General features: G+C 42.0%; 2 protein-coding genes across 10 annotated transcripts in view; both read right to left on the reverse strand.

Annotated features, from left to right (window-relative positions):
* Nucleotides 1–1,331: 1,331 nt before the first annotated feature.
* On the reverse strand, nt 1,332–100,380 carry nrp2b (neuropilin 2b). 4 transcript variants are annotated; one of them, XM_036568549.1, is made up of 17 exons: nt 99,718–100,380; nt 90,380–90,554; nt 75,420–75,601; nt 63,824–64,051; nt 61,004–61,159; nt 60,753–60,922; nt 57,077–57,232; nt 38,782–38,926; nt 36,300–36,649; nt 35,316–35,460; nt 23,403–23,480; nt 20,540–20,683; nt 16,431–16,696; nt 15,613–15,709; nt 13,724–13,756; nt 3,437–3,499; nt 2,963–3,267 (listed from the first exon to the last, which is right to left on the reverse strand). In XM_036568549.1, exons 1-17 carry the CDS (start codon nt 99,788–99,790, stop codon nt 2,963–2,965), a joined length of 2,766 nt encoding a protein of 921 aa, XP_036424442.1. In that variant the 5' UTR covers nt 99,791–100,380. The 4 variants fall into 4 exon arrangements, with proteins under 4 accessions (XP_036424426.1, XP_036424442.1, XP_036424451.1 ...); XM_036568533.1 differs by having other exon boundaries at nt 1,332–3,267; nt 60,753–61,159; XM_036568558.1 differs by lacking the exons at nt 2,963–3,267; nt 3,437–3,499 and adding an exon at nt 7,987–10,933.
* Nucleotides 100,381–132,540: 32,160 nt separating this feature from the next.
* pard3bb (par-3 family cell polarity regulator beta b) overlaps nt 132,541–144,179 on the reverse strand; it is a 305,148-nt gene continuing 293,509 nt past the window's right edge. For all 6 annotated transcript variants that reach the window (XM_036568581.1, XM_036568590.1, XM_036568609.1 and 3 more), the window contains 2 exons: nt 142,787–142,863; nt 132,541–134,182 (listed from right to left, as the gene is read on the reverse strand). In XM_036568581.1, the coding sequence (XP_036424474.1) occupies nt 133,846–134,182; nt 142,787–142,863 (414 nt within the window). In that variant the 3' untranslated portion in view covers nt 132,541–133,845. The remainder of the gene's footprint in view (nt 134,183–142,786; nt 142,864–144,179) is intronic.

Here is a 144,179-nt window from a genome sequence, read left to right on the forward strand (position 1 = left end):
CATAAAAATAGTTATGCAATGTGAACTGGATGTATAACAAAATGACAGTAATAACTCTAGGCTTCTAATAATTAAAATACAAACAGATTATTTTATAACAGACTATTGGTCATTCACTTAGACAAAATGTGGAGCGAACAATAAATAAGGATGCACATTGTCGCACTATTGCACTTCTATTACCGTTATGGAATACTATGGCCCTTGTCACACATCCTTCCTGCTTTCTTGGTGCATGGCTTTGATGCTGTGAATTGTCTGTCATTATCCTGCCGTGATTCTAATGAAGAGCAATGGCAGGAATCTGCACCATCGCGCATTCCTGTGAGTCACCTGACTACTGCTTTATTACATTATTGGATTGCAAGCTGTCAGAATCCAGAACAAAGCAATTATGTAGACGGGACGCCAACAAACAAGCCAAATAAACATTCCCGCATCTGCTAGGATCTGGGATTCATCACAAGGGAAGCTCTGAGTGAAAAAGCTTACTTCCAGAGAAAGTCTTTTACCGGAAAAAAGAGCAGTCACTGCAATATGTTTTGTATAAATTTACCTCACAATATGTCTATTTAGAAGATGTTTCCTCTCCCATTGTTCATTATTCAGGTGTATCTGCCAGAACAACAGATCTGACCTTCATTAGGATGAAAGTGAGAAAAACTGAAGGGGCACCACTGCTAACACTCTAAGCTCTCTGCAGCATCTCCTTGTTCTCTCTGCGGATGTCCTTTACTTGTCTATTATCAGGTTGGGTTTGAACTGCTTTGCATGGCTGCTCTTCCTTGCAGTCTCTTAAAACTGACAGTATGTGTCTCTGAGGGCCGGCACTCATGTCCCTGCTCACTCCACCTTGAGCTCGGCTCCGGAGGCTGCGGTTTGATACCGATTTTAGAGAACATGATGAAAGCTTACTAGATAAAAGGTAAAGCCCTTATACCAATGTTTTTGGTTTTTCCCTCCAAGATCAGAGAGTGCTGAGGCATATTTTACATTCTGCTGTTTCGCCGTGGCAGGGAGGAAGAGGATGAGAGGGAGGAGAAGGTGAAAAAGGTTAGGTTTGCTGGCAGTGTGCAGGTTCTGAGAGGGGCTGTGCGTGTGTGTTTGTGCGAGTGTCAGTAGGAAAAGCTATGAGGGTCAGGCCGCAGGGCAGTTCAAAGCTTTAATCAGACGACGACTAGCTCCTAAATGAAAGGGTCTGGGGTGCTGAGTAATATGGGAATGAGGGAAAGAGACAGGGGAGTAAATGTTCTAGGAACAATGCCAACAGACACACAGTACCCAAGAAAAATGACAGTGCAAACTTCAGTTATTCATACTTTATTAAATAATAATAATAATAATAATAATAATAATAATAACAATAAAAAGAACATTTGTCTGTACAAAGTCTACAAACAGCAAATTCTGAATGATCTGACCAGTGCCGGGATGTCCATGTCTTTTGGTGTTGGCCCCCTGTCCCAGACAGAAGAGGTAATACTTTCACAGCTCTGCAGCAAAGCTAAAACAGGTCAGAGCTCCAAGGCACTTGGAAAAGAGTCAACAGAGTCCAGTGACAACAGAGCTGGACACACCATCTCTCTCTCACTCTCTCTTTCTCTCGCTCTTTTTCATTCTCTCCCCCCGACAGCTGAGAAGCGCTTATCTGTTGCTGTTTTCAGGGCCTCCTAATCAGTACGTCCCCTTCCCGCAGCTCCCAGCAATGCCACGGTAGGGTGCTGCGGGGGCAGTCTAAGCTCCTTTTTTATCGCATTCACTCTCTCTTCACTTTGAGACAAACACGCTGTGAAATTTCCACTTGCTCTCCAGGTTCATAGCAAACCTGGTCTTTGCTGACCTTTACTTTTTTTCAACAGCCTATAATATAACATGTAGTAAACAGAAAGCGTGAAATGAAAGAAAGCATAAGGCCCGATTCCACCAAGGCCCCAGAGGTTTTAAACCCAAGAACTGGTGTTTCTCAATGGCTCTCCTCCAAAGACAGTTCGCTTAAGGCTCAATTATGGGTCCATATAAGAGGTCTGGGGATTCCCCAGCTTCATCATTGAAGAGTCCTTTCACTTAAGGTATGCGGTAAAGGAGCAAAGTGAAGATCGCTGTCTGCGGGTGGAAGAGCCTCCTCTTTCTCCTCTGTCTCCAACGCTTTTGACCTCAGTGGCTCCAATTTCTTCGCAATCCATAGGTTGCAATTAAAAAACTAACGGCTCACACAGTGCTACACCATGTGTATAGATTGAACAGTCAAAAGCAAAAGAAACACCAGAGACAATCCTAATACTTAAATCTAACGTGCTCGGACAAAGGATTTCTGCCCGAACATAATACAACTTTTTCATTTCTTCATCTACCCGCTTCTGATAACAACTGCTAACGGTTCACAACAAAAAACAGTGTTCTAAACAGACTGAACGTAAGCGTAAGACTGGCATAAGAAGGATTGACACTGCTCAAAAAGATGGCTGAGGGTGGATACAATAACTCAAGCAGATGTGCAGAAAGACACAGGTCTAAAACTAAACAATATGTCCACGATCTTCTAGGCCACGTCTTTCACGAAATGGAGGCCAAGATTTCACAACCGGCGATCTGTCTACAAGGTCCTAGTGCCAATCACTTCTAAACTCCCATTAACCACTTTTAGATCTTTTTATCTTTACAAATCTATATTCATATACACGTCTTTATTTATTTACTTAATTTATCTTTTCTTCTCTTTTTTTGGGATAGGCATTCGATTGATATGTGTTGATAACTTTTCCCACCCACTGAGCAGTCCACTGGGAGCACCTCAAGCTAAGCAGAAATATCCGCTTGGAGACAGTGGCATGTGGGCCATGGCAGAAAAGTGAGGTTCGTTCACAGTCTTTGATTGAAGAGGGCTCCCATTCGAGAACTGAACAGAGAGAAAGAGCCAGTGGACAGGGGAAAGTCCCAGGTGGCCTTTGAGGCCCCAACCACCTCAGGCCTCGGAGCAGCACCGCTGATGGTTGATTTTCACCTTGTGCTTGATGCCGTCGTACAGCTCAAAGTTGTAATTCTCCAGCGTGGTGGAGCTGCGCGAGGACAGGCCGTTGTAGGAGCAGGTGCAGTAGAGCAGCAGGCCGGCGCACACCGCCCCCAACAGGACACCCAGAGAACTCATGACGATGATGGTGACCAGGATGGGGTCCAGCGTTAGCAGCCAGGCATTGTCTTTCTCAGAGATCCGTGTCACCGGAGGCCCCCGCGAGGGCCCAGGCGTGGTCCATGCTGAGAATGGAAAGCCTGAGGGAAGAACAGAAGGAGAACACTTTAAAGCATCTGTAATAACAACCTAACAAACCAAAGTCACACCAAGATAATATGGGCAACATACAACTTACATACTTATCTATGATATGGGCAAAAAATGAACCAATAAACTATAATAATTTGGTTTAAAACAGGGCTTTACCTTGGTCTATGTGGTCTCTGTCATGGAACAGGGGATTGTTTCCAAATTCAATAGGTCTTCTCTCTAAATGGAAAAACACAAGCAGGGAAACATTTAGGGGAGTTCAAATAAAGAGACCACAAAAATAAATAAAAAGAACAACCTCATGTGTTTTTGCCAAATGAGTCAGTGCTGCCTGCTATGACACAAGCACTAATGGCATGAAAACATGAGGCAATGCAGAATAAGCGGCTTCAGTAACGGACTGTTTATTTGCTGTTCACTGAAGCCCTGACACATCTGCAGTGAATTGTAAAATGCAGAAGTAGGGAAGTAAGCACCATCAACATCAAAAAATAACGGTGTATACAAGGTCAACTACAATCAACTAAATGCACCAAACGCAGGTCGCGGTAAATCACTACAAAGCCCAGTTTGTAGAAAAATATCACTTTATTATTACATTCCGCACAACATTTTCCAAGACCATGAAATTCAACAGGCTAAAATATTCCTCAAATCTTTTGAAACAGGCTGAAGTGCAGTATGAGAAATGGCACATAAACAGACAATCACAGTCAAGGCCCAATGTACACGAAAAGAGGACGCAGGAGTACACAGTCACAAACTTTTCAGAGCCTTCACCAAAACCATGGATTCGCAGCAGAAAACAAAATATGATACACATTACCAGCTCATGTTCAGTAAACATGACTGAACCAAAGTAAACTCCTAACACTACATGAAAGTTGGGTTTAAATTCCTGTAAAGGGATTTCTAAACCTGTTGTCACCAAAAAAATCACATATCCAAGTCCATATCAGAAAAAAAAAAAATATATTCATAAAGCAAATTATATTCCTCTAAAGCAACACTTCAGATCTTTGCCTCCATGTCCTCCAAGCTATGAGTTTTTATTTTATTTTTTTTTGTGTGCTGGCACTACCAGAGACAGACTCTTGGCGCTGCGAGGCCACTATGTGGGCTGAAGGGCCCTCCTAAGTGCTTTTGCTCATTAATATTATTTAAGGGACAGCAAAAGGAAAGAAAGAATGCTTACGGCAGGCTTAATAAAACGTAATCAGACCCATTATGTAATTAGAAATATTAAGAGCTTCAAAGAAATCTCACAGGAGGCAGCTGCAGCTGATTTAAAAGCACATCATGACCGCCAGATTGCGTTTTTTTGCAAACATTTCGGTTTCAAGGAAAAAAAATTGCTTCAGAAGATCATAAATAAAACACAACGAAAAGCTGATATTCCTGCTGGAAAATCAAATACTTTAAATGAATTAAGATTGGGTGGTCTGGGTTAAATACCCTATGTTGGTTTATAAATTAATCATACAGGCCTGTGAGCTGGCGGAGGCTGAAATGAGAAGGAACAAGAGAAGGAAATGGAAGATAGAGGATGGTTTCTATCTGGACAAAACGAATTTGACAGTGAAAAAATGGAAACACTATAGTCCCTCAAGTTCTAAGTATTAACCAATTAAGTGTGAGGTCCAAACTCCAAAACCTTCAAAGTACTAGTTAAACATTTTAAGTAACATGATGGCAGGTACTGCTTAAACATGCTTAAACATAAACTTACCCAGCTAAAACCTAGAAATACCTCTGAATACCTGTTTGGTATTTCAATGTAATTCAGTTTGAATGCCTTGGAACTTACCATCATTTTACTAAATTAATTACCTAGTACTTTGAAGTTCGTACCTCACAGTTACCTAGAACTCAATGGACTAAAAAAGAATCAACATTATTACATAAGAAATACAGTAATGTGTATAACTTAGTGAGTTTGATGGCATTTTTTCAAAGTAAGGGATAAACAAGGTATAAGAAAATGAGGAAGTGGAGAGCAGAGAGAGAGAAAGAGAGAGAGAGAGAGAGATGAAGGCTCTCGGCCAGCTTTAGTGCTCCTCTCACGGAAAAATGTCATTGTAATTTCAACTTTAAACCCACCCAAACGTCTTAAACAATAGCCCTAATGACAGCCTGTAGCACGCATGATAGGCGGCCTGGCTTCATTACTGTGGCTTTAATTCAGTTAACAAGGATGTACTGTATGCAGGGATTAGAGAAGAGAAAGAGATGGGAGAAAACGAAAGAGAGAGAGAGAGAGTGAGAAAGCAGAGCGAGAGAATACTCCTCTCTATCTTGGCTTCGTCACGGGTCTGCCAGGTCAGGTGCTTTCTCTGGCTGCCTGTGAGGGGCTTTCATGTGCTTTTGTGTTCTTAAACAAACCCCTTCAGACTCCGGGCCGAACCGGAGCGGGCCTATCTTTAGAGTGGCCTCTCGCTTTGATCTCTCCTTCCATCTCTCCACACATTCTTTTGTGAAGAGCAGATTAATGGGGCGAAAATGGCCAGCGTCTCCATGATGGAGGATTATTTTCACCTATTGCCAGATGGAGGACATAACAAGATAGTGGGATTTGCTTTCTCCTTTAATCCTCGAACGTTTCGGATGCTGCCAAAACCTGAAGCGGCTGCCTGACAGGCTTCTTCTTCTTTTTAATGACGGATGGCGCCTCAAACTCTTTATGGCTAAAGAGGAACAATATGTTTATGGAGAGGTTTTGGGTGGAATGTCCATGAATCTCCCTCTAGGCTGTGTATCTTGGCTGCTTTATCTGTTTGTTCTATATATTTTGAAAGCCTTGTGATTCGCCCTAGACATGAGATCAGTACATTCTTGGATAACGATCCTTGGGCCATCACTGACGTTCCAATGTTACACTGAAATTTGTTGGAGTATTAAAGGGGAATTCTACAGATTTGTCAAAATTTCTACGTAATTAAATCACTAAGATACTAATAAAGTCATTCAGAATGGTTTGATGTGAAATGTGCACCTCTAGAGGAATTTAAGAAGTCAGAATTGTTCACAGTGGTGGTGACAAGAACCAGACATGTCTCAAAGCTCCCTCACAGAAAGTTATTACATGAAATGGTTTTGAGTGTATGTATTATTTAAAATTCATTCATGATGGAAAGGTACATGCGGGCAAAACATTATTAATATATTACCATTATCAACATTACACTGAAAACCAGTGAACACATAGGTTCACTGGTTGTTGTGCATAATAAATAAATAAAATGAGTATATTTGTGTTGTAGATATTGTGACCCCTGGCTCTTATCACCACCACTGAGTTGTTAAGTTTCTCTCTAAGTTTCATCCACCATTGTATATCAAAAGTATCTGAGTGACTTTGTTTACATCTCAGCAATTGAATTATGCTGAATCATGTTTGAATGATTGCAAAAATACAGTGTAAAGCTACGAGATGCTTCAGAATGAACGTTTTACAGTACGCACATCGTCAAACATCAAGACTGGTATGCGATATAAATGCATTTCCTGTACAAAAAAGTATTTCTGTATATTAAAGATACAGACTTGCAAGGAACTATAAAGAGAAAAGTTTCAGTTTTAACACAGAAAGATGTGGAGTAGAGACAGAAAGTAGGGACTGCAGTGCTCTGCAGTTTTGACACATATGGAGCTAGTGAAATTTCTTACACTCCCCAACCACTGTCAAACGTAAAGCACAGCAGCAAAGCTGCACGTTCCCTGCTCGAGTTCCACTCTCTGCTCCTGAAGAAAACCAAGAGTAGAAAAAAAACACAGCCAATAGCAGGTAAACCAGCAAAAGAAACTAAAAGAAATGTTATCACTGGCTTTCAGAATAAGCCTAACAATCAGTGCATCAGTCATATGCATGTGCATGTCATTTCATTCAGCCTTTCAGTTTAGCGACCATGACAAATCAAGTTGGATATAAAAATATTACAGAAAATAAGTAGCATATAAAGAGAAAAGTACATTTAGTAAAGTTTACTGAAAAAGTGAGGCTCTATAGTGACTGGCATCGAACAGCCCTGTGCCACTCGTAAGTTTAAGGCTAATGACGTGACTGAAAGATAGTGGGCTTCTCAGAGGTGTAGACTGGCTAAGGCAGGGTCACATGACTTTTGCATATAGAAGAAAGAAAAAAATCAACCCTCTTTAGAGAGTACATGTACCAAATGAATTTATATAGAATTTCTAAAATTTCCAATTTACACACAGACATTTCTAGATCATTCTTCATAGACCCGTTTACACCTGAGCGTTTCATGCATCTTGAATATCAGGATTCTATCCGGATAGAGATGATCCACATAAAAATGGGATGCTTTTAAAACAGATTTAAATTCAATCACTAAATTTATGAGGTGCTTTTCATAGCCAGATGTTCAAATGTGAATGCATTCGTCTCTCCAACCCATACATGGCATCCATAACCTCGCCCAGTACTGTGACTGCGCCTCCCTCTGCAGTTCAGCATATAGGGGTACAAACAGCCACTGTACTGACACCACTAAACAAGCAGCATCGCTGATCCCTGCCTCTCTACAAAGTGTTTTTACGCTTACGGTCCATGAACACATGAAGCTAGTTATTCTAAACAATGATACAAATTTGTGATCTTTTGAATGAAACAGGTAAGAAAAGCACAATTGATTGGTTCTGTATTTAAGTATATATATATATATATATATATATATATATATATATATATATATATATATACACACAGTGAAGCCCGAAATTATTTGTACCCCTGGCAAATTTCGGCTTAAAGTTATTTTTATTCAACCAGCAATTTTTTGACCGGAAATGACACAGGCATCTCCCAGAAAATAATAAGACGAAGTACAAGAGACATCATTGTGAAAAAAAAAAAAATTCTCAGCTTTATTTACATTTGAACAAAAAGTGGCATGTCCAAAATTATTCATATCCTTTGCAAACTGTCACAGTCTATGGGAAAATCCAAATTTCTATACCATTTCAAATAGTCCAAGCTGTTTTAAAGCATCCTAATTACCCTGATTCATTGGGAACAGCTGTTTTAATCAACTCAACAGGTGACAGACTAAGACAAAGGAGCTCACTAAGGACCTGCGGCTGCGCACTGTGGCTGCTCACAAGTCAGGAAAGGGCTATAAGGCCATATCTAAATGTTTTCAAGTTCCAGGGGCAACAGTGCAAAGTATTATTCAAAAATACAAGACATTCCGCACTGTGGAAAATCTCAGAGGATGTGGTCGGAAGCCAAAAGTGACACCTGTGCTGGCCAGGAGGATAGTGAGAGAGGTGAAAAAGAATCCAAGGATCACCACCAAGGCCATCCTGGTGAATCTGGCCTCTGCTGGTGGCAACGTCTCAAGGCAGACAGTCCAACGGACACTGCACACTGCTGGGTTCCACGGACACAGACCAAGGAAGACGCCACTTCTCCAGAAAAGGCACACAAAAGCCCACTTGGCCTTTGCAAATACTCGTCTGGACAAAGAAGAAGATTTCTGGTCTTCTGTTTTATGGTCAGATGAAACAAAAATTGAATTGTTTGGCCACAATGATGTATCCTTCATTTGGCGTAAAAAAGGAGAAGACTTCAACCCTAAAAACACCATCCCCACTGTCAAACATGGTGGTGGGAACCTAATGATTTGGTGGTGTTTTTCAGCCAGTGGACCAGGGAACCTAATCACAGTGAATGGCACCATGAAAAAATGGTGAAAAAATGTAAAATGGTTGGCGGACAAAAACATTAACGTTTTGCAGTGGCCCAGCCAGAGTCCTGACTTGAATCCAATTGAGAATCTGTGGAGGGAGCTAAAGATCAGGGTGATGGCAAGGAGACCCTCCAATCTGAAAGAGTTGGAGCTCATCGCTAAAGATGAATGGGCAAAAATACCAGTGGAGACAAAAAGCTGGTCAGCAATTATAGGAAGCGTTTGATTGCTGTAATAGCCAATAAAGGCTTTTCTATTGATTATTGAGAAGGGTATGAATAATTTTGGACATGCCACTTTTTGTTCAAATGTAAATAAAAGCTGAGGAATATTTTTTTTCCACAATGTGTCACTTCCGGTCAAAAAAAATTGACATTTTATGTTTAATTCAATTCAGCAAATAAACAGTAATTGTGTATTAAAATGAGCAGATGTGTTCTCTGCAGAGGATGTGTTAAATTATTTTCTCAAAATCAACAAATGTAATTTGACAGAGGTGACCAAACTTTTGCATATGACTGTATATGAGCTGATCTGAGCATCTGCCATACGCAGAACTGTAAATGTAACCACAGCAAACGGATGTCAATCTGACTAAACAAAGACTTGTTTGAATACCAGGTGTGAATGCTTGAGGTTAAAATCTGATCAGGTTACAATCCAGATTCAAGTCACATGAAATGACCATGTGTAAACAGGGTCTTAGATAAAGACTTGAGGCAGGAAACAGGCTCAATGGAAAAAGGGAACACTGTCAGTGCTTTAAGTTTGGGGTGCCAACCCCATCCTTACACAAACACACACACTTACTACAACCACCCACCCAGCCACGCACACACACACATGCCCCAACAAGGCACGCAAAGACACAGATTCCTTCCAAGAAACCAAAGGATTTGTTACACCGATGCTTGCCATAGCCCGAATGCATCCCTTTCACTGTCTTTCATTTTGCCACTTATGCTACCTCTTGCTTTGCATTTCAAGAAGCACCTCTCTACAAACTAAGCTCATCAGAAATGTGCGTGTGCATTGTGCAGTCCACATGCAAATGCTGCCACGTGACACAGCAGTATCTTTCATTCCTCTTGTATGCTGTCTCTTTTTTCTCCCCGTTCTCTGTGTCTCTTCCTCCTGCTTTGGCAGCAATGGTGGCCTTTCTCCACTGGGCAAAAGGATTGGTCACAAGCAGGGGATTAGAACCCTGCAGAGTCAGGTTCCCATCGAGAGACACACGCACACACACAGAGACACGGAGGTGGCTTCCTGTCACTCAGGATTGAGGCTGGATGCTTGTCTCTTCTTTCCGGTAAGCAAACGGCAAAGCTGAAACTGCGAACACAGTGCAAAAGGGGTTCAAGAGGGCAGCATATCCACGGCTCTGCTGCTTGAGCGCGTCCTTTTTTTTCCTTCCCTCCATTCGATTAGCAACTAAACACTTTCAAAAAGTCTCCATACGCCAGCGGCAGAAGCCTCCCAATCCTCCAAAGGGATCCTCCAAAAAAGAAAGAAAAAAAATCCCTCCTGAAGAGCCCTGCACGAGCATCGGCAGGGTTTCTGTGCCTGTCGGTAGTTACAAAGCAGCAGAGAGAGAAAGAGAGAGAGAGAGAGCCTTAGTGACCCCTCCACAGTCTCCATCTCTCTCTCTCTCCTCAGCATTGCGAGCATGGCTCGTGCTTTTCTAGTCTAATGGTCAGCATGGGCTCCACCCCGGGCCCTGCCGAGCCGCTGCCTGGGTAGTGCGTGCTCTGGTAGGCCACTGAGTGCTGGCTCTTCTTGGCGGCCAGGTGGTAGCGATGGCAGCACAGGGCCATGACCAGCGCCACGGAGGCCAGCAGCAAGAGCGCCCCCCCTCCGGCTATTACGTAATACCAGTAGGTGGGCATGGGCTGCAGAGACACCGTAGTGTCCACAGTGGGGTCACTCCTGCCAGGTAGGGCTCCCCCTGGTGGAGAGACACAGAAGAGTTGGCTTGGGGTAGAGAAGCATGCAGACTGCAGAGCTTATAAAGCCAAGCTTTGATTTTCGCATGATCTTTTTTTTTTTAATTTTCTTGGCTCTGATTGGCTGCTGCACAGAAAACGAAACAGACAGTTGCTGCACACAGACAGGCAGATGCGCATGCATGTTGCCTTGCCCTAGCCCTGTACATGTATGGTCAGTTTAGGCTGATTAATTTTTGTATGTTAGAAAATATCTGGTTAAATTTTTGGAGGGAACTATTGTTCTTGCAGATGTTAATTTAATACACTTTAAGTAAATGACATTTGAGCATAGTTATTAGCTATAAAATGTCTGAAAGGGGTGATTGGCTGATTCCTCAGAGGGAATGGAAATGTATAACTGCGTATCATCAGCATAGCTTTGAAAACTGATATGACATTTCCTGATGACATTACCTAAAGTTGACAAGTGCAAAGAGAAAAGCAAGGCCCTAAATTTAAACCTTGTGGGACTCCACAAGAATTTTTTGATGAATGATTTCCCAGTGAAATCAAAAACTGTCAAATATGAAAAAACGTTCTAAAACTATGCCTGAGAGACCTGCACAGGATTAGAATCTTGTGATCAACTGTATTAAAAGATGCACTAAGATCCAATAAGACCAAAATGGAAGAAATCTGGGAATCAGCACAGCACAAATATAGCTATTTGATGTTTTGATTCTGATCCTAGATCACAGGAATACTGTACTGTTTCTAGCTAGAAACTGCTAGTATGTTGCAGGCAGAACTGGCAAAAATAGACACAATGTGTATTTTTGTGCTTCATGTGTGCATTACCATGGCACCGTGTGACGCATGCAGCTAGGGTGAAAGGCTACACTGATAAACATAGGTGTTCACTGCAGGCAGTGTTTCTAAGTCATAAAATGAGTATCTAAGACAAAGGGAAAGTTTTCCAGACCCAGATCAAGACTTAAGTTAAAAAGGATTTTTTATGATGAAAAACCACTGGTATTTCAATGTAGTCAAATGTTAGACTTCCATGTCAGAGAAAACAACCCAAAGTCTTATATCAGCTCATATTTCACCAAAAAGAGATCTGGGTGTGTGTGTATGTCTGTGTTTGGGAAAGCGTGCACATGCATACACTAAAGTTCTCTGAAAATGTATTTTACTTGGATGTATGTACATTTATGAGTGTGTGTGTGAGTGTGTGTGTGCAGGCTGGTGTTTTTCAGGGCTGAAACTTCTGTTTTCTTGCATGCATGGATCTGTGCCAGCTTCATCTGCCTCAAGCCAAACTCCTCCATGAACCCCATCCAGCATTGCAAGGAAACAACTCACCCATCTCACACACACAAACACACACACACACACTCACTCAGAATGTAACAAACTTCTGCCACTGACGGCCCTCCACCACCTTACTCTAATCTAATCTCCTGTCTCTGAACTCGGAAATAAAACAAGCGTGTAATTTGGGTTGTCTGTGCGTCCGGCTCATCTCTCCTGAAGCTATCCGAGGATATGGGCAGCCAGCGAAACTAAAATGAATCCCACTAAGACGAAGCGTCAGTTGCACATTTCTTCGAGTGGAGATGACTCCATATATGGTCAGAGAGAGAGGGTGAGGAGGAGAAAGAGCGAGAAAGATGCAGAGAGATGGAGAGCCAAGAAAAGTGAAAGAGAGGCAGTGGAAAAATACACAGAGCGAGTGATGACACTAGAGGAATAAGTCATTGTGGAGCCTGACATTAAGGGGGATTATGGCAGCCACCATCCACACCCCTCTCACACTTCACACCATAACGTCTATACACTTACTGCAGATTACTGCAAGCTCACTAACAGAACAGTTCAGGGGCACAAAGCACTACGAGCGAAAAGTTTGATGGATGGCACTGCCATCAAAAATTTGAGGACACCATGCTTTGTTTTAAATACAAATGAGCATGTTTCTGTCTGCAATTGCTTAACATACTCATGTCCAGCCAGGTTTATTTTGAGGAAAATAATAATATTTCACCACAATATTTGTGACAGTGCTAATTTGGGACTAATGCCAAACCCCACACATTTTATCCCATTCTTGTAATGTCATCTGCACTTAAACCTTTGGGAATTTTAAACCAACTATGGGCTAACAGAGTTTGAGGAGTGCTTTTAACAATAATTTGGAAAAGAAAACTGTCAAATCATTATTAAGACAAAACCAGCTCTTCATACAATGGAAGACACTTTGATGAGTTCTACAAAATGTATAAGTAAATTCCATTTAAATTTCAAAAGATGGCAAGGTGTCCCCAAATGGTTAACAGGCAGTAAGAAAGTTGATACTGTATCTGTACGTAGGCCACAACCCTCACATCACCACACCAACCACTGACAGCAAGCATCAACATCAGCCACCAACACCACACACCACCAAACATCACCAAATATTTTAAATGGAGCTTCTGGTGCATGCTGGGATACTGCCCATGCTTAGAATGGCAAGGTGATGATGACAAAAGTGATGATGCTGGAGACAATATTAAAAGTCGCTCAGCACACATCTCTCACACTTCTGGCCAGATTTAATGGACTTGAATTGGCCTGAGGTAAGTGTGTACTTGTGTGGCTCATAAGCAGTGGCTCCATCACACTTAAAAGTGCAAAGCGGGACCAGCGCAGGGTCTCCTCAGAGCCAGTAAGCTGCCGCAAGCTGTGCTGGGCAACAAGCAGGAAGCATGGACATCTGCACAGGAATATGACAGACATTTGCACAAGAATATGGCAAGACGACTCACCAGTCATCTCTGGAGGGAAAGCCGGGAAAGGCTCTGAAATCAGAGAAAAGAACAGAGAGTGTTCAATGAAAGATTCAATTCGATTGTCATTAAACATACGAGTTCAGTTATTTTCAGGTGTATTAGACAATATACACAAAATATTTGTAATGTTTGGAATTCATATCATAGTGGCAAATCACATGAAGTATCACAAAAGTGGCAAACTCTCGCAGTACAAAAAAGTGTGCAAATGTTGGCCTTACAGTACAGATAGGCTGCCCTTACACTGTAAAAAGTGTGCCAAATTTAGCCTTATAACTTAGAAAGTGTGCAAAAGTTAACCTTGCAGTAGAAAAAATGTATAAAAGGTAAGCTTACAGTGCAAAAGGGTGCACAATGCACCCTTACAGTCTTATATAAAAAAAGTTGCAAAAAGCAGGCAAAACTTAGCCTTGAACTATGAAAGTGTCAAAAATATAGCCTTACAGTACAAAAAGTGTGTGAAATGTAGACTTAGAGTACAAAAAGTTTGCAAAACTTAGCCTTGTAGTACAAAAGGATGCAAGAGGTAACCTTATGGTACAAAACGTGCAATAGTTAGCCTTACAGCCTTAACAACACAGAATGTACAGTAAATTCATAGTGCGCAATGTCATTCTTGATGCTTTTAAGTGAGTCCATTCACAGTATGTAACATACAGTGCAGTGTAGTATATAGATAAGTATGTAAACAGGTCAAAGAGTCTCAAGTCACTTGCGATTGTGCCACTAGTATAGTGTTATGATAGGAGTTCTATTCTGGCACACGCAGACTGACTTTGATTAAAAATACACATTGATCATTGGCAGTCCTTGATTCTGTTTTGTAAAAGTGAATACTTAAAAACAGATGCTAGTTGACTAGAGCATAAAGCATCCTTCCCTTCTGGAAGCCCTTCAGCTCCTCACAAACACATTACAGTGGTGGAGAAGGCTAAGCTGGTGATGGGGTTTGTGTGAGAGAAAGATAGGGAGAGGAAGAGAGAGAAAGAGAGAGAGAGAGGAGACTGTAATTGGGCTCTGTGTAATTTGGCAGAGAGTGGAGTGTTCTGATCCACGGCAGTGATTGAGGGGCGCTCTGCACATGCTCAGAAAACAGAAAGCCTGTTTAGAATGGTTGGAATGCAGACACAATTAAAAGGAACGGTGCAGAGAGACCAGCCTGGCAAGGGTGCAAGGGCTGGGGTGTGCATGCTGAACAACATTAATTGATAAGAGCGCTCCCAAAGCTGGGATTAGGAAAGGAAGGGTGTATGTAAGTATGTGTGTGTGTGTGTGTGTGTGTAGCTCTAATACCATGCTTCAATGCAACATAGCAAATAAACAAAGCGTCTTGTCAGGCTGACCTTTCTGTACATCCTACGTGTGACTGAAAGGTCTGCAGAGGGAAGCCCATGCTTTTCTCTTTAATAGGCATTCCTGCTACACACATGTACTGCTCATCATCAACGTGAATGAGCAGCTACAACGCTGCAAACATTCAGACTCCTCTGGGACATCTGAGTGTGTTGTATGCGTGTATAAAAATTTGAGTTTTGTGACCGACACGTCAGCTGTCTAGTAATTCCCTGCCTCAGCTCTGGAAGGCTCTGTTTACAAATAAGAGAAGAGAAGGGAAAAATCTGATGAAACATAGATTAGGATCAGAGCCCACAGGGCAAGTGTGGCCTACTTTCCAGCGTTCGGCGTGAACAAGGAATTTTAAAAGCGCCTTCCATCTACCCAATCTGTTTTTTTTTTTTCCCCCCAGTAAACGTTGGGCCTTGAAAGAAGAGAGTGTGACAATAGCATGGTGTGCCTGGGAGGGGCAAGGAGTGAACAGAGCGGCACAGCTAGAGCAAGAGAGAGAGAGAGTGATCTGGACTTACGAGTGCACTGTTCCAGCTCTGTCGTGGTGCTCATGTGGATGTTGTCGATCCAGATGTGGCCTCGGCTGCCATGCTCGAAGAAGCCCTCGATGACAACCTGATAAAGCACCAAGACAGGGAGAGAGAGAGAGAGGGAAGGGGGAAGCATGAGGAGCATGAGAGGTACAGAAAGAGAGAAAGAGAAAAAAGAGAGATGAAAGATAGGGGTGAGGGCTGGAGCAAAGACTACTAAGCAAAGATAGTTTCAGCTATTAATTAACGTCAACAACTAGTAATAATTAATATCACATTGGGCTCTGGTGCTAAAATAATAGCAATAAAAGATTAATAATAAAAGGTCAATGTAAGCAATGATACAAGGTATCCAAGAGTGTCATTGGGAGCCCATTTGCCAGGGGCCCCATTGTAACTGCCCCAACTCTACTGGCACATTTTTTCAATTATTATTAATATTATTATTAGTAGCAGTGGTAGTAGTAGTAGTAGTTGGGGTCATTTTATTTATATAGCACCTCTCAACAAGTTTACAAAGTGCTTTAAAAGGAAATTAGGTTCAAACAAAACATAATTGGAAAAAGACAACAGAATTTGACAAAGATAAAGCACAAATTGATGTACAGCAAACAGAATACAAAAAAAAAATAATAAAAAGACAGCAAAATAGAACTCTTTCCTATAGTAGTACAGTTTTCTTCTGGAATGCAGTGTAACATAATGTGTCTGAAAATTAAACTACTCCCATTTGAATGTCTGAATTATTAAGCACTGCTTTTCATACTTTTCTCTGAGTTAGCAGCTGAAAGAGGTCACCTCCTCACCTGGTACTCTTTGGGTGACCGAGGTAGAATGGTGCGTCCTTCTTTCCAGCTGTGGCCCTGCTCTCCTTTCAGTATCCACAGCAGGGCCTCGTCCTGGTTGTGATCTCGGATCAAAACCCTCAGTGTGCCCTGAGCCTCGCCCGTCAGCTGGTAGAGGAAAAGCAGACAGAGTGGGCCTCTCTCAGGCCCCACCGGTGGGCTCAGCAGCCTGGCTCGCTCATGTTCTGTCTTAGGACTCGCCTCCAAGTACAGAAAACTGCCATAATCTGCACATACAGAGTGAGAGCAGTGAGCATAGAGAAGGGAAGAGGACATGAGGACATGATGGGCTCTGCTGACATCATAGCAAGTCTACTCTTCTGGGAAGGCTTTATATGATGTGTTTGCCGCGAATGTTGCTGAAGATTTGATTGCATTCAGCCACAAGAGCATAAGTGAGATCAGGTACTGATGCTGGATGATCAGTTCTGGATCACAAACGCCACCCCAGCTCATCCCAAAGATTGCACTCCGTCGCTCTAGAGAATGGGCTTCCACTGCACAAAGCCCAGTGCTGTGGAATCAGGGAAGCTTATACAGTTGCATGTAAAAGTTTGGGCGCCCTGGTCAAATGACACTCCATTTGCAGAGAACATCTGAATGAACAATTGCTGTTTATTTGCTGCTGCATTTAACATATTGGAATAAAAATAAAATGTAGCCTGCGCAAAATCATGGCACATTTTATATTATACATTTTTTATTATATGTGAAACATGGCAAATAAATATAAATTGTTCACTAAAATTTGCAGAAAAGTCCCAACTAAACATGTTTATGTGATTTCTGAAACTATATCATATACTGCTATGAAACAGTATAAAAAATGGACAAAAGATACTTGATTACACTATTGCTTTTGGCTATGAAATGTATCTGTGCATTATTATGAATATGAGCTTCCTTGTTATTTGTATTACTCATTAACTACATGAGCCTCACAGTTCCTACGCAAACCTAAAGAAGCAAACTTCTGACGCCAAACAAGGCCGATCAACTACGTTTGAGGAAAGCGGAAAATTGTGTAAATGTGATTTTTCACTAAATCATTCCTTTATGTTTCTTTCTTCACACTGTCACTGAAAGAGCTACAGCAGTGGGCCCTTCACCAGCTGAGGGCTGTGGGGCACTGCTAAAACCCATGGGAGTGTCACTGTATCTTTCATTTGCACATCCGCCGCTATCATCAGACGATCTGTGCTAAACAGATCACAAGCTTCTAAGTGCTGCCGTCTATTTTTAGCCCTCTTTTCTTTGCGTCTCAGCATGGCACCATGACTTGAAGAACACTTCAGTTTATGTCCTATTTATGTTCTGGTGAACAATAAATAAATGATCAGGCTGTTTCTCTTCCTCAGTCAGCAGAGGAAACATGGAATGTGCTCTCCAAACAAAAGCATGAGCATTATTTTCAGATGAGGAGTGCTTAGCCTCGGCAAAATCAACTAGGCTACTTCTAAAGTGCAGATGACACTTCAGAGAGAGGAGAGGTTGAAAGAGAGGGAAACTAGGTTTGAGAAGAGGAAGGGAGGGAAGGGAAACATATAGTTCCTGAATTATCTGACTGGACAGCAGGACAGAAATAATCAACACTTCTCCCCTCTAAACATCCTCTTATCTCTGCTAGGTGCCACAATGCACACGCCAACCTTGCCTCCGACCTGTATCCTTGAATAATAAAACTAGCTGTACCCCTCAACCTCATGAAGCATACTGAATTCTTGCTTTAATATAACAGTAACAGGTCTGAGTAATCTACTGAATGTATAATTAAGCAGAAGAAGCCTTCCAATCTTTATGGAAGATTTATATGTAGGGAATAACAATGAATAATTGATGAATAAACATTTTAAAGAAGGCTCATTGTGGCTGGGAGGGTTTTCAGCCCAGCAGTCTGTTTGTATGGAAACAGCAGCGCAGGACAGGCTGGTCTATGACTTGAGCATTGAGGGAAACTTCCATGCCGGAGTTAATACAGCTGACACAGCTTTAACCCTCTTACTTCCACCATGGTGGGATTGTTAAGATCGCAGTGTCCCGTAATGTTAGTCCTAGTGTTCTAGAAGACCGCTCTACTTACGTTCATGTGCTTTATGGACGTGGCTGTTACTGAACCACTGAGTGAATGTGTTAAACAGGTCAGGTCAAAGTCGAGAGAGAGAGAGAGAGAGAGAGAGAGAGAGAGAGAGAGAGAGAGAGAGAGAGAGAAAGGGAAAGTCTGAGTTGAGGGAGTGACCTTGTTGATTTTGGAATGTTTTAAACAGACGTGAATTCTTTCCTCTCCGCTCCTGGTTCCCTCTTTAAAAGCCCACAGATGGAAAACAGAGCGAGAGCTAACTGTTCTGAAAAAAACAGTCAGCACAGAGGAGATCCTCAAGATCCGATGTATGCGTGTGTAGGGAAGTTTTTTTTTTTTTAAGAACTTGTCCCTTTGTTTCCTGAGGGATTTGGAAGAGTAAGAGTAGAAGTAACAAGGATGAAAGGATGGCCAGTGCAGACACAGAGGGAGAGCTACAGTGGCTATTTTCAGACCTCAGCTATCACATTAATTATACTTTAATAATTAGACAGGCTGCTGAAGGATGAAGTGTATGTGAGAGAAAACATGTGTATGTGTAATTTCACTGTGCTATCAGAAAAAAGGTCACTATGGTGGCATCCTCAAGAGACTAGGGTAGAACCCTCAAGGGTACATCTCGGTAATTGTACTTATGGAGCAAAATTGCCAATCGTCAAATTCTACAACAGTATATTTTTACATTCACTTCATATAGCGTCATATGTTTTGACCATTAACTCACTGCTCTTTAATGTATTTTTTCTACTTTAAAACATTATGAAAAGAAAGCTTTTATGCAGCATATTTTAAACTTATTTAAGGTATGCAATACACCTGAACAATATATAAAATAATCAGCACAATAATTTCCTGTTAAAAATTGAGTACTGTCTCAGCTCCAGCACCTACTCAAATATATTCATTCAGCACATTAGATGCTATTTTTATTGTACTTTCTAAGTGATTTTCGAAAACCTTAAACAAAAAGGTTAAATTTAGTAATATAATACTAAATAACAAAGCAGTATTGTGCACTCTGGGAATCTCTCCACAGAATCAGTGGGGATTTACTCTATTGTAGTTTAATGGCTTATTAATGCATTGTTTTAACAGCAAAAGGGAATAAAACACGATACGTACACATAATTTAATATTATTTATCACACTGTTTAAACTGAAATCATCTATAGTTCTCTATCAGTTCTCTTTCCCAAAGTGGTAAACATCATCTTTGAAGCTTCGTCATCAGCTTACTTGGCAATCATTGCTGATATCTGGATGCATCACTCAGTTGGCCAGGCCTTGTACACAAGTGAGCCCTAAGACCACTGTTGTACCTTTGAGGGGACATTTACATTGTTTGCACCTTGGTAAACAAAAATGAATCTGTACAGTCAGTATGACAGATAATACCAATTACAAAGCTGTATAGGTTTTTCAGCGATCCTCTATGCCATTCATCATTGGTCATTTTCTGATCACATGACCACTACTGACCGGATCAAATTTGAGCAGCGGATCATTCTCATCACAGCAGTGACACTGACTGACTGTACTGGCATGGTAGAGTTTGTGATGCTGGTGCAAGTGTCTCAGACACAGCAGCACTGCAGGAGGGGTTCACACATCAGTGTCACTACAAGGATGAGATTTGTCTGCCACCCAAAAACATCCAGCCAGGAGTAGTTCTGAGGTCAGAAACTGACCATTTAAGAAGACAATATGTTGCCTCTTTTTGTCTGCTTCCTTTACCTTACATTAGATACACTGATTTGACAAAGCATAGATTTCTGTATACACAGCATTTCACCAATTAAGCCTTAATGTAATGAAATGACTCATACTGTGCATGTATTGTAGCCACTGTAGCCTGTTCCCAATGCAGCAGGTCTCTTCCCCATCAACTTGCAGGGTTCAATGCTAAGTAGTGCTTATACCACAATGCTAAGTTTGTGCTACTGTTTCATTAGATGCACATGCATGTGGCTGTTATGTAAAAGGGTTCCCATACCATCGGCTCCCAGTTGCAGGTCCATACTGGGACTGGATGGACTGTGTAGTGCCCAGTTCAGGTCAGCTGTAGGATCATGAGTCCAGCCGCACATATTCTGCTCAAAATCACACAAACCGCCCAGAGCTGACAGAGTAGTGGGCACTGGGGAGAGAGAAAGAGAGAGAAAGAGAGAGAGAGAGAGAGAGAGACAAGATAAGTTACACTCATTACTTTCAGAAAACCCATATCCTGCAGTCTAAATTATACAATTATATACACACACACAGACACACACACACATACATAAGGAGTCCATGTTTCATGGCTTTGATCAATGCCCTCTGCCTCTGGCCTGTGAAATCCATATTCCTGTTCCAGAAACTGGACTCAACAGGCTCTCAAAGGAATGACTATCTCTCTCCCTCTCTCTTTCTCTTTCTCTTTCTTTCTCTCACTCACAAATATATGTGTGCAATACCTGATCTTAGCCATTTTTGGGCATGCTTGCTAAAACATTTCTAATTATAAAGGAATTCATGTGCATATTTACAGCGAAGTTCTCCAATTAAGCCAAAATGCATAAATAGCTGTCTTACATCATTTCTATTCCCAGCTTCTATTCCTCACTCGCTGTCAGCACTTCCTACCCGCTGCTCCTCAGCATGCTCATTCCAAACAACATCAAACACTTTGCAGTTTCATTGAATAGCTAATCTGGCTAGCACTTCAGTTATTTCTGTGCGCTCTGAGAATGCTGAGGTCTACCACCTTTCCTTCGTCTCTCAGCTCCTATCAGCTCTCTGTTTGTGTGGTCTGAGTGGGTGTGAGTAAGTCTGGCAGGGTCTGGGCATGAGCCTCCTCACTACAGTCTGCAAGCCATAATTACCAGGCACACACACTGAGAGGTATACTATATACAGTCTGACTGATTATAGTGAATACAAAGTCAGGAGCATTTGTCAGTCACCCTCTAGCCCAGAGCTGTCCAAAGTGGGGCCTGTAAGAACGTCTGATTTGGCCCACCAGCACATTAAAGTCTTACCCCTCTTTTAGAAAAACATATATTGTAGTGTTATAAAATAACAAATGACACTATACAGTTGTCACTGACTGAAATGCAGATGCAATACAGCTAGTACAGATTGTAATACAGCTTATATGCAAAGAAAACACTGGAGTATTCCAAGGAAAAAGTTTCTCCACGTAAAAAAATTCAGCCAAGAGCGTCTCTGTGGTTAGAAACTGACCATTCATGAAGGGTTAGAGGGTGGAGAATGCAAATTTTTCAAAGCAACAGATGGGCTAATAAGGCTCTAATTGTACTCCAGCAAAGTGGATTTACAAGGTAGGGGGTTTCTCAAAAAAAGAGGCCAATGAGTTCATGTATATGTTCACATGTTTCTATATGTATACTGATGTGCAAAAGCATGTCTTCTACCCCACTGTGCTGAGTGAGTATGAGGGCTGAGTAGCTATCTGCAGGTAGAGTTATTATGCAGCTCCTCAGAGCCTGCAGACAGGGAGGAAGAGAGAGCGAGAGCGAGAGAAAGCGAGAGAGAGCGAGAGCGAGAGCGAGAGAGAGAGAGAGAGAGAGAGAGAGAGGATCCAAGCCAAGCAGAGCTGCAATGGCCTCATCTATATGGAGCCCTGCACCAGTCCTCCATCAGCAATCAATCCAAACACAGGGGGCAAACACTGCCAGGCTGCTTAGCATAATGTTAGCACTCATGCTGCGTGCTCCTGCTCATCGGGACATAAGCCTCCACAAACGGAGGTGCAATCCATTATTATCACAGATGCAAGAGAGATAGGCTGTAGTTTGCTGCAATCATCTAGAAGAATTCTGTAAATAATAGAGGCTGTATGTCTGTGTACTACCATGCTAGGTCACCCATGCGTGCATGCAGCCACACAACAGATGCAAATTAGAAGCACAACTAAACACAAACAGCAGAGCTGGTGACAAAACCTCATTACTCACTGTCAGACTTGGGCAGGTATTGATTAGTCTGATTGGCATTGCTGATAGCGTTTATTGATAGATCTGATGAGGCGAGATCACTGCATGCCGAGAACTCCTTGCAGTCTCACTCACTGCTTTGGCAAATTTAGAAGTGTGCTGGAGCTTTTCAGCCTCAAATAGGTGCTGTGGGTGTTGCATGCCCATGACCAACTTTGACCAACTTTGAGAATATAACATGATTTGTGATATAGTAATATATATATAGTAATATATATATATATATATATATATATATATATATATATATATATATATATATATATATATATATATATGTATATATATAATACTAATATAATAAAACTAATACAGTAATATAACCAATTAAAAATATAATAATAGGGACCTACTCCTCATAACCTGCTCCTGTACTGTTTAAATTAAATGGTCTGAATCATGTAATTGCAAGTGCCAATCAGAAGGTGACTGAAACATGATTGTATTCTGATCACAAGACAACAGGTAATGACTAGCTAATTACACAGGTGACAGCTAGCTAGCAAACAAGCCATAGCCATAATGGTAACCATGACAAATCTTTAGTCTAGCTAGCAATAGCATGTTAGCTAGAGACCTTTTAGGCTAGGGAAAAGTCAGGTGCATGCAATCTGGTGTAAAATATCTAGCTAACACATCTATCAAAATCTTCCACAGACTGAAAATATTTCCATACGTAGTGACGTTATTATTTATTAGTTTTAATTATCACTGTAGTTTCACTGTGCTTACATTTACAGTTTTATGTGTTTGGACACTATGGGCTTTCTCCAATTTATGCAGGATGCAAACAGGCACCATTAAAGCCAAGCTCCATCCCTGCCTGGAGCATTTTGATTGGTCTGTAAATTTGTCACCCACCTGCTGCTCTGTGAGCCGTGCTGGTCTCTTCCTGCTGGGGCAGAGTTGGGGTGGCAGTATCAGGAATAGTAGTGGATTCTGAAAAAGAAAGACAGAGAACACATTTTTTAAAAGAGCTCTGGGGGAAAATAACCAAAAAAAAAAGTCAGTTATAGTAAGCGAAACTGAGAATCATGACCATGGAATAACCCTTTAAACTTTATACTGCCTGTAAATGAACATAGCTTCAAATATCAGCCAAAACACCTGGAGAGGTTTAATACTGGGTTACACAAAAGAAGCTTAACTTTTCACTCCTCCTACAGTAACAAATCTCCCTCTCCCTCTCTCTTTCTCTGTCGCTCTCTCTCTCTCCCTCTCTCACAAAAACATGCACGGTACTCCTGCTGCCACTGATGAATGCTCCAGCCTTAGTGACCTTGGAAAGCAGCTGTATCCACTACTACTACTATCACTACTACACACACATACACACACACAATCAGAGTACAAACTATGTACAGTTCATGTGCAAAACATAAAACTAGCATGCTGATACACAAAAACAAAAGGAAAAAAAATCAAAAACACACATACACACAGCTGGAAAACAATTCAAAGCACATGGCCCTCTGCAAGTGTTTAGTGAACACTAATGTGGGATTAAAACAGCCCTTATAGACCTGGTGGGAGAGGAAAGAGAAAGAGATGCCCTGTGAGTGATGTAAGGGAACATAAAGTTCTGTAGTTTGAGCAGCGTGAGTGAATATCAGTTACTACTTTCAAATCATGGTGCCAGAAACCAGCCTTACCGTCATTACCATCAGACCCTAAAACCAGCCTTACCTTCATTACCATCAGACCCTAAAACCAGCCTTACCTTCATAACCACCAGACCCTAAAACCAGCTTTACCTTCATTACCACCAGACTCTAAAACCAGCCTTACCTTTATTACCACCAGACCCTAAAACCAGCCTTACCTTCATTACCACCAGACCCTAAAACCAGCCTTACCTTCATTACCACCAGACTCTAAAACCAGCCTTACCTTCATTACCACCAGACCCTAAAACCAGCCTTACCTTCATTACCACCAGACTCTAAAACCAGCTTTACCTTCATTACCACCAGACTCTAAAACCAGCTTTACCCTTATTACCATCAGACCCTAAAACCAGCCTTACCTTTATTACCACCAGACCCTAAAACCAGCTTTACCTTCATTACCACCAGACTCTAAACCCAGCCTTACCTTCATTACCACCAGACCCTAAAACCAGCCTTACCTTCATTACCACCAGACCCTAAAACCAGCCTTACCTTTATTACCACCAGACTCTAAAACCAGCTCTTACCTATATTACCAAATGACTCTAAACCAGCTCTTACCTGCATTACCAAATGACTCTAAACCAGCTCTTACCTTCATTACCACCAGACTCTAAAACCAGCCTTACCTTTATTACCACCAGACCCTAAAACCAGCCTTACCTTCATTACCACCAGACCCTAAAACCAGCCTTACCTTCATTACCACCAGACTCTAAAACCAGCTTTACCTTCATTACCACCAGACCCTAAAACCAGCCTTACCTTCATTACCACCAGACTCTAAAACCAGCTTTACCTTCATTACCACCAGACTCTAAAACCAGCTTTACCCTTATTACCATCAGACCCTAAAACCAGCCTTACCTTTATTACCACCAGACCCTAAAACCAGCTTTACCTTCATTACCACCAGACCCTAAACCCAGCCTTACCTTCATTACCACCAGACTCTAAAACCAGCCTTACCTTCATTACCACCAGACTCTAAAACCAGCTTTACCTTCATTACCACCAGACTCTAAAACCAGCCTTACCTTCATTACCACCAGACTCTAAAACCAGCCTTACCTTTATTACCACCAGACCCTAAAACCAGCCTTACCTTCATTACCACCAGACTCTAAAACCAGCCTTACCTTCATTACCACCAGACTCTAAAACCAGCCTTACCTTTATTACCACCAGACCCTAAAACCAGCCTTACCTTCATTACCACCAGACTCTAAAACCAGCCTTACCTTCATTACCACCAGACTCTAAAACCAGTTCTTACCTATATTACCAAATGACTCTAAACCAGCTCTTACCTGCATTACCAAATGACTCTAAAACCAGCCTTACCTTCATTACCACCAGACCCTAAAACCAGCCTTACCTTCATTACCACCAGACCCTAAAACCAGCCTTACCTTTATTACCACCAGACTCTAAAACCAGCTCTTACCTATATTACCAAATGACTCTAAACCAGCTCTTACCTGCATTACCAAATGACTCTAAACCAGCTCTTACCTTCATTACCACCACACTCTAAAACCAGCCTCCCCTTATTACCACCAGACTCTAAAACCAGCCTTACCTTTAATACCACCAGACTCTAAAACCAGCTCTTACCTATATTACCAAAAGACTCTAAACCAGCTCTTACCTGCATTACCAAACAACTCTAAACCAGCTCTTACCTACATTACCACCAGACTCTAAAACCAATTCTTACCTCTGTTACTACCAGATTTTAACACCAGCCATTACTGCAATTATACCATTTGAGGCTGGTGTACCTACCAACTGAGCAATTGACAATACCTGTAGCACCAGTAAAGACCAACTGGAATGCCAGTACTAACCATACTAATCCCCCCACAACAACTCCACTGCAACACATCTAAGCTGAACTCACTGCTGTCTTTCATTCTCTCCACTTCCATGAGTCACACAGCTCATACACTGTCTTACAGCAGGTTCAGGCGTTCATTCCCTCTCTATGTCATTTCACCCCATCCTTTTCTCCCTAGAATGAAGTGGAGCAAGTAACTGCACTGAGAGTTTAACGCAAACCAAAACATGACAAGCCACTGCAGGTGAACAAAATTTCCAGTGTCACGACCTGCCCCACTATTCTCATGCTGTTTGCACTGTGCTAATGCGTTATGCCACAGCATGTTAAATCAGTCTCACCATCTCTCCTGCTTCCACCGCAGGCAATCTAGCAAGGGCAGATTTAAGAAAAACAAGGAGCTAAATGACTAATGATTGTCAGCTCTTAGCTTCATTAGTGTCATTACACTTTACAATTCACTGCTTAATTGGCAAATACGTGAGCGGCACTACTAATCCTGCTGACACTTCAGCGGAACATGAAAAACGGAGGCCAGCTATGTAAATATATTATTAATATCTATAAGCAGGAGGGTACATGAAAGAGGAGCCCCAGCTGGTTGTGTTTCTGACATTAAACTCTATTAATTTGATGCCCTTTACAAATGCAATTAACCCCACAGCAAGAACTGCATCTTGGGGAAGTGATCACAACCGCATGCAAACACACACATACACACACACACACACACACACACACACACACACACACACACACACTTCCTTTCTCCTTTCATAATTAGTAAGGGCAGGCCTACCCCATCGCATGTAGCCCCCCTGTAGGATTCCCACACTCCTGTCCCCTCTTGGTGTAAAGGTCACCTGTTGTCAGAGTGTAAACACAATGCCCTTTCAGACACTTTAGGCCTGTCAGTGCTGACAGGAGGACAGCAGAGGGACAATCTGCCACGTGAGAGCCACCGCCTTCACTGTCCTGCTGAAAATACAACCAGGCGCCCAGAAAAGAGTCCAGTAACGGACAACCTAGCCACGGCCTGCAGTCCACATATCTCAGCCGCAGTTCAGCAAGCAGAATCTCCAATCGATGCAACATCCAACACCATCGCTATGCGTCAGTTTCACATTCATCATTGAGCTGCAGATGCATTAAGGCTGAGACTCGCTACCCAACACAGAAAAGTCACATCAGCAATTCCTGTAATGATCCAGTAGCACTGATCAGAGGAGACTGCCATGCTGATTCCTTCCATTCAACTCAAGTTCTTTTTTGTAACATGAAGAAAGAAGAGAGATTCACTATACAACGAAATTCATACTTTGTGGTTCCTTCTTAGCACTACTGAGAAAAACACATACACACAACAGCCGGGAGGGAGGGCGGTCTCTCACGCTTGACATCCTCCTCCTGCCCTACAAAATATATAATTTGACCAGGGGTGTTCTAACTTCTGCATAAGACTGTAACAAGGTTTTGTTACCACAGCAATAATATAATATTGTGCAATGTGTTGGTAACATTGTGTTGTTTGCATTGCTCTCATTTTGCTTAGTGTACCTGCAGCTTTGCTGAAGAGTAAGACCCAGGCCACTTAGATTACATCGCATAATGCTCCAAAGTCCTGTCGATGCCATTGATCTGGATGCTACAGCTATCAGAGTGTTGGTGTGGCACTTTCCTTCACGGCCTGATAACACATTAAGGTCAAGAATCTTGACCTAAAGACTCCCTGATGCCAAAGGGAGGCTTATTTTACAAGCGTAGGCTGATTTTAGGGTCCTTCTAGCTGGCCTGCAGGCTTAGCCCTCGTTTAACCCCCATCTGAAGGCAGAGGAACAGTATTAGCCCTGTTCTACCTCAACCGGCCTCTCTGCCTCTACGGCCCCTGACTCAGCGCTTTCCAAGCAAGAAAGAAAAAACGTTCAATTATGTAGAAAGCCTTGGAGTAAATCTGCACCTCTGGCAAGCAGGCGGATAGGCAGAGAGAGAGAGAGAGAGAGCGAGGGAGGGAGGGAGAGAGAGAGAGAGAGAGAGAGAGAGAGAGAGAGAGAGACTCAGATGCTAGAAGGCTGAACAGCATGCTCTGTTCTTGGGAAGGATCTTCTCAAACTAGAATCCGAACAGGAATCAGGTCAGCAGATGAGGGGATGGGACTGATAATGACAAACTGATGTGAAAATGGAGGAAAACAATAACAGACATGAGAGCGTGTGAGAAAGTATAAAGTTCATCTGGAGGAAAACATCTGAAGAACAGTAAACATCTGCACAATGATCTCAGAGTCATATCACTATCGGCAGATAATTGTTCCTAAAAAATTATTAGCATCATAAATGTTAACAGATATGTATTAACCAATGTGTATTTACTGTACTTCAGAAGAGCAGAATGTGTAGGCTACAGGAGGCTTGCTAAAATGTGGGCATTTTACTTATTTACTGTATTTGTAACCTTAAGTTTTACATGCAACCTTAAGTTTTCTCTGTAATACTAATCCAACAGGAAAAATACTGGACATCTACATGTGAAAAATACATAGAAATATGAACATTAAAAATACTACATATCTACATTGTATCTGATACCGTATCAATATTGGTGCATCCTTCATCTGTATGTCTAAAAATATATTTTTTCGAGAACAACCTTTCCATAAAAGCTCCCACACTAATGATTACATTAAATACAGTACACCACATAGAAGCTAATACAATTACGTTGTATAATACAGTTAGTGAAGGTTTGTGCACACAGTTGAGCTTCTCAGTCCTCAGGATTCAATAACACTGCAACAATCTTCCATTAAAATGTCTAAACCCAATTAATTTATATACAGAATGTGAATGAAGTGCTATCACGCCTTTGTTCTTTTTCAAGTAGGACATTATCTCTGCTAGTGCATTTTCCTAGTGGACTATTCTCTCTCTATCTCACTCACACACACACACACACACACACACACACACACACACACACACACACACACACACTCAAACACACACAAATGCAGATTGCTAGCAGGGATGTGTTTGATGTGTGATAAATTCTTTCCCCAGAGCCCAGAAAACACAACAGATCATCTCCAGGTGATGAATATCTAATATACTGTTCACACACAGAAATATCTGAACACAAGCTATTCATATTCATATCAGACATGAGAGAGAGAGAGAGAGATAGAGGGAGAGAGAGAATGAAAAAAGACACGAGAAATAAAAAGAAGGATGAGAGAGAGACAGAGAGAAATAAGAGAAAGAGAGCATGAGCAAGAGAGAAGAGAGGTAGAGAGAGAAAAGAGTAGAGACAGAGAAACAGAAAGTGGAAGGAGATAATAAGAAAGAGAGGGAAAAAAGAGAGAGAGCATGAGCGAGAGGGAGAAAGAAACAAGAGAAAGAAAGAGAGGGAGAGAAAGAAGAGAGAAACATGGAAGGGAGAGAGAAATGGAGAGAAAGCGTAGACAAGGGAGGGAAAGAAAAAATAAAGGGGAGAGAAAAAGGGGACAGATAGAGAGGAAGAAAGCATGTAAGAGAGAGAGAACGAGCAGAGAGAGCATGAGCAAGAGAAGAGAGTGAGAGTATAAGTGGAGAGAGGAGCATGAGAGAGAAATGAAGAGAGAGAGAGAGAGAGAGAGAGAGAGAGAGAGAGAAAGCAAGAGAAAGAGAGAGAGGTGGAGAGAGAGAGATGCTTTCCCTCAGAGACCTATGATACAAATAACAGTCCAATATCTCAGACACATTCTTCAGCATAAACACAGCAGCAGAGCTGAAAGTTAACATCCTGGGCTTTAGAGAAACATGCTATGGGTAATGGAGAACGAATGGGGAATACAAGAGTGGAAAAACGACTAAAGTTTTTAAGAGCACTACAGTGAAGCAGCTGATCCATTTATGAAGCTCCTGCCAATCTACAGTCCTCAGAAGACAGGCGGACTACACAGAGAGAATGTTGGAGAGGAGGAGATATGAGGAGCTGAGCCTGCACTGACATTCAGAGGATATGAAGACTGAGGTGGGTTCATGTGTGTGTGCGTGCGTGCGTGCGTGCGTGCGTGTGTGCGTGCAAGTCTGGGCCAGAGGCCAGTGCCCAGCACTAAACAGAAACACGTGGAAGGTAACTTCAAAGAGCCAACACAAACTGGAGGAGGAGAAACGCTGTCCTTCAACCCTCTTACACCTAGCCCTGACAGAGAGAGAGAGAGAGAGACAAGAAGAAATAGAAGAGAGAAAGAGGGGACAATGAGAGATAAAAGTAGAAAGAAAGAGAGAAAAAACGGGAGAGGGAGAGAAAGACAGAGCGAGGGGAAACAGAGAGATTCTTGTCAGAGTGATTAGATCCTGCTAGGGGAAATGAGAAATAGAGTGTTTTTCCATCCCGCCTTTGTCCAGCCAAGAAGGCCGTGTCCTAAACCACACCCACTGCTCCCCTGAAGGACAGTTACAGAGACCCATCCACACATGTGAGAATCATCAGCACTCTCCACATGTTGAGCCTGAGGTTCAAACACTTCTCTCCTTCTCTTTCTCTCTCTCTCTCCCTTTCTGGCACTGTTTATTATCCATGCTGTACCCAAAAATGCATTCTCTGGAGGTTGGACAAGTTTTATAGACTACTGGCATCAATCCCATTCAACATAAAAAAAAAACTGTAGCACAACTATAGATAAACAACTCAGTGTTTGTCAGAATACATATATTTAGAGTGTGTTATTAATTTATTTTGCATTGGTGTGATAAGTCATACTTTTTTATCTGGTACAGTCATTATTATTATTCATTAAAGTGCAAAAGTCAGGAAACATATTAAGTACATTTGTCTTAAAAATCATATTTAATAGAAAATCTTTCCACATCTCTAAAGTCATAGAAGTTGGTTGCATCTGCTTCTCACAATCCCAATTTAAATTGATCCTAATTACAAAATTACACTTACCAGTCCTTTACTCCACATGTCTGATGTCTAGTTTCAGTTTTATAGTGCTATTTCCTTCTTTTTTGTGTATTTCCTTTTGTCAGTAATGGCTTCTTGACAGCTACACATCCTTTCAGACTCAGACACAAGGACAGACACTCCTGTCTCTCAAAGATTTCTTTCCCGACTTATTAACAGTTGCTATGAAATAATGCATTAGCGAGCAGAACATGGCTAATTCACTTTCTAATAGTTACTGAAGAATATATTTTAGATTTCTAAAAGACTGATAAGCAGTTTAAGAGGTTAAGCCTTGGTGCAGTGGAGATAATGGAAGTGGGTTGAGCAGGAGAGTTCAGCGTTTCATCGACATGTGTGAACTTTTGAAAGTAAGGACATGACCTACAATGAGTTTGGTTTGTAGAGATTGCCTACATAGCTCCTGCAGAGGTCACTGTTCTCTCTCTCTCTCTCCTCATGCCCCCTGTCAGAGGGAAACTTGTGGCAGGGCCATGGCGTGGAGGCCGCTAATGAATAATGGAGAGGCCGGTCTGATTGAATTATCCAAAGTCCTTCTGTGTGCCTTTCACGCTCTCACTCACACCAGTGCTGTGAGGCCTTTTATTTATTCATCAATTCATTATTTCTGCCCCTCCTTTTATGTCTCCATCTTTCCCTCTCTCCTTCTTCTCCCACTTTTCTTTCCTGACAGAGGAGAGGTCATTTAAACTGGTGAGCAGTTCTGGCCACTGCACAGAGATCACAGAAATTGCATGTATTTGTGTGTGTTGGGCTTTATGAAGTAGTTCTGGCCGGTCAGCGTATGTGTGAATGCATTAACAAATGTGTGTATGTGCAGAGCTCCGGTTTCCTCCCACAGTCCAAAGACATGCAGTCAGGCCAATTAGACATGCTAAATTGCCCCTAGGTGTGAATGTGTGTGTGATTGTGTATGTATGTCTGTCTGTCTGCCCTGCGATGGACTGGCGATAAGCGGTTTGGATGATGTGTGTGTGTGTGTGTGTGTGTGTGTGTATGTGCAGAGAGTACTTACAACAGGTCAGTGTGCATCAGCTCCAGTGGGTCAGTGTAAGGCTGTGAATGCAGCATCAGATGTGTGTGAGGTAAACAGTGCTGTTCAGTGGAGTGAAGCTGATGTAACCCTCTGAATATTTAACATCTCTCTCTTTCTTTCTCCCTCTCTGTCTGACTCCCAGCCCAGCCCAGCTCAAGGGCTGAGCAATAAAAGCAGTGGTCACTGAGTGTGGTCCCACTCCGTGTCCGTCTTAGTGTCCATTTCATCTCTTTTCCTTCCTGGCTGCTTCAGGCAAGCTCAATCTCAGCAAAACAACGGCTCTGTCACGCAAGAGTGCTGAATTTGCTGTGCTAAGAGGCATTCTGGCACTAAAGCTCGCTCTTTGTAGCTTCTGTTGGTAAACTAGGCTTTTAAAGTGACATTTCAATAAAAACATGAAGCCAGTACTTAAAGTTTGATTCTGTTCTCCGTATTCTCAAATAATGGAAGCTACTGTTACCACTTAGAATTCGGCAAACTGCATCATTACACACTTGCTTTAAACAGCATAGAGTTGTCAAGTAATCTTAAACAGACTTGCTTTTGTGGTTTTTGACACTGTATGACATACTATTATCTTTAAAAATGGATAAAAGTGTGTTGCATTGCTACAAACTGTAATATCAGCCAGCCTGATTTTTATAAAAACTATAAAAAGGCACAATACCTCTTTTTAACTTCTAAAACCAATACCGAAACCTTTAGTGTCGGCCAATGTTGATACCGATCCTATGCTGATTTTTCTTTTTCTTTAAAATATACTATACTTTACAATGAGCTGTCTAAAAAGCAGGCAATCTCACTCAAACTACTCAAACACTTTGCTACCCCACAGGAAGAAATACACAGCTAACAACATCACCTTACAAAATGCAGCTGTGTGCTATTTTATGCTAAACTTAAAACTGGAGTGGATTATCTAGTCCAACATTTTCTCCTGATATCAGCTAAATATGGATATCCTTAAATACTGATATATCTCTATAAACAACAGTATTTATCACAGTGTCAGAAACAAAATTAAGCGGAAACTGTAAATATGAACTATTACCAGACTGTCGCTTTAAGGATGAGTAAAGAGGTGAATGCTTGTAACTGAACAAGGCAAATATTCAGTGTTTTAAAGGCTTAACTGTTGTACGCAAAAGTCTGAACACCCCTGGTCAAATTACATGTTTTGTTGATTTTCTAAGTGAAAATAAGTTAAGGCATCCTCCTCATGGAACAAACTTAAATATGACATTTTTCTACAAATGTTAGTGCAAAATATCCATTTATTTGCTAAATTTAACATCAAAAACAAATATAAAATATATAAAATGTGCCATTTCTTTTGCACAGGCCACATTTTATGTTTCTTTCTCACAACATGTTAAATTCAGCAAACAGTAATTACGCATGTGCGGACATGCACTCTTTGTAGAGGTGTGTTAACTTTTTTCACTTAGAAAATCAACAAAACATGGAACTTGACCAGGGGTGCCCAATTCTTTCATACAATTGTATGTATATGGTGAAGAAGTGTGTGTATGTGAGTGAAGGAGGGTCAGTCAGTAAAGAGTGTATGGGTTTGTATGTATGTTGTATGTTTAGAGTGAATGTTTGCATGTGTATGTGAAACAAGGAGTGAGAATCAGAGTGTGTGCGTGTGTGTGTGTGTGTGTGTGTGTGTGTGTGTGGTGAGGTTAGGGCTGGGTGTGTAGGCTCAGGCTCAGCCCCCTGTGTCTCACACATCTGGTGCACAGACAGCCCTGCACGGCTTTATTACACACTCAATCAGTCACTCTGCTGCTTCTACAAACACTATACACTCTACACTGCATCTCTCACTCACACACTCTCTCTCCTCTACACTGCACACTACAATCACCTGTACCTATAACACACTACACACCCTGAACAAGAGCTTTCAACTGCCTCCGTTCTCTTTTCTAACATGTGATTACATTTAACGTTTAAATAAAGTTATGTAAGACTTCTGATTAAGTTTAATGCCAAATTAATGATCTTCATTAAGTTCTTTTAATTTTAGATTTCATCAAGCAAGTGTTGCGTGTCGAGCATTCAGCACTGATGAAAGTGTTCCACTCCATATCCTGCTATACAACCAGTCTTTATAGATCAGCGATGTTCAATTCCAGTTCTGGGACCAACTGCTCTTCATGGTTTCAAGTATTCCCTGCCCCATCACACCTGATCCAGCTCATCAGCTAATTATCAACCCCTCCATGAGCTGGATCAGGAGCACTGTGGGCAGAGAATACCTAAAGCTGTGCAGGGCAGTTGGTCATTGAAAACCATGGCAACAGATGATTTAAAAACTATTGCCTTCCTTGTCTTGGTGCTCTGAGTTCTGCCAGAACACCTGATGAAAGGAAATTTTATGCTTGGAATTGAATAGACTGGTAGCTGGGTCACACTATCCAATTAGCCTGCTGGACTAGCTAGAGTCCTCAAATAAGCCCCTGTAGAGAGTAGTGAGAACTTTAGCTAAGATGCATCCAATGTTTGCTTCAAATGCATATTAAGGAGAATGACTATGAAGGTGTCCTTTCAGAGATATGCTGGATTCAAACAAGCAAGTTAATGAAAGAGATCCAACACCTTTGCTTAAGGTTACTGATTTCTAAGTGAGGCCTACTTGCATTCCCACCTATTTTTATTTATTTTTCTAACATGCCCTTTGTGAGTATGATTTAGAAGGGGAGCTAATTTCACAGCAATGACTATACGAATTCAGGCAATATTAAATCCCTTACCCTGATACTACTTGCCTTCATATGCCAGCAGCCTCCACCCTCCCACATCCCCCACATGATATCTGCAGCTCTACATCTTTCTCTTTGCTTCACTGATAAATCTCTGCTAAAGCTGGACACTGCCCCAGGCTTCCACCCCCAACAGCGTAGCCTGCATGCTCCTGGCAGTGATGCGGACACAGAGGCAGGGCGACAGGCTGTCGATGGCAGCCCCAGGCTTCTGCTTTATGGAGGCTGGGCAGTCCCGCAGGGAGCACATACCTGTCCTAGCCACTGCTCATCACACTGCGACAGGTGCCACATTCAGCATGGCAGAGGAGGAAGAGGAGGGGAGATGAAGGACATCGGCGAGAGGAGAGCGCAGACTTACAGGGGCAAAGGCTTAGAGGCCTACTTCACAACTATTTCAGGACTAATTCAGAGCATAAATGTGGCCTCTCACTGTCCGCAACTAAAGGAGCCATATTTGGAGGCTATGGACAAGATCTATAAACAGAGGAAGATACTGATGCATGCTCTAACCTGGCAGGTCACAGCCCAGTATCTCCAGCCTCATCCCGATGCCAGCAGGTGACCATCTTTCTGGATACACCCGGATAAACTGGGTCACGACCTCATCGAAGCGGCGGATCTCTGGAGTGTCATAGTGTGTGTTTCCTTCGAAAATCTGCAAAGAAGAGACGACACATGCTTTAGCACAGCAGAGAGAGAGAGAAAGAAAGAGAGAGGGAGAGGGAGAAAAAGACATATGTGGGGATTTTCTCCAGGTTTACGAGCCTCCAGTGGCCTGAGGAGGGAGTTCTGTTAGGGAAGTTTTAATTAACACAGCTGTAAATGATTTCGCTGGAATGTTATCAACGTCGGCAGTATAATTGAATTCTGCTCTCAGAACAGACAGTGAAAAAAGATGGCGAAGGTTAAAGGGAAGTGCTGAGTCGCTAAGAGGAATAAACACGAATTAAATGACTGTTAGTTCTCACTATTGATTCAGAAATGGAGAATACAGGAGACTGTTAGGTAACTTGCAGTTAAATTTCACATTATGTTAATAAACTGATCCAGTAATGACTGTATTTTCAAAATGAAGACAAGCTTTTTAGCTATTTTAATGTGGACATGCTATAACTCTGGACAAGAATGGGATTAACCTTTAATGGTCTAGTTATTACTTCTGTTTAGCTGCACTGCTTATCAGTACATGTTTATATATGCAATGAATCACATTTACACTCTATTTACATTCTGTATTGACAGGCTGGAGTCTGAACTTCCAAGATCTCTCTGTTTTGATATTGAATAATTACAAAAAAACATGGAAAAATCTAAAAGACCACACCATTAACTTTTAGTCAAATAAAATATCACCTCTCCTACTTCCAAACACAAATGTGGTATCAACAGAATGCATAGAATCTGCTCTTTCAATAAAATATCTCAATCTGGTTCAGTGAAACAAGCCACGAGTAAGAAACAATTCAACAAAATAAAAGAAGAGGACTGTCTGACCTTAGGCAGGCCAGTCTTGGGGTCGAGAAAGAAGCTCCAGTCTTTGCCGTTCATGCTATGTGCTAGCCGGTACTTTCTAACAAAGGCACGACTTTCGGCGCTGTTGCTGCCATCCACTCCGCGAGCGCCCTGCGTGATGATGCCTCTCACGGTCTTGGGGACGCCCAGGTCCACCTGTAGCCACTCCTCACCAGCCACAGGCTGCGTGGGGCTGGGGAACCATCCGGAGCGGCTGGCTACCAGACGGGCCGCACCTGTAGATCCGTGGATGTCCCGCATAGAGGAGGCCATAATCTGGGAGTCTGGTAGAAGGCCCGAGAGCATGCCCTGCATCTCCGAACACGGGGCATCTGAACAGAGAACAGAGGAAGAGAGGGAGAAGATGTGAGTGATAGGCAGGAAGAGGAGGATTGACAGTTTAAGGCTAGTGGGATCAATGTTTTATGCTGTTATGTCATAGGAGGAGCCCGAGGTGTAAATAATAAATAAACAGAAGCTGCTACAAAAGCATCTTTGAACATGCATGCGTGAGTGTGTACAGAAAACGTGCATGCCTGTGAGTGGGAGCATGTGTGTGGGGGGTGCTTTTTTTTTTATCAGTGATTGTTATGTGTCCAGGTGTCATGAGGATCATCCCAAAAGAGAGATGACTCTGCTTAAAAGCAACTAGAGAACATTGCACTTCGCCGACTCCTACTGCATCACTGCTATTCTTTCTCTGCACACATCCACAGCCATGGGGGTGTAGAAACACAGAAATTTCCAGAAATAAATGATTGATTGTGCCCTGTGGCTTAAAAACGGTACCAAGTAAAGTAAAGAGTGAATCCGTCCTAGAGCATCTCCGCTGTATTACACCCAGAGGTCCACCCACACATGGAAAGACAAAAAAAAGCAATAAAACTTTGATTGAGGCTAATGCCAGGACTTTGAGTGACTGCTTCATGAGTATCTTTATGGGCTTGGCACAGCTAGCTCAGTCCAAGGTGGGCATTAGTTCTCCATAAGCCAAAGAGGAGAGGGCAGTTACTTGTTTCACTGAAAGCTGGCCGTTCTGGGCCGGCTGCCCGCAGGGGATGGCCCTCCAGGACCAGAGCAGGGCTAATATGGCGGCAAGTGCCATGTTTATGTGTCATTTGTGTCAGTGTTGAAAAAGGCCCCGTCCCTAAAAGCGCATTTGTCCTGCTCACTGTCGACAAAAATAGGAGCGAATCGCTGCTTAACGCAATAATGATTTACTGTGATGGAGATCAGCGATAGCATCAGCGCAAAAACAGCCCACCTCTCATCTGCTGCAGGGGAAACAAACAGAATTAGGGTCCTCTAATCTCGCCATCTCCATAAATAGCCAAACTCAATTACGCGTCCTGAATAGAGCAGATAAATGCAGTGTTGAGTTTGGGTGACAGGGACAGCGCCTAGGTCCGGAACAGCATTCGTCATCTACTGTATACCAGATGTTGGACAGACAGATATGGCCTGAGCATGTCTGTTCATGACAGCTGGAGTTATGGACCTGGGAGCAGTTCTATGATTTAAAATAACAAAGGAGCTACATAATGGAAATACAAATAGCATGGATGGCACTGATACCAGCAATATAATAGGGTACCTTCTTGCAGAACAAATGCATTTATAGACAGACACAATGTATTGTGATTACACATTGGCAGACTGGATTGTATATTGTGTAGGGATGTCCTCACCCAATCTGAAAGATATTTTAGCTTTCAACAAATATAATGGATATATTGTATAATCAGCATTCCCACTCTTTCTAGTAAATCGTTTTCCAGGACAGTTTCAGGACAATTTCCACGACTTGTATATGTGACATCATTTGATTACGAATTCTACCAGGTGTTCTGACACAGCATCCATGTGTCTCTCCACATAAGATGCTGGATCACTCCAAACTACAACAGATATGACACATATGGTCACCTAAACTGGGGATTAGCAGTTAAAATATGCTGAAATATGCAATTGTGGTGGCATAAGAGCCAAACTTTACACTTTTCCAGGACTTCCTTAATATTTTCAGGACTTTTTCAATATACTTATTTTCCAGGTGTTTTTCTTGGGTTTTTCCAGGATGTGTGGGGACCTTGATAATGGATCCACACTGGCTATATTACAACTGATCAAATCATCATTTTGTTCATCCCATTGTGTTCTGATTACACATCTATCATAAATAGACATTATCCACATCATCCACTTGTGTCAGTGAAACACATTTTCTAAAGATAACGAGTTGTTTAAATGTCTGTATCTATTCTAAAATGCAATATGAAAACAGCCTAACAGCCATTTGTACTAACTGCATTGCCAGTTTTTCAGCTACCACTGAGGAAAGCCACCTTTCATCAAAACACACTTAATCTAGTCACACATAAAATGTGAGTGTAAGGCCATTAAACGATACATATCAAGAAACTTCACTGAGGACCCCCTAGTATTGTGTTTGGGTTTCATTCACCTGTGATCTGGCAGCCATAGAGCTCAAAGCGTAGCGCAATGCCATTCTTCCACGTCTGGGGCCTAATGCGGACGAAGCGGGCGAGGACAGGCTGAGGGATGCGGTTCAGCACCACCTCTGACGGGTCTGTGTTGGCAAGGAAAACCTGCAGAGAGAAGGCAGAGTGAAACAGATTAGAAAAGAAGGCCAGAGAATTAAAGTCACACCAGTTTCCTCCAACATCAGTCAATGTTTCACCATCACAAATAAACACATGCTTTCATACGCGCACTGTGACGCAATCAGGGGTCTTTACTGCGGTCAAGAGAGATCATCTCTTTATTCACTTTATAAACAGAGACACACACTCCCTCACCACTGCACACACACAAGGGACTGTGGCTGAAACATAAACGCAGTTGATTCATCAGGCTCCAGGGTCTGGATGGATGAGAGTGTTTGGAGACAGACAGAAGGGCGTGTAAGCGTGTGTGAATGTGTTTGTGTGCATATGGGTTTGGAGTAGAACACAGAATGTCACAAAGTCTACAGTAATGTGCAGCCTCATATAAACAAAAACCAGCCCACACATTTCAGTATTTCACTCTATGACAGAGACCTGATTGCTTCTAAATGTGTGCCTCTAGCTGTTTACTGTAGTTTTAATGGTTTTCTGTTTAGATCTTCGCAAGGGCCTGAAATTGTGGTCCTAACTTAAACGTTGTCTAACACAATTTTGCCTGAACCCGACCTGATCTGACCTGATCTAACATCACCATGTTTTGAATCTAACTTGAGCCAAGAACAGGAAAATGACAACTATGACAATAGCAACAATGCTAACCATCATTAGATCACTGATAAATAAGCTGAAAAATAGACCTAATTATCAGCTATCCAATCTTAATTCCCTGTCAAATTCCAAATTAACACATTAAATCCTCTCACTAAACTTTTGCCTCACTATTTTCTATGCTGCACCCTTAAAAAGTGTTTCTTCAAGGCTTATTCAGTAAGGGCAATGATTATATAAAGAACCGTGAACCCTCAAAGATCCATTTGTTAGCATTTATACAGGTGAATTTAATGCATTTAAATGTTTTCATGTACATAAGTGTTTATATAAATGTTAACATTTATATAAGTGAATTTACTGCGTACAAATGTTTTTATTGTGGCTGTTGTGCACAATTTTTTGATATCATAAAGGCCGCAGCACTGTCCATTTTATCTCAGCATGGCTGTCTTTGTGGGGAGGTATGAACTGTTCTCAGGGGTCTGAGGGGTTCCCTCATTGCTCACTAGCAGCTCAACATAGTGTCACAACATTTCACATGCAAATAGCCTAGTTAATCTGATAACAGAGTTTTAGGGAAAATATCTTACTTGACTATAAAAATAGAGAGAGGCTAAAGCACCAAAAAGGTTTGCCCTTTGAAATGTTTGTTACAAGTTAAGGGACCTTTTTTCTGGTGCTAATAAAAGAGTGTGGGGTGGGGCAAAATCAGGTGATTTTGGGTGGTCCTGATGAGCTGTGGTTAGCTAGCTCATCAGGTTTTACTTCAACTGTGAGCAACATGAGACATTATGTTGACTGAAGAGCAGTGCCTTAGAACCACAGCCTGCCCTGTTTTTGAACAGCTCACACTTTGATGGTTCATGAATTTGCAGGGCTAAAGTGCACCTAGATGAACTTGGCGTGAAGCGAAATGAACTGGCACCAGGAGCAAATATCTTTTATTTTCTTCCCATGTCCTTTCCTAGTCAAATGAACCGGTATCACCCAGACTGGGACAAATACAAGCTCTTTCTCTGCTGCAGCAGTTTTCACAGACTGCCGCTCACCGAGCAGCTCGTGTGTTTGAGGCAGTGGGTCCGGAGGTGGTGAGCAGAGACAAGATGACAAGTTCAGATAACATATCTCCATCTTCCCCGCCCTCCCCCTCCCTCTCCCTCTCCCTCTCCCTCTCCCTCTCCCTCTCCCTCTCTCTTCCTCCCTTCCTCACTCACACACTCACTCACTCACTCACTCTCTCCTCTGAAGTGTCAGGCTTTGTCAGGCTGTTCTCTGGAGAGAGTAGAGCGAAAGAAGAGAAGACGTGGACCGGGTTCAGTTCTGCTTCAGTGCACACACACACAAAGCCCCGGACCCTCAGGACTCGACCCACCTCAGGATCCAGTGACACTGGGGCCAGCTGGCCTGGGACCAGCCTGGGTCAGGCCCGGCTGCGTTTGTGTAGGCAGCAGAGAAGGCAAGATGAAGCAACACAGCAAAAGGAGGAGGAGTAGGAGGAAAAACGAAGTGCTCAATCTTTGACATTTGGCGCAAACTCACGATGCATCACCAAACGAAAGAAAACCAAAAGCCTAGAGTCATTAATCACGCTTTAGATGGGTGGTTAAAAGTCATCTAAGGCAGAAAAAGAGAGAGAAAGAGAGAGAGAGAAAGGAGAGAGACTCTGTGGTAAGAGGTAAAGAAAAGAGCATGAGAGAGAAATAGAGAGAAAGAAAAGGAAAGAGAACAAGAAATGGAGAGAGGAAAGAAAGAGAAGAAATGAGGAAAAAGGAACAGAGAGGGCCTGAGAGAGAGCGAGAGAGAGCGCGAGAGAGAGAGGGAGAGAGCGAGAACCTGCTGGAGGTTTGGTGCTTCTGTACAACAGACTACATCACCTCCTTTTCCCTCACTCTCACGCTCTCTCTCTCTGACTAAATGTGAGTGCAGACGGAGTGTGACAGTGAGCAGCTGTCAGAAGCAGAGGACACACACATACACACACAGGAGTGTTTTTGTTTAATGACTTTGTGAGTGAGTGTGTGTGACCTTTCCCCTTGTCTACATGTAAAGATTTTCACCACCGCTCAGCGTGAGAGTGTGTGTGTACGGTCCAAGGGCAGACGGTGTGTAATATATCACTCTGAAGTGTGTGGGAGAGCACAGCTTCTCACATTCCAGTGACATAACCTCACACACACCCAGCACGGTCAGAAAACACACACTCATCACACTCTCATCACGGAGCGTGTGAAACGCGGAGGTCTGCTCTGCACAGAACTTCGTACGGAAGAAGCAAATCAAGGGGCACCTTCAAGGTCACAGCACAGGTAAATACACTCAGACAGGCAATATCATAGAATTACTGCAGTACACACAGCGCATGCTATTATCACGACCTCCAACACAAAGAGAAACATGTACACACTCACACAGACACTCTGGGTATTGCTGTTTGTATCACTCTTTGTACGGACTTGTTTAGATTGTGTAGGATGGCACATCATTGCAAAACTCAAAAAATTAAGGTGAAGAAAAACCTATGGTTTCAGAAGTCCACCTGAAACCATAATTGACCTTTTTTTTACTTTCTTAGCTCATGTCCCTGTTTATATTAGGTAAATGAATCATATAATACACCATTTAAAATACAAAATTCTTGTTTTCTTATAATCTTAGCTTGAAGCGTGATTTTTGCCTGGCTCGGAAAAAAATATTTTAAATAGTAATATTAATATTAAAGTAACATTAACCTACATATATCATTTTTACCTGTCACCACCTGAACTGATCAACACAAGAAAGGCTCTGAAATGTGCTGTGATTTCTGATTCAAACTGACTTAAACTTTTAATGTAATTGAATGTAATGAGAGTGTTTTACAAGTAATTTTGGAATTTCAGCTGCTCCACAATTAATGAAAGAGAGTATAAAGAGAACATAGAGGGCAGAGAATGTAAAAGGTAAAAACACTGATCTTTAGTTTTTCCAAAATAAAAGTTGTATTTTAATAAAATAAATAAAAATGTCAGCACCAGACACATATCCTTGCCTATGCACCACATGTATCATTAAACAGTAAGTGTGCATTAAAATGAGCAGAAGTGTGTTCTCTGTAGAGAGTGTGTTAACTTATTTAACATCAACAAAACATATATTTTGACCTGGGGTGTTCAAACTTTTGCATATATGACCATGTTATCACCACTGTTCTTCTTTACTTCCAGTCTAGGCCGCTTCCACACCCCCTACTCTGAATGGCTAACGTTCTTAATCTAAACCAGTAGGACAGCCCTGGTGCAAACTGGGAAAACTCTGGGGCTTTATATATATCTGCACACACTGGGATTTAAACACAAGACCCTCCAGCCACTGTGGTCTAAGTTAAAAGCACAAAGCTCAGTAACTGAGTTTTAACCACTGAGATGCTGAAAGGAGGAAAAATAGACTGAAAGGCTGGAAAAGGCGTAACAGGATTGGGAAGTTCAATTATTGGCAGAGCCCAAGGGAGAAACTGGTCAAAATGAGACTGAAGAGCAGTGATTTCCCTCAGGTCTTGTAGGCTGCACAGTTTGTATGTCTGTGTGTCCTCATGTGTGCGTGTACGTGTGTGTCAGAGGAGCTTGAGACTAAAGCTCTTGGCTCCAACATTAGCTGATATCCATGAAAAGGCACTGGGTCAAAACTCAGCTGCATACAGCAGGGCCTATTATTGCTGTCATAATAAAACCTTTTTTTATTTATTAATTTTTTGCAACAAATATTTAATAGAAAATCACACTGAATCCTTAATAAATTAATTATCAATTTTTCATTATTTAATGTGCCCACTCTTTGCCTTTAATACAGTTTCCTTTGTAAAGACTTGCTTTCAGTTTTTATTAAAAGAAATCTGCAAGAATATTTTTTTCACACCTCCAAAGTTCAGTCTTAGAGGGTGGCTGCATTTTCTGCTTCTCACAATCCAAGTAATCCCAAACATTCAATGATGTTGAGGTCTGTATTCTGGGGTGGTCAGTCCTTTGTTCTGAGAAAACCAGCAGCTTCTTTGTTTGATTTGCCAACAATCTCTCTCCAGAGATTGTTTTGCATCCTTTCAGACTCATAGTGTTGTCTTCTCACAGTGGAAGGATGGACAGAAACACCTGTGGATTTTACAGATCTGCAGCGAGAGTGGAGCTTTATTTTCTCCTCTCTCTCAAAGATAAAAGCTTTAGGTACTTTTTATCTGATGTTGACAGTGCTGGTGGGCTACCAGATCTTTGAGCACCATTTTTTCTATATCTTTTACCAATCTGACTTCTACTTTCCTACGCAAGTGGACTATCTTCTTGTAGCTAATCTCCTCTGAAAATCTCCTGAAAAATGAATCATTTCTACTTAATAGCTGCTTGATAAAAAATTAAGTAAATTATTGGTGGTCTCTGACTTTTGCACAGTACTGTACATTAAATTAAATTATTACAAGAGTTATGAATGTTCTTCCCCTTCTCCTATACAGTTGCCATTTCAGAGGTATTGTTTTGTTATATATATTTAACATTTTTTTTAAATGAATGTGTATTAAATTTAAGTTTTTCCTATTGTGTTAAATTTGCATTAATGAGAAACAAGGCTTTGTTACCACAGTGACAATATCATACTGACATGCTTTTATATCTTTACAGAAAGCTGTACGCAGCCTTGTATACAGTCACAGATACACACTCTTTCTGCCTTCACACACACATACACTAAAGCCCAGACACTCACACACCTGGCCCTGCTCTCTTTGAACCAGCGTGCTCCCGGACCGCTGTTGTGCTGACAGACACACAGGTGCTGGTAATGACACACTGCCACAAGCTGAAACAGGAGAGCTGCTGTCAGCCTCGCTATGAGCCGCCCACCGTCTACTGATACAAGGCCACCCTCTCTCTCTCCTTCTCTCTCTATTACTCACTTTCTCACTCTCACGGTCACTTTCTTTCCCATGATCTCTCTCGCTCATTTTCTACTCCCTGCCTCTTCTTTTTCATTTGCCTCATTCGCTCTACCCCTCCCATCCATCTTTCTCCTTCTTTCACAAAGAACGGCGGCTTCGCGGTGGCTGTCACTCACGCACTTCCTGCGCATAAGCATCAGAGCTATAACAAATGGCTGCAGCACATCACTCTGACATCTGAAGGCTTCTGCTAAATTGCAACCATGCATTAGCATACACGGCAAGAATGGGATTCCTATCAGGTAGTATTTCAAAAGGGGAAAAGTGTGACGCCAAAATTGTAGAGTAGAGGATTAGACTACACCTGCAAAACAACTTGAAAAAGTAGCTTCTCTTAAAATATAAAGATGCCAAAAAGGGTTTACTGGAGTCATGCCACAGAAGAACCAGTTTGGTTTCCCAAGGAAGTCTCAATTGAGTTCTTTAAAAAGAACCCTCCACTGAAAGATTCTTTAGGGAACCAAGAGTGATTCTTCAACGGCATTGCTCTAAAAACAAAATAGGCCACTTAATTACCCTGAAATTCCAAAAAGCGTTCTTTGGAGTGATGTCATAGGAGAACCAGTTTTGGCTTCCTACAGAGAGAGAAGTTAAATTAAATTAAGTTCTTTAAAGAACCATCCATTGAAAGATTCTTTAAGAGAACAAAAGTGGTTCTCTGATTGCACCTCTCCCAAGAACGCTTTTTGGCACCAGTCTTTTTTAAGTATTTTAAGCTATTCCCATTTGAAAATACAGAGCAGTGATAAGATGGGAGTGGTTAGCTTACATGCATGTTTCAGGCCTGATATTAACAGTATCTTAGCTAAAGGAAGCAGGAAGGCTAAAGGAAGGCTAAACAGGACACTTAATTACACTGTAATTATATTGTAACAAAAATAAATAATGGTTCCAAAACCATTATGCACAATGCATAGGAAGAACCAGGAGCCAATTTTGGTTCCCAATAAACTTCCAAAGTATTTGGTAAATGAGATGCATGAGTGTGAAGAACCTTTTTTAAAATGTAGTGTAAAAGTTATATTGAAGGAGAAGCTCTTAAACTCAAAATGAACCTGAACCAATGAACCAATGTGTGTTGATTTCTCAGAACTTTAAAAAGGTTCTTTACTTGTACATCACTATTTCAAACACAGCTCTTTAGGGAAAAGTTCTACTACGGCATTGCTCACAGAACTCTTTGAGGCAGCTTTATTTTTAAAGCTAGACTATGTAAGTTGGATTTGGAGACATCTCTAGTGGAAATATGTAATTGCATATAATTGAGTGATGCTACAGAAGAACCAGATTTGGTTTCCCAAAGAAGTTTCAACTGGGTGATTTCAACTGAGTTCCATGAAAAACGCTGTATTAAAAAAATCTTTAGGGAACCAATAGTGGTCTGCAATGGCATTGTAATTACACATGCAACATGTGTAAGAGCTCTTGTAACAGCAGCTGTTCTTTGCATCCCTTTCCCCAAATGGATGAATCCAATGATTGTGAGCACACTGAAAGAATATGAATTGAGAGAACTCAGTGAAGGAGATGTCTTCTGAGGAAGTAAGTGAATTATCTACTGTTGTCATCATATCGTCATTAGTATAATGTTGAGCCGGACCTTCTTTTTGAGCCTGTGCATGTGATGCTAATATGTAAAGATATATATGACATGGTCTGAAAAATATTTTGTCAATGTGTTCCCCTAGAAATGAAACATTATTATAACATATTATTATTATTATTATTATTATTATTATTATCTCTCAAAAATAAAGTTAGCTGTTTAGAAGTTCTTTTCCAAGCTGAGCTACAGCAGACTAAAGCCAGTGTGTTGTAGTTGTGTAGTCAAGGCCAATCAAAAGCAGAGAAGGAAACAGGAGGAGCTACAAGCTGCTTGCTTGCTACAACACACACACACACACCACTGCTGCTGCTACTGCTGCTGTTCAGCCAGTGTGGAGGGGGAATGGAGGGCAGAGGAAATCAGCATGTACATGAACACACACACCAACACACTGCGAACAGCATGCACACACAATGCTAAAATTCTGTATTACAGAGGTGGTGAGTGGCAATAGCCGAGGGCCATTTTCCTCCCTTTCTATTTTTTTTTTTTTTGGTGTGAAAGCAGGCACTCATCTCATTTTAACTCCTCCATCCCTCCCTCTTTCAATCTTCCATTCTCTCTCTCTCTCTCTCCCTCTCTCATTCACTCACACTGCCTGTGTGCCACCCCACACGCAGGTGAAAAATGGCTCTGGGTAGCGAGTGCTGCTCTTTAAGGCTGTGCAGGTTTGTGCCGAGCTGATCTCATTAGAGCAGGCCTGACTACAGCCGCGCCTTCAGGCTGATATACTGTACCTGACTCTGAAGGGCTGGATGGGAGATTTACACAACAAAGAGGACAAATCACTTACAGCCTGCTAATCTAAGGCCTCAAACACAGTCACACTAATAACCTTTTAAATCTAAAAGGCAAGATGTTCATATCTACTTCGGATGGACCTATCTGCACCTGGTGTTTTAGAAACGCATAAATTAGAACCAAAATCATTTCAAATCTGGCAAGTGTGTACAACTTCTAGATTAAAAGCACTTTTGTGAGAAAAGGATAAGGATAAAGGATATTGTTGCTGTTATCAGAACCTCATAAGCCCTAAAAAATTGTATTTCCTTACAGTAAGCACTAAAAACACTAGTAGCCTATACAATGCATCGTTTGAACGTTTTATGATGAATAGACCAACAGCAATGGTCCAGAAATTTTGCTCTATTACCTTATTAAGAACGTTAATGCGGAATTCAAAACTATTTTTTACATTTCTGCACAATTTTATCGAGATGTAAATAGTCATTCAGAGAGGTCTAATGTGAAATGGTTCACTATAGAGAAATGTACTTATATGACATATTTTCTTTACAGTGGTGGTGATAAGAACCAGGGGCTCCAACATCTCCAACACAAATACAGCCATTTAACTGCCTAAAACCACCACTGAACCTATACATGTCTTCTGAGTTACTGTATGTATGTTGATAAAGGCAAGATAGTGGTAAAATTTCCCTTTGGACTATTTTGTCTTACAACATGTACTTCTCCACCAAAAATGAATTTTAAAAAATATACCACAACCTGATCCCAAACCTATTATAAAACAATATCAGGCATCATCCATAACCATTTCATATAATGCTTGCCTGTGAGGGAGGTTTTAGATGCATTAAACTCTTCAGATGTCTGGTTCCTATCAGCGCCAATACGAACATTTCTGACTCTTTAGTTTCTTCAGGATGGAACACTTCACATAAAACAACTCAGAAATCTTAAAGATTTAATTCTGCACACATTTTGGTGGAATGCAATGGTGGACTGCACCTTTAAGAATGTTTTGTCCTTCTTTTGTAAAGTTACCATTTAAGAGATATGAGGTGGTTATGACAGTGATGAGATCCTAAATGCAGACATTATCTAAATGGCGCTTATTTTAACCCAGCTGAAGTCATTGATGGAGTTAATCATGTGTTTGGATATAAAGAGTGTCTCTCTCTCTGGGTTCAGACAGATGGGCAGAACAGTGAGAGCGGTCGGAGGTAAACAGGCGTGTGAATAATTGAAAGAGGACGTCTGCCAGTCCCAAAGTTGTTTCTCTTTTTTTGCGCATCCCTGGCTATCCCCTCGGAGGATGGTGGAGGGGTGAGAGTTCGCTGTCTTTGGGGAAACTCTGACAGACAGTGACTGAAGGGCTCGCATCGGAAGCGAAGCAGCAGACCTACCAAGCATGGTGTGAGTGTGTGTGTGTGTGTGTGTGTGGTCTGCAGAGCACAGGGTTACGGGCTATGTCTGGTGAGGAATATTTGAGGTGGGCTGCAAAGCACAGAAATTCCAATGTAAATTATTCACATGTCCGCCTTGTGTCTGGTGGCACGAGGGGCATGCTAAAATAGTAAAGACCCCCTATAGAGAGAAAGAGAGGTTCAGGGGGTGCAAAGAGAAAAAGACAGACAGACAGACAGACAGTCTTGCAGCTGCCCGTCGCCTCAGAATTGAAAATGACCTGATGAACAGAAACACTCATTCTTGGACCACCTCTCTCCATTAACCCTTAAATGCAGTGTTTAAATGGGTTTTCTTCAACTGTTCATACATACAGCACTGTAAAAAATCTGAATCATTAAATACTGATAGATGCGGTGATATCAGTTCTTGAAGCCTCTGTGTAATTGCCTGTATGTTTCCGTCTTTTTTTCTGACACTGATAAATGAAAAACTAGTACTCAGTGACTGCTTTAACTGGAAATTGAATAAATGAAAGGGTGGTCTCAGACTTTTGTGTTGTACTGTACTTCTGGAACCTGATTCATTTCACATAAACATCAGTGTTACAGAGCATTTCTTTAAAAAAACAAAAAAAACATGAGTTTTGGGTTTATTTGATGTTACAGTTGAGCTTTTACCTGTTTGTTCTCTAATAGAACAACTGCTAGAGACGGCATATCAGCATCAATAGGTATCAGTATCAGACTGATGTGAGCAGAAAACAAAACAAATATCAGATAGAAAAAAAGAATCTTAAATGAAGTGCATCAATTAAAAATAGCTCATTTTAAAAAGAGGCAGTTTTTAAATAAGAAAATATCAGATTAGTATCTAGCAACGTTCAATGTTTCAATATTGGTATCTGTCAGAGAAAAGAAAGAGGGGTACCATGCTATCTATATCTTTATATAAGTGTCTAAAGCCTAAACATTTGGATTTGCAGTCTAAGTCCTAAGATTAATAACTGAAAAACAAGTCTAGAGTTCAAGAAGTTAAAGCAAACACAGATGAAGAATAAATCTAAAGACAAACAGAAAGACTGGTGAAGTGACTTGAGGTGCAGAAAGAGCAAGAACAAAGCTGAGGAGTGAAAGACAGACTACGGAGGCGGGAGGGCGTCATATTAAGGCTTGTGTGTAACTCATGGGACAAGTTGTGAGGGTGAAAAGGGCTGTAAAACAGCCGAGTGGGAGGATTTGCGGAGGTGGAGGAAGAAGAGAACTGTTAGGGTTCCAAGCATCTAAAGGCTGCTGATCTGACTCGGTATGGGACAAGCAGAGACACAACTGGGGCCACACCAGGGCTGAACCAGACTGCACACAGCTCTGCTCCCCTGCCTGCCCACTGCCGCTCTTTCATTCTCCCTCTCTGTTGCTCTCTCAGTCTTTGCCTTGGCACGCTGCCTTGCTGTTTCCCTTCAAACTGATGGCACCGCTGGGAAATGTGGTCAGCACTCACAACTCTGCTCCAGCAATTACTCTCTATCACTCTATCACTATCTCTCTCAGTCTTTCACCCTCTCCCTGCTTTTCTCTCTCACCCTTATTCTTTCTCTTCTCCCACAGCCTCTCACTCTTTTGCTCTCTCATTCACATTTCCCACAGCCAGTCTCTCTCTCTTGCACTGTCTCACTCCTTCTCTCCTTCTCCTTCTCTTTCTCTTCTCCATCAATCTCTTCCTCTCTCCTCTTTGTCAGTCTCTTTCTTTCTCTCTTCTCTCTAGGTTAGTTGCTCTCACGCTTGATCTCTCAATCTCTCTCACTTGCTCCCTTAGTCTCTCTCTTTCTCACCTGTCACTCTCTTTCCTTTTCCTCCCTCACTCAGTTTCTTGCTCTCTATCCCCTTCCTCAGTCAACTTCAATCTCTTTTCTTCCTAGTCATTTTCTTTCTCTCTCCTCTCTCACTTAGCACCTCTCTCTATCCTCCCTCAGCCAGCTTCTGTCTCTCTCTCCTCCCTCAGTCAGCTTCTCTCTCTCCTCCCTCAGTCTCCCTCTCTCATCCTTCAGACAGCTTCTCTTTCTCTCTCTTCTCCCTCTCTCTGTCACTCATTCCCTCTGTAACTCTTTCTCTTCTCTCCCTAAATCACTCTCGGTCTCCCCTTTCTTTCTTACTCTCTTCTACATCTCGCTGCTGCTTCGGATGAAGATGTTGACAGAGCAGGCTGGTTCCAGTTGGCTGGAGACCAGTGCGGACTCAGTAGGGGAGACAGAGAGGCAGAGAGAGCAAGCAGGCAAGCAAGTGAGTGAGCAAGAGAGAGAGAGAGAGCAAAGTGAGAAGCAAACACTGCTAGGGATTTGATTATGTTTGTATACAGCAGATTTCATCAATCCCTCCTTCTTCCCCCGCTCCCTCTCTTCTCCTTTCTCTCTCACACACAATCCCTATCAGCTCTCTCTCTTGCTCTACTCCTCCATCCTTTCTCATCCTATCTCTGTCTTCTGCTGTGTGGTTTTATGTTTGTAAACCTCTCTCTCTTTCTCTCCCTCTCCCCTCCTCAGCAGTGGCTCTGGAGTCCCAGTCTTGCTCCCTGTTGGCCCTGCTGACTGCTGTCAATGTGCCTGCTGACTGATGAGCTGTGTGACTTTGCAGGGAGAGGCTGATACTTCACTGTTTCCTGACTCACTGCAGCTGCCACATCTAGGGTCAATTTCCAGGATTAAGCCTAGTCCTGGACAGGGCTAAAGCGTAGTCTTGGATTATACTTTCCTTTCAATAGAGAATCACTATTCAAAGTGATGCTGTACTATGATTTCAATCTAATGAAAGCAGTGTATATTGACTTTTGCAGAGATCCTTTACATTCCTGCCCTGTACTTGTCATTTCTCAACATTAAAACAAATGGAAAAAGTACAATTTCAAATCTGTTGTTACAGAATGTAAATTCAATGCAATGATAAATCCTTATGTAACAATTAACCATGTAATAGTGTAATTATATTTAAATTGCATAGCCAAACAATACCTCCAAGGATTAACAGCATGTTACACAGTACATACACATGCTCACTCTATTTGGTCTATAGAGACCACTTACTGTAGGCATGAGTGGCCCGGTATTTACTCACTTTGGTTAACATGGTTAACGGTTCATTCATTTTGTATACCTCCACTTGAAAATAATTGCTGTGTGATAATAAACTAGACTTTATCCCCTTTCGTATACTCGACTCTATGTGCTGACATCTCAGTGACTGCTTATTGCACTTACCAGGATTATTATGTACATTAGACAGTTATTTAGTCCATATATTCACTGATTGTGGATTACAGTCGTCTGAGCAACTAAATCCCTTTGCAGACTGAAAAAATCTGACCGTCTATGCAGTTTTAATTCTCTGCCTTTCTCTTAATTCCCAGTTTTCATGGGAGAGTTGGGGGAAGGGACTGGAGACGTAGCTTTGTTTTTACCACATCACTGTCTCACTAAAGCCGAATAGTAGCCTACTATGGCCTGTTAATGCTCTCTCAAACAGTGTCAGTATTTTACACTGCAGTTATATCAATTATGGGGGAAAATGTATCTGTGCTCTGGGAAACCATTCACTCTCTTATAGAATACGTACTGGTTCTTGTCCTGCACTGCAAATAAATGATTTTGGCAAATGAAAACATTGTAAATGTAGGCAATGTATTTAATATTTCTCATCATTGGATTGCTGTACGAAGGTTATTCAAGTGAAATTATCTTCTAGTATATAATTTTGCTCAAAGTGTCATTTCTTCAAACAAACTCAAATGCCAGCTCAGTGAGATAACTGAAATAACCACTTGTTGTAAGTAAAATGTCTAGAAAAAGGCTGAATAATTATACTGTTCTTTAACAAATCCCATAATGATAACAGAACATATTAGATGCATTGAATGTGCTTTAACTTCTATTATTTTCTCAGTTCTACTCTCAGTCTAGTGTGCTGTGGGATCATGAAGGTCAGGACATCACACACTACAATGCCGTTTGGGATTCGGCCTCACTTCTGCATTATCCATGCATTCCCCGGGTAGTCAGGGATTGCTGGGAGATGGACAAAGCTGTCAGGCTTCAGCCTTCACCACAACCATGATGGAATCTGCTATAACGGCTCTGTGTGCAAGTCGCAATCGCCTCGGGAACCTTTCGCATTAACACACAAAGCATATGCTCCTAACGGCCCATAGCCCTCTGCCTTAACAGCATATTAAACCCAATAACGCATCTACCAGACCCACATAATGATCCGGGACAGCGGCGGAGTCTGAAGGAGCTGTCACACGGGTGTTAGGAAGCTTTGAGGAGGAAGCACAGCTCAACTGTAAATCAAACAAGGAGGAAAGACAAATGTTTGGCTTTAGTTCTGTTTTTCTTTTTCTTGGTGGAGGGAGATTAAGACCTCTCGAGTCTACATGCTTCCCATTGATCTGGAACAAAGTAACATTTGAAGAAATGTCATAAATTTCGACCTGTTGCTGCAGTGATGGCTTTATCAGACATACTGGCTCTTTTTCACAGGAGAGAAGGAGCGATTGGCCACCAGAGAACGGGAACATCACGGTCGAGAGATTGAGCTGTCAGTGTGTACGCGCATGTGTTTTTTTGTACATTATCAGAATATAAAAATTTTAGTCTAAATTTGTAGGACAACCAGAGAAAAAGCAGGGTTAACAATGTAAGGACCATCAAACTGATACTGATTTTGGGTAATTTTTTAAATTTAAGATATATTTTTTTCATTACTGAGGTTAAAATTTGGGTTAAATTTAGGAATTAGCTTAGAACATTATTATTACAAATAGGTTATCATGTATATATATGTAGCACAATACATAGAGATCATTACACGTATATAATAAATATGGGACACATGGCATACAGGCAATTATATATGTAAGTAATTATACATAGGTTATTACATATATAATACATACAGGACATACTACATATATGTAATACATAAGGGATGTATTATCACAAATAGATAACTACATGTACATGATACATATAGGACATATTATGTATATGCAATGAAATAGATCCAATACATATGTCACAACATTGCATAAAAAGCAAGCCTGTGTGTGTGTGTGTGTGTGTGTGTGTGTGTGTGTGTGTGTGTTTGTGTACTTTTGCATGTTAGCGCCATGTCTTGATCTGAGAGTACAGATCCCTGCAGCATGTTAAACTGCCTATCCTGCTCAGGGACACAGTGTGAACCTGTGATTGGGGGCAGAATGAGGAGTGTGTGTGTTCTTATCAGAGCTGATTAGGTTCGGCTGAATGATGCTGTGCAGGTAATTTGGTGGAGGACAGAGAGAGAGAGTAAGGTCATCTCTGCTGAACTGCCATAGAGACTGAGACAGCTAGAGGAGCCATTAAGCACCACAATGCTGATACCCCGCTTTCAGTAATACACACATACACACACGAGGACCAACCACAAGCATGCTGACATGCCACAGTGCCTCTCTTCAGCTGTTGTACACATCAGACTCTAACATGCACACACAAACACTCACTCTGGCTCTCTCTCTGAGTCTCTGTGTACCGGACCAGATGGACATCTGTCCATCACCCTGGTCAATGCAGTCTGGGGAAGCATTCTGATGACGCCTTTTTAAACACAAAGCACGTCTTGTGCTTAAAAAGAAGCAGGACACACTACTTAAGAGCGTGAATTAATGCATGCATATAAACACCAGAAAAAAATCTGAAAGACTGAGATAAGTGATAAACACTTCGAAACTTACAAAAAAATTAATTGAAAACTTTTTTTCAGTTTGTGTTAATCTTTGTGCCGAGTACTGCACAGCTCTGGGTGTTCAGCCAAAACTAGCTTTTCCTCTATTGATGACTAAAGAGAAGCCATCCTCGATACTGATTGGGCATCTGTCACTTTTTCATGACACTGGGCAAAAAATGTGATGCTTTTTCATCTTAAATGTGTGGAATCAAACTGCGAAGTGTGCTGCACAGATTAGAGAAGTACTTTCCAGTCTGAAAAGGCAATGTCTGAACACCCATTAAAGCTCTCTAGCTAAATAATGCTGGAAAGTTCAATTCATTTTGCAAAACTGATTCTTCCGAACTGTCCGTTTTGGTGAACATGACTCAATTCATTCACTGAATCATGTCAAGTCAACATCAGCCTCATCTCTTCGACTCACCTATTCCTGCTCCACCCACAAATATGACCTTTCACGTAAAATAGTTAAAGATTCAAACTGTACTAGAGGTCTATTACATGAACACATACTTCACACAGGTGCTACAATACTTTGATTCAGCTCCTGAGAATTGATTTTGATTGATTTATTGAAAAGAATAAGCTCAAAAGATCGATTCATTCACAGCAAGAGGCTGCTCCAGTAAGACACTAGCAAAGCGAAACCAGCCTCCGAGTGCACCCGACACCTCTGAACACATTAACAGCCTCTGACACCCTCCATTCATCTCTAGCCTCTTTGTGTGTGCACTAGTGTGGGAGAACATGTCTATCATCAAGCGCAAGTCTGTATCTTTTTCAGGACAGACACATTATTTTATGTTAATCCAAATTATAGTATTTTGAATAATAATAATAATATAAAAACTCCTGAAAGCATGCAGACAGAAAATGTATCTGCAGGGGCTGTGGCAGCATGTGTCTCTCTACACAGCATGCCAACATAAATATACATATCTTCCAGGCTTATGCATAAATAGTGGGTTATCACTCCCTAAATAGCGGCTGATTGGTCATGCCTGCTATACAGCGTCTGCCATAGAGACACAGTGCCATTTCTTAATAAAGCTTAACCACGCTGAAACGTAAGCTGGGTAAACACACAGAGCACATGGTGATGGGACATAGTGCAGAGATTTACTGGCTGATTAAAGTAGGGTCTGCAGCAGCAGGGGGTTCGGGCTAAAGACCCTAATGCCAGTTGGTGGGGTCATAACAAGAGCTTTCCTGGGTTGTCACCACTGCTGTGTTTATTTCATCCTACAAGTCATCACCACCCCCCTCAAAACAAGAGATACAAATTCTACAGCAGACCAATCTGGTCTAAACAGGATTTTCAGGGGTTTTAAAGTAATAAAAAAGATCATGGGGCTGTGACACCTGACAGACACAATCAACTTGCTCCTTTCACTTAGTGTGCACGGCTCTTAGGCTGAGTTATGCTAGCTCAGCCCACAGAAGCTCTCGCCGCCTCCATTATCTGTCTCTTATCACTCTCTAATTCTTTCTCTCTTTTCCATTTTAACCCCCTCTTCCCTGTACCCCTTCCCCCTCCCTGATGCCTTCACATCTGCCTGTCTGCTCACTCCATCAGTCCAGGCTGAGTGCAGGAGGCTTGTGGGAAACAGAGTCCTTTGGGGAAGGCTGTGTGGTTACTTTCCCTTCTCCAGTTTCTGCTCTCAGCCTGAGAACGGGGAGCCCATGAGGGCCAGGAGTGAACTCTATTAGCCTGCTAACCTGGAGCAGCTACTCTGTAGGAGGGAGACACAGCGTCAGTCAAAAGGAACACACGCATATGGCTGCTGGCTCAAAGGGCGCAGACAAGAAAGGAGTGAGCTAGCAGCCTCTCCTGCTCAGCCTTTTTTTCTTCTTTTCCCCTCCCTGCGCAGGCTAATAACTCTATTAGGGCCCTACAGTGCAGGTCTCATGAATACACGTACACAGGCGTGACATCATCATACACACAGCCAGGACAAAAACCAACGCACATATGATACAGTGTCTCTGTGTCTCTCTCTCTCCTTCTTTGTACACGTATACATAAGCTAATATAAGACCATATATATATATGTACCATATGTATTATGTATACATGTATAAGTAATATGCCCCATCTATACTATGTAAGTATCTATATGTATTACCACAGGAGACTGTTTGTACCAACAGTGACTGCACTGTACGACACCATCACTGTGCCGGCACATTATTGTATACTGAGCCACTGACAGGACAGGCTCACTGGGCACCAGCTAGACATTACATTACATTATATCTCTCTATCTTATCTCTATATTACTATGCACTGCCACTTTGTTTATATATCTATACATATTGCATACTGCACTGCCACTTTGTTTATACATCCATAAATATTTCATATTGCACAACTGTTAACATAGGTCATTGTTTACAATACATAGTCACTCAGTTCATTCACCGGAGGGGACATGCACCACTGCATTGTCAACTGCATAGTATTTATGCGATTTTACTTCTTATTTTTGTATTGCACATTATATTTTTATTGTTCTTTTAGTGTATTTTATTATTTATCTTTACATGCATCTGTAAATAGCGTACAACAATACCTTTGCATCTATCAATCTATTAAATATGTTCCTCATGTATTACACATATGCAAAACCTGTGAGACACAATATGTCCCATAAGTGTTATCTATATGTAAGCACCTTTGTAATAAAAATGTGTCTCATATGCATCTCATGTATAACCTATATGTAATAGTACCTACATGCATTAATATATGTATTTAAGTACCTATATATAATAATAAGCCATATATGTATAATATGCTATAAGTACTTACATGTAATAATAATTTTGGGAACCTAACCAAACTTCACCTCAGTTGCCAGTTTTTAACCTGTCAGTTTTAAATAAATGAAACATGTAGCTTTTGTAAAACACACTTTACAAATGCAGGGCCATGTCTCTGCTCCTGACAAGCTCTGTTTGTCTCTGATATTTATTTTTTCACACATTTTTATTCTGAATATTATCAAACACACTCACTCTCTCACAAAGTCATCAGCTTTCCTTACCTTGTGGTTCTTGATGTGACGGTAGACCATCCAGTCCTCTCCGTTGGTACTGACCTCCAGCTTGAATGTAGTGACGAAGTATGACTTGTGCGTCTCCTTGGAGATGGCACCCTGGGTGGCAATGCCTGTCAGAACCTTCAGGAAGTGAAGGTCCACCTAGAAAAGGAGAAGAAGGAAAAAAAAGGTTGACAAAAGTGATGGGAGATAGAAGCATGACAGATGGCGAGGTAGTAATATATGCAATGGGTGTGAGGAATGATGAGAAGGAAAGGGGAGAAAATGAGGGAAGTGAGAGGAAGGAGTGAGGAGAGAGAGTGATAGGCAAGAAGAGAAAGGAAGAAAGATGAGAGAGATACGTGAGTTGGGAGAATATCAGGGTTCTCCCAGCAGATGCTGTTATCAGTCTTAGGCCTGACATTAATCACTTCTGCTCAGATCAATCTGTGCCCGACCACACCTCCTTCACTTTCTGTGCTGCTTTCATGAGCCAAGGGAATTATTATAAATATGAGTTTCTGACCTGAAAGTTGCACATTAAACTCCTTTCATGTCATAATTGTGAAGTAATTAATGGAAACAATTTCCATTTTTGAGTTACTGACCTTTCTCCCTTAATTATTACACTTTTTTTAGTTTTTAACTGCAACCTTCTTTTATAGTCGCTCATTAGGCCGCAGACATTTGCTTACATGTGTAACTATTAGCTGCCTTACATTTTGGCATTTGAAGAAAAACAAGGATGATACCAAAACAGCTAAAATTAGTTGTTTGCTTCATCACAAAAGCCTTCGAAACGATGGAAAAGGACACTTCAATGTGCACATGAAGGCAGCCTTAGCCCATCTCTATCCCTGCCCCACTGAGGATGAGAAAGGTGATTCATGTGCTGTCTCTTGATCGCTGTGGTGTGGGCTTTCCATCAGAGATTCAGCAGCAGTAGCCACGAGCTCCAAACCATGACGCCCATCTGAGTAGGGTGTCATCCGAACATGAGCAGGAAAACTGCAGCGTTTGTTATCTGTCAGGAAAGCAGGTGTGGCTTTCACTTACACACATACACACACATGTGCATGTACACACACACACACACACACTTCCTTGTGTGTGGCTGCTTAAGGCCACAGCGAAACGCACCTAGACAAAAAATCAATAGCGCAGAGGACTGCTGCTAACTATTTATTCTCAGCAAAGGACCCTCATCAATCAAGTGGCTGTTACCATCAGAGCCAGCCGCGCATCATCAACCCACACCCAGACAGAGAGAGAGAGAGAGAGGAAAGAGCAAGAGAGGAAAGAGAAAGAGAGAGAGGGAAGAGGGAGAGAGGAAAAAGCAAGAAAGGGAGAGAGGGAGGAGAGAAAGAGAGAGAGAAGAAAAAGAGAAAGGGAGAGAAGAGAGAGAGAAAGAGCCAAGGGGTGGGGGTGTCGATGGGGTGAGATTGTGCCTTCTCTGTGTCATCGCTGAAGCAGCCAGGAGGAGAAGAGAGTGTGATGAGATCTTAATGTCTTTTGCAGACAGTTCAGTTGCACACTCACACACACACTCACTCGCACAAACAGCTCACTCCTACTACACACCACCACAGGACGCAGTGTATATACAACTGCCACACTTTAACACCTAAAAAATCACTTCCACTGGTGCCCTGAATTTACTTGCTTAGAATGTGTACATTTCAACACAATTTTGCCTTTCAGTTTATTTACTTTTATTAATAATTATGATGTACTGTATTCAAGTTAAAATGATGTACACCAACGCTCAAAAGAAATGAAATTACACTATTGCTGATTTTAAGCATGTATCTGTTGTTGATGTTACTTAACAAACGCATGTAACTGGCTATAAAAGCAAGTTACTATGTGCCTGGACATTACATAGATCTAACTTAGATCTATTAAGTTGTATTGCTTTTATTTCCTTTATTTGAATACAACATAAGATATAAATACACAGTACACACTTTAAAAAGGCTTATTTGGGTTTTCACAACACAAGGTGTCTGTGTAGTTCTAAAAAGACATTTTAAAGTAAAAAAAAAAAACAGTTGTGTGGAACCACTGTCTGAAATTGAAATAAGTAGTTCAATTACATAGTTTGAGTGTAAGAATCAAGTATATTCAGTGCACTACATTTTCAGAGTAATCTGCATCAGGCTATTGTGGACGCTGCTGTAAGACATATGGCTCTGAGGCATGCAGTCATTGATGACAGCTGTGCGCCAGGATGGCTGTCTGGCTGAGGACTGCTAGGTGTGAACACAGCACAGCAGCTGGGTGTTCAGTAAGAACTCCACCACTGACCAGTATCCAGACATGCTGGCCCACACAGTACTGGGGTTCAAGCAGTGCCAGACAAGAACTTCACCTTTCTCTCCACTTTCAAGGCACTGGTACAGCACCTTACTGGAGCCTCAGTCCATCTTAAATGGAACTTAGAACATTTTCAATCTCTCAGGATTATGTGTGTGTGGGGGGTGGGGGTGACTGGGTGGATCACGAAGTTCTGTTTAAACGTCTCCAGCTTTGCAGGCTAACATTAGTCTAGCCTCTCCTGATAATGATTATGTGGCCTGTTAACGAGCTGTGGAAAGGATGCCATTTCACTTTATTAGGCATATGTGTGTGTGAGGTATTGGCTTAATAGCATGGTGGATAAAACCACTGCCCCACATACAGAATGCAATCTTACTATCTTGGATCACTTATACTGTATAATCCAGTAAACCATAACAAGGTCTGTGTATATGTTGCACCAATATCCTGGAGGAGAATTACTTCACTCCACTGTATACTAATGTACAGTTTAGATGACAAAGTTATTTTTAAACTTTTTCATGCTTATGACATTTAAAGTTCTTAATGGTCTAGCTCCAGCATACCTTTCTCATCTATTAGAGTGTTTTAGCCCTTCCAGACCACTTCGCTCAGCTGACGCAGAATCACTGCAAGTCCCAGGATCACTTACAGCTCAGTTGGTAAAAGATCTATATAGCTCCTAAACTCTGGAACAGCATTCCAGAGAATATTAGGAACACAAGCTTGTCAAGCGTTTCTAAATCCAGGTTAAAAACATAGTGTAGGCTAGCACACACAGACAGCTTGCATAATCTCCACAGAATGGGATGCTGTGGAGCAATAACATATGAGCCTAAATTTACCATGCCCAATGCCAAGAATCAGCTAGAAGGGTTTGAAGGCCTCCAGCAGTGAAATTGTGCCTTCTGCAGTGATGGAGCATCTTCAAAAAACCATGGAATGAGTTGGAGTAGCATTTGTGATCCACGTATATCAGTATCTGACCTCAATAATGCTCTTGTAGCTCAATGCAATTAAATTCTCAGAGCAATGTTCCAACATTGTAGTGTAAAGCCTTTCCGCAAGTGTAGAGGCTGTTATAGCAGTAAAGGGGGGAGAAGTTCCCTATTAATACCCTTGATTTCAGAATAAATGTTGAAGCATGAACATTTAGATGTATGGAGGAAAAGACACAATAAGTGAGCTGGAGAGAAAAGACAAAGACAGAGTGAATTTTTGGAGGTCTTCATTTCAGCCCAGCTTGTTGATCATCTTGCTCAAACATACTGGATGCAACAATTTATGACCTGTTCATCTAGGTGTGTTAGAGCAGAGAGAACAGCAACACCGGCTTTCCAAGACCAGACCTGTGTGTGCTCACCTGTATGTATTCTTTGCTGCTGTCCTCAGCTGGCGTCCAGGCATTTTCATTGTAGTTGAGTCGAGCCTGTCGTGGAGCCCAGTGACCATCACTGAACGAGGAAGAGGCCGTGATCTGGTCATCCGTGATGTGGCCCGACTCCATCCCAAAAGCATTGCTGCAGTGGAAATCTGAGAGCATGCAAACAATATATAAGCTACTATAAAAAGGGGGAGGCTGAGATGCACGAGCAAAGAACAGGAGATACTTACTTTCACTAACTTCCTTTAACGTCATGTTGTAGCGGGCGGAGAAGCCGTCTTTAGCCACCGCCATGTCTGTGTGGAAGGTAAGCGAGAGGATGCCAGTGGATGACTTGAGCTCAGGAGGGATCTTGGTGCCACAGTGACGGCCGATGAGGGGCCCAACTGCAGAATTACACAAAAGGTACATTTACATAACAAACCTTGTTGCATAATTCCAGCCTTTTGGCTCAGATTTTGTTCAGATTCTTTTTGCCTTGACATGATTCGTACTCAAATGTGTGAGTGACCAATAGGCCTGTATGTCATTAGTGGGACCACACTTCTGCCCTAAAAGGACCCTTACCAAACTTACAGTTTGCAAAACAACACATGCATCATAAACAATAACAAAACATTTTTGCTAGAAAAAAAAAAAAACATTTGCTGTAAAATTATTGTAGCAGACTTAAAATGAACAAACCACCAGCATCACAAGAGTATTCGTCCTTTGTTGAGTTTGGATGAAAGCTTGTCAGTTGTTCATGATTAGGACAAGAAGGTGAAAAAAGACACAAAGGTTTTGGTCCCGCAGACATTACTGGCACTTCTATGCTTAGAGATGTGTACAGCGCACACAGTGATATGCATAACAAGGTGTGATATGTTGTTTAAAAAAAACAAATTCTAACCACTCTCATAACAGAATTGTAACAGAATCATTCCCAATATAGAATTACCATCATTATGGTCACATATAAGATATGTATCTCAAAGCACATATGAAAGTGGTTCAAATCTGAATTCCAATTCTCCAGTGCCAATTTTTGTGTTTACACAGGTCTGATAAGATCAGATGTCAAAATCAGACTTACAGTACTTCCACCCTGCAACATAAACTTAGCCAAAATACTCATATAGGCCCACACAGCTATTATGCCAATATTCTTCATCCATAGCTGTATTGTTCAAACGTTTAATCAACAACAAGCCCCCCATCTCTCCCTTAACCCCCACCCCAGTAATGAATTCTCAGACAATCCAGTCTGGCTTTTAATACGTTAAATCCTCATTTTACAGACAGACAGATGAGAACTCAGACTGAGAGGGCCCTGGGGGGAAGCAGAGCCCTGTGAAGAACAGCATGGATCAGGCGCTGTATGTGTTTCTACTGTAGTCACGTTGAGATGGAGAGGGATTTAGCTCTAATGAGGTGTTTCACTCTTTCCTGGCTGTCCGGCCACATGATCAGACCTACTCTTCTCCTAGTGTGTGCCTTCATCTTCAGACTTAAGTTATCCATCCATCCATCTCTCTCTCACTCTGCTTTGCTATGCGCCCTACCCCCTGTCACCCTTCTGGGTCTCTCTCTCTCTCTCCCTCTCTTCCTCTCTCTCACTGTATCCTTAATTCCTGGACATCTGCATCCCAACAGATGTGATTTAGGAATTCTATAAGGGGGGAGTACCCCACAGTATACAATATATTCCTACTTACACGCACACACATACACAAACACACATGGGGGTAGTAGTCCTGTATTGATCACACCCATTGATTTCCTCCTCTTTATGACACAGAGGAGATCTAAAACAGAAAAGTCTCCTGAACAAATGGTGGAAATAACTCTCTTTCTCTCTCCAATGACGACTTGGACAGTCAGCATATCAAGATGTAGTGCGAAATAAATGCAAGACAGCCATTTCAGCTCTAAGCATTGAGCTCTGTTCTCAAAGGATTCCCAGTTTTCAGATCCCTGAATATATCTGAGCATGTGTTCCACTCATATAATATGTGTGGACAGCTCATTGATCCATTGCAGTGTGCTGGGGAGGAGTACAGCTATAGCACTTGAGCAGGGCTAAAGGATAAATGCTCGTAATGAAGCGGCAACGACAGTCACGTTAGACCTCAAAGGCTCTAACCGCAGGAAAACCTTCAAATGAGCCTTTATGTATGAGTGTGGTACCCTATCTAGAAAGTGGTACTCATACGCAAGAGGGCACATATGCTGTGGTGAAATACAGCCCTGCTATAGGAGTGAAATCCCTGAGAAGCTAAAGGGGGGGTGTGCACGGGGTGGTTAAAGGGAGTGTTGGGGGGTGGGTTGGTGGCTTTGGGCTGTTCAGGGATGCCACATTATTAAGACAGATGGGGGAAAAAGAGAGAGTATTCCACCACACTCTTTTCCAGACAAGGATTAAATCCTATTGCAGTATTATTCACGCCCTATTTTTACTCTACTGATAAGGGTTAACGCAAGTGCTCTTCCTCTCAGCCTGTGTCTCGTTTTTCCCCTCTCTCTCTCCCTCCCTCTTTCGCACCCCTCCTTACAGAATAATATGGGTGCAGCGGCTTTTTGGCCCGACTGGTGCAGATAAGGCAGTGAGGCCTTGGGCGGTGCTTTCATCTTCCAACGCACTGCTCCAAAATAGCAGTTAGACTAGCAGCCCAAGCGCTGTGGCAGCCCAAGTGATGCGCCGCAGCTCCGTACTGGCATAACTGGTGTCAGTCTGGGGGCCACAACACACCCGGTTGCGACTGGACATCCAGTTTTGGATTCGCTTGTGCAGACTGGCCAGATGGTTAGCAAGAGTTGCACAGTGCTGTATGTGTCCATAATATCACCATGATGAGTGAATTATGGTTTTATGTGGAATAAGAGGCAGATTGGCGTGGAACCAGACAATGAGGTCAAATGGATAGAGGAGCTGCAATCCTCTTAAGTGCACACTGCTGTTTGCCACTGGCTGCTCCAGACTCTGGAATACCAGGGGTTCTAATCCCAACAGTGGCAAAAAATCGTACATGGCCATGGTATTCTGTGGGATTACGAGTGTCTAGACTTACCCTGTGGCAGGCCGTCCCACACCTCCAGCCAGTCATACTTGCATTCTCCCTCAGAGCCCTGCAGAGGGTCGTTCTCCAGGTCGAAGGTGAGGAAGGTGAGGGTGACTTCCATGTGGGGAGGGACGATGATGATGAAGGTGCACTCCAGGTTGTGAGGGTACTTATCAGGGAAGCCTGGTGACTCGATCACACCTGATGGGCTGGTGAAGTTTCGGGAACAGTCTGAACCTGAACAATGAAGAGACAAAAGGAAGAAGACTTGCAGTTAATAGTAGCCTGCAAATACAGCATTTCTCCAATCTATCTGTCTGTCTGTCTGAGTGCAGAAGGCACACTAATCATTGACAGACACAATCTCTTCGCCCGCTGCTAATCATATAGCATTATAATTTGCCAACTGTTCCCATCACACAGACATATATGCATAGACTGACAGTGAGTAGCGAGTTAACTCACTGAAGGAACACACTGAAGCGTGTGAATATTAGATCCTTCATCACAGCAAAGCATTCAATCTACACACAAAAAGCCCTCCATCTGCAAAATGAGAGTGAATGAGAGTGATATCCTGGCCTTGGAGCTTTTGTCAATACTCACTCACTGCCTGAGCAGAAAAAATGCTTCCTCTCATTCGCATGTACTACTGAATCTTATTACAGGAAAGCAAGAAAAAGCCCATAGTCCTCTGTGCATTTGGGTATATTTAGCAGCTTCATGTTCCTCCAGGTGTCTTCCTTAGTATGAAGAGTATTTTTTTCCTACAAATCCTCTACAGAAAACACATTTCTGTACATTTTAATGCACAATTCCTATTATTTGCGAAGTTTAACTTATTGAGAAAAAGGAACCAATAAATAACACGCCTTAACTTTTGCACAGGCCACATTTTGTGTTTTATTTTTTTCCTAATATGTTAAATTCAGCAAATAAACAGTTAGTGTGCATTAAATTGTACAGAAGTGTGTTAACTGTACAGGATAAGTGCATATTTTCACTTAGAAAATCAACTAAATATGCAATTTGACCAGGGGTGCTCAGTCTTTTGCATACAACTGTACACAGATGTTTATAAAGTTATAAAGTGTCACTTTCTGTGGTGAAATCACATCTAAATTGCCAAAGGCAGCCTTTATGACGACAGCTGCTTGTTGAAATAAGCCTTTCTAGATGTTTATGTAGGTTTATGTCAGCTGTCATGAATAACTTATGCAGGTGTAAGTCTTGTGGCTAAAAATAAAAATAAAACAAAAATCACCAAATAAACACAGGCTTCAAAAAGGTTAACATATTGCAAACCAACAAAGACAGCATACATTTAATCAACACATTTTGAAAAGCTAGGTGCCCCCAAACTTTTAATAGGCAGTATGTCTGAGACTGGCATACAAAAAAAACAGCCATTCTCAGACACACGCACATGCCATCGATCTGAACACTCTTCTCTTTCACCACCACCATGGTTTAGCTATAAAGTTAAAGGCAGACAGTACGCTGAGTTGCGTGTGCTTAAGCTCCAGGCCCAGCAGAAGCACAGCTGTGTAGGGAACCTGCACTGAACACACTTCAGGAGGCCTCAGTCTGAGACTGACTTCAGCTCACACTCAGTACTCAGCCCTGCTCTGATTCATATTTCATACTCGTGTTGTTTGTGTCTCTTCATATTCTCTCTTTGTCTCCTAGTTCTTTTTCTTTTCAACTCTCTTCTCCTTCTCTCTCTCTCTCTGGTGCTTGCTACGTTAAAGCAGAACTGTGTCTTAATTACAAGGAGATGGAAAAAGTAGAGCGGGGAAAACGAGCAGGAGCCCCAGAGGAGCCACACTGTGGGTCAGTCTGTTCTCCCACAGCATCTTGGGTATGCAAACGTATGCCCAGTCATGGTTCACCTTCAGAAGCATCATACGTGTTCTACATGCCAACTCTCATCTGCCTCCCAAACGCACCATCAGGCGCTGTGCCCCTCCGCTGACTCTAAAAAGATCCAAAGTCACTGTGTTAATACTAATGCGCACAGTGATAGACCCACGCACAATATGCTATCCCATGGGGCTGCCTTTCAGTATCTCCTCTCATCAATACTCTACGCATCTGTCACATAAACACAAACCTCTCTCTCTTTCTCGCTCTCTCATCACATACAAAGTCACGGTACACATTAGTATTAAAAGAGTGACTCTATGCCTGATGTGTGTGTTTGTGTATCTTTGTGCATTAGTATTAAAACACTGACTTCATATCTCTTTGGAGTCAGCTAAGGGGCACATATGTGGCACAGAGACCGACTGTGTGTGTGCGTGTGTGTGTGTGTGTGTGTGTGTGTGTGAGATCTGTTGACAGGGGCTTGGAATAGGTTGTGTGGGCTCAGGCAGGGGGTAAAATATCAGAGGATGAAAGAACAAACAGTCAGTAATCTGTGGCTCTTAACTCTTAAATAACTGTAATACTTTAACTATTTATATTCTGCTGACCAGCTGCAAGTCTGACAGCACCACACCGTCACTCACAATGACCAGCCAGAGACGGAGCAACAACTGTTACACACACACACACACACTTGTATTTCTATCATTGTGGTCACTTCCAATGACGTCTGTATTACTGTAGCTAAATACAACAACCCCAACCTTATTAAGAATAAATATTTTTGCATGAAACCCATCCTTATTTTATTTAATTTCCAGTTAAAACAGCCTTTAAGCACAAGTTGTTCAATCTCAGAATCAGGAAAAAAAACAGAAGAATATATCTTACACAAACAAATACAGAGGCCTCAACTGTTAAATACAATATCACATTTTTCAGCATTTAGTGTGCCCACCCTTTGCCTTTATCACAACTTCCAGTCTTTTCTGGGACACTTTCAGTTTTTTGAAGAAATTTACAGGAATATTTTTCCACAATCCTAGAAGTTGGACACATTTTCAGATTCTCACAATCCAATATCCAATGATGCGGAGGTCTGCTCAACTTTTGTACAGTACTGTATATACGCTCATTATATAATCATTTTTCCTCATGCAGACCAGCCAAATGTTTCCAGTGTTTCATAGTGTCAAATTTTTCTTGCTTTCCATTTGATCCCCATGAACAAATTGAATATATGGCTACACACTCACACAGATACTTATACTTTCTTTTTTCACATACTATTTAAAAATACCAGCTGTCCTTTACATAGTGTGAACATTTCATGATGAATGGACAAACAGAGATGGTCCATAATTACTTGAAATCTCACTACTTTCTTGTTAAGAAGTTCTATCCTTCTCTTGACAGTATGCCACTTCAGAGATACAAGCGACCAACTCTTAAAGGGGTCCTAGCACTCTAGAGAGATTAATAGAGCTCTATAATAAGGCATTACAGTTGGAGACAGCATGACCCACTGTCTGAGGACTTAATGAGAGGTCAGTTCCCCTACAGGGGCGAGCCTGGGCCTGCCACAGAGACTCTGGGGTAGAACACACACAGACGCACACGCTCACATACTCTCCTGAGCCCTCTCCCTAGCTGACACCTCAGACGCAGTGTAGTTGAGTGTGGCAGCTGATTGAGAGATAGAGAAGCTGTGGTGAAGCAGCTGGCCTGGGTTAATGTTACACTCTGCGCTCACTCTTCCCTGTCTCCTTCCTCCCTGTTGCACCTCCACCACGCCATACATCTGTTTCATATGGCAATGTACATGTGTGTGTTTGTGCAGGCCTCTTTCAGACATGGGTATATGCACACACGCACATACACACACACACACACACACACACACACACCTGCTTACATGCATACGCATGAGCATTTTGATGAAACATTTTTTAACCCCTTAAAATCCACAGATATCCACATGCTATGGCCTATTGTTCAGTACAGTACTGTGTTCAAGTCAGAAACCAACCTTTCATCAAAATGGTCATTAAAAACAAGGCACTCACTTTTCATTGTCAGGAAAAAAGCAGAAAACATAACATTGCTGACCATAAAATATGTATTTCCAAAATACAGGAGAAGGCAAAAACATTCTTAACTTTTAATGTAAGCTATTGTGAAGAGGTTTCATTACCAGTGACTTTAGAGCATTTATGTCCATTTATCATGTACTTGTCACACAGTGTAAAGGACAGCCACTGTGTTCAAATGTTTTTCTGGACAGCGATGATACATTTAACAGACCATTATACAGAAGCCTCTACAACTAAATATGATGTCAAATTTTCAGTATTTACTGTGTCCATATCTTGCCTTTATTACAGCTTTTATTTATTTCAGTTTTCAAAGAAATCTGCAGAGATATTTTTCCACACCTTCAAAGTTCAGTCTTAGATGTTGGTCACATTTTTTTTTTGCCTTGTATGATTCATAGCATTGAGCTGTTTTCTCACGGTGGAAGGATAGACAAAAAAATCTACCAAGAGTGGAGCTTGATTATCTTCCATCTCTTAAGGATAAATAATTAAATAAACAAAAAATAAGAGGTCTCTGACTTTGTTATAAGTGATAAGTTATAGGAGTAAAGAATGGAACTCTAGATGTGCCATGAATGCTTACGGGTTAAAATCTCTCTCTCTCTTTGTCCTTCGTATACTCACACACAAATGTGTGTCTGATGTGTGGAGCTCTTCGCCCCTGCAGTAATCAGATATAAATAACTCATTACAAGCTCCTGCACAGGAAGAACGCGACACCAAAACAATTTCATTACGGCTGTACATAACACACATTCTTTACATAATGCGTGTCCTATCCTTGATACTCAACCTGTGTGTATCTTCTGTCTGATAGCCACAGTATGAACTCTAGAGCTGTATTAGTGCTTGTGTTACCAGATCAATTTAAAACATTCCAAACATGAAACCAATGATTTCTCAGAGTTATCAGCAGTCAAAATTAGACAGTACAAAACAAAACTTTTATATATAAACTCAGCCAACCTAAATCTAACCTTTGAGTTTCTATCTGAATCACTTAAACTCAACTTAAAGTGCACTGGATTACTAACACTCTCACTGTCTGTATTATACATATATAACTATCTATATGTAATAGTAATATGTGCCATATACTTTATACACAATCACTGGCCACTTTTTTTTGCATACCTTGTATCTACAATCATTGTCCATTTTGTAAGACCCACTTACCATATAGGTGCACTTTATAGTTCTCCAATTACAGATGGTATCCATCTCTGCATAACTTGATACACCCTCCTTTACCCCACTCATGAGTGGTCAGGACCCCCACAGGGCCACCACTGAGCTGGTATTACTCTCAGCACTGCAGTGACACTGGCACGGTAGTGGTGTGTTAGTGTGTGTTGCATTGGTACAAGTGGATCAGACATAGTGTGTTACTGAAGTCTACATTTGCTGTCCACGCTATAAGACACCTACCATGGTCAACCATGTAGATGTAAAGTTAGAGATAAGAGCTTATCTGCTGCTGCATAGTTTGTGTTAATCATCTAGACTATCAACAGTGGCCAGTTTCCGGCCACAGGACGCTGTTGGCTGGGCATTTGGTTGGTGGACTATTCCCAGCCCAACAATTGTTCAAACACTGCTGTACTGCATGTTAGTGTAGTATAGCAGTTAGTGTAAGAATGATCCACCGGAAAGCTCAGTGGCGGTTCTGACCATTGATGACTGGGGTAAAAGGGAACAAACAAATTATGCAGACTACAACTATAAATTGTAGAACTACAAAGTGGACGTATGGTAAACGCAGCTGATAAAAAGGAGAGTAGATACAAGATAGGTGGTCTGTTTTTCCTCTGTTTTTTCTTCAAAGCCCAGAAAATGTGCAAAAAACAAAACACACACTCACACACAAACACAAAGATCTTTTATCACTGGCCTCGACTGCTGTTTTCCTCAGTTTAGTGGGTCAGCCAGGCTGTGCTTTAGCCTGCGGTAGAGGCCTTAACTGCTCAGCTGCTTCAGCATACGCTCTACAACTTTCTTAGACAGAGTACTGCTTATTTGTGCCTTAAGTGTGTTTTTGAGATGCGAGTGTATGTGTGCATGACTGGACATGACCTTGGCTGTCATGAACTGACCCCCCTCGCCTGCGCCCACACTCGCGCACACACACACACAGGCAGACAGACAGACTGACTGTACAGCACACCCCCACTGAGGTTCCCTACTGTACTGTACTGCACTATGCATGCATGAGTAAACTTGACGCCATCGGCCTTTTGTTCACGCCCATTAATTCACGTTTCGTGAGCATGGTAAAAACAGCCAGCCCAGCGCAGGCCAGGGGGCGCTCACTCCCTGCTCCGCGTAGAGGATGTTGGACCCCAGACCTAATTCTGGAGCACGCGGATGGCCTGTCTGTGGCTCCGGGGGGAATGAGGGGGTTGTTATTGTGGCGCGTTGCTGGGTAGAACATGGAATGGGTGTCATGGGTGAGCGAACAGCATGTGCGTGAGGAGGATTTTCATCCTCATGTAATACGTGTGAGTGTGTCCATGTGTTTCCGCAGGATGGGGGGTGTTGGCATGGGGGGGATGCATTCATTCACATATAAGTTCTCACGTCATACTGGTGGAGTAACTTTGCATGCATGCAGGGATGTTTTGGAATTGGACCACAATGACAGCTTTGTAAATATATGTAAGCGTTCCATATTACTGAACATATGTTCTAATTTAAAAAGAAAGTACCAGTCGTGGAGCCACACATGCACAAATGCAAAAAACAAAACCAAATAAACCTTTATTTACATAGAGTTTACCGTGCCAACACTGCAGTGCAAAGCATGGTATAGAATGATACACAGCTAATAGGGATGGTGGTATCAGAATCACATCAGTATGAACAGATAATTGTTTAAAAAAATGTATATATACATTTGATTACATATGTATCATACTTCAAAAGAGCTGAACGAGGAGATGACAGGCTACTGTGCTAAACATATGCACTTTATTCATTAGATTCATTTTACTGCATTTTGTACAAATGAATGTTACATTTCTCTATAATGCTAATCCAGGTAGATGTAGTCCTAGTTTCTCTATTTGATAAATGTTTATGTATTGGCATCATAAGATTTGTCCCTGAAAAATACTGAATTTCAAAAAAATATCGGCTCACAATTCCCACATCAGTGCATCCCTAACAGTTGATGACCCTTTGTGTCCCAAATTCTACAGACATCAGTTGAGTTTACACAAAATCATTCAATCATCCAAGTATTCTAAAGTCATTAGACAGCACTGCTTTGAAATTAATTTGGTAGTAAATTTGGGCAAATGATCATTATAACTCCCCATCCCTGCTGATTCCAAACTTTGAGCACAAACATCTACATTAAACTTCTCTGACCCATGCCCTACTGTTACTCTGAACACAGAACACTTTATTGTTCACAGTTTTGTCCAGATCCTCTTCCACAAATCACTGTATCTTTTCTTGTACACAATCCCTGTAAACAAGAGACACTACAGTTCACAAAACACTCAGTTGTCTCTTGGTATCAGCAAACACTAAATGAGATACATATAAAACAAGTTGGCCCCAACATCATGACAAGCCTGGGTCAATATGAGGGGCTGTTGTTGTGTGATCTGATTGGTGATCCACGGGGTCAGCGAGACAGCTCAGGGCCAGTATTGCCATCCGTCAACAGCCGTTAAGTCACATAATAGCCAAGATACAGTCTCTACCAGACTGTACAGCCTGAGGGAGTGTTGCTGGGGGTTGGGGGGGTAAGAGAAGGGGGAAATGGGTGGTATCATAGTAGCTGGGGGGCAATTGTATGGTGAGTTCTCATTGGTTCCTTCTGTCCACTGTTCCAGCACTCTAATGGTGGACTGCAGATTGGCTGAGAGTCTTCCAGCTGTAACCGTGGCAACAGTAGCACAGGGTGATGAGTATGGTTGAGTAAACTGAAGTGTTGTTGTGGAAGGTTGCAGAGTAATAGCAGGGTATGGGACAGAGATGCTGAAGTTTGGCTACTGAAAGCTTGTGCTGAAAGTTGCAGGACGCAGCAGGGCATGGAAGGTTCACAACCACTGGCTAGAATTTATTAGCTTATTTTCAATATTGCAATGTCCCATGACTTCAGAACAAGATATTTTAACTGTCATCCACAACCCAAAACCAAAATTCTACAGACAGTGGCTTTTTTGCTTTTTTTATTTTGTTAGTAAACCTTCTTAACATAAAACATGTAAAAACTTTAACGTCTATTAACATAACTTAAAAATCTTAAAAGCAGCTGTGGACAATTTCTATTTGAACGTCTGTCATTAATGATTACATGATGCAAAGGGAACCTGTTGTTTTCAAAGACAGACTAATTTGAGGTACAAGAGTTACTTATGACGGTGACAGTTTGCATATGTGCACCTCCATGATACCTTTCAACAATGGCAGGACATAAAAGAGTCCACACTGACTGACTGTTACCTCATATGGAATTATTTCCACCAAAGGTGCTATTACATGGACTAAATCAATATTACAAGCTGCTGTGTTACAAAAGACAGGAGGGCTGTCTAGACCCCCTGCCAGCTAAACACAGGAACACACATAATTTTGCTGTCCTGCTGCGAGGCTGAGCTTGGTGTGGCTGAGATCCATTCTAGAAGCTGAGCTTCTACAATGTCCCCGCACTGGTCAGGAACGAGGGAACAGTGGCCTGGAAGCAGCTGGATGCCGATTTCCTCTCCACAGGAGGAAGCAGATTGATATAGGCTTTTTCCCAGCAGTGTGTGCAGCGCTGGGCAGACCACACCTCCAGCCTGTGTATTTACCCAAGATTCCTATCGCTTCTGGAGAACATGGAGAAGAGTGTGCCAGCGCACGACCAGCCAAAACAACTCGGTAAACAAAAAAGAGCTCATGGGTCAGGTCTCAGAGCTCTACTTTCTGCTTTTCTCCTATTCTTTTATCTGTTTCTCAGCGTTTGCTTGCCTCCCCATCTTTTTCTCTTTCTCTCTGTGCTTTTCCCTAAGCCCTCGGTCACATTTTTCTCCATTTCTCAGTCTTTGTTTCCCTTTTCTTCAGGCTTGTTTTGCATTTCATAAAACATGGGTTGTCGACATGTTCTGGCAACAGTCTGGCGAGTTCAAATTAAACAGTGCTGGATGGAGGAGATGTGATCTCTCACACATCGTCAAATCAGGATCTCGTGCACAAACATGTTCATATTCATCTCATTCCAGAGCTCTCTTTGTCTTTTGCACCGAGAACCACCGCACAGACGCTCCTACACACAATTTCACTCTAACCCTCTAAGCCTAACGAGATCCTGTTAATGCCATGGCAACCGCAAGCCTCCACATCCTGACCTGGCCATGCCGCGGGCCCGCTGAGGGGCTGCTGTGGATCATTCGCACTCCCAGCATGCTCGGGGGACCTGGGATAGCATGTCTCTACTTCCTCCCATGAGAGGCAGTGAGAGACACTGCACTGGTGTTAAAGTGTTGATTTCTCTGAGTGGAGGGTGTCAGGACTAATGGGGGTGTTAGGCTTTAGTGTTCATGAGGATTCAAGCTTACCATTGAGGGTTGGCTTTCCAGATGCTTACAAATGGTGTCCTATGAAATTATTTATATTTTCATTTAATATATTCTCACTACGAGATAAAAGCCTGGACACACATACTGATAAAATGTTTTTTCTTACTTTTTTCTATTTTACACATTTTCAAATATGGTGAAGAAATCAATTATACAGAAATCAAAAAACCTTTAAAAAAATACCTGCTATTCTAGATTCCTTTAGAAAGTAGCACACTTTGCCTTGAGGAAGCATTGCACACTCTTAGCATTTTCTCAAGCAGCTTTATGAGAAGCCACCTGAGATTATTTTTTTTCTAATGTATATACTGTGTTGACCTTGATGCTGCTGAAAATACCTTGTTTGGGAGGCATTTCATATATTTAGCCTTTGGATCAAAATGTCTAAGATTATGAAAAATGTTCAGTTGTGTCCAAACTTTTGACTGGTTGAATATATAACCTATATAACAAAAAGTCACATTGTAAATCAATCTAGTGATGACAAATAATAGAATAGAATAGAATACCTTTATCATTGTAGAAGTATAATGAAATTCAATTTGTGACTCCCTGAGTTTGATGTATTTACTGTTACTGTCAGCACACCAGCATTGTCAGAACAAAACCTCATATCTCAAAAACGGTAACTTTACAGGAGAAGGAGAAATGTTTTTAACTCATAATAGAAGTTAATGTAAAAAGATGTTTTTTCAAAGTCATTTTGAACAGTTTGCATTGATTTATTTATTTGTGAAATTCAATGTAAAGGGCAGCTGGTGTTCACAAATTGTATTGAAAAAAACAGAGATACGAGGTTTTGTTCCAACAGTGACAACATGAAAGACGCTTTAATACACAAAACTATGTGTTCTATGTTTCCATAGTCAAGTGAGAGAAATACAGTAATAATACTATAGCACTACCAGACTAATTCATTACTGACAAATAACAAGTACAAACATTCAGTCAACTTAAAACTTCCTACATGTCCCTTTTCAAGCACATAACACACAGCAGCCTTTACCAGCTTCAACATCCCAATGAAACAGTCACTAATCTTTGTCCTTGGGCTACCATTCATCTCCTTTCAGACTGTGTCCATCAGCCATTTGCTTACAATTCACTCTTAGACTGTTACTGTCTCCCGCTCTTAGTGTACCACTGCTGCCTGCCCAGAGCTTGGACCACCACATAGATCCAGACAACACACAACGCATGTTGTGTTAGTAACACTGGCTCCCCTGCCGCCCACCTCTCTGCCTCCAGGGACTGGAGATCAGTACTCAATTAGAGAGAGATTCCTGGAATGCTTTTGGAAAGATGAAAAGGGAACAGAAGATGCCTGCCCGCTGTTTATTTTCTCTGCCCGCTGTTTCCTTGATCGGAATTTGTCATGGTGCATGTTGAACAGACCCCATGAAAGAGAGCAGGGGTGGCGGCAGGGGTCAGTCAGGGTCTATTGCTTTGCCTGAGGAGATCAGAACTGATACATCAACATTTTACCTAACAGTGACCTGCTTCTGAGCCAGACCTGACCAACAGAACACTTTCCCTTCAAATCACAACAGCTCAAGCAGCTAAGCAGTTCAATGGTATAATGTCCCTCCAAACCATAAAAGCAAACCAACATTTGGCTTTTAGACAATAAAATCAGGTCCCATCCACTGTCACTAAGCTGTCCTTTCCCTCCAGTTCATAAAAAAGCCAATCAACACTTGTCAGTTAGGTGGGATTTGGCACATTGCTACTGTGAGAGATGCCTGATCAGAGGAAGGGCTGAGGCGTGCGTATCCTGTGCGAAAGGTTGGGCTCTGTGCTACGTGATAATACAGGCAGCTCCATCAGAGATCATAACTGCTGTGATCTTCACACTCTCACTAAAACCAAGCCCCTCCAAGAACCTGACATAAAAAACAACAACCTGAGAAACCTTCAAATGAGCGACTGTGTAAGCCCCAGAACAGAGGAATCCTCGCAGCAAAGAAGTGCGATAAGGGAAATGCTTTAAAAGAGACGCAGCCAGACGTGGCCTTGATGTGGCTTCATTTCGATGAATCACAACCAGCTCTATAGGGTGCCGTGCGCTCTTACCTGTCTTATGAATCTCGTAGCGCAGCGAGAAGCCTGCCCCCTGGTGGGCGTAGTCAGACACAAAGCGGATGAGGAGCACAGGGCCGGAAGAGATGATTGCGGCCGGAGCGATGTTGCTGCAGTGCTTCCCCAGCAGATCAGCTGAATCTGAATTGCCATCCCGGATCTCGATGAAGTCGTATCTGCAAAAACAAACCCCATGGCAGAAGACATTTGTGAGGGCAGCGGTCACGAGGGGTCAATGCATGTCTAATTCTAGCCTGTCTGACCCTTTGGCCTGTCCTAAACATGTCAATAAAGTGAGTGTTGGCAACAGATACGTTTCAAGCTTTGGCTCCTAAGATGTTAGATGCTCCTGTGTTCAAACAAAGAATTCTGTCTAATTCTAGCTTGTCTTTGGGTGGTCAATGAAGTAAGTGATTGCAACATATACAGCACTGGTCAGAGATGACCCTTCATTTATCTAATTTCCAGCTAAAATTAAAAGTACAAGTTATTTATTTTTCAGTGTCAGGAAAAAGGCAGAAAACATATATTTAAAAGTAAACAACAAAGAAGCCTCAACAACTAAATATAGTATCAAATATTTCAGTACAGTAATGTGTACAAACTTCGTCTTTATTACAACTTCCATTCTTTTCAAGAGACTTTCACAGAAATCTGCAGGGATATTTCTCCACCTCCAGTTCAGTCTTAGCATTTTCTGCTTCTCATGATCCAAGTTATTCAAAACACATTCAGTGATGTTGAGATCTGGACTCAGGGGTGTTCAGTCCTTTGTTCTGCTTCCTGACAGCTACACATCCTTTCAGACTCATAATGTTAAGTTGTCTTTTCACAGTGGAGGGCTGAAGAAACACCTGTGTACTTTTTCATATCTGAAGCAATAGTGGAGCCTGATTTCCTCCTCACCCTCAAAGACAAAGGCATCTTAAGATGCTGCTATATTCAAACAAATAATTCTGTCTACTTTTGGCCTGACCTTTTGACCTGTCCCTAAAACAGTTGCCTGCTTGTCAAATGGTGGAAACAAACACATCTTCAGTTTCTGTCCTGATGTTCAAATAAAGACCAGGAAACAATGAAAGAAACTATGCAACAAACACAAGACAAAGACATAGGCAAAGTCTCAGACTTTCTATTGTATTCCAAATTATAATTAGAAAATTAGAATACACTCGCATACAGGCGCACAGGCACAGGTGCAGGAACAATTAGTGCTAATAGGATTAGAACAGACTCAGACATGATTATAAGATCGCTGAATTATAACAGACACTAGTCGCTGGGAGGTGCACATAAACACACACTCTTTCTCTCTTATGCACACACAGCAAACACAGAAAAGCAGATACACTTACACACACACACACACACACACACTTAAGAGTGTGTATTTAAAAGCCTGTCTGTTTTGCTTCAGCACCACCTCACTATAATGAGTTTTCTCCTCTCTTGTTTTTCTCATTCCATTTCCAGGTTATAAGCTGCCTTTGCCTGAGGAGTTTATGCACGCTGTGGTCAAAGTAAGCTTGATCTCAATTAACTACAGCAAGGGAAAAAGAAACACATCTATTATGCACATCCAACACTTCCTGTCTGATTACACAAAATGGACTCCATTCTTCAAAGACACAAAAAAGTTGACCCTAATGACAAGTAAATTAAAAACAGCTAAAGAGGGAGGAAGGGAGGGAGAGATCTCCTCTTCTCTGCTGCTTTTTAAAGCAGTATTAAAAGATCTGTTGTCTTAAGACAGACAGAGCAAACCAGGAAGAACTAGCAAATTGCCATTAAGTGCAAAAGCGTAAAGCAAGACGTGCTGAGAAGTGCTGTCACACTAACATGGCTGATTTTTACGGTGCTGTGCTCACAAGTAGTTGTACGAGACTAAACCGTGATTTCTGCCAGTGTGCTGAGCCTCATCTAACCCCGATCTAATGAGCCTCCGACTCCTCACTGCATCTTAGCCCTCGAGTTGAGGAGAGCCATTGTCCAAAAATCAACTCCAGCTGAAGAGCCAGGAGTGGCCTGCTGGAGAAGTCAATGAGCCTCAATGTGAAGAGGTTCTGCTCTCCTTTCCAGCTGCTCACACAGCACAATGGTACTCATGGTGCATTGTATGCAAGTCATGTTTCCAAACGTAAGGTTGTGAGAATGTTTATCAGTGATCAGGTTCTTTGCTTATGGCTAAGCTGTTCCACATTTCCTGTGGCTCCTGTGAAGCTTCTGGTGCAGTACTGCTGGCATTTTGCCCATCACACATTCTATGCAGGTTGGCTGTGCGATTCACAGGTCAGCGCACTGTGAATTCAAAGCTGGCCAGAGGATAGGGCAGTGACAACTTTATCAATGCAAGTGGAGATTACTGGACACCTAGCCCATGCATTCTCACAAAGTTAAGGGACTTTTTGAAACCCTAGACTTATTATTCACTTATTAATTTCAAAAGTTATTATTCATTAGCTACTATGAAATGTGGGCCCACATAGAGTTACATAGATTCTATGTAACTATGTAAATTATGAACAAGCTCTTCGTATCTACTGATTTCTGGTAAAAGCTTTTTTTTGCACATTATCATGCCATACGCAATTTTCAGAGCTATATCACGCTCTCCCTTCAACCTGTGAGTTTGAGTGGCCTTGTTAGCACCTCCAGTGGGGCGTTCCATCTTTTCCGCTTCCTCTTCCCGATTCTTTTATAAATAACCAAGCTTTGCTTGATGGGAGATGAAGGTGTGACGGACATTTTTCTGTAGTAGGAGGAGACTGCGAGCTAGAAAGAGAGAGAGGGGGGAGAGCGGAAGAGAGACACCGAAACCCGACACTGCCTTCAGTTCATTAAGTGACAGACACCAGCAGGTGCCTTCAAAGCCCTTTAGCACACACATTCTCTGAGTGATGAACTTTGCAACACATGTACAGACTCAAGATCAAACATATATATGTACACATGTAATGATACTAATTACATTTTTAGAGCTAGGGAGTGTGAGGCGATAGACTGTCAGCACCAGTACACTGATATTGATGTCACACAACAATACTGATTTTCATTTAACATCTAAATAGCTTATTATATAAAACAAATATTAACACCACTCATTTTTAAAGCTATTAATACATTTTCCTAGTTTGTCACTAGAACCATCTGTAGTTCCACCCTAAAGCCAAACTGCTCGAGCACTGCATGTTGCTATGACCGACTCTGTGACTGTAGCCCTCTCATTTAAATATAGCATTTAAATGGTAAGTTATTTTGATGGCTCTCCTAATAAAACCAGTTATTTCCATCCACTGCAATTTGTTTATCACTGAAGTATATCAAGTTTGAAGTACACTTACAAGAAAATTCCAACGCTGATAAGTAGGGCTGTGTATTGGCAAGAACTTGGTGATGAGATATGCATCACGATACAGGGGTTATGATTCAATATATTGCAAAAATGTGAGCAAGGACATATATAGCAATTTTTTAAAACAAATTTTAGGAAAATTGTCATAGAATAAAAAAAACACCCCATTCTTTGTATAGGTATGCTAATGCTAACATTAGCAGTGCGCCCTTATGCTACCTGTTTATGTTGGAGTAGGAGAGTCTAATGGCTGAAGACAAATTCCAACACTGCTATCTAGCAGCCAGAGGTTCAGAAACAACACAAAATGAACCACTGCCTGCCACAAATCTTTGCACGTAAACTATTAATTAAAATTCAATACTGTGTTTTTGAGAATGGATACAGTGCCAAAAAATATTGTGCTACTCAAATGTATCAATATTTTCTTATAGTCCTACTGATATGGTGATGGTAGCAAGCAGACTATGTTAGACAGTGCTTGCAGGAAATCTACAGACTAATCAATGAAACTACTAAAACTAGCAAGAGCAAAAGCAAAGTGGAAAGCTCACTTAACATTGAGGTATGAGAGCAAGAGGGCTACAATTGCAGAGGAGTTGATCGCTCTAGGTGCTGGTGATGGAAAATTGTAAACATTCTACATGCTTAAAAAAAGATGGTTCTTCAAGGGTTGTTTAGTAAAGAAAATGGTTCTATATCGAACCATTAACACTCAACGAGCTCTTCACATGATTAAAGCATTCTTTGCATTGTGAAAGGTTTCTTCAAACCGATGGAGACTGTGCTGTAGATGGTCCTATACAGCACAAAAAAGGCTCTTCTATTGTTACAAGCTTGACATTGTAACAGTAGAAAAATGCTTTTCTGTGCTATACAGAACGCTTTTCAAAAAGACATTCTCCATCAGTCTAAAGAACCATTTCATGATGCAAAATACCCTTTAATCATGCAAAGGGTTCTTTGAGTGTTAATGCTTCTATATAGAACCATTTTCTTAACTAAAGAACCCTTGAAGAACCATTACAGTGTAGCATTCACCTGGTGGAAATCACGTGACTTTCATGTTTCATGAAAATAATGCTACTGAATTACTCATACTGCTCTAACTTTTTAAAAGAGAAAAAATATGCCTTTATTTGAGCAAATATTAATTACACAAAATAATGCAATCAATTGCAATGAATTATTTAATTCTTTGACTGGCCTAATTTTTAGTTTTAGTGATACTGGCAGATTACAAAAACCAAAAAGCAATTTAAAATGCATAAAGGTAAATATACAGTAAGTTTCCTTTCTGGATCAGGCATCCAACTATATTAATGCAAATTTAAATATCATCTGAAACTGGGATATATTTAGAAAATATTGTAATATTTTATCAATACTCCCCAGCACTACCCAGAGTAACACAAGAAAAGACATACAGACCGAGATGCATCGACACACACGAGCCAGCAAAGTTCAAAGCAGGTAAACTTATATATTAGTGCACAGTGCACTCACTCCCTCATTTCATGCCTGGTGACTGATACTCCACTGACAGCGAATTTCACAAAATCACAGCCCCCGCCTCTCTCTCCGGCCCAGCTCTATCACGCTGACAGCCAGGAGGAAGTAGGCGCGTGTTATTTGGTTTGGTAGGCTGGGGAAGCTGCGGGTGGCTTTGGGACACTTCTAGTTGCCCACAGGCTCAGATTCAACCTATTCCTCAATTAACATGCACACACAGCCACTGCCACAATAGCAGCATTCACATAGTGATGGGGACACATGCAGTGCAACACTCACTCTCTGGTCATTAGAGTCACATGGCCAGCAGTCTTATGGCAAACTCAAAGGATAATTACATTTCCATAGATTTTATAATAGAACACTGTTGCCATGGTTCAGCGCTTAGGTGAGGGAGCTGGAAATATTGGCTTTTGTGAAGCTGCGTGATTGACCATGAAAATAAGCATTTAACTCTTCCTCTGTGTCAACAGGCAGAGAAAGTTTCATTCTTTTATTACTTTCTTTCCGCCTTACTTATTTTCACTCCAACATTTTTCTTTTTATTTATTCATGCATCTGTAAACTCTCTGTACAGCAGGGCTTGCCAGAGTTGGAGGAAGGTTACCCTACACCTCTCACTCAATGGGAGAACAAACACTTAATATATATAGTCACATGCGAAAGTTTGAACACCCCCAGTCAAATGACAAGTTTTTCTTTTTTTTCCTAAGTGAAAATAAGTTAACACATCCTCATTTATATTTCTATTTATTTGTGAAGTTAAATCTGTTGGGAAAAAAATACAACATAAAATATAAAATGTGCCATAAATTTGCACATTTTGTGTTCTATTTTTTTCCCCAATATGTTAAACTGAATGATGTGAATTCAAATAAACAGTAAATGTGCAGTGAAATGTGTTCTCTGTAGAAGATGTGTTAACTTATTTTCCCTTTGAAAATCAACAAAATGTAATTTGATCATGGACAGCCAAATTTTGCATATTACAGTGTTTAACTGTATATACTGCATTAAATTCTGTACTTTCTTTTTAAATTGTATTTTTAAGTATTTTGGGGACAATATATAAATGTTATAATTTACATTTTTAAAGCCTGTCTACTTTGTTTATTTGTACATTGTTTAGCCTTTTTGGTCCCACTGCAAATTTTGCACATTGGCACCAAGACAAAGAGTTTGGGTACACTGCTTGAGAGAGTGTGTTTGATACAAGCGGGGTAATGTGTGTGTGTGTGTGTGCGTGTAGAAGTGACCCACCCCCTCGCTCTCTGAGCCGCCTGTTAATTGCCTTTCACACATTCTGTCTTTCAGGCGGGAATCTTTTTCACACCTGAACATACACATCAAGCTTCAGAGGTCCCCTACAAAGCCAACCCTCTCAATACACACCCACATGCTCACTCACATACTCCCCCTCCCAGCTACCATAGGGGTAACAAAGGCCACCCTCTGTTTTACAGTAACATACAATGACCACTGATCACTGTTTTAATGCTAAATCCAAAGCAATGATCTTTTTACAATGAGAAAACTCTAGCACGCTAACAGCTAACAGCATGATTAAAGACTAATGAGAAAGAAGCCATAGCAAACACTCCACGGTCCTGGAAAGAATCTGCAGACAAACATCTCTGAAATGACTCCCGCCGTAGGAAGTGGAACAGTTACACAGAAGGGGATCACAAATGGACCTCGTACAAAACTTGCAGGATGACCCTGAGGAGAAATGAATATGCTGAACGTGCCTGAAAAATATTAGCTCGGCGCCTGAGTGAAATCACAGCCTGGCCTCGCACTGGCCATTTGTTTCGCTGTGAAAACAAATAACAACTTGAGGTCATGTTAGTCTGATACTGCCTACAAAACCCTTAGAGAAAAAGACAGAAAGTGACTGCAAGTTAGAAGACCTTAACAAGCCAAATTCTATTATTTCAAAGCTTGTTAAAGGTTGGTGCCTGGTTAATACCTGGTTTTCATCATTTGATATCTAAAGTATTCAGAACTGTCAAGTCAGCTTTAAATGATCTCATATAACGTAGGTCTAGTCAATTTATGTCTTCTTTTAATTATGTTAGTTATGCTAGCATTAGCGTCCAGAACAGATATGCCTTGCCACTCAGCCCCTGAGATATAGTCCAGTCCTTGATGCCAGTAACGAATGTGTCTGTAACCTGAGTGATGCATGTGCAGGGCCTGACTGAGTCCCCTAGAGTCCAGTTCACCTCCACACTGTCCATTGATTCTTCATTACAAGCGGAAAATAACCATTGATCAGGAGGACCCCCGGGAGCGGCGTAGGCTGAGGTTATCATCACCACTGCTCTGTGATGTGTCACTTCACAAGGGGAGGATAGACAGCACAGAGCTATTGGCTCACTCACGCCAAATCCGTCACAGCTAAGGATTCAAATAATGAAACTTGAAAACATAATCAACAAGAGGGGAAAACGGGCGGTGTGTCTACCCTTGGGCACTGACGTTCGCGGTCTTCCTTCTCTACTGACTGGTGAAAAATGGCTGGTGACAGGAACAGGTTGATGGCCCAGAAACACACGCAGCTGTCTGTTGTCTCTGGCTGGAGAGCGTGGGCTTGCTGCTGGGTGTGTGATCACAGTTCGGCGTGTACCTGCAGCCAAAATGCTGAAGACGCTCTGAGGCTACTGTTACAATCCACTCTCACTCTACAGAGATGTCACAACAGGGCCATCACGACACTCGCAGCCCACGCGGGGTGTCTGAACGCATGTTAGCTGCCACACTAGCACTAATCTCCAGGGTAAATACGCTCACAATGGCATGCGCACTGTACAACACAGGAAATAATGAACTCCAGCTGTCAATTGTTCCAGAACTAGCACTGAGTCAACACTCTTAATGTGCAATGCACACAGACCATGACATTCATTTCTAAATTATGGCAATGAGTAATTTCCAGACACACAAAAAAATGTGTGCCACGCTTTGTAGTCACATAACAATGTGGCAGCCCTGTGCACTACAGAGCGATCCCACTCAGAATGAATAAAATCCTTCAGAAATCATAAGGAGGGAAATGGATTATGCATTTTCTGCATATTAATACAGCAATTAGATAACATCAAACTGGAATGCTGTGCCAGCAGGGGAGAGAAAGAGAACAAGAGAGAGAGAGAATGAGAGAAAGAGAGGATGTGAGAGACAGAGAGAGTTCCAGGAGAGAATAAAAAAGATGAAATAGAAATACAGAGCACGCTAGAGAGGGAGAGAACGAGAGGGAAAAGCACCTTCAACCAGAACATTTCCTAGTCTATATCCATTATCTATGTCATTCACGAGCGTGGCTTTGCTGATTGAATTACAGATATATCATAATAAATCATCAAGCTCTTATTATATGTATTCAACATCAATCTATTTATAACCCTGAGGGGTGGGAGGCTCTTGGCGCTAGGCCAAGCTTGTGTGAAGCGATCTGTTGAATTATAATGCAGTCCATAAAGCATGGCACACTGCAGCGCAGGGCACAGGGAGGAAAAGCTGTCAGGATTATTCCAGCTGAGCCCTAAGCGCTGGCTTTGCATGCCCACCCTGACACTGCACTTTCCTCTACTGCCAACACCAACGCTGCACTTTCCTGTACTGCAAACACAATCACTGCACATCTACCACTGCAGTTACTGACACTGCTATTCTTTACCATATGCAAAAATGGAATATACTGAAAATATATTATAGCACACACATTTTTTGCATTCTGTAAGCATATTCATATGACATACAGTACTGTGCAAACATCAGAGACCATCATTTAAAACGGTTATTTTGTACAAGTAATTCACTTTTCAGGAGATTTCTGAGCAGATTAGACAAAAGACAATTCATTTCATAATAAGGCACAAGTCAAAGGAAAATAAGTGGAAAAAAACAGGAGTTTCCTAAACTGGAGATGAAGAAATGATTAAAGGATATAGAGAAAATGGGACTCGTAGCAACCATATCAGACCTGGTAGATCACCAAAACTGTCACTATCAGATAAACAGCACTTAAAGCTTTCATCTTTCAGAGTAAAGAAAATCAAGCTCCACTCTTACTTCTGGTTTGAAAAAAAAAACAAAAAACAATAACACAGGTGTTTCTGTCCATCCTTCCACTGTGAGAAGACAACTCAATGTTGTGTCTCTGAAAGGATGCATAGCCGTCAAGAAGCAGTTACTGAGAAAAAGAATTTGACATAAAAAAGAAAAATATTTGCAAATCAAACAAAGTAGCTGCTTCTGTTCTCAGAACAAAGGACTAGCCTCAACATCACAGAATGTGTTTGGAATTATTTGAATCGTGAGAAGCAGAAAATGCAACCAAATTCTTGGTCTAAACTTTGGAATGTGTAAAATATTCCTGCCGAAGCTGTAATAAAGGCAAATGGTGGACTCACTAAATTCTGAAAAAAATCACATCATACTTACTTACTAAACTTTCTGCGTAATTTTCTGTCAAATATACGTTTAAATCTATAAATACATTTATCAGAAAATTGGGTAGTTTGTATTTAACTGGCTGTTTTCACTGGAAATGAAACAAATAAGGGCTGGTCTCTGACTTCTGCACATTACTGTATTTCACTTTCTTTCATTTTTATATGGATCAGATTACCTGATCCAGCAAATCTCTTACTGCACACATTAAAGCTGTCATTCTTCCACAGTAAACACCAACACTGCAGTGTTCCCAGTGAGCACACACTCCACTCCTCCCAGCTCTTCTCCTACTGCTTTTGTTGTCGTGCTCCTCTCTCTCACTCTATCATTTACACAGCAGCCCTGGATCTCAGCCATATCTCTCTCTGGCAGCTGAACAGATGCTCTTCTTTTCTTAGTTTTTCTTCCTTCCCTCTTCTCTTTACACACCTGATCAGATCATCTCCTCTCTTTTCCACCTCCTCTCTGCTCGTCTCCTCCCTCGTGCTCTCGAGGCAAGGTGAATTTATCTGCATTGTTAACGCCGTTCGCCTCTGCCCAGCACGCTCATCCGTTCCAGACGAACTCTGGCACAAGCCGCCGACATCAACTTGAAAAACGTTCAAAAACACCATTCACAGCTTAAACTCACTCACAAGAGAAGCTAGAGGCTGCAGTTTCCCAACCAAGCACTCTGAATGCTGGAGGGCCAAAGTCAGCCTGTGTCTGTGGAGATGACTCTTTTAAAGGAGAAAATGAAATGTACACCATTAAAATACCCCCAAACGTCGCTCATCTGCCAAACTTTGGTGCCCAAAGTTAACTTCTTGTACTGAAGCTCTGAAGCTAATTTAGCGAACATGGAATTTATGCTTTTAGCTTCCTGTTAGCAAATTAGGTTCATTCAAGTGGACAAAAGCATGTATAGTTCTAACCATTAGTGGGAGCTACCTTGACAACTGATTTTTTGTTGGTGTATTTTGCTCAATCTTAGAGAAAGCAGTACATTATATAGTGTGAAAACCACATAAGCAAGTCTATTTGAGATTACTTCCCAACTTGACCTGGTTAAGTATGATGATTTAGTTTTGAATTTCGCACAGTGCTAACTAGTGATATAAGCTTATATTAGTTAGTTACGTTAGCCTCATAACTGAACTAAATAAGCAAACTTTAAACACCAAATATATCTTGGTTGATGAACTATGTATCATGTAAAGGGAAACTTATTATTTTTTGCCAAGTCAGCGCTATAAATTTGCCAGAAACAAAGAAAAACAGATGAGGAGAGAAAGGTGGAGCAAATAAGTAGGGAGTGAAGGGATGGAATGAAAGTCAAGGGTGTGGCTGCAGACCACAGCACTAAAGACTAAACTGTCTCCACCAGGCTGACACCCTCGTCCCGGGCCATCTCCTCTCCTGTATGTGTGTGCAGAAGCATCTGTGGGGACCACACCGCCGCTCACATTTACTCCAGACTGCGTGAAACATGTCTGGCTGGCGCAGAAATGATGGCAGAGTCTTGTAATCATATCTGACAGTTCAAACTCTTCAGGTTAAATAAATTAAATATGGCACTTAGCTGCCAATGGATGGGCCTTGTGGCCAGTGGAGAGATAGTGAGCTAAGTGGAGCCGGCGGATCAGATATACACTCTTCCCGCAATGTCTACACCACAGCATGAGGGAGGCTGCTGGGATGATTCATATAGAGGGCAGCCCACACACACACATCCAGAGGAGACAGCTGGACGTGTGGTCTCATATGGTCCGGTGTGATATCAGGGTCAGCAAGTCATACGTCCTTCCTGATCCTCTTAAATAAGCAATTGTGTGTGTGCGCACACTCGCACATAAATATGCTTACATACTTAAAGATCACAAAAATAGACTGCTCGCTGAAGAAGAGTGCATATACATGACTGTTCAGAAGTTTGGGATCACTTATCAAACTAATTATTACATTTAATAATACATACACAGTGTAGACTAAATATCATAAACTAAATATCAGAAAGTACTTTAAGATTTTTTATTCAACAAAATCTTTTGTGAAAAAAAAGAAGTTAATAAATGATTTACACAATCAATGAAGTAGTAACTTTGTGTCTCAAGGTTCGACCACTTTTCAAATATTAATCATTCTGGAGGGTCATTTCAGCATAACGTCATTCTCAAAGTTACACAGCTTGTTCAATTACTATGGAATCATCTACAGCTCTGGTCACCACACTATACACATCTGAAAGTGTCCTGCAAATTATTTGAAAGCAACAAAGTACCAGAATCATAACCATTTTACACAAGTTGCTGCAAATTAAATGATTTTACATTACTGAAAACAGTGATTACAAGGTTTTAAACTGTGAGTTTGATTATATGGAATAATACCAGTCAGGAATATTCAGCTTCTATAAATTTTTGCCCCAAATTCCTTTGTCATAACATACTGTCTGGCTGAAATGCATGGACGAGGACAGACCTTCCACTCTATTACTCTAAATGTAAGGCACAAAAGAATTAGGATCATGTAGTGATAGTGACTCCATTGGAACTGCCTCTGAATTTGACCGAAGCCTGCCTACTTTTTTTAAAGAAATATTGCTGAAAAGTATTTTTTGTTTTGGATCTAAATTCATTTACACCATGGGGTCTGAGAGTAACAAAATTTCAATACTCTGTATGTCCTGTACATATTGTAGTATTGACAATAAAGCTGACTTGACTTGATATTATATATATATATATATATATATATATATATATATATATATATATATATACACATCAATTTGAATATTTATATGCATTAACTTTTAAGCCTTTAGCTTTTATGAAAACAGGTAAACATACAATTAGGTGTCTCCAAACTTTTGAACAGTGTACAGGCAAGAGTAAGCAACTAAGACATATCCCCACCGGCCTTTGCAGCCTGAAAGGTGGTGTAGTCTCTTTTTAGCTGTGTGGAGGAATCCCCCCGTCCCTGCCCTGTGAGTGTGTGTGTGTCTGGATGAGTGTGCCGTGCTGCAGTCTCCTCTGAGTCTGGGCGCTAGCCTCAGGGTCTGTCACTACAGGAGCCATCAGTACAACACTGCTCTTAATTCATCTCCAAATACCCCTTACTCCTACAGAGTCATACTCACACTCACTCCTATCTAAGCAGAAACACACACAGCATATTGAAGTCAGCCTGTGAATCTGCACGCTACAATACAAGTGTCTGTCCTCACCACAAAGACTTTGCTGTTACACATCTCCAGTATGGAAGCTCCCTCCACTATCTCTCTCCCTAGGACACACTATTTACTCTGGTGAAGCAAAATAAGCAGGAAAAGGCTCGCCAAAGAGCAGTGAATGGAGACAGTGTTACTAAGCGCCAGTGGCCAGCAGTTTTATTACCTGTGTTTTAATGATCCGCTTGTGTTTACTGTGAATTCACCATTAAGATCACGCTCAGTGATAAAAACAGACTCAATACTAGCTGCTCTGTCCCTAATTCACCTGTCTGGCTCTGGAACAAAAACAATAATCACTTGGGGAAAAGTGAGAAACAAACAGCATTTTAGGAAAATAAGAATAACGGATCATTGAACATTGCAGCTGATCTTGGTTTGTCTTTCCTATAGTCTGTTTGCATCTGTATATGGGGGAAACTGAAAGTGGTAAACAAATTTAAACTGTACTTTAATTTGGTTTAGGGCTCATATTGAGTAAAAGTAGGCAAAAACCGAACCATATTCCACACAGGCCCTACATACTGAGTGCTACCTCACACTTGGGATATGCTGGGTCATGAAAAGGACAAGGCTTCAGTTTGACATTCTATGGAGAGGCCGTAGTGGACCCCTTTATCTCCAGACTAGCCAACAGTGTTCAGCTCAATTTCAGCCCAATTCTACTCTGACCACAAACCAAACAGTCCTTTGCAACGTAGACCATTTCTGTCAGCCTCACAATCCGCGTCTCTTGAGGCGCACAGCAAAAACAACAGCACGCTGAATTTTAAACAAAGCTCTTCCTCTGTGGGCAAGATGTAAATTTGCAAAAGAACACTTGGAGGCTCAGAGAGCTGAGAGGCAGATGGAAGAGGGAAGAGGAGAAACAGCCATGTTCTTAGTCACTGGTCTTTGATTTGTTCGTCTGAACCCAAGAACATCCTCTCCTAGAAACTAGGGGAAAAATGTCCACTCACCTCGTTTCCAAAAAAGCATGATGCGCAGCAGGTCGCCATAAATAAATAAGCGTCTTAGTATGGAGTTCTGTTTACTAATGGACTTGTGTAAAAGGCAGCTCCTCTCCAGAGGACCCACCATAAGAGACATGTGATGTAATGGAATGTGCAGACTCTTCTGCCAATCGAGCAGAAGCACAGGAAAAGTATAAAAAAACAGCGGCGTTGAACAAATCACTGAGGAGTAAGCAAAGTGGGGGAAGGAGAGATGTATCAAACCCTCCATTTCTCCCTCTACTCCCCCACCTTTCTCTCTCTCTCTCCTGTTAGCTGAGAGTGAGAGAGTGCTAAGAGAGAAGTCTTTCAATAACAGGTAGTAAAATATTAATGCTCCAATTCCAACAAAGGAATGTCAGAACCCATTTCAGAAATCTCCTGTTAAAAACACATCTATGTATAATTAATACAGCCAAAATGTTAATAAATGGCAAAAGGATAAAGGGCGATCTACAGCAAGAGTAAGAGAGAGTGCTTGAGGTGGCAGGTTGTGACAAGCTTTGTAGGCCTGCTACAAAAGTCTGCTGAAAACAGTTTGTGAAACATGACTCAAAATGTCACAGACTCTAAAAACCTAGTGAGCCCATATCCCTGCTGACTGCATCCTATTTCACAGAAAACACTGAGTGTTCACTATAAAACTGGGCTGAAATGAAATCAGCCTCATCGTTGGTCAGTCTTCACACCCTGCATTTCCACTACTGACCAACAGGGGGTGGGATCACCACAGCAGCTGCCAAGCCAGAGGAATGCCCTCAAATTCTTACTGTACATTTTCATAAATCCCTGAGATGAGGCGAAGCTTTGTTTATTGGATATTTAATTAAAAAGAAGGCACCACAAGCTTCCTTGAGGCATTTGTGATGTTGACGATTGAGCCAGACTCAATAGTCTCCAGTTGGGCACCGGGAGATACTCCAACCGTAGCTGGGAGACAGATTGGAAGCTTCTACTGCCTGCTTGAATTCAACACTTTCAAAAAAGGAAGCGCTACGGTCTTGTGGCATGAATTTAATAGCAGTGGGGAATAGTGTCCAAAAAACCACTGAATATCAATGGCCTTCTGCCCTGAGTCTATTAGCAACTTCTCATCAGAATGAAAAAACCTTGCCAGTCTTTAAGCTCACTCTCCATCTGCCGTGCAGCCTGAGACTCTGAGCATTCACAGCTCAGCAAAGAGCTATGAGTAATTCAGCAAAGTGAAACTTAATTTAGTCCTTCGTAACACATTTATCCGTGCACAATGTAGCACTGGCTGCTGTACAAGACTTTATAAAGGTCTGATGTAGGATGACATGGTAAGCATGCATGTTTCATATGACATACGACATATTGAAGCAGTGATTGAGTCACTTATAATGTATTATTTATAAAAATTGGCCCAGTATTATACCTCAATGCTTGTGTTGTATGAGTATCTACTCACCTGCAGTCAAGCTTCTCTAGCTCAAAGTGGGGGTTGAAGTTGAGGACAATGCGCTGGGATGGCTCGGGGGCTGTGATAACCCAGCGGCAGTCCAAGTGCGGTGGGTACTCCTGAGGGTAACCTGGCGTGGTGATATAGCCTGCATCGCTGGCGTCACGCTGCCCACCACATGGCTCTGGAATGAAGCAAAAGGCAGAGAATCAGAAACAGCTCAAATGATTCAATGAGCATGATTACAGGGGATTCACATGATTAAACAAGTGCAATTAATCTGATTCCACAGGAAGCTTCACATGTTTCAGTAGGGAAGATTAAAATAGTATAATTTGAATCAGTGAGACTGACTGTATTTGCAGTGAAACCTGAAATCAAAATGGACCTTTTTTTCCCCTGTTATTTCATGTACCTGTTCATATTAAGCACAATCCATCACAGACATACCATTTAAAAAGACACCAAGAGTGACGTTTGCAGACTCTAAAACATGCTGAGTGTTGATTACTTGCACCAGGAGGTGGGGAATAATAAAGTCACCCCCACGTATTAACCAAAACGCTTAGCTAGCTCAGAGACCCTCTGTAATACCTCATGGTATGGAAGGAAAAGGCAACATGATTCCCCATTCATGTTGACTTTAAAGTAATACCACAGCATTTTTCAACCTAATCTTTATCTGCTGAATCTGTAGCATATAGCTGATTACTATGGACAACAGTTACTGTATCTAAAAGGGAATTTCACCATCTTTTTAAAATGTCTTCATAATTAAATAATTATGATATAAACAAAATCATTCAGTGTGTTCTGATGTCAAATGCTCTGTTCTAGAGAAACTTAATGAGTCAGAATTGTTCACAGTGGTGATGATAGGAACCAGACATCTGAAGCATTTAAGGTCACCAACAGCTAACTTAAAGTTATTATACAAAATGGTCGCCAAATGAGATTTAGCACTATTTACCATTATACACATTATAACTACAAACTCAGAAGACACATGTATGCCCACAGGTCATTTTGGATAGCACACAAAACGGGCATATTTGTTTCTTAGACATTGTGATCCCTGGTTCTCATCACCACCACTGTACAGAAATTTGACTGGCTATGTGTCTTTACAATGTACCATTTCACATCAAACCACTCTGAATGACTTCTCAATCATTAACCCATGCAGAGATTTTGAGAAATGGATGGAATTCCCCTTTAACACAAGAACCGAAAACCTGCTGACTTAGTGAAACACAGTAACAGTCAGCTACATTCTACAGATGTTGCGGAATGAGAAGAGGTTGAAAAGCAATGTCCTGTGGGAAGATCTTTTGAAGGCCACTGTGCTGTTTCAGAATAAATAAAGCCCCATCTCCTGTCTCCTGGTCTGGAGAGCCTGTCCTGACCAAGTAATCCTGAGCACGCAGGAGAAGCAGAGGATGGGCCATTTGCAAACATTAGGACTTACTCTCCAGATACGATCTGCACATCTTTAGAATAATAACCCCTCTAACACACAGAGCCACTATCCTATGACAGGAAGCAGGCGGACAAGGCCGTATGTCTGCTTCAGGTCAAAGGTCAGCCCAATGCTGTGAGTTCAGCAATCACACAAAGACGCCTTTCTGCACGCAGAGTGCAGATAGGGCACTCTTTCATCCATTCTTTCTTTTAACCCTTCTCTCTCTTTATATCTCCCTCCCTCCTTCAATGTTTACTGCACTTGCCCAGTGCAAGGCCTCAGCTCCCTCAGCCCTAATAATTGATACAGTTCTCATTCATTATTGCTCTTGAGTGTAGTGTTCAGGCTGTTTAACCCGTGCCACGGCTCCAAGCAGAGCCGGTGCATATTGCAGACACACGAGGAGGCAAGGCAACATATGAAAGTTTAACCGTGTGGGAGGGAGCGAACGATTCAGGTCGGATGCCAGGCAGCAGCCTCGCTAAACTGCAGCTATGCCTCCTCGCACTGATAGAAGGCAAACAACTCGCATGACTTGACGAATTGCACACATTCTGATCTAAAAATACACAGCCGCTCCGTTACAGTAAACCACCAATGCCTCGGCAAGGGCAGACTAACTGAACACACACCAACCCACCACTGCTCGTTAGGTGAAATACACAACACACACGCACATGCACTGCCGTACTTGATCTGGTGTTGTTCCAGCACCACACGGAGAGAGGCCCGCTGGGGGATGCTGGGAAAAGATTCAGAGGAAGTGAAAGTTGTGATTGACAGTTTGGGGTCTGTGGCTGGTTTCCACAGTACTGTATGAACAATTACAGCTCGCATGCACCCTGCACTCAAAGATCCCAAAGCTTATAGGTGGGATTCTTAGGTGCTAAATCAAGGTGTACCTGCAGCTTTTCACAGACACCAAAACGCTATGTTCCTCGCTCCAACAGCCCTTCTTCTAACCGCCGGACCTCTCCTGACCAGAACCAGCTTTTTGAAAGCTCCTCGTGCCAAATATTGAAAAGAAGAAAAAGACCAGATGCTTGAAATGTAATAGACTTTCAAGTGGTGACATTTGGAAAGCTATTATGGCTTTAAAGGTGCGCTTTCTGCTCCATTGCATTTGATATGCCAGCCTGCCCTTCTCTCATTTCCCCAGTGGCTGCAGAGAGCACAACTCCAACCACTCCACCACAGCGTATACACAGAAAAAAAAACACGGTTTGAACAAAACGAAATCAGAGCATCCTCACAAACTTTGTGTCTGAGAGTAATGAAGCAACCCCACTGCCTGCATCTGCATCAGGGCTGTTTAGCATGTGCACAGTGGTGCGGCAGTAAATCCAGGCAGAGATTTCTGCCACCTCAACACTTTCTCATCAGAAAGTCTTGTCCTGAGTGAGCACAGGTTCGATAGACTGATGCTCTCATTAGGGGGTGCTCTTCCTCTCTCAGCTGTGGGCCCCAGCAGCAGCAGCCTGTCACTGTGTGAGGATTCATTTCCGCTCAGAAAGGAAGGGAAGAGAGAGAGAGAGAGAGAGAGAGAGAGACAGAGAGAGAGAGAAGGAGAGAGGGAGAAAGAAAGAAAGATGCTGCTGCTGTGCTGTGTGCTGGCCTCATGAATTATTGTGTCTGTGCTGCTAAAGGAGTCGATCCATCTACACACTCTGCCACATGCTATCAGAGCAACACACAGCCTCAGGGACTGGGGCAAGGGGAGGAACACACTCAGCACTTGGTGTGTGTGTGTGTGTGTGTGTGTGTGTGGGGAAAAGCTGATAGTGATGCGACGGTGCTCTTGTGGGTGAAGTGATATGTGAGGTTTTAATGGTAGATGTAAATTTTCTTACAACCGCACTACTGAAATGCTAAAATGTTGTGGCAGCTTTAATTTCCTCACACTGAAAACGGCAGCAATGGCAAATCCTGACTGACACACACATTTCAAAACTGGATTTGCGGAATTAAAGGATGATACACAGCTGCACGGACGGATTCCAAAAACAGTGCATTCAGATACAATGTGGGCTTGCAGTCAGTAGCGAAACCATTGCATCACATCCCAGTAGCTAACTCCCACACAAGAGCAGCCCACCTTGAAATATAAACACAAATAAAAATAAAACACATAGCCTCTGCCACCAGCACTGAGCACCAAGCTAGCCATCTGGGGGGGACTGATCAGCCTCAGCTGGTTTACCTGGAGGTAGATTTTTGTTCATCAAGGTACAAGCAATGTAAATGTACCTTCAAAGGTACAACATGCTCCTTAAATTGCATACCTTAAACATGATTTAAAGGTACCTAACATTCACTTTCTCAGGGGAAAGGTATGTACAGCATGTACCTTCTTTATATAACCTAACAATTAAAAAATAGAAAAATATGGTAAAAACTTGGAGTCAAAACAAGGAGTATGGCGTCAATGTAAAGGGCCCATATTCTACATTTTGCCTGTACTGTATTATTTTCCTTGAGGTTCACTTATTACATTTGTGTGGGTTTTTCAAAGACCTGACCATTTCCTAACCTTTCTTTATTCCTTTGTATTATTAAACAGGCTGTTTTTCTTACTGTGCCTTTATGACTGATATGTAAATACAACACAGCTGATTGGCTGCTCTATATTGTGCCTCATTCAAAGAGAAATCTAGGCTGAAGTACTCCTTATAACTTCAGTGTGAATGGGTGGAGCTAAACTGTTGTAGGCTGAATACACAGTTAGAAATAATGGTTCTGTGCAGGTACATTTTTCGTTCATCTAAGCTACAAACAATGTAAATGTTCCTTCAAAGGTACAACAGTGGTTTTATGATCCAATTGTGTACCGTGAATACGTTTCTCCCAGGTGAAAAGTGTGTATTTGTACCTTTTCATAACCTAATGTATTAAAACAGAACAATAAAATAAAAAGTCTGGAGACGAGATGGGGTGTGTGGAGTCAGTACATGGTACAATTATGTTCCCTGACTAAAAGTACTGAGAAATACCCTTGAGGATACCACCCCAGTGACGTGAGAGGTACTGCCCCAGTGACAGTTTCATATCTTTATTTCTGAGAGTGTAGGTGGATGTATGACATCACAAAACAGTTCGTTTCCTTATATGGAAATGTATGTACTTTTTGAACATTTGTACTTTGAACTTTTGAATGTTTTGAAACCTAAGCAATGTTTTCATACTACATTAAAGTCTTTTACTTTCAAAAGTGAGGTAAATATGGTTTTCCATGATATGTGCAAATTAAGACTAAGGAATTGCAGTTGAATATGGTACAATGGTACAGTCTAGTACCTTTTTATCAGAGAGTGCAGATGTGCTTAAAAAAAACAAATAAAGCCCAAAGCCTCTATCAGCACTCATTCAACAGTTCTAATCTGCTAATTCTTAATTTCCTCTGGAAATCTCATCAGGCCAAATAGATAACTGGATTTTCTTACTGCATTAATCAATACTGCCTTTCTAAAACTAACCATGTACACACAAACGCTTGCAAAGTCACTCCGCAGTCTCTGTCATCATGAAACTCTGCTGACTAAAGATCTTTGTCTTTCAGAATGAAGATAGAGGACATCACGAGGACGCCAATGGTGCATCAATGGAGGCATCCACAATCATTTTCTTGTATTTCCTCCCTTCAGAAAGGCAATACTCTACTGAGTTAGCATTATTAGCCCCACTTCCTGTCGGTTAGAGCATTTCGCCACCCCATCCCAAAATCGTCTCGCTCATCTCCCCTCCTCGAGCCATAAGGAAGAGTAAACGGTGCTAAGCAGCTGGGCTGAGAAGGAGAATGAAGCTGCATTATTTATGGCTCTCTTGCTTGTTTTGAATTTCATTGCAATAGCACTATTTCAGCACTTTTCATCCTATGCCTCATGAGAAGAAAAAGGAGACAAACATACACACACACACAGAACGAATTAGGGAATGCTCGTTTACTGGCCCGAATGCAAACAGCTGACCTTTATTCTGCGGGAGATTTACAAACGCATCTTCCAGTAAAAAGGGGATTTTATTCTTCTTTGTAAGAAAGAGAAGTGAAAAACAAAACAACATGATGACAAGATAAGGCAACTAACTAGCATCTCCATAAAGGCTGTTGTTTTCAGAGATACCACACATTTATCCAATTCACTCTATTAGATCTGACAGCAACAGATGCTGCTCTAATTGGCTTGCCACTCAAACCTAAAGCATTTATTTTTGCTTTAACTCCGCTGCGGAATGATTCTGCGGGTGGCAAGCAGTTTGATGAAAGACAACGTGGAGTGGGCGCAGTATTTTTCCACTGACGAACGGCTTGTGGAGAAACCAGAAGTGCTCTGTGGCATGAACTTGGTTGAGGGATTGCTCAGCAAGCATGGAATGCACTGATCTGCTCTCCTCTGTGGTTCCGCCATCAAACCCTGTGTTAGCACATGCGCACACATGTACGCGTTGCTGCCGTGGAGAGGCTGCCAAAGTCCTACATCTGCGTCTCATCAGTATGTGAGCGTGTCAACAGTATAAAGAGTCAGAGGAGAGGAGGAGCTGGAGTGAACCTGCACCTTCATCTCATACATAAACACACAGATGCAAGCAGGGGCGGCTTCAGAAGACATCTAGCTGGTGACTTTTACATTAGAGCAGGGGGAAGCAAGACAGAGGAAAAGCAAAGTGATACTTAGGGCAAAGGGTGTAGTAAAAGCAGGAATGAGCATATGGAAAATGAAATAACCCCGAGGCCTCCAAAACAGCAAAAACAGAACATGACAAATGGGCTTAGCAGGGCCGTGATAGGAAACAGATAAAATTTTAAACAGATCCTATCCACTACGCGGGATAGCCGGCCGGCTAGAAAGCAGAAACATTTTCCTATTCCCCCGGAAAGGCAAGCAGAGAGTACAGCCAAGCTCCTATCAGCCAACTGAAAACACACGTAAAATGTAGCAAGGCCAGACATTAAAGCAGAGCTCTATTGCTGGTGCTGCGCTCGAAAGGATAGTATCAGCAACAGCTCGCGGCACCGTATCCGTGCTTGTTTACAACAGCGGAGCTCCACAGGTGGCCAGGTGAATGCACGCAGCTGCAGGTGTGAAAGCAACAGCGGCATGGCCTCCAGGCATGGGTGACCAAACGCTCTGCCAAATTTGCACCACACTCTGATCACTGGACACAGTGAAAGCACCTGAGTACACATGCACATATACATGCACTCAGGCTCCTGATACTAGTATTGGGATTATGCCTTTCAATTCATTAAAAGTGTGCTGATGAAGGAGTAACGTAGGATATATATATATAAATCTTTTATTTTTCTTCATAATTTATCTGAATGCCTTCACCAAAACATCCACAGAAACAGTCAACTGGAACTCTGATAGGTTAAAATGCTCTCAACACACAGTAATTAATTAATTAATAAATAAATAAATAAATAAATAAATAAACACACACTGTGATTAGTTAGAGGGCTTGTTTGCGTATTGTAGCCTTCTGCGACACCAGTATTGCAAAAGCTAGTAACTCTAACAATGAACAAACAGTTCAGTCCTAACATACGCACACAATTTTTGAACATGCACAAATCTGGTTAGTAGTCAAATGTTTCCACAGAACAAAGACACAGAAAAAGCATGGTTGATTGGCAGCAGCCAATTTTCTATTTATCTATGTCATCTGATAATTAACTGATGTTTAATCACAGAGATGAGGAGCTTAAGTTCCTCTCCCTGCACGACTGACTGCGCTGCTGTTTTGTCCAGCTGGACTGGCCACTGCCTCACTCCTGGACCCTAATTTTGTCCCTCCACATGCCCAACTGAGGCCAGCAGTGCGGTCCAGGCAAGAGGCAGCGGAGAGTCCACAGCCCACCAGCACTGAGCAAGCTTGCCCACCCCACAAGCAGATGGCCAAAAGACTCTCTCTCTCTCTTTCTCTCTAACTCTCTCACTGTCTTCCTCTGTCTTTCCAAAGCAGCCAATCAGAAGCATAAATGGACTAATGAAGCGGTTGTTTGTGATGGTGTGATAGCTGGGCTTTCAGAAGGACCCCTGAAGAGAAGCCCCTCGGAGATCACACGACACAAACTAGCTGCCAGAATACCCACATTTGGCAAGAGATAAAAAAGAAAGAAATAATGAAAGAAAGAAAGCTAAAAATGTTTGTTATGATTAAATTACACTTATTATTAATATTATCTGTGCTGTTTTAAGCAGTTTCAAACACTTCAAATGGAATTAAGACCAAAATAGATTATAAAAACTAACCATCTCAGTATTGTACAAATGCTGTCTAACATATTTAACATTTTTTAAACATAACTCTGACAACTTTATACTACTTATACGGTGCTTTTAATACAACTAGCAGTTCAAAATAGTCTCTGTAAGGTTATATTGAAGTTAATAATGAAAAGATATAGTTTGCACTGATATGCAGTTGCTCTGCATTGTCCGGCATTTCCGGCACTGATTCTGACCAACTTCACCATTCGCATGTAAGCTCAGCATCTAATATTGCACATCACAGAGAGGCTTTAAGCAAACAAGCCTCTAGTCTGGATGATGATGATATCTGAGTGAAATCACTCTGTTTCTGGTGTGTTCCTGAAGTTTGTGGTCGTGTTTACACACTAAGAAACCCATCTGATGAGTAACGGAGAGGAGCACACTGCCTCAGGGTTTGGTGGAGCAGTAAGAGTTCACTTTGGAAGGTACTCAGCCAGAGCTGAATGAACTTCTCCAGTGATCATCTGTGTTCAGCATGTCAGACTGGAAGACTGGAAGTATTAGTGTGGGGAGTACACTGGTGTATGGTCAGTTCTAAAGCTGTGGCTTAGAGAGAATTTTCTTAGTTTCTTCAATTTCTGTTCTTTCTGAGAGGAGCAGAGTGGACCGAGAGGGACAGATAGGAGGGCTAAAGGAGAGCAGGGCATCTGATCAATTCTACCGCAAAATCTGAAATGCTAGATTTACACTTACAGTGGTGCTGTAAGTGCAGCAGATGAACAGTGAAAGAGTTTAAATGTGAATGGGAAACTGGCTGTGTGGGTTTTTTTTTTATCCTATGTTATGACTATAATAAATAGTTAATTAATTAAAGATCATGTACATAATATAGAATTTAAATTATTATGCTTGTTATAATAATAATAATAATAATAATAATAATAATAATAATTATTATTATTATTATTATTATTATTATTATTATTCAGAACAACAGTACTATTATAATTAACAAAAATATAAAATTAATAACAATAACAATACTACTACTACTACTACTACTACTACTAATAATAATAATAATAATAATATCAGTTATGTTTATTCTTGGCGCGAGATTAAACCCCGCTTGCCCCTCACTTATCCCGCAGAACATATAATTACAGAGATTTAACACTGAATAGAAAAAAGAAATATTAATATTTCCCGCATTCGTGGGTGACAAAGTCATACACGTTAAAGTCGAGACCCCCGTGTGGATGTATGGAGCGCGCGGGTCTCCCGTGAGTCCCTGTTTACTGAGTTAAACGCAGTCGGTGAGCTCAAACACACCGAACGTGTCGAAATCGCTTAATGTCCTCATGGCCGTGTTTAACAGGATTACAGTGAGTGTCCGCACAGAGGGGCACTGCGGGGAAACACCAGTTGCCTTCACTCTGCCAGAAGCGTTTTAAAGCTCGCCGTGTTAATAAAGCACAGCTGGAGCTTCTTCTGACAAACCGACCTCAGAGCAAATCTAAAACCAGAACTGAGGTCTGGAATCAGCGCTCACGGCGGAGTGCAGAGCGCGGTACTGCCAGACTGCAGGACACTTGGCTACTAAACTGAGGCTGTAACACTGTTGCGCCGAAGCTCCTGTGGATGAAACTGTATAATAATAAAGACCGACTCACCCTCGTCTCCGCGAACCAGAGATGATAAGCACAACACAAGTAAACATCCACTCAGTCTGCTAAGTAAATCCATGTTGGGGTAAAGTCTCGTGGAAAGTCTCGTGGTGCTGAATCTCCGTGTTCAGTAACAGGATCAGAGCCGCGCGCTTCGCTCTTTCTGGAGTCAGACAGACCAGCACATGCTGTTCTTCCCTTTCACTACTACACTGGAGAACCAGGCGGGCTGCCTCTCATCTACCTTTCATTACACTAAACACAGCAGCCTGGCTGAGCAACTTTCCCCCTCAACTCGGACTAAGGAGGGTCCCGCTCACAGCAGCGTTCAGCGAGACACTGCAGTCCACTCTGGTCATCAGTTCGAGTAAGATTAGGGTTTTAAAGTCAGACTTTTTTCTTTTTTTGTTGTTGTTCTCCTTCTGTGCTTTTCCTCCTCCAGTCCAAATGTCACAGATGCGCTCCAGTCTTTTTCCTCTGACTTTTTACTCTCTCCTCTTTATTAGATCACAACTCGCTCACGTTTCTCTCCAAAAGTAAAACGAGAGCTCGCGTTAAAATGGCAGAAAAGAGGTTAAGGCTAAATCATGTGTTCCGGTGAGGCCGTGTAGAAACAGACAGGGTGAAACAGGTCCAGCGCTCCGCTCAGCTCCGTCTGCAGCTCTAAGCGCGGCGCAGTGAGAAACGCAGCGCCGTTTTTTGGTGCTTTCCCCACCGGTTGTCTGTAAGCCACGCCCCCTGCGCTGCGATTGGCTACAAGTGAGATTTCCCCACCTTCGGAGATGAGCCTGGAATAAGATCACGCCCATCGCGCTGGAATTGGCTGTAGCCCCGCCCACAGTGTTAGGATTGGACACCCCCCATGCTGGGCTTTGCTTGTCGAGGTCTCGCCTTCTGCGCTAGGATTGGTTAGTAGTTCGTACTACTAACCAATCTATTAGGCGTAACTACTAGCCAATCCCAGCGCAGAGAGGGGGTGGCTTTTTATGAATACGGGTGGGGAAAAAACCATAAGGCCACCTCGTCTCGCCTCCATCTAGTCTGTGATTAAAGAGAAGCCGGTCTATAAAAAGAAGAGCCAAGGGAGCAACAAACGTCAATCGTTGGTGGCAGTTTGGTTTCTGAGGGTTTCTGAGCAACCCTCAAAAACCTCAGATAAGGAGAGAACACTGTAATAATAAAAAGGGGAACAGAAACAGAATGGAACATGTGATAATACCGCTCGCCATGTGCAGCCTCTAATGTTGAGCACCGCCTGAAGTCAGGAACATCCCTGATACCTTCTAATTGCCTTTAGGCTAAAGGAGCTTTGATGAAAATATGGCACAAACTTAAAATGCTGAGCCAAGATTTATGCACTATACGGAAGCCAGGTGAAGGAAACGGGTATGGAAATGCATAGCTGAGCTGGAATTAATGCAATCGTATTTGACAGCAGGCCAGGAAATAAAGAGAGAGGGAACAGTGGTGTTTGGTAACAACAAGAAGAAACAAGAGAAGGTGAAACAAAAGCTAAACAGGCCATGACGAGAGAGCAAAACACTGCCATGAGAAACACAGCGCCTTCAGTTGGTCTTATGATTGATTTCTCACTGAATTTGCAAAAAAGCTCTTCTAAGCACAGCAAAAAGGGTGGGAGGCACTGGAAGTTCCCTGTTTGAGTTATTCAGAGCAGTAGTGAAGTAATGAGAAAAAGAAGTGTCCACACGCACCGCCTTACGCACTCTCTAATTTAAGAGCCAGCGGTGAGGAGAAGCGCATGTTGAGAAAACACTATGGAGATGAGAGTGCACAATAAACAGAGAAAGAGGAAAGCTATAGTTTCGGAGGAAACAGAAATAGATACAAACCTTGTGCACCACAACCCACACATCAAAGCCACATTCTATATCTATAAGAGCAACCCAAACCAACTATCATCTGCTCATGTGCACCACACCCAATCCAGGCCCTGCATGGGCCCCCAGTCTCCCCTCTAACTACACACACCAAGACCTTAATGACACAGCAATCTCAAGCAGGGCCCAAAATAAACTTCTCTCAAAGCTTCTCCTCCTCAAGCACCCTGACCTGCATGTGACAGATGTACCCTGCAAGGAAACCACATGGCAATACGGCAGCAGCTCAGAACCACAAAGTTGCAACCAACCTAAACGTGGACCAAAAGCAGCGCAGTGTTAAGATCTTTTGACGTGCCCACCAACTTAGCATCGTTTGTGTGCTATGATGCCTGAAGGCTTCACTTTCTACTGTAGTGTAGTCAAATGATTAGTTCAGGTTTGTGGCACACCTCAGAGTGTTCAGGTCGAGTTGTCATGCAAAGCACGTTCACTTATAGAGGAACAGAGATGAAGGAACAACATGCTGGCTTTCGCAAGGCTAGACAATCAGCAGGATGCTTCCACAGGGGGTCCTATCTCCACCCTAACTCTCTTATCTATGTCTGTGAGTGCTGGCTTCTGCCCAGACTGAGCACTGAGCTCTGGAGGCCATGATGATGTTTGCCCCAGGAGCTTCAAGCTATCAGTAATCGTGCTGATAGAAGCTGCCCATGTCCACCGTTTTGTGAGATCAGTTTTGCAGGTTCTGTTGACATGGTTAAAGTCAGGAATCTGGCCAGGACAAGCTGTTCCACAGTGAGTCCAAAAGCGTCCTCCGCCCTGAGCGTTGACAGAAGTGCTCTGAGCTGTCTACACACAACTCGACCCTGCACGGGTCTGAGATCATCCATCTTTAGGGCCAATGGCAGGCTGAGTATGGAGACCCCTCTGAAGAACAGTGGAGGCTCTGTTCACGGCGGTGGAGCTGTCCACACACTCAGCCTCACAGGGAGAGGAGCGCCGAGGCCAGCTATGGGTGTTTTAGGCACCCTGGGGGTTCCAGCACAGACATCTGAGTGGACCTGCTTCCTGCTCCAGCCACCACAGACTCCTGTGCTGGCACAAACATCATTGTAGCTAGAGGACTTTTCCAACACTGGAAAAGAGGAATAGCAGAAAGCGTGCGTGAGCACGGCTGTTCCCCTGATGCCTTAACTTCTGGAGATATCGCACAGATTAACACCCAGATCCAATTACTTTTGCTAAGCAGGGCCAAATGCTGGACATGCCACAGCACAGGGCAGCAAGGGTGGGCCATGAGATAAGTAACCTCTCAAGGTCCCCAAGCCTACCACTGAGCTGGAAAACTTTAAGTGTTGTTCGTGAAAAAGCTCTATAATGATGACAAACAGGCCTGCAGTGGAAGGGAACCGTTCTGGAATGGAATTCTGAACCAGACATTCCACTGGTAGGGCAAAGGCCAGATACAAAGCAGTGCTATCAGTGTTTACATGGTGCCCCCTGTTTCCCTCTCCACTCTTATCTCCCAGGCTTCAAGCATGTTATTGACACAGGCCATGCCCACAGGCTCAATCATGCCAAACCAAGGGTGGGATGCTTGGTGAATGGTGTTGTAAAGAAAACATAACACCAATCATTCTCTCTTTGATGGTCCAGAGAGCACGTATGGCTCCAGATGCTGCAATACTCCCCACACCTTATCGAAGTATGCGGTAGTTGTCAACATATTCCTATTTAAACATACAAACGCACACACAAAAGCTGCCCTAGGCTTCATCGAGAACATCTAGTGACCTCACCTTACCAGAACAGTAAATTAGTATGTCAACAGCACATGGACATGAGTGACACTCTTATTTACAGCCTGACTCTGCTGATGTTTTTCTCCTATGACTAAGAAAACTAACACTTACACATGCTAAGACACACGTATTAGTGTTCCCAATTCCATTCTCGTACAGACTACCTGTGTTTATCATGGCTGTATCTGCTAGTGAATTTCAAACCTGCCCACCAACCGCATTCACATCGCAGCCTGATCACCTCCTTGCTCTTTTCTGATCTATTCATTGGAGTACACAGGCCGTGGTGTGTGTGTGCAGCAGGCCTAGATCACAGCACAGTAGATCTTGGGCCAGGTCTCTGCAGGAGAAGCCTTTTATTTGCCTATTTACAGCCGCATGTCACCGCTGCTGCCTCTGGCGTGATTATCACTGTAGGATGAAGCGGTGTCCGGGGGTTCATGCTCTACAATAGTGGCTGAGGAAGCTGCAGAGCTCATTATCTACAGAGCTATCCAACCCCCCTGAGGCCTTTCTTCTCCGTACACTCACATTCATTCAGCCAGCTCGAGGAAACACCTAATGCATGTGCCACAGGCCTGGCCACGCTCAGCTAACAGAGCAGGGTGGCAGTGTAGACAGCCGTTGGACGACGGTGATCCCTTTATATATGCTTAATAAATGACACCTTGTCAAGTGATGATCAGTTTCCTTGTGCTTATGTACTTCTGTTCAGAAGTAACTATGAAACATGTTTGCTGAAATGATAATGAATGAACTAATCAGCTGCTTGAGTGTCACTTTTGACATCACTTCTAGAGCCTGACTCCTTTCAGGGATCTACGGCAGTTCCTCTTTGATCCATAAGGGGGCAGGTGTCTGCCAAGGGAGACTAGGAAAGCTGAGTGGTCAAGAATGACCAAAAAGCAGAGGAGACAAAGCCTGCACAAGGAAACATCACTATCAGAATGAAAAGACAAGCTCATTGATGAAATGTGAAATGACTTACAAAGCTGTTACAAGAAGAACTTGGAGTGGTTGTTGACAGATTCATATTGCAGAAGCAGAAAGCCAAATGCAGTCAATTACTGTAGCAAGCTGAACAGAAGTAAGTAGCAAATGATCACATGGTGTCTAAACATACGCAGTGTATGTTAACCTCCCAGCTTCCATGATAATCTCACTTCCAATCATAACTACACTTTCAATGCTTTTCTTTGTTTTCCCCCTCCAGCTATTTCTGCTCTCTCAGTAGTCTGCCTGTATTTCCTCAAACCCAGTTTTCTCCTCTTTGATACGGCATTTCATTTGCAGTCTCTGGATGTGCTCGTCCACTGATTCAGAGCAATAAACATCGGGTAATTATGATGAGGGACAGAGAGCTCGGGGGGACATGACGAGCAAAGTGCCTGAGGTGCATTTACTTTTCTTCCATTCCAGAACACAAACATCACAGCTACATATCTCTTAATCTTGCTTTTAATTATGTGCCTTTACCTCAGCGGCAGCAGTGGGGCGCACATGCGCGCACACACATGCACTCATTACAGCGTAATTGAAGCGCCTGGGGTGAGCTCCCTCGTTGCCTGTGATGGTATTCACTGATGAGTTTCTGTGGCTCTGTGTCCTGCTCTCCTCATCAGAATTGCTCTGGTCATTGATAAGCCCAGGGGCCAGAGGTCAGAGCCCCTAACACTGATAAGGCTGTCTGTGGAACCCCACTGGGCTGATTGGGATCTGAGCAACCATGGAGTCTGAGGGTCATGACGGAACACTGATCAAACAATCAGAGCGACCTAGACCCTCCCCTTTACCTCTCTCTCTCTCTACTACAGCATGCTTATCTAAGGCCTAACACGTTCCCCCAGGTCTCTCACAGCTGTTGCTCCAGCACCTTTATCTCTTTCTGTATTCTGTTTCTAATTACAGGAGTGGCCTTCTCTCACCCCTCTGTATGCAAGCCGTTACTTTGTTTACAGTAAAGCTCTTCATCCAGAGAGTACGCAGAAAAGACAGAGGGAAGTAAGTCTTGTGACTCCGATGACTTCATCCTGTTTCCCTGTTCGTCTCTTGAAGCAGGACTAGCCAAACACACAGGGTCAGTTTTGTGGACATGGATTAAGCCTTCTCTTGGGCTAAATTGAAGTAGTAGTAGTCATTGTAATAATAATAAAAATAATAATAACAACAACAACAACAACAACAACAATAATAATAATAATAATAATAATAACAGCAGCAAGAATACATTTTATTTTGATAGACTTTTCCACACATGAAATGCAGCTCGAAGTGCTTCATAGATTAACCTAAACTACAAGGAAAGGAGGTAAAAAGAACATTTTTAAAGAACAGACATAGAAGAAATGCAAAGATAAAATTACAAACATAAATTAAATAACCAAACAAATAAAAACAAAATAGATCTAGAATCAGCTAACTATAGGCCTGAGTAAAAGAGGGGACCGTTCTGGCAGAGGCAGTGTTCCACAGTGTAAGACCATGATAGCTAAAAGTACCACCAACTACAGTGGTCCCCAAACGTATTCGGACACTTTAATCATCTAACCATAGGTAAACTTCAGTGAAGTTCTTTAGGGTACTTTTATACAACATTTAGCAAAATGATGTCTGTTTCACAGAAAGGCACTTTTAGCACAGCATCAAACTAATTGTAGACTCTTTGTGTGAAGAAAGTCTGGAGAAGATTTCCAACCACACTGCACTAAGAGTACTGTAAAGCACAGAGGTGGAAATGTCAAAGTCTGGGGCTGTTTTTCTTACAGTGTTGTCAGTCAGCTTGTGTTTACTGACAGGATCATGGACTCAGAGGAGTATAAAGGCATTTTGAAAGCAATTCTGCAGAAGTCTGTAAAGGAACTACTCAAACAATAATCTAAAACACTTCAACTGCCTTCTGAAAGAACATTTTGTCAAAAAGTCAATCACATATTTAACACATATATGTTTAACATAAATACCACTTGGTATGACAGTTTATTTCTTAACACAATAAATGTTATCCATTTTTATGGATGGCATAATGTCCAAATACTTTTTGAGGGCACAGTATGTTACTTTGGGTGTGACTAGAAGCCCCGAGAGCTCTGTTTGGTTTACACACATCATTAATGTGTTTTATTATTACACTTCCATTTAGTCTGTGCTTAATCTGGGTCTGGGAAACCGGCCCACAGAGGTGTAAAAATAAAGCTGAGCTAGTTAGCTAGCTAAGCTGGACATAAGGAGGATAGAGCGTAGCACACTTATATACTAAAACACTTGATAGCGTAGCAACTGGCACAGTTTAGGTCAATCCCCCTCTGCATAAGGTGGGAGAGAATCTCTCTGATTCAAATGGCTCTATTGGCAGGATCATGCAGTGCTTTGCCAAGGCTCTAGTGATGAGTGGAGAAAAAACCCTGACAACAATGTCATATTTCATAGCAGATATGGGAGAAGGAAGAGCAAAGTCTGTCAATATCAGCAGATTTTTTTGTAAAATATTTTGGGAGTTATGGGAATGGCTGAGGATAGTGATGATTGTGCATTACTGGTTTTGAGTAATACATGCACCATAATGCAGTGCTAAGCTGCCCAGACCGCATATCTTTAACTCAACACGGCATTATCCATGACAGACCATTAACATCGGGCTAACATGAACTGTGCTGCACAAGCTATGTTGGTCAGACATCATGCCACGGCTTAGAAAATGCTTTTAAAAACATCTATTCATAAAGCACTGGGGACATTTCTGCTGTGTGTTGCTAACATTTAATCAAGCAGAGTAACCATTTGTGTAATTAATTTGATTAATAAAATCTCAAATAAAGCTTACATCTGCGTTTTCCTCCCTTTTCCTTCTGCCCATTTCTCACTGTGTCTGGGCTGAGGTGTCTCTGAGCAGTAAAAGCAGATTTACTGGGTGTCTGACGGACCACGTGAAAGCTGTTTGTTGTTTCTGTGCGGTGGAAATTAAATCAGGGGGGTTTAGAAGCCTTCACAGCTCCACAAAGCACTCCAGGTTTTTTCAATTGAAAAAAATAAATAAATAAGGAAAGAATGCAGTGTCAATACCAAAACAATCATGTCAGGACTGAAGCTATTTGTTTTGCTGCTGACATGGTTTCACTTATGACTGTTTTTGTTGTGACTAATTTTGCAATTAAATCAATAAATGCTGTATTGTGCTGCCCTGCAGCTAGTGACCCATTATTTCGGTCTGGCATTCGCACAATCTGTCCTTAAAAACATCTCATATTTCTGAAAAGATATAGCGTTCAGAACTATAACTTGTTAAATCCATATATAGATTTTCATTAAGCGAAACATGTTGCTTTGAAATGCTACAAGATTATAGCGATATGAAGCATGGCTGCTGTTTCTATGAGTGAAAATTAACTTGGGGGAGTTTGAAAGCTCTCTGCGAGCTCTTGTATTATCTTAAACTCCCTCTATTCAAAGAGTGTCCCTAACAAACAGCACACAACAATGAAGGACAGGACACGTTAATGATAAACCGTACTTTAGGGGAATGAATCTCCAGATGCTATTGTTCGGGTTAAGCGGGGTGTGATTGCTCTATAACCATTAGGAAGAGAGGGAGGGGGGAGAGAGGGAGGGAGGGAACAGAAGTAAAGGAGAAACTGAGAGACAGATCATGACAAATGGAGAGTGATTGCATCAATATTCATTTGAGCATGAATGCGGGAGGACAGTATACATAGTGTAAAATGATTCGAGACAGAAGCTCATTAGCTTTGCACCAGCCAAAAAGTTACATCAAATAAAGGCTCAAGGCACTGTCGGGGATTTCACTTGTTAAAATAAGCCTGTTTCACTTTCACTGTGAGCTGGTGGAAGCTGCCGGAGAATACAGCAGTATTTTCAATCTTGTGGAAGAAATAACTGATGCTGTGTGGGCTGTGAGTGAAAGTACCATTCTTTTGTTATGAGCGTGCAACTTTTTTCCCCCCACATGCAGGCATGTATTTCAAAGACTGATTTATACCATGGATGGAAGTGTGTGTGTGAGTGAGAGAGAGAGAGAGGGAGGAAACAGGAGATGAGGATGGGAAATGAGACGCAAGTGTGTGGCTCTCAGATTTGATTTGGCCCGGGCGTCTTGGTGAGACAGCTCACTGGCCATCTGATGTGGGTGACTGATTAACGTGCTATAATTGATTGAGAAGCGTCGCACTGATGGACCCAATCTCAGGCACGAGGGGCAACATCTGCTGCTTTCCCAGACACCCCCATTACCTAAACCCTAACACCCCCTGGCCCCCCCCACCAGGCTCAGCGAGAGCCCAGCAGTGGTCCTAAAGCCTCCAGCAGACGCGCACAACATGGAAAACCTGACCGGAGTCACAGGAAATGAAGTGGAAACACAAAAGTCAGAGAAGAGCATGGAGGGTCGTCAGGAACAATAAAAAAATCTTCACATATATTGCTTGATATAATATTTAAAGCCTCAAGATATTAATGACACAGGAAACGTTTTTATTCTTTGTATTAATATGGTAAATTAATTATTAAATATCTGCTATTCCTCTTTCTATAGGCTTATTTAATACTGGGCACACTGACTCCAGAACATTTTCGAAAGCCCAAGTTTGTCCTCAGCAATGTACTCTGTTGAAAATCTTCCAGAAATCTGTCCAAACACTTGAAAGTTACCTTAAAGATAGGGGTCATTGCTTATCATTAAATTAACATGTGGCCCTCTGGCAGCTATGCAGTGCATTGACAATAAATAAAAACAGCTCTGTGTGCTGAGATGTAGACACTACCTTTATTTTTCTCCAGCAATCAGTGCAGCAGGCATTCACTGATAGTCTAATATACTGAGTACAAATGCTGTGAGCTTATTAGCTGAGCTACAGCCAACACATAGCATCATAGCGACAAAGCACAAAATGTACATCATAGACAGTATAGTACCATGAAGGCCAATTTGACTTTGTCATAACTTTATCTTAACTATAGACGAATCTCTACTTGTCTTAGCTGACACATAAGACCATAAGAAAATGATTCTATTGCCAAATAATGCTGAGATTTGTGGAAAAAAATCCTAAGCACAGTTTATTTAGCTACGCCTCTCTTCAAAACATCTATTTTTGTTATCAAATAAGATTTAACATCAAATAACTTTAAATTCAGTGTCACAGTGCCTGCTATAAGTTTTCTTAAGTGGATTGGTGAAAAATATACTGTAATTTCCCCATTTTTCCACTTAACTCATATGTAGTTGATCAGCTGAGACATGTTTGGTGTGTAAAATATGTTTCTTCAATTCATTGCTGGAGCAACGAAGCCAATGTTCCTAACAAACAGAAGTCACAAGACATTCTCTTCTGTACATACATCCTTAAAACGTCTCTTAACCTGCTAAATCCATATTCAGCTCTTTATTAGGTCACAAAGATTTGTTGATATGGTTTAGGACTTATTGTTAACTTACTCTGAACTGTAAAATTGAGCAAAACTTCACTTTGTAGCTGAACACTGCAGGTAACAACTTAGACAAGGTGTTCTGCTGAATTCTTACTTATATTCACATACGCACATGCCCCAAAGGTCTATGAATGCTAAATTTTTGTGTTTTTATGTTTCTATTTCTTTATGAAAAGGTTTCTTTTCATAAACAACTTTTAATTTTGGATCTTTGAACTGAACATATGTGTTTATTAATAGAAACAACAGAAATCATGAATGTAGCCTAGCATCCATATGCCTGAGTGACATGCTTGCTCAATAGGGAGCATCTGTCTGAAATAGGTAGCTGCAGCATTCAGCTACACAGTGAAGATTTGTTCATTTTTGCAGTTCACAGAACATCATCTTTGCTCTAAACTACATTGACAAGTCTGTACAACCGTAATAAAGACCTAGATGCAGTTTCAGCAAGTTGAGAAAAGTTTTGGGCGCATATTTACCAAAAAGATTTGGGTAACTATTGACTTCTAGTTTAGCAACATTAGTCTTAGAGCTCCGATTTTAAACGAAAAAGCAGAATTTGGACACCAAACACATTTTGGCTGATTAGGGTGGGTAGAAAACTGTAAATTCGATTTTTGGCCGCACCATTCCTAAGCTTTGAATCTATAGAGGTTACTAGTTTGAGAGAAAGTTCAAGCTGAAAGTTCCCACTTAAACACAACACACTGAGACTAATTTCACACTGTGTGGAAACTAAGGTTGTACATAAATGAATGGCTATTGATTATTGCTTCAGCTGAACCAACAAAATTTATCTCCCTGACGATATTAATCAAGGCCCTGCCTGTGGGCTGGGGAAGTGGCTCTTGCTTCACTCTGAGCAGATCATTAAAGCAGCACGCTCCGGAATGAGACGTTAATAGTGAAAGGCTCAATAGAGGAGGCCATGTTGTGACACAGATAATGCAGAGATAACCAGTCAAAAGAAAGAACATGAAGGTGATGTATAGCTCTGAGCAAGACTTCATTAAAAGGTCAGCGCTTGGATGTAACCATAAGGTCCATATGCATTTGGCATGTGCATCCTAGACCTAGTTACTATTGGTAACAAGCAGTGCACGTTGTAATGTTGAAAATGCCATATGTTGCCTTTCTTTATGCTTCCTGCACGTGCACACACAGACACACACACGCCCCCAATATAATTCCATTTAAACCCTCATTGCTTTTGTTCCCTTTTAAGAAGGAAGTATAATACCCAAGCACGGTAGCCGGGAGATCTTTGATGCGCGGCCGGCTGGCTCAGTGAATGAGCTCTGGAGTAGCGAGTGAGGAGAAGAGCAGACCAGGGGAGGCTGCTCAATGCACACTTTGATGTCCCTCCATTAGTCTAGGAAGCTAGGAGGTGGGAGGGTGATTGTTGTTTCCATAGAAATAGTGATATAAAAAGTGTGCCTGTGTTGAGCAGAGTGAGAATTGCACAGCAAAGTTGTTGTCTGCAAAAAGTTTGACCAAAATAGCATGATCCAAGCTACTTAGCATGAGGGAAAAAATGTGAAAAGTGGAATTATTTTATGCTCCTTGATGAGAATGTAACAATAAACTCTTCACATATTCACATAATGAATAAACATACAGTAATCCTCTTTAGCCCAGTCGTATTGTTATTAACCTAAATCCCCTTCATCTCAAAACTAGGACCCAAATGATCTCTCCCTAAAGACTCTTCTGCATCCCCTCGTCAAGACTGTTTGTTGCACATTCACACAGAGAGAGAGAGAAAGAGAGAGAGAGACAGAGAGAGAAAGCAATCCAGCATTGTGTGCGATGAAAGCAAAAGCAAAGCTCATTTTCCATAAGAAAAGCAAGTGGCAGACAAATAGGAGGTTGACAGGTAGTTGATACATTATCTGAAAAGAGTGTGATTTATTTGAAGGAGCGAATGAGGGTTTGATGAGCTCAGGAAACCGGCGGCAGACTGTAATTCCATCTTCTCCCTGCTATTCCTTTATCGCCCAGGACAGCAGCCGAACAAGCCCCTGAGCCGACCACAATGGATTTAATGAAGCGCCTTTGCACACACAACTCCATTCTTTTATGGCATCGGTAACACCACAAGTTTTATAACACCGCTGTAAAAGGCAGACAAAAGACAAATGGCCGTCAGTAAATTACTGCATTTCCACTGCGCTATGGGGGTCAGGGGGTGTTACTTACTTTGTTAGGCAAACCCTAAAAAAGAGGACAATGGTACGACCCAAGCGTGCCACCCCAACCCACTCCTAGACTCATGCACGCACCCCTCCTCAGCATGGCTGCCCCACTCCATCACTTCTAATGTGTCCTGACTGACTGGCATAGCATAGCCGTGGGGCTGGCTGGGTTCACAGCCCATTTATCAGCCCATCTCCCCAACCCTGTTACTTTCATCAAGATAGGGCTCCAGCAAAGCACTGTAACCGTATCACGCTCACCATCTTAAAACGATTAGTAGGCTGTGGAACGGTTAGGGACCTTTTCAGCGTCCCCTTCAAAGCTAGCATGTGGAAGCTGGTGCCATGCCCAGCAGTGGGCTGGTGCCGTTCATAAAAGGACCCTGTCTGCCTAGTTAAAACGCCCCATTAGGGTCAGTGGCAGGGTTTTAGGGTTCACTGCGTTCACACAGATAATTTTGTAAAACTTAAAAAAAAAGAAAATATGTAAAAAGAAACGTGACGACTGTTTCGTGAGATAACACACAAACCTCAATTCCAAAAAAGTTTGGGCAGTATGTGAAATGCTAATAAAACCGAAAGCAATTTGATGCTTACAACGCAACCCCAAAAAGTTGGGACAGCAGCATGTTTACCAACACTTAATAATCATTTGGAGACTGAAGACTTGAATATTTTGCCATTCTTCCATTATGCAAGTTTTTATGTATGCATGTCTGCAGCCTTTGTTTTTTTAAACTTTGTGCTTCATAATGCACCACACCTTTTCAACTGGAGACGGATCTGGACTGCAGACAGGCCAGTCTAAGACCCATACTCTCTAATTACGCACACATGCTGTTGTATAAATGTGGCTTGGTATTGTCATGCTGAAATAAGCATGGATGCTCCTAAGAAAGAAAAAATGGACGTCATCTAGAAGGTAGTATGTTGCTCCAAAACATGTATATATATTTTTTTTAGCATTAATGGTGTCTTTACAGATGTGCAACCAATACCATGGGCTCTAATAGTCCCTCATACCATGATAGACACAGGCTTTTAAACCTTTCCTGGATGCTGCTTTTATACACAATCATGAGTGCATCACCTGTTTAAGATGTTTTTTGACATTTCACAACATTCCTAGTCTTACACTGACCCTGTCTCTCCTTTCAATTTCATATAGCATATATTTTATGGTAAAACAAATATTTTGTCTCTGTACTGTTTTCATTTAAATGCAGGTCAAAGTGGATTTAGAAATCACCCCATGCTGTTTTAATTTGCATTTCACATACTGTCCCAACTTTTTTAGAGTTGAGGTTTAAATGGCTGTCACCTGCTGGTGGGTCCAGATTTCAATTCCTTACTTTTATGATTTTTCATAATTCAAACAGTTTGCATTATTTTCAATGTAATTACTAAATAACAAGCCATACATTGTAATAAGTCTGGCATTTTAAAGAGTTAACACAGAACAAAAGGGTTTGACTAAATGCTGCAGCAATAGCACCCAACTATTTTCATTTGTTTTACTCTTGGTGATTATCTAGCAGCATTTCCTTGCAGCCCTAATCAAAACCACCTGATTCTCCTGTTCAGATGCTCCTGGAGGCTTCATTAACCCCTATAATAGCATGATTATTATTCTGTTATTATTATTCAGTTATTAATTCTAAGGCTTATTAATCCTGTACACTGAAAAAAAGAGTTATGCATTGAATTTACTTGATTCAAAAGGGTGCAGGATTTCTACATTAACAAAAATGTATTATATTAACTCAGGTATGTTTCTCAGTTCACAATACTGGGCGTTGATGGGATGTATTTTATTTATGTGTAATAGAAGATTCTCATATTATATGTTAGAGAAGGAGAACTTTAGTACAAACCAGTGAAATGTTCTAAAAAAACTTTGATGTCAATAAATATTTTGTGTTGTTAATAAATTGACTTTAATTGTAAAGCAGATTAGAAAAAAAATCACATTTTGCTTCCATACGTTTTCTCTTTAGTGCACACTAGGTTTAAGCACTAGCATGTGGAGGCCCTTGTTGGCCTTTTAGTCTGCTAACACTTTAAGAAGAAAAGAAAATAAGCAGTTCTTTCTCTTTATCAGATCAGATGATCAGACACTCCCACCAGACACATACACATGCATTGCAGTGGCTAAAAAGAGTAAAAGTTCCCCTCTACATACCCAAATGTAATAACACTGTGTGTGTAATTGTTAGGCAAACACATCAATCCTCACCAGCAGCAGATCATTTCAATATCAAACAGAGCTCTGATGGTCTTTTTAATAGGACTAATTGACCCACTGTCTGCCTTTGTGTCTCTCACACACATAAATGCATAGATGCACGTAAGAAACACACAAACACAAACACACACACACGCACACACCTTTGCGCAAGCACAAACACAAACAAATCCTCAGGCCCTGACAAGGAGCATAGTGTGCGAGTGTGTGTGTAAATGGCTGTTAATTGATGCACACTGTCCTTTGTTTCATAATTCAAGAGCCTCCTCATTATTCTGCCATTCTGAGCACAAACTACATCCGCCTAGCTATAAACAAGCTAAATGGGCACCTTGAATGGCCTCACTTTATCATACTGACAACATCTGTGTGTGATTGTGAGTATGCATCCAGCATTAATGCATGTATTTACCAAGTGTTTATCCATAAATAATTCATAAAGTATAATCTCATGTATGAGGGGAATTAATCAGGGGCTATAAGGGTTTGGGAGTTGCGCAGACTGATTTACTTATTTATTCAAAATACTAAGATGCGTTTTGCAAATGTTTTCATGCAGGACGCCTGTCACAGTTTTCTGATGCATTTCTGGGAGCTGCTTTCTTAGTGTGTGTTTGTTGATGTGCATCTGTGTCAAATCAAAGCAAGCATAGGTCAGAATGTTTCTTCTGTAATTAAACACTGTGTGCGTGCAGCCGGCCTGAGCACAATATGGTAGCTTTGCATCTGTCAGCGCAAACTTCCTGATTTGACCTTAACAGGTGAGTGTCAGTGGAACTGGCAGCCGCTCTAACAAGTCAATTACAGTGCAGCGAAAGAAACTGTCATGTTGTCCAAAGCAAGACTTAACCATGCAGCGGGACAGCTGCATCCCTATAACATCTCACTAATGTGACTGAGACTGAGACTGAGAGAGTGTTAGAGAGAGAGAGAGTTTCCGCAATAAAGAAAGAACCACAAAACAAAGACCACCTCATACAAGATCTGAAAGAACAACTCAGCAACTATGACATCAACAAGCATTGGATTCAACATGAACCCAACAGCCCTCCATCAACCACTGCTGACCCACAGAGTGAGAACTCAACAGATGTTCTTCTGCTCATTGACTCCAATGGAAAACACAATGTCTACTGCCGAACCTCAGTGACAAAACTGTGGTGTCCAAACACAAGACGCACCCTCAAAATCCTTTCTAATGAAGCAAACAGAGGCCCATACAGGAACATCATTATACACACAGGGACCAATGACCTGAGGGCTATGAGAGAACAGGTAGCCCTGGCACTGAGAGAAGTGGCAATCAGAGCCACGCAGAGATTTCCACAACTAAGACCACTATATCCGCCTTACTACTGTGTGGTGACATGCTCTTCCACATTATCCATGGTAACAATGTGGAGCTGTCCAGAGCCTATGCTCAAAACCTTGATACCTCAATACCCAATACCCAACGTAAACACCGCATACCCAAAAGACATCCACCCTCATCGCATGTATGACCATATACATCTCAAAAAACAGGGAGTACAAAGGTGCTGAAAAATACAGCCCTCGGACACAAGAGCATCAAAAACCATACAGCACGAGGAGACATGACAAGACCTCAACCACCCAAGGCTTCAATTCCAATAGATATCGGCAAAGCTGTTTCCTGTCCCAGAGGATACAGAGATTTTATCATTCCTTCACTAAAAAATTCTAAAATCAAATGTGGCCGTGACAGAATAATCATCTGGTATAAAGACAAGCATTTCATCAGAATAGTCAAAAAAGAAGATTCATCCATTTGGCTAGAAATTAAATCTCTCTTCCTGCAAAAATTACTTTACTGATATAGAGTCATGTGGAGTACATATTACCCCACATGACTCTCCTTACTTTCACAAGGAATTCTTCTCAAATTTACAGTCCGAAATCACACGTTTTTAGTCCTGTGGATGTTTTAATAGAGGAGATCTAAACGCCAGGACCGGCAGAGAATGTGATTATACTGAATTTACAGGAAAGAGTTTCATCAACAGAGAGATATATATTTACACATATATTGTCTATGTTTGCATTTATTATTATTATTATTATTATTATTACAGAGATTTATTATTTTTATTTACATTTATTATTATTATTATTATTATTATTATTATTATTATTACAAACAGAGAGCTAGAAAAAACAGACACACAGAGACACGAAGTGAGTGAGAGCGAGAACAAGAACGAGAGCGAGAACAAAAATGAGAGCGAGAGCGAGCGAGTGAGCAAGCAAGCGAGCGAGAGAGAGAGAGAGAGAGAGTAAACAAACAAATGAATTAAAGAGGGATGAACAGCACCTGTTTTCATATTTCACTACTGTACAAGAAAGTGACGAGATAAACTGACAGAGATTGAGAGGAGGAGACAGTGAGAGAAGGACAGACAAAGTGAGAGAGATTGAAAGAATGGGAGAGTGAGAGAAGGACAGACAAAGTGAGAGATTGAAAAAAGAAAAGAGAGCAAGAGAATGACAGAGTGAGGGGAAGAGAGAGTGAAAGTGAAAGAGAGAAAGAGAAAACAAAAGAAGAGACTGTTAGAGACAGATATAGAAAGGTAGAGAGAGAAAGAGCAAGAGCAAGAGAAGTAAAAAGAGAGACAGAAAAAAGAGAGAGATAAAAACAACAAGATATACAGGACTGAAAAAAGTAAGAGAAAGAGCAAGAGAGAAAGAAACAGAGAGAGCACAACAGAGAGAAAGCAAATAAAAATAGACAGAAGGTGATAGAGACAGAAAGAGTGTGTGTGTGTCTCTCTCTGTGTGTGTGTGTGTGTGTGTGTGTGTGTGTGAGGGTGTGTGTGTGTGTGTGTGTGTGAGGGTGTGAGAGAGTGAGAGAGAGAAAGACAGAGAGAGAGAGACAGAGAGAGAGAGAGAATGTTGAATAGATGCAGCAGTCTCCTATGTTAAGAGGATTTCTGAATGCAGCAGAGCAGACGGAATTGCAGAGGATATTTGTGGGGAGAATTATTCCAAACATTAAAGTGCTCACACACTACCTCACACTAGAGCTAGAACCTACAGCCAACACACACACGCGTGCACACAAACACAGCTTCAAGAAGCTTAATGACTGCAGACTGCACACCAACACACGTGAGCGAGGTGTGAAGAAGCTCAGGTGTTCAGAGTTAGCCCAGACTCCTGCTGCTTTAATGAAACTGTGAATCATACATGCCTCACCTTCTACAGCACATATCCAGCCTCACAACAGCACAGACGCCAAACTGCTGGCCATGTCAGAATGGAACTATTGTCCTTGTGTGGAACCAAACGCCTCGCTCTCTCCACACTTATCTTGATCCAAAGCAAGGAGAAGGAAACATTGCACCTTATTTGCGAGCAGAGCTAAAAACAGGCCATAAAAGCCTTTTTCATGGAGCACTTGAAGGGGCTTGCAGTCGGGCATGGGGGGCAGCCAGCCTCTTTTTGTGCAGCAGGGAGCTTTGAACAACATCGCTCTGTGTTTGGGGTTCAATGGCCACATTCACACTGACCACAGCGCTGAGTGTAAACCATTACTGAACACCAACACTCAAACACGCACTCACCCAAGCACGTCAGTCGAGCATGTTTGGCTGCACTGGTGGAATCTGGGCAAGCAGAGGATGGCGAGAGCGATAAGAGGTGTGTATAAACGCCTGTCTCCAGCCGTGTTTGTCTGGGAGGTCAGAGATCGTGTTTGTTTGCGAGAGCGGTCACCCATCTGTCACAGTATCCACACAAACTTATCATAAATTGACGGCAGAGCTGACGGAGGGAAGTTTAGAGAAGATGGCTAATCTAACGCCTTCCCACAATCAGTCCTGTCAATCCAGCCTGAATGAATCAGACTTCATCAAATCATTTCTCATCAGAAAGACGGAACATAACAGAACTCCTTTATCTGAAGCTCCAGCTTCTCTCAACTCTCGCGCTGAAGCCCTGCAGTCTACAGTCCAGAAAGTCGAGCGCTAATAGGCACCCAGACAAAGACAGAGGTCACTTTAAAGGAACTTTTGTTTCAGTGATCTCAAATGATGATCAATCAAACTGTCAAGGCTTTGGGCTTTTTTTTTTTGAAAGCAATCCAACAAAAAGGCTTCCAGAGAAGGTCTTTATCTTCAAGTGTCTCCAGTGATGAGGCATTAGCGCTCTATGTACTAAAAACTCAGACCAGTCAATTCAAGTGGAAAAGCAGCTATTATACATTCATTAGAGCTGGGGCGCCACTGGGAACTGGAATTTCCTGCACTTACACCTTGTCACTAACATTCTGCTGGCTGAGCATGGAGATGAGAGCCACGGCCTAATTGAATTTCAACTACCTTAAAACAATTAGAGGATGCAGGAGGAATGTAGAAATTACGTTTAAAAGTAGATATTGCTGTTTTTCTGCATTCCTCCCAATACAACTGAGGAGACAGACATCAAACATTAAAAACAGAATATTGTGTGCAATATAGCAGCTGAAATGGGCAATGCACTACGTTTAGGCTGGGTGTATGTGTATCAGGCAATAGACTTTTCTTCTTGCTGAGCTTGTTTAGAGATACAGCAGCACACAAACAGCAGCAAATGTGTTTGGAACCACCTGGTGACACGTAGCGTCTGATTGGAAACCAGAGCCTATGTGTAAGCTAGCTTTCCCCCTAACACTCGAGACGCAAAGGCTCCTGTACATCATCCAACAGGCAAATAAAGTGCAGAAAGGGATGAAATAAAAGATTAGAACAATCAGTGGAAAGAAGCCGTCCACAGAAATGTCAGGAGTTTAGTATTTCACCACGTAAGAGTGAGATTAGCTTGATAAAGCTCGCCCCGCTCGCTCTCTCAAACTGGAAGGCTTATTAAAATGAACATCAATCCGGGGCTGAGTTTCAAGGCACTGATTACTATTCATTGCCCGTTGCCATGGTGACCTGTGGCCGACCTGGGAGTGAGCCACAGTAAACCCAGACTGTCCTTCAGCGATTAACACTGAACACACACACAGACACGAAAATCAACACGAGCCCCATCAGCTCACCCTGTCGCTCTCTGTGCGTGTTGCTTGTCCTCTTCATTACTGAGACGAGGATGTGGTTGATATTTGTAAAGGTCTTTTCAGCCATCTCTCCCCTCCTGGATTAGATTAGCTGTAATTAGCTTATGCAGATTGGTGTGTGGCCGCATGCAGATGTTTGAATGAAGTAAGGGAAAGCCAAGAGGAAGCTGGTGGATTATTAGATAAGAGAAAGCCTGATTTGTGTCACAAGGTGAACACCAGGCACTTCTGTCCCCTACAAAAGGTACATTAAATGTCCAAAAGTATCCACATCCTCTAATTTGTCAATTCAGCTACTTTACGTGCACCTATTGCTGACACAGGTGTTCAACTGCACGCACACACAGCCTGCATAATCTCCACAGAAAGGCATTGAAGACAGGCTGGGCAGGAGCAGCCATGAGCCTAAGGTCAACAAATGTCAGCTAGAGGGGTATAGAGCCCCCTAGCATTATAAAACCCATAGCATTGGGCTGTGGAGCAGTAAAGCTGTGTTCTCAGACGAGATGGAGCTCCATTTAATACCTTTGGGATGAGTTGGAGTGGTGTTTCTGATCCAGAACTGATCATCCAACATCAGTATCTTACTTCACTAATGCTGCAATTAAATCCTCACAGCAGTGTTCCAACATGCAGTATAAAGCCTTCCCAGAAGAGAAGAGGCTGTTACAGCAGCAAAGTCCCTATTAATACCCTTGATTTTGGAAGAACTGGATGAACAAGTGTATGTCAAAGGCAGTCATGGGTACAGTAGACAAACTCCACACTCAGGTAAAGTATTGCTACTTCAGTGAAATAATGACTCAAGTAAAAATGCCAAAAAACAACTGAAGAACCAGGTCAAAAAACTATTTAAGTGCTAACATATAAACATATAAAACTGCAGCAGAACTTAGTACATACGGCACCAGCATAAGAACTGAAGTCTGCTTTCTTTTACCTTTTGGGATCTCAATTAGAGGTGTGACCAACTGCAAAGCATTGCAGATGCTGTTACCAACATACTGAGAACAAACAACAACAAACAGAGAAAAAGTTATGAGTAATTTAATGCACTGCAAAAACTGATATCTTGCGAGTGTAAACATCTTAAATGTAGTCAATATATCTACTATTTCTCATAATAAGACTGTTCTAAGAATATTCTGAAATTATTTTACTTATTTCTAGACAATTTTATCTGTTTTAAGCAGTTTTATCTTATGAAAGTCTCTTATTCGATTGGCAGATTATGTTACTTGTTTTAAGCATTATTTCTTCAAATAAGCAAAATTATCCTCATTATTTCTCAACACAAGTAAACTAATCTGCCAATGGAATAAGACACTTTCACTACACAAAATCACTTAAAATACGTAAAAATGTACAGAAACAGGTGGAATAGTCTTATAATATTCTTACAACAGTCACATAATGAGAAATATTAGATTTACTGACAACATTTAAGTTTTCACTTGTTAAGATATCATTTCTTGCAGTGTATGATTAAAATGTAACAAAGTAATAAGTAGAGTACTTTCTTTACAAATACAGACATCAAACTAATGATCTGAAAATTCTCAGAAAAGTACAAATCTATAATATTTTTTACTTGAGCACATGTACCTACGTAAATCGCTGCTGTCGGAACAAAACCTTGCATCTCCGAAATTATAACTTTACAGGAGAAGGAAATAAAACCTACTTAACTTTTAATGTAAATCAATGGAACCAGAAATTTTTTCTTTTTTTTTTTTGGCCAGTTTATCATGAACTTTACACACAATGAAAAGGGCAATGGGCATTTTCAAATTATGTCAAAAACTGAAAAATGACAAAAATGGGGAAAATGGTTTTGTTCCAACAGCAGCGAAATGTAAGTAATTACTTCCCAGCTCTAGTCAAAGTTGATGGTCCCTTATGGTGGTTACAGTGGTACAGCGTCCACATGACTCTATTCTGCAGCAGCCATTTCTCACATTGCTATTGAGAGCTGCTACAGATCAATTTCTCTGCTGAACATTCTCATGGTAGCATTCTATCTGGCAGTGACAAGCTTCTCCTTTATGGTAGGCATTAGATTTGTAAGTCTGGGCTTGAAATCTAGGATTTTCCAATGAGGCTTGGGTTTCTCGTTTTTTTTTTTCCAGTGGTGAGTGGGATGGGAGTTGATGAAGGGAGCTGGTGTGATGGGTGATTGCCTTACCACACTTCCTCCGGTGTCGGCACAGCTGCGGTTTAGCGCCACCGCTACGACCTCTGGCCTTTCCCAGCTTGCTGTTGGCCCGGTCTGTTATTCCTGGCCGCTCAGCGAAGCAGTTCAGGCAGCGGTGCTAATGGCTGAGCTGAGCCGCACGCTGCTCCAAACGAGTCCTGGGCTGGTGACTTTTACTGTCTCCCACACTCATCACCTGTGGAGGGTCCATGGAGGAAGGTAAATAATGGGTCAGAATGGGCCAAAGCTGGTCATTCTATAGTAGCTCTCTAACAGCATTAGAACTGATGGGGAAACAACAGGCAGTGACCACCACATTTGGAGCCAACGCTGCAGTTAATACTGGTCTGATCGAACAGTCTATATGGCTTTCCCACACGGCTCCAGGGCTTCCTTTGTGATGTGGCTGCCCTCTCCTCCTTTCTGCCTCATGTGGAGCTTCCTGCCTTAATGTTCCATTTCTCCTGCAGAGCAGCAAAGACAGGCCCCATTAGGAAATTCAACTTTGTCAAGTGAAGTGTGTCTCTGCTAACCCCTCCCTGGTGACTCACACACACAGCACACTGTGATTTGTGTGTGTGAGGCCACAACTGGACTGGAAGATAAGACATGAGAGAGAGAGAGAGAGAGAAAGAGAGAGAGAAAATGGGGAAGGGAGAGACAGAGAGTGAGGAAAAGAGCGAAAGATACAGAAACGGAGGAGAAAGAGAGAGAATGGGAGAGAGAGGGGAAAGAGAGAAAAAGCAAGACAGAAAGAGGGGGAGGAAAAAGACAGAGAGAGAGAGAGAAAGAGAGAGAGAGAAAGAGAGAGAAATGGAAGAGAGGGAGAACGGAAGAAAGAGAGAATGGGGAGAGAGGGAGAATGAAAGAGATACAGGAAGAACGGGGAGAGAAAGTGAGAAAGAGAGAAAGAGAGAGAGAATGGGGAGAGAGGGAGAATGAAAGAGACAGAGGAAGAACGGGGAGAGAAAGTGAGAGAAAGAGAGAAAGAGAAAGGAAAAAAGAGAAAATGGAGGAGAGAGAGACAGAGAAAAAGGAAGAGAGAGAAAGATGGAGGACGGAGGGAGAATAGGGAGAGACAGAGGAAGAAAGAGAGAGAAAATGAAGAGAGGGAGAATGGGAGAATGGGAGAGTGAGAGAGAGAGAGAGAGAGACTGACTCATCTGCTGACTGACTGTCACTGTGGCCCAGTTCACTCATAGGAACTTTGCAAGGGAAACAGACCTGAACTATTAAAACACGTACATGCACACATGCAGACACACCGTTGAAATACAGCATATTTCTCTCTTTCTTTCTTCCTCTGGAGCCTGGGAATTCTCCTACTTTATGTTTCCCGGTCAGTGTGCAAGGCTGGGAGGGACAGAGCCGAGGGCACTCTGGCAGGACAGTAGAGGAGTCACACAGGTTTAGACTGTATAATTTCAACACTTCATATCAGCTCCAAAATCTCATAGCAGTTCAAACAGGAGTAAACCTAGAAATGAACAAAAATGCATAAATGAATAAAAATGCAACTAAGGAAAATGCCTTATTATTATGTTATTCCAAAATTAAAATATGTAATAATGCAAGTGTAATATCATGAAACAAAACTGATATTTAACTAAATAATGATCAGGAATAAAAGGTTTTCAGCCGAAATTTAAAACCTGATCTACAGATTTTCATTCCAGTCTCTGCTTTCCTGTTTCTATGCACCAGTAAAAGCAATCAAAAACCACTTTTGATTCCTGAAAGAACCATGTTTGAAAGAGAGATTTGTGAATGTGAAGAACCTTTAAAAAGCTTTAAAGAAACTTCACTTAATGCAATGTATACCTATTAAAAAGTTCTTCCTCAAACCTTTACATAATGTGGTTCCTTAAACTTTAAAAAGATTTTTCACACACATCTCATATACAGAACAGGTTTTGTATAGAACCATCAATTGAAAGGTTCTTTGGGAACAAAAAAAGTTCTTCTGTGGGACTGTGAACCCTTTCTGGCACCCTTATTTTTATAGGAATATTATATGCACAGGATGCACAATGCAACAATGTTATTAATGATCTTTTCCAGTCTTTGAATTAACTTTAAAATTGTCATTTAAAATGATTTTTTTTCCCATTTCTTACAGCTGGAGAAGGTAGTACAGATCCCTGGAGCAGAAGCATTGTTTCTTGGCATTTGGTTGAGCTGGAGATCTGCACTGAAGAAAGCGTTAGTGGGACATACTGCAGTTATCTCTGTAGACAAATAACAGCAAATTACACTGTAGGTTATGACTAGTACAGTCTGAATAAAATGTGTACGTGCAGTCAGCCCATCAGTGAGCTGAAAGGCAGCAAATAAATGCTCCATAAATGACAGACAAGCACATAATATAAAAACAGCATTTTAGAAAAAAGGACATACATACATTAAGTTTTGAAGGGATGTAATTTTATGCATGATCTGTGAAGATCTAAAATGAGTAATTATGTAAGTCCAATTAAAAGCAATTATGGATAAGGCACTTCAGTGGAAGAAAAGGGGCCAGACAAAAGAAAACACAGACTAGAGGGAAAACTGCGAAAATTGGGGTGGACTGAGAAATGTCCGAGGTGAGAGTAAAATAATAAACATGACCCTGCCGTTTATTTTTACTTTAGGCCTCAATTAAGTCTAATTGCGTTTTTAATGAGGGTGACATTTTTCAGCCATAATGAGGGTGTGAGGGGTGATGGACTCAGGCACAGGAAGTCTCAGAGTGTGTTTGTTGTGTGAACTCCATTCATCTCTTACCTACAGAAGAAACCCCACACCTCCCCACTCCACACCAACGTTTGTTTAAAAATCTCAATCTGGAATGTTTCAAGGGCTTCGGTAACAGCTTCCCAAGAAACCGTATACCCAGGAACACCAACTGCTGGAATGTTGAGGCATTTAGAGGGAGATGGAGAAAGAGAGAGACAGTCAGAGAGGGTAAGTGAACAAGAGAGTTGAGTAAGGGGTTTAAGTTGCCTGTAAAGGCCACAGTGTTGAAATTGAGTCAGTGTCCAGGTGAGAGGCATTACTTGCTGAAACTGACCTGGTGCGGTGGAGACACTGGAGAGCACTGCTGGCAGGTGTAACACATGACCCAAGCCATCTGCAGAAAAACAGCACCAACCAAACCACAGCCAAAAGCTGCTAATGAGACTGTGTTGAAGAAGTGAAATTTCAGCAGCCTGGGAGTGATGGGTAGTGTCCCGTTTAATTGAGTTCTGGCCACAGAGGACAGTGGCATCTCTGCCTCTGCACTGTGTAAAGTCTCGTCTTGTACAAACAGCCAATGTTTGTGACTGAACTGGAAAGGAACCATCAGGGTCTTCTGTTAAGTTTAAAAAAAAAAAAAAGTTCTAATTTTTACCGTCCTCATATGTAAACCCTATAACTATTGTAGTAATATTCGTATTTCATTGTTAAGTTTTGGTTGGAAACCAAAGGATTGTTTTTCCTCTGTGGTACCCAAGTAGATTTCACATTAACTGTTAAGATAAATAGGAACTAAAAGTGGAATCAACCAAGGACATTTTAATTTCCCATGGGTGGCACAAATTTTGCCAGAAAACATCGCTCAAGCCCTTTTGGAAATTCTAGATAAATCCTTGACTGTGAATACCAGCAGTTGCTTTGTACAACATACAAAGTAAACCTATGTTAAAATGTCTGTTACAAGCATTAAAACATGGAATGTCTTTTGCAAAACTTCAAATGTTCATGTTTGATCTAGAAAGGCCAAAATATGTTGGTGAATTGCTGTTACTGCTGACCTTAGCACTAACATGCTATTAGCCCCCATGAGGGCACTTGCAGAAATGACTATAATCGTAGAGGTGTTTTTTCTCTCGTTTTGATATTTATGGCCTGAACTGAAGGCCTAGCACCAATGATCATGCTTCACCAGTGAACTAGATACAGGTAATGACCAATATCACAGGCCTGATTGCAGTATGGCACATTTGAGCTTCTAGACAAGGCTGATGAACCCAAAAGCATGCTCTAAGCGGCTACCCTGGGTCTCACAAACACGCTCTACGTGTGTAACAGCACACCCCACTGCTCCATACACACCCAACTGGTTGTGGCGACACCATATGGCAACTCTCTGGAGATCAGGGCTAAGCTGTGTAGCATGACAAACCACTCAGACCTGCTAACTGAGACATACATGCACTCAGCAGGGGAGCTGATGAACCTGCAAGAGTGTGTGTGCGTCTGAGAGAAAGCACAAGAAAGATGAGCACACCGTTGTTGAGCTAGGCGTCATGTTGTTTACATTCTCCAGGACACAAAGCTGGTGTGTTCTCTCCACTTATCTCTCTCCCAGACACTCCGTCCCAGTAGTGAGTCAACAACGAGGCCGACAGACTCCACAAGCACGGACCCCGAGCGTAGAAGCCCCAGAATGTTTGACTTCAGCTGTCCATTTGTTTAAAATGGCTGTCCCACCTCTCGGAACGCCGGCAGGGTGTTCATTTCCCTTGAAAGGATTCGAGAGCAAAAATGAATTCTCAAATACACTCAGCCAAATGGAATAATCCTCTTGAACATCCATTACAGTGAAAAAACCAATAGCATGCTGATGTGCGGATGCACCGAGTGCGGATGGTTCCTCAAACATCTCTCTCTCTCTGCACTCTATTTTTAGTTTGCTCAGCGGTGAAACGAAGTGGATTTCGGAATAAAGATGTGTCTGTTTGGATTTTATTGAAAGGAATGTTGTGAGGCGTGCCAGGTCATAAACACCATTGTGTGAGAAGAGTGTGTGGCTCTGCGTGGTCCTCAAGTTCACTTGGGCAGGAACGATAACTCTGACGAACAATTAAACATTCGGATACGGTTAAGACAATAGTGCCATACAGGGAACTTGAAGGGCAGTCGGCCTCAGCAGACTGAGGCTCAGTCAACAGGTGTGAGATACAGAGCCGTTATCTCCTCAAAGTCCTCCAGCAAACAAGAAGCAGCATTCAAACTCTAAGCTTTTATCCACTTGGAGCTTTTCAAGCGTGGCACTCCAGAATGATCTGGGCACGCTTTCCCCGAGAGGATCGCTACAGAACGGCCAGCATGCCTGGCCTTCTCATCGGCCAGTCAGAGCGAGAAATGGCCTATCCCGTGCTACAGTGGCCGTGAGGTTTCCATGGTGACCACTGGTTGAAAGATGGTGGTTGACATCGCCTGATGCCCATGTGACTCTCTCACTCTCTTATCCAAAAAAAGCAGGATTGGATGTCGGGGGAAGGAGAGCAATAACTCAGTGCTTTCTAGCTGAAGGGGGATTTGAATTTACACTCTGTTAACAAGCGGGATAACTCTCCACAACGGAGAGGATTAATGTGGAGTGTGTGACAGAGTGATGAGTGGCAGCGACTCACACCGTGCAAGCTTTCTCACCGTGGCAGCCGTTAACGAAGCGTCTCCTTCTCCTTCGCTCTCTCTCAACCCTGCCTCCTCGTCTGAGCTGTGGAAAACCTTTGAATTGCTGTAAAAAGGCTAAAAGCGTGGAATTCAGGGTTTTTTGTGCAATCATCATGTCCTCATTTCATTATTTATTTCCATTATCGTGTTCCGCCACAAAACAACACATGTTGGTAATCTAGGCACTAAATTATTTGTGGTGGAAAATCCCTTTTCGACATCCCCCCCTCACTCAAATAACTATGTGGAGAATGAAAGTGATCTGCCAGTTGTGCAAATTGCAAGTTCTCGCGCAGTTCTGACGCCCTGTATCTGTGAAGAGCAGATCCAAATGGCTTTGCCTTTCCAAATCACTCTGCTTGGACACTTCAGTGGGTTTGGATTAGACTTCAACTTTCCCTAATCCAAAACCATTTTAAACGCTACCACATGTCTGCGTAGGCCGTCTGCACCGTCACCGGCAGTCGAAGACATCCTCAGCATTTCGGGGAAAAATCTTTTTTGACCGAGGCCACTCTGCCTTGCTGCAAATGAATGTGTTTTTGACAGTAATGGTGTGATGCCTGCTGGATGAAACAAGACTGCTCTCCCTAGGCAGCAGTAACACGTTACAAAAACAGTGCAATTAGACTGTGGTTGGATGATACTACCAGTAACCCTACTACTCCAATCCAGAACACAGATATGTTGCTAGGCCAGTTTTAGGGGGCTTTAGCACCCCTAAATGAATGTACACTATTATTTCAAAATAACAGTATTTTGCTTCACTATGCAACTGTGCCATTGTGTGTCCAAATTTACATTATACTGGGTTAGCAGGGGGCTAACTGGGGGAGGTGCTGCTGCTGCTGTAATGCATCACTGACTCGTCAGTGCTACCAGAAATTTTCTAACATAAGATCTAACAATCCTTTGCTGTTTTGCATCAGTGAAAAGTGTAACACCAGCTCAGCCAATCATATCAGACCTTGTTAAGTTGTACGCCAATCATATCAGACCTTTGGGAAGGGTGTCTGGTGCTGCTCACTCTGCAAAGTAAAGCCAGACCACCAAAGTTGTGACAAGATTGTAGATAAGTGTGCACTAAAATAAAGATTAGGCCTTATTCAAAATATATAATATACAGTCTGACATAATAAGCAGTTACAGAGTGAAGTTTTCTACCTACAATATGGATTTGTGCAAATTGTGGTCAAAACAAATAGTTGTCAAGTTTTTAGCTGGTTGCTTGTTAGCTAGCTAACTAAGTTAACTTTAGGTAAAAAGGGGGTAAGTCATAAAGCTGGAATGCTAGCTAGCTGAAGAGCCAACTATTTTCAAAAGCATTTCAAAACAATCACACCAGAACCAGCTATATATTATATATAAGTATAATACCGGTTATCTAAGATATATGTAATATATAATACAGTTTTACATCCCTGAATTATCTGTGGATGACAATTAAGTGATGGCAGCTCTGAAGACCATTCAGCTAAACACAGGCAAGGACAGAGAGAAAAGTAGCTGAAGGAGACTGACAGAGCTGAAGAAGCAGATCTGATAAAGGTAAGCGATCAAGAAGAAAGCGAGTGAGCGTTTAAGCCTAAACAAATACAGGACAAAATCACTCTAACTAGTTGCACTAACTTAGACTGTAACAATCTATAATCTGTGTGTTTGAATAACATTGAGGAGCTGCAGCTTATCTAAGAGAGAGGAGACAGCATTGCTTGACTTTAATACCTTTGTCTGTGATCTGTGTAGGTGGACAGATATAGTATTGAAGTTGTAACGATCTGTTCTTAACACACTCTGAAGAAGCAGATCTTCTGTGTGCCTTGACTAAAAAATGACTTTTTTTGGATACATTTTCCTCCTATTGCTGCTCTAAAAGTTTATGATGAACAGATAATTTGGAGGTATTAAAAAAACATCCCACTGGGGGAGCATGCCCCCAAACCCCCTTAGAAAAAGGCCTAGCCCCCATCCATAAATCGGTAGTGCCAAAGCAAAAGAGCGCAGACACTTAGCACTGTAAGAGCAGATGGAGCATGACCTCTGCCACCTGCAGGTGAAGTTCATTTGGCTGGCAGAGGGACATAAAGAGTTCTGTAAAAGTTTCCCCCCATTTTCACTTCTGGCTGGTGATTACAGTGCTACCCACACCTTCTATGGACATAGTCTAATCACAGCTGAGCTTTGGCAAAACAAAACCACAGTTAATAATCTCATTCCATGTTCCAATGAGAAGGAGAAAAAGAGGGAAAAAAAGCTTAAACGAGTGAGCCCTCACATTCCAGCATTTGAAATGCATGAATCTGCCCTGCTTTGCCAGCCTCATTATTCTGCTCTTGCAAAGAGCTTGGAACTATTCGGACCACTTTCCTCCAAACTCAATTCCAGAAAAACAGTCCGATTATCAACACAACAATCATTGGGAGAAAAGGGGAGCGGGAAAAAAACCCAAAGTGGGTGAATGAGCAAGGCCGGAGCAAACCAGAGTTGATCTTGCATGATTTCTAAATACAAGTCAATTTGTTCCCCTTCCTTCACATTGGAGGAGAACGGAGAAATGCAGCGAGACTTTCGAGCAATCAGCTTTGTGAAACAAATTGATCCTGTCACAAATAACACTGTTTGATGATGAGTGTGAAACGTGATGAAAGCTGCTTCGGCTCAGGTGCAGACATCGACATAGCTCTGAGGCTACACAGACGTTACAGAGTATTGTATTTTTGCCTCTGATCTCCCAAGCGTGGAAGGTGCCTGATAGCACAGTGTATATGCAGAGAGAAGAGTGCATAAAAGAAACTTAAACCGTTATGTGGGTTTGGCCTTGGGGATCCTTTGGGTGAACCTGCATCATGGGACCCCCTGGCAGCCGGCCGTGCACACAGGAAGTAAAGAAGCATAGCAGCCCCAGGAATGTGGGCCAACCTCAGGACACAAAGAGCAGCCTGTGCGCTCCCAAAACGCATGCTCATAAACCTCAAACCACAGATCCCTTTCCCTCCACGCTGTAAGTTGGGGTCATGAGGGTAAGGAGCGGGCACACACGCAGAAGGGAAACAGCTGCCGTGGAGTTTCCAGGCACCATTAGACTGATATGGAGACAGGAAATGGAATTTATACTGCCCAGATGCAACTGCGCTTTAACAGGGCAAAGCCTACTATCTTAATACAGTGCCAGTGACCTTGACGAGGTATAAATCTGCAAGGCAGAGGCTCGGGGAGTTGCTCTGGCTGCTGTCAGCACTAGTTCACACTTCTGCAAGCTTGACATTGGCACACTACAGGGCCAACAGCGTGACCAGATTTCCTCCATAACTCCCATGCCACTGGCGTCTCCTTCTCCTTCACGGAGAGATGCTAAGAAAAGACAGAGAGAGAAAGAACATGACTCAATCTATCATGATTCATACTATTTTGGAGACCTGCATGCCCACAATCTCGCACAAAGCCTTTGTGTTTACTAAAACAATTAGTGGAACACATGCTGTATTACTAATGCTCCGTGTTAAAGATGTTAACTGTGGCTACTGTAAAACAGCAGGACTGGCGAGGTAATCCAGTGTGAGCTGTGGAAAGAGAATGTTTTCTGCGCTGGTGTTAAGTCCTAAAGCCCCGACAGAGGCCTGAGAGGAAACGGCTCTAGATTTTCCGTCACACCCTTAATAAATCAGCACCACGACTCTCGTTCACACACTCAGTCACATCCAATCCAAAGTACATTTCCACTGACAGAGTTTAATAGCTCTCTGTGGGACAGCTCACCCCTTCCCCTCCCGGTCCAGAAAGAATGTTCCAGATAACGCACTTAGCCAAAATCCTCAAACTACGCTTCAAATATCAAGTTCCAATGTTGTACAACAGTTGTATAATTTTATTAATGGTACTCAAATGTATAATAGCCTGCATTATTTTTGTAATCAAATCATATTTGAACTACAGTAATGACTTGTATTACAGGAATTATGGCTAAAGTCTGAAAGTAGGGATAAAAAAAAGCAAGAGTGACAAAGCAGTAACACACACGTACAAGCGTATTCAGCATATCCATAGTTATGTGGATCACCAAGACTATAGCAACCTAAAACGTCCTTTCCTGCTGGCAGCCATGACGGTGCGAACAGCTACACCAAATGAAAAAGTGTAATTACTCTGGCCTCGGTTGCTAATTAAAACTTTGCCTAATAATAACTTGCAATAATTACACATCACAAATGGATTCTGGGAGAGCTGGAAGATGAAGCAATTATACTAGTTCTCCTTCTGATCACAATATGAATGAAAAAGCTGGGCTCACCCGGAAAAAAAAAAAACAAAAATAACATTGCAACAACAATTTAAAAAAGAGAGAAAAAAAGAAAAACAAATAAAAGAAAAAGAATTTCATTATGCCTTATAAACAAACCTACATCTGGGTGAACAACAGTCCCAAATCAAATCTACAAAATTGGCCCCATCACTACAATTGTGTTTGCCTATAGAGCTGAATAGAGCTTATCGAAAAAGTGCAAAGCCTTGCTGTGTCGAGCTTTTTGTGCAAATCTGGATGAATGAGGTTACAAGGCCTGACATTCCAGTAATCTGGAGTTAGTATGTTGGCTTTAGTTTGCTCATTGTGATATGTAATTTTGGCCACCGAATCATTTTTGGTTTTTACTCACAAACCAGGTGTAAACATTGCCAGTTTGCACTGTGATTGGATTACAATGGAAATACTCAAACCACATTTGAAGGCGATCAGATACAGACCTTGACCACATTCAGTGCAAGTGTAAATAGAATGGCGTTTTCTATATACACAATTACACACATGAAAATATATTTACTGAGTGCTGACTAGCAGGTGAGAGGATAAACAAGGAAATGCAAGATGGAAGATAAGGCTGGAAACAAAGTGAATTATCACATCGATTTGTATCGTGATGAGGAAAAAGTAAACAGAAGTAAAATGGAAATGATGTAGGTGTTGTGCTTATCACTGGGGAAAGTAACATCGGATCTCATCTGGTCAAATCGGGACACATTTTAGTGAAAAGTGTGAATGGAATCAAATCAAATCTATATTTGAATATAAGACTTGAAACACATTAATACAAGGTGTAAATTTTGCATCCAAAGGTCTACAATCAAATCCAGGATGTAGTGATACATGAACGCTGTCAGACACACCCAGAGAGGGCGTGCACTGTATGCCTTGTACACTCACTCTATCTCTCTCTCTCCAGAATTCTTCTTTCTTTTTTCTCTCTACCTCTATCTTTTCTGGGTCAGAATGCTGAGCCACTAATTAAACAGTAGCAGATAACATGCTTTGCGCCCTTAGTAATTATCACAATGCAACTCTTAATTCTCCAATCAGCCAAGTTTCATCTGAAATTTAAAAATTGGTCCGTAATCACAGATGCATATCTTGTCTTCATAATTGATAATTATGAGGATGTTAATTTGGCCCTATCTATTATCACAAAGGTATAATTTTTTTCGCAGGTTTTGAAAGATGAAATTGCTTTGAAAATGTTGGCGCTTCACACTGGAAAGCACATTTGTTGAGTACTCTCACCTCTGGTATTTAGTACAAGCCAAAAAGAAAAAAAAACTTTAACTTGCAAAACACAGCAAGAAAGACAAACTCACATGTTTTCAAATGCATATTTAATAAGGAGATGTTATAAAAGAGGTTAGTAAAAAAGATTGTGTTTAGTATAAATGTTTGATGCTATGAGACCAGCAACATTTTTCATTACAGACATCTTTTAATACCTAGTTGCGGAGATTAACATGATACATATTTACTATGGAAGAAGCAGAATCTGATTTGTCTATTATCTGGTCTCTGAATGCAGAGAGTGTCATTTGTACATTCAAAGTGTGCACCAACTACAAATATGGTAGAAAACAGATATAATAACGAGGGTCCGGTTGGCAAGAGTAGTTTGCAGAAAAGCCACTGCCAGCTGAAGGAGGCATGTGGAAAAACAGCTCAATCTTCCTCTCATCCTTCTGCAGTGGCAGAGGTTTTGTGAATCCTCCTTTCTCCTTCTTTCATCTTCAACTTCAAGCAAACCAAAAAACAAAAACAAAGAAGTCTGTCTACACAGAGTGGCGTACCTTCACTTGCAAAATTTCAAATTGTTTTTTGATGCACCAAAGGCTCATTTGAGTGTCAGTGTTCTATAATGATACTATTCATAGATGTCCTCTCCGCTAACAGTAATATATGAAAGAACATGAGTATGAATACCTAACTGTTACAGGTTAATGTGTGCAGAGTGGCTGTATAATGGAAACATGCAGTGATTTAAAGTGTAAAGTCTGCGAGACGCACAAACTATAGTGGTTCTTTCCACACTCAAGATGGCACTGAAGGAGAGTACTGTATATGGTGTGCTTTAACACGGCTATAATAACATGTCTACACTGTGTGTGTTCCAGAACTCTTTGTGACCACTGTGTAGAGTCCATGCCGCGTTCTTTAGCGTGTGCCAAATACATCGGAAGTATTGCTGGAGGGGGTTTAAATCCTGTCTGTCATCTGGACAAGCATCCAACTCCCTCAGGCATGCTCACAAGGCACCATGGGAGAGAGACCGTCATTAATCTACAGTCTTGCTTGGCTTTGTTTTTGACACATGTAAGTTCATACACACATGCACTCCTCCATTGTGGTCGAGTCACAGCTTTGGAGAAGCTTTTGGCTCTCATTCAGGGCCAGCAGGGGTGAGAAGAGGTCAGTGCTGCAGCTCTATTGACATTCTCTTGGCAGAGCAGTTAGGAATGTGATGTCAGTACTTTGAGATGTGGCCTTGGGCAGCACTGCAAGTTACAGAGGATGAGACCCAGCAAAAACAGACGTCAAGTACATAAACTGTCCATGAAAAGGCGACTGACAAGTTGCAGTGGTGAAGTGAACCACACTTTGCACAAAGAAATGTGGTGTTGTGCCTAAACAGCTGCAGTCATGGCATTTTTCTGTCTGGGGTCAGAAGGTCGTCCCTCTGCATAGGCGAAGCGTTCTGGACTGGTGTTCCGGAAGCCTCCGCGGTTCATGGTGTCATAACGCGGAGCTCGGAGGGGTACAGGGGGAGAGGGTGGCACGTCTTGCCGCAGAGGCCCTCTCTGTGGAGGAGGGGGGTGGTAGAAACCTGGGTCACCCTGCCGAGGGTCCAGCGGGCGAGGGTAGTTGGGATGGTATGCTGGCTGTGGGGCAGGGTAGTGGGCAGGATCCCTGTGTCCAGTCCACGGCTGTCCCGGGTACTCTTCAGGTTCCACCGGACCTCTTCTGCAGGAAAGACACAAAGTTATGGCTGTGAAAGAAGTGGCAATGTAGTTTGGCAAAGCAAGACACTTTACCTGAAAAGTGGGTCACTTTCTTCCTCTCAGCATATGAGTAAGTCACTTAGTTTAGGTTGAGAGCCTGAGTGCCACTAGCTCCTACTCCTGAGCCAATAGGGGAGTTAATAGAGGCTTAAGAAAGGAGGGGTTGAGCTGTGCTAGACACCGCAATGGCTGAGCAGGAGGAGAGCCCACCAAATACTGCAGGGATATGGAGCCTGAGGGAGAGGAGATATGGGAATACAATAATGACCCCTAATCCTAGCAGTGACAACTTGCCCTGAAATACAGTGAGATGGAGAGGGAAGGAGAGAGAGAGCATCATGTGAGAGAGACTCACTCCAGTCCAAACATGGTACTGTATCTTCATCCTGTGTTGCACAGCAGTTCGAGCTGAGTGCAGCATGATCAGCTAAAGACATGGCCATTTTAACACACTTACACGCATACACACACCACTGGGGAGGAAGGAGTGGCATGCGGTCAGGTTCCCTGGAGACAGTGATAACGAGGCACATTTCTGGCCATCTCTGGTTCCTCGCTGTAGCTGATGAGGGTGTAATCTCCCCAGTAAGACGAGACAGCACAGTGTAAGCCAGCACCCATCACCTTTTATAGCCTGATTCATGTATTTCCATGTCACACAACGCAGCACACTGAGCTGAGAGATCTGTGGTTATTACCTGATATTTATATAACACGATGGAGGCTGGTGGTCAAGTCTGAGTATTAAGCACTATGACAGGGACAAAATATGTGATGTGGGTAAGAGGAAATAGAGTCCATAGCATCTGTAGCATTTGTGCTGACAGACTAACATGTTCAGTAGCACAAAGAGGAGTATTTTTAAAAATATTTTATTATTCAAAAATAATATTTCCATGCTGACATATATTTCTAAAAAATGAGAAAATATGAATGTAGATTTTAAACCAAAAAAGCAGCTCTTAGCAAAGTGTTTGTGTTTAGCGTGGAAATTCATATCAAAATAATAATTAAAATACGATTTGTTGTGCAGCTCTAACTGACAGTCGGGCTAATCATTATTTTGTAAATGGTCAATTCATCAGTGCTTAAAACAATGTGGGTCTAAGGTGTCAATTGTCCAATCACGGTCTTCAAATGTACTACATGGGAGCATATTAGACGACTAGATCCATTTACCCCATTTAAGCATAAGGCCGGTGTACTTATTGCAATTATATTTATAAAAAAAAAAAAGTTTTTTTGTTTTATTTTTTATAAGCCGTGTTCTGTTGGTTTAAATGGAGGAGCTGCCCTGATATTAAGGGGGCACGAGAGAGAGAGAGAGAGAGAGAAGTGTTGATATACCCTGGATGTGTGTGTTAAGACTCTCCTTGTTGTGGAACACTTTCAGTCATCTCCCCATAGCCAAACTCCAGGATCAATATCAGTCCAGGCACGTGATGCGTCTGAGAGCTGGGATCATTCTGTTATACTCTCCAGTCCATGCTCATTCATTTCTTTATGTGTCTCACACATGTCTGTGAACAAGTTTTCCATTTGACTTCTGCTGGAGGTATCAATTAGCTGGCACATGCTCCATATCTCCAGCGTACACGTGTATGCGGGTGTGTGTGTATGTGTGGATATCCCTGCTGAGTGTGGAAAGCATTAGACGTCAGTGGTGAGACCACTCTTCCAGTGCAATTTTGCTCCTGCCTGTGGCTTCTTTGGTGGAGCTTCCTGCAGCAAGTCAAGGCAGCAGCTCTGCAGGGCAAGAAACCCGGCATTCCAGAAATCATCAGCATGCTCTTAATCTCTCCCCAGTGCCGCTGACCACCCATCCAGCGCGACAGCCGGGCGTCTGTGTGCACACACACACACAAACTCCCCCACATTATTGGTCCTGGCCTCTGTGATGTCACAGCCTCCCCAGGCTCAGATAAGCTCTGGTGCGCGCGCGTGTGTGTACAGAGGAAACGGAGGGGAGTGCGAAGGCCAAAAACATCATTACTGCTGAAGATTATCAGCTTTGCCACATGTGGCGGCTGCCTGCACCTGGTCCTGACAGCACGTTCAAGGACACCCCAAAAAGCCCCAGCACATTCACAATGAACCTCTCTACTCCCCTCACCTGGCTGGTCTTTTCCCTGAGAATAATCCAAAACAATTACATGTATAAGCATTTATGAATCCTATTTCTGGCCTGTGCCTTGTTGAAACTCAAGAGCTTTGAAGAACAAAGAAGTGCAAAGCATCCTGAAGGTGCTCACATCTGGCCTTCATATCAAATCCAAATCTGGTCCAGCTCTTCTAGTCTCTGGTATTAGCTGAACAATTTGTCCACTTAACTGCAGTGTCATAGTGTCATCACATGTAACCTCTAGACAGAGTAAAGGAGGAAAAAACTGCAGTATCTAGTAAAAATTGCAGTAATTGAGAATCCGTGATCTCTTTAAAGACAGCCTGGAACACCTGACAGAGCGAAGGAACATGTCTGGCAATCGTTCTTGCACTCCAGTTAGCCTGTACTGCTCCCTGCAGAGAGGAATGGACCCTCCTGTGCTTCTCCAGATCAGTGAGAGATCAGGAGAGATTTGCCTCACAGAGGGAACAGCCATTCAATATGGGCATCTGTGATGGAGAATTGAGTGATACCATGTAAGAACATAATACGAACCATTATGTTCTCGTTTGAATACCACATAGCTGTGTAATTGGGCTATTCTGTCTGTCAGACACTCATTAACAGCTCTAAATCAGTTTGTGTTTTATGGTAGACATTTGGTAGGATTTTGCAGCCTGAAACGAGACAAAATTCCTTTCTTCATTTAAGACTCACACCTGCCTCTAAAATTTGAAAATTTCAAAAAGTTTCCCTACTCATTTGGAGTAAGATTTATGGAGTGTCAGCTGTCTGATCAATTCTTTTAACATGTAAGAGAAAATAAATCACCATCCACCCTCAGACACACAACACTGCGCATCCCAGGCTGGTTCAGGTAATACGCTTCTTCAGGAGACTTTCTCAAGGCACAACTATAAATAATGCAACTGTTAAAAAAAAAAAAGATGCCACAAGACTTTGGCCTAACTCTTCCGGTTATAGATATTTCGCCAAATTCTTAGGGGAAGATTTTACCACAAATGATATCTTCCTGCTTTAACTAAATGCCTGTTAAGATAAGCACCATTACGAGGCATATATTAAAAATCTGTCATGAAGCGACTAAGCATAGCAGGGTAAGGCAGGAGAAATGGCACTTGTACCATTACTTTAAAACTGTGAGGACACTTGTGAAGCCAAACGCAGTTATAATACATAAAGTCATCACCTCAACAAACTCATCATATCAGTCACGAAGAGGCTCCTTGCTAACTCATTTAAGCACTTATAAAACTCCAGGTAACAAAGTTTCACTTTTAAAATGAGATTTCATTACCAACTCGATAACGCTGAAATGACAGAGAGACCAAAACAAAAGAGCAATAAAGCTAGAGTGAAAAGTAATGAAAGATAAATGGCGTTATCATCCTGCGCTAGTGAGGGAGCAGCACACAAGCCGAAGATGTCCTTCTCAACCGTTCATCTTCTAATATCAGCACCACACTGTTGAGATGTTGAACCGTCATGTTGTTTTTGACGGTTTTAGTCTGTGCGAGCAGCGTGCAGTTGACAGTTATCTTCTGAAGCGCTTTAAACCTGATTGTCAGTCCTGCAATGCTTGCAAAGATGTGGAAGAGCTGCTGGGAGTTGATTGCTGGGGGGACTGCAGTGAGGTCAGCGCAGATCCCCATAGTGCACCTGGCTCCCGGAGTGACACCCTGGACCCTACGTAGGCTGGGCAATGTTTACACAGCTGCCCTCGGGAACTGTGCACCTTACCCCTCACACACACACTGCTGACCCCTCGCAATCATATGACACCAACAGGGCTCCCACAGAGAGGCTCAAAGGAGGCCAGAATCTGGCAGGATTATTTGGAATTCCAGGGTTTTATTGAGAGACAGGAAACCAGAAAAACATTTGGCTACCATTACGAGCTTTAGCTGTCGATCTTAATATATTAGCTGACTATCCATCAGACATGCTATCCCATTGTCTGAAATAAAATGATAAAAAACAGAACTGGAAGGTATTCATTTTTTTCTGGTTTAATTGCATTACATTGAAAATTCAACATTTATATAATGAAGCTTGAACACAAGCAGAATGGGAAGAATGTGTTTCATACAGCTGTGGGAAAAAAGCAGTGAAAATGAGCAACTGAAAATGAGTACATTCTCACACAATCGTCAGCCTTGAGTGCGAGGTGTATGTGTGTGAGGAGTGTGGTGGCAGGTAATGCGTGGTTAAAGGGATGGGTTATGTGGTTAAGTGGTCTCGGCCTTCGCACTGCAGCACAGACAGAAATAGCTCTGTGGATTTTTTTATCTGAATTCCTGCCAGCGCTGGGAGAATTCCCTCTGAGAGCTGGCGGAAGAATGCTGAAGGTCGGCACCTGTTGAGAACGCTGCCTCCGCCTTTGAAGTGCGGCTTTAGAACACTGTCAGAAATGCCAAGCGACCGGCGAACCGCCCAGCGCATTCGGAGCTTGAAATCGGGACTGATTGTTGTCAACCGCAGCAGCCAATGAAACCATCAATAAATTAACCCGTGCTTGATTAGACCATTAACCTAACATTCTCCGTCTGCTACCTGCCATGCGTGGTAATGGGGCGCTGCTTGATGCCCGATGGCTGGCCTGAGCTGTGCTAACTGAGCTTTGGTCTAATAAAGTCACGCTTGTGTGGTTATCAGTGCAATTGGGGAGGAGACGGCTAGACCAGGACACACGGGGACCCCTCCTCTCCCCTCCCTTCTGTCTCACCTGCAAGAAAGGTGGCACTCACAGCTGAAGGAAAATCGAGACCAGGTTAATTCCCTTAACATAGCCACTGTCAATATGCACACCTATGAACCCTTCACACCAAAATCTGTACCTCAGATTCTGGAGGGCTACTTATGCGCTACAGAGGAAGAGGGAGAAACAGAGGCATACACATGCTGAAAGAAAGAGGAAGGAGAGGGAAAAAAACAGTGGAAAGAAAAGAAGGAAGAATAAAAGGAGAGATAGGGTGAGGAGGTCTAGCCTAGCACAGATGGTGGGTGCTGGTTACCAGGGCAACATCGAACAGGCAGAGCAGTGAAAATATGGCATTATTTTCAGAGCTCTCGTCAAATGTAACCTTTTTTTTTCTTTCTTGTCACAGGTTCTTTTTTTGGTGTTTTCAGCTCTGTATCTGACGGCTCCCCTGTTCGCCTGACTGACGTGTGAATGCTGTACGAGCAAATGTCCGGAAAAAGCTCCAACAAGTCTCTTAAGCTGTGTTAAGATCCCAGAGCAGAAGATTTTAAACTCGTTTAAAACTGCATAGGCCAAAAGGTCCTCTACATGGGACCCCCCAGGTTAACAAACACACACAGCTTTGACCAGGTCCTAATAACAATGTGGCCATTGTGAATGGACTGAAGTGTTCTGGGAAAGGCTGCTTACCTACAGTAAGATCTGATATAGAAGAGGATGCATATGTGTGTGTGCAGTACGGCGCAAATATCAGAGACTACCCTTTATTTATTTATATTTATTTAATTTCCACTCAAAACAGCCATTAAGTACAAATTATTCATTTTTCAGGAGATATTTATGAGGAGATTAGATATAAGATAACTTTCACAAGGGAGAGGAAATTCAAAGGAAAAGACTGAAAAAAACAAACAAAAGAAAAACAGACAAGCAAACAAACAAATAAAAAAACTGAGTTCGCAAAATTGAAGCTCAGAGTAATGGACTGACTACTCAAGATCCCAGACCTCAACATCACTGAATGTTTTTGGGATTACTTGGATTATAAGAAGCAGAAAATACAACCAACTTCCAAGACTGAACTTTGGAGATTGGGAAAAATATCCCTGAAGATTTCTTTAAAAACTGAAAGTTTCCTGAAAAAAATGGAGGCTGTAATGAAGGCAAAGGGTGAACATGCTAAGTACTGAAAAACCATAATAATTAAATGTTGAGGCTTTTGTTATGTTCTGTTGTTTTCCTTTGTTTTTAATAACACTTTTACTGAAAATTAAATAAACAAAGTGTTTCTATGACTTCGCTGTACTGTATGCGCAAGAAAATGGTAGGTGTGAGTGGGTGACTGGTTTATGCTCTACAGAACTGTGAGTAGTTAAATCAATGTGCCTCTTCACCCCAGGTTCAGCCAGAGAAGCTACCATCTGCACATTAATCAGCCAATTATCACTCTAACTATCCAATGAAAGCCCTGCCAGAATCAAACGGAACTCTGACTCGGTCGGCTAATCCAATAATCTGCAGATAGGGGGTGAGCAGCTTTTCTGATTGGCTGACCCTATTCTGAGCAGGCTGGATAATGACCGTGAGTATTATTTTGGTAATGGTTATAATTGGGCACATATGGAGGAGCTGCAGGCCAATGTTCCTCCACCTGTGAGGCCAGTGACCTCAGCTCTGGCCAGAGTGCAGTCGTACACTAATATGGGCTCCAGAGCTGAGGTTAGAATAACAGTCAGGGCCATGTTTAGTGAAGGCCAGTGTGACTGAAGTTTACTGAAGTTTATCACTTCACTGTGAACATATAAACACAAACCTACAAAATGAAGGTGATTTTTTCGGGGGGATGACTTTAAAAGTGGTCCCTGGGGGGCTTTATACAAACTTTAGTACTGAAAACACTTTTTTTTATTCTAAAAGATGGAAGCTGTGGGGTCTCATTGTATTAATGCTTTAGGGCAAGTGATGAATACTGTGTAAGCTGTGCAGTCATGTTTTATTTCAGCTATGTTATATAAACGCTTAGCTGACACTTTCTCAAAGTTCTTCCTGGCTTATTTTTAAGCTTTGGTAAACGGTATATATTTTCATGTCAGGTTATCACTTCACTGTGAATCACACTCATCACTGCGGCTCCATCTGCAAAAGCCATCCAGTGGACACTGTGAGAGCAAACGTGCTACGCTAGAAGGAGCCCTGTTTGCTCACTTTGGGAAAAGAGAGAGGGGGAGAGAGGGGGAGAGAGAGAGAGAGAGAGAGAGAGAGAGAGAGAGAGTGGGGAGAGAGAGAGAGAGAGAGAGAGAGAGAGAGTGGGAGAGAGAGAGAACGAGTGCACAGGACAGAACAAGTGAGAGTGAGTGAGAGAGTAAGAAAAAGAGAAAGTGAGAGAGACAGAATGAAAGAGGAATTGAGAGAAAGAGAGAGAAAGACAGAAAAAAGAAAGAGTCAGAGAGTAAGAGAAAGACAGAGAAACAGAGAAAGAAAGAAGGACACAGAAAGAGGAGAGAGAGAAAGAGGGGGAGAGCGAGAGCAAGAGAGAGAGAGAGAGAGAGAGAGAGAGAGAGAGAGAGAGAACTAGAGAAACAGAGAGGAAGAGAGAGGGAAAGAGGAACGAGACTCAGAGAGAGAAATAGAGGGGAAGAAAGAGAGAGAGAGAGAGAGAGAGAACTAGAGAAACAGAGAGGAAGAGAGAGGGAAAGAGAAACGAGACTCAGAGAGAGAAATAGAGGGGAAGAAAGAGACGGGGGAGAGAGGGAGAGAGAGAGAGAGAGAGAGAGAGAGAGGGAGAGGGAGAGGGAGAGAGACAGAGAGAGATGGAGGGAGGGAGGAGAGAGAGGGGTGGAGAGAGAGAAACAGAGAGAGAGAGAGAGACCGAGAGAAAAAGAGAACTAGAAAGAGGAGAGGGATCGGTACTGCTGTAACCCTACGCGGGTCCAGAGCTGTGTTGGGTATCAGGTTGCAGTGCTGGCTCTGCTGTGCTGTCTCTGTGGAGAGGATCAGGTGAATTCCCAGGCGGAAAGAGGCCTCAGAAGGCAGACACTCCAGATTTAATTATAAGCTTTAAAGAGGATTACTCAGCACTGCGTGAGAGAGAAAGAGGCTGACGGCTCCCCGCTTTCTTTCTTCTTCCCTCACGTTCTCTCTCTTTTCCTCACTCTCACATTCATTCTCTGCATCTCTTTCTCTCCTCTTTCCCTATTACGCAGCCTCTTTTCTTGCATTCTCACTCTCAAACCCGCTTCTGACAGGTTGTGGGCCTACCTCCGGTCCTTCACTCTCTACTTTCCTGCACTCCTTCTCTTTTTCTGACTCTCTCCAACTTCTCTGACTGCTTTCGCATCCTTTCTCAGTCCATCTCTCTCTCTACATGGATGAATAGCCTCTTCTCCACTGCTGGACCTAACAATTACCAAGGTTGAACCATACTGCTCTGCACTGGTGCAGGATCTTGTGTAAGGTTACGACTATTTTTTCCACTGTGCTTGTACATATGACTAGGAAGCAGCTAAGAAAAACTATAGTGACAACAGGAGGCAATGCAGTGGGTCACCACGTATGTAGTGGTTGCTGTCATTGCTCAGATGGGATGTGAGCAATGACAAAAGTGATGAGTGAATACCTGTTATTAAACCATCCCACCCGAATGGTTCTGCACTCAACATGGTTAGCATACAGTGCTGGTCACGGTTTGTAAGCATTTTTTGTAAGCCATGTCCAGATTTGAGGCTAGTGAGTGGGTTTACCTGGGCAGGGAGGCGTACTGCCGCTCCACGTCTTCATAGCGGGGTGCCAGCCTGGGGTCAGGACTCCTCACAGGCATCTGTTGAAGAGCACAGCACAGTCAGAGGAGGGCAACCAACACACACTAAATACAAATGGATTTACTGCAGTGTGCTCAACACACACATACGCCCATCCTGTATCCTGTCAAATACTGATGGCTTACCACAGAGCTGATTAAGTGATATGAATAGTGCAAGTCATTTTGGGTTCTATTTAAGCTCAGCTTTGGTCCTGCTTCTTTCCCTTCTCCATTAACAGCAGTGATGAAAGTTACCTTCTCTCTCCGAAATACCTGCTGGGCCATGTAATCAAGGCCTGAAAGGCTGCAAGAGAGCAGCTCACAAAGGCTGCTTATTGGGGATTTAGCATTGGGAGCCATGAGGAGGGGGTAGAAGGCTAGATCCCAGATTATGTTACTGAAAACAGGAAGGAGCCTAGCAGTCCAGCATCCCTCCTGGACTAACCCCCATCCCAACCCGGGGAAGAGCCAGATTAACTCTGCACATTACATTAACAAGACGGGCAATCTCTTAAGAGAGAGGCTTATCCTCGGCCATTCAGTGTGCAGATTTGAGAGAAGCCCCTTCAAATATTTAAGCTTTCAATGGGATTTGTTTACCACACATCCCAATCGTATTTTTCAGAGCATTTATTACAAATTCAAAGCCAGACATTTCACGGTTTGAAGGGACTTCTCATTCTTGCTCCATGTGCCTCTTTCTTTATCCATGGGAAAAGGACAAGGACGATGAAAGTTTGAGGCTGCCAAAATCTCAACCCGGCATATATAGGCAACTTAATAAATTATAAATAGTGACACGTAATTCATGAGGAAATTATTCCAGTAGATTTAGCAGTGACTGACGGATGAAGGTTAGGGCCATTATGGAAAACTGGCTGCTTTTTCGAGGGCAATAAGTGGAGAAATTGTGTCATCCGTCTCAATGAGCTGGTTTTAAATATACGCTCGCCGAGCTGACACCTCTCTCCATCGCGCTCATAATGGCTGCCCCACTGCCTGCATATTAAGCACATTTCTTCTCACCGTCTCTGAACACAGAAATGTCTGCGGGGCATGTCTTCACAATAATAAGATGAAGGGACAGGCAGACATTACCTGGGAATGGGGGGACGGGTTGAGAGAGGGGGCAAAGAAAGACCAGGTAGATGACAGAAAGCGTAACTGATGAAAAGAGAGAAGGAATAAGTGTCCTTTATTCCCATTTCTCTTTGTACGCTTTTTTCTGAAACGTTTGAGAACGAACTGTTATGAACTCACATGGAGTCAGTGTGAGGCTCATAGCTCTTTTCTCTTGCTGAAATAGTCCTTAGGCTAGTGAGGAAAAAAGCCCA

This window comes from Colossoma macropomum, unplaced genomic scaffold, assembly GCF_904425465.1.
Source record: "Colossoma macropomum unplaced genomic scaffold, Colossoma_macropomum, whole genome shotgun sequence".
Taxonomy (NCBI): domain Eukaryota; kingdom Metazoa; phylum Chordata; class Actinopteri; order Characiformes; family Serrasalmidae; genus Colossoma; species Colossoma macropomum.

Excerpts from the sequence above, each read along its gene's own strand:
- nrp2b (XM_036568533.1), bottom strand. The coding sequence starts at position 99,790 with ATGGATTTACTTAGCAGACTGAGTGGATGTTTACTTGTGTTGTGCTTA. Across the intron at positions 57,233-60,752 it reads GCAGCAAAGAATACATACAG|GTGGACCTTCACTTCCTGAA; the intron begins GTGAGCACACAC and ends CTCCTTTTCTAG. Across the intron at positions 13,757-15,612 it reads AGAGCTGGAACAGTGCACTC|AGCCTTTCCCGGCTTTCCCT; the intron begins GTAAGTCCAGAT and ends CTCTGATTTCAG.